At 42.0% G+C, this 144,179-nt stretch overlaps 4 protein-coding genes, 1 non-coding gene and 6 pseudogenes across 14 annotated transcripts; 6 read left to right on the forward strand and 5 right to left on the reverse strand.

The window, feature by feature from the left end:
- Positions 1-357: 357 nt before the first annotated feature.
- Positions 358-45,976, reverse strand: Dhx33 (DEAH-box helicase 33). 2 transcript variants are annotated; one of them, XM_004666892.2, is made up of 12 exons: positions 45,673-45,976; positions 41,987-42,147; positions 30,033-30,260; positions 29,706-29,876; positions 13,272-13,457; positions 12,471-12,582; positions 11,175-11,334; positions 10,915-11,003; positions 8,870-8,997; positions 7,904-8,107; positions 5,837-5,923; positions 358-1,727 (listed from the first exon to the last, which is right to left on the reverse strand). In XM_004666892.2, the coding sequence occupies exons 1-12, from the start codon at positions 45,950-45,952 to the stop codon at positions 1,419-1,421; spliced, it is 2,115 nt and encodes a 704-aa protein (XP_004666949.1). In that variant the 5' UTR covers positions 45,953-45,976; the 3' UTR covers positions 358-1,418. The 2 variants fall into 2 exon arrangements, with proteins under 2 accessions (XP_004666949.1, XP_004666950.1); XM_004666893.2 differs by lacking the exon at positions 41,987-42,147 and having other exon boundaries at positions 45,673-45,738.
- A 5,998-nt stretch (positions 45,977-51,974) lies between these two features.
- Positions 51,975-63,260, reverse strand: Derl2 (derlin 2). Of its 2 annotated transcripts, XM_004666891.2 has the most exons (7): positions 62,587-63,253; positions 61,911-61,976; positions 59,680-59,753; positions 58,360-58,453; positions 57,366-57,561; positions 57,036-57,126; positions 51,975-52,458 (listed from the first exon to the last, which is right to left on the reverse strand). In XM_004666891.2, exons 1-7 carry the CDS (start codon positions 62,677-62,679, stop codon positions 52,353-52,355), a joined length of 720 nt encoding a protein of 239 aa, XP_004666948.1. In that variant the 5' UTR covers positions 62,680-63,253; the 3' UTR covers positions 51,975-52,352. The 2 variants fall into 2 exon arrangements, with proteins under 2 accessions (XP_004666948.1, XP_045014603.1); XM_045158668.1 differs by lacking the exons at positions 57,366-57,561; positions 58,360-58,453; positions 59,680-59,753 and having other exon boundaries at positions 62,587-63,260.
- Positions 54,974-55,099, reverse strand: LOC123463881. Its single transcript, XR_006639251.1, has one exon. It is a non-coding gene; the product is annotated as a small nucleolar RNA SNORA26 (small nucleolar RNA).
- Mis12 (MIS12 kinetochore complex component) lies at positions 62,906-74,734 on the forward strand. Of its 8 annotated transcripts, none has more exons than XM_045158673.1 (4): positions 62,906-63,180; positions 63,765-63,908; positions 67,239-67,328; positions 73,897-74,734. In XM_045158673.1, exon 4 carries the CDS (start codon positions 73,932-73,934, stop codon positions 74,556-74,558), a length of 627 nt encoding a protein of 208 aa, XP_045014608.1. In that variant the 5' UTR covers positions 62,906-63,180; positions 63,765-63,908; positions 67,239-67,328; positions 73,897-73,931; the 3' UTR covers positions 74,559-74,734. The 8 variants fall into 8 exon arrangements, with proteins under 8 accessions (XP_045014608.1, XP_045014607.1, XP_045014604.1 ...); XM_045158670.1 differs by lacking the exon at positions 62,906-63,180 and adding an exon at positions 63,298-63,418 and having other exon boundaries at positions 63,659-63,908; XM_045158674.1 differs by lacking the exon at positions 62,906-63,180 and adding an exon at positions 63,302-63,418.
- On the reverse strand, positions 67,227-67,548 carry LOC101609031 (annotated as a pseudogene).
- Positions 74,735-92,136: 17,402 nt separating the features above from the next.
- Positions 92,137-93,697, reverse strand: LOC105944663. The gene is made up of 2 exons (XM_045158846.1): positions 92,678-93,697; positions 92,137-92,571 (listed from the first exon to the last, which is right to left on the reverse strand). Exon 1 carries the CDS (start codon positions 93,576-93,578, stop codon positions 93,210-93,212), a length of 369 nt encoding a protein of 122 aa, XP_045014781.1. The 5' UTR covers positions 93,579-93,697; the 3' UTR covers positions 92,137-92,571; positions 92,678-93,209.
- A 10,686-nt stretch (positions 93,698-104,383) lies between these two features.
- On the forward strand, positions 104,384-105,373 carry LOC101598720 (annotated as a pseudogene).
- A 59-nt stretch (positions 105,374-105,432) lies between these two features.
- Positions 105,433-106,483, forward strand: LOC101608446 (annotated as a pseudogene).
- An 8,331-nt stretch (positions 106,484-114,814) lies between these two features.
- Positions 114,815-121,122, forward strand: LOC123463521 (annotated as a pseudogene).
- A 6,298-nt stretch (positions 121,123-127,420) lies between these two features.
- Positions 127,421-127,891, forward strand: LOC123463522 (annotated as a pseudogene).
- On the forward strand, positions 127,892-141,594 carry LOC123463523 (annotated as a pseudogene).
- Positions 141,595-144,179: the final 2,585 nt, after the last annotated feature.

A 144,179-nucleotide genomic window follows, 5' to 3' on the forward strand; every position in this document is an offset into this window, starting at 1 on the left:
CTGAGGATTACAGGAACATACCTCCACACCCAGATTGTTTCAATAATCAGCTAGGAAGAACGGTCAGTATTCATTCCCAACAGGAAAACACTTTGAAGATACTCTTAATTCCCTCTGACAAATGTGGACAATGAAAGTTTGAGAGATGTGCCTCATTCAAGTAGGAAATTGCAAACGTTGGCCCCAAGTTCCTACAAAGAAGGGAAATGCCACAGGAAATAAGTAAAATCAGGGCTGGAGAGATGGCTTAGCGGTTGAGCGCTTGCCTGTGAAACCTAAGGACCCCGGTTCGAGGCTCGGTTCCCCAGGTCCCATGTTAGCCAGATGCACAAGGGGGCGCACGCGTCTGGAGTTCATTTGCAGAGGCTGGAAGCCCTGGCGCGCCCATTCTCTCTCTCTCTCTCTGTTTTTCTCTCTGTGTCTGTTGCTCTCAAATAAATTAATTAATTTAAAAAAGAAGAAAGAAGTAAAACCAAAGAATATCATGGTCAGATGTGATAGAGAGGACAAGCTAATGAACTTTGGATTCTCACTGATATCATGCAATCATCCCTCATGTGCACATGTTCACAGGTGTCCAGTGAATGAATGTCCACTGGGTTTCAGAAGGACATCACTATAAAATGTTGGCTTCCCATATTCTACATATATCATGAGTCAGAAGGTACAGATCGTGCATGCCTCCTGAAAGCACTGCTGGGGGCATGTGACAACAGAGGCACTGAGGACCAAGGGAGGCCTTTGCTGATCTCCGCTTCGAGACAAAAGCGGCCTACACCCTGAGACGTGAGGCTTAGCAGGAGGTCAGAAACAATCGTATCTCCCTCCTAGAACATCTAACAAAAGTCTGTTTGTTTTTCTATTTAAAATAGAATTAGACATTAAATAAAATTGAAGACTGGAGATATGGCTCAGAGCATTTGCCAAGCATGCATGAGGCCCTAGGTTTCATTGCTAGCACTGCAAAAAAGAAACAGAACTGAGGACAATGTCCTGGATCTGTAGCTTCCTATGGTCCCCTCCCAGAAAATCCCTCTTAGTCACAAGATCTCAAGGTACTGTTATCACACAGAACACAGTAACATTCAGCACAATGGCTCACAATTCATGAGATGACTATCTTGCAAATCTCTGGGTAACTTTTCATTCATTTTCTCCAAATACTATTCCTCTCTAGCAGATAAACTGAGTCTCTAAAGTTAATTTAGTCACGCAGCCAGAATCAGAAGTGAGATACTGAAGTCTCCATGGTTCAGTCTGCAGAGTGTCAGCACATTCACTGTCAAGCTCTTGGAACTCAAGGAAACACAGCTGCATTGAAACCCGAAGCTTCTCTAGCTGCTACCTAGGAGTCTGCTATGGGGATAGCTGCAGTACAAGCTGCAGGCTTAGCCATGCAGGTAGCATCCTGAGGCAGCTCAGTTTCTGGAGGTTCTCAGCTTCCTCCGGAAGTACTCAGGGGCAGCCTCATAGAGCCACTCAGCATCCACCACACAGAGGTCTCGCATGTAGCACTTGTTGGTGTAGAGCAGTGCAGTATACACAACGCAGGCCGGCTTGCAGTGGAAGAGGACAGATGAGGGGTGGATGGCCACCGGCTGGTGTGTGTCTGTAGTGGCATAGGTGCCATCTGGCTGGAGCTCAGCAGTGTTCATGAACAGGCTGTGAGCCAGGCAGCGGCGGACACTCTCCATGTCACCACGGGATGACATTATTGGCATTGACATCTGTTCCAGAAGAAAGAGAGATGAAAAAGACCTCAAGCATTATTCCTCTCAGCAACCAGACCTAAAACACGCTCATAACTCTCCTAACATTTTGCTATGAAATTAATCTTCCTAAATCACAATCTGAGTCATTCTTCATCCACTAAAATTTCAATGTCTCACTGCTCTGGGCAAAAAATGCACACTTCCTACGGGGAAGCTGTGAGTGAGCCACCTTGCTCATCTCCTAGACCTCTTCTGCGGGTATCCTACAGCCCTCCATAATCAAGCCCATCTCCTTTCCTAGGCCTGTGTTGTGATCTCTATCTCCAAAATCCCAGCACATGCTGCTCCTAGCAGGCATGACACCCTCATCGCTGCAGTGGGATGCCAGTTGTTACTGCATGGGTTCTATACCCTCACAGAGCAGTTCACAGACCTTTACACAGATGGCTGCAGCCCAACAGCCCAGCAGTAGACACTTGCTTGACACTGGTAAGGGTCTCTCCTACAGGCCATTTAAAAAAAATTTATTTATTTATTTTTTATTATAGAGAGGGAATTGGCACCTCAGCCACTGCAATCTAACTCTAGATGCTTGCGCCACCTAGTGGGTATATATCACCTTGCACTTGTCTGGCTTATGTGGGATCTGGGGAGTCAAACATGGGTCCTTAGGCTTTGAAGGCAAGCACCTTGACAGCTCTCTAGTCTCCCCCACTTTTTTGTTATTCCAGGTAGGGCTTCTAGCCAAGGCTGACCTGGAATTCACTATGTAGTCTCAGGGTGGCCTTGAACTCATGGCAATCCTCCTACCTCTGCCTTCTGAGTGCTGGGATTAAAGGTGTGTGCCACCACACCTGGATATTAATTGGGGGAGGGGGTTCCAACCCTTTTTTTTTTGGTTTTTCGAGGTAGGGTCTCACATTAGTCCAGGCTGACCTGGAACTCACTATATAGTCTCAGGGTGGTCTTGAACTCACAGTGATCCACCTACCTCTGCTTCCCAGTGCTGGGATTAAAGGCGTGCGCCACCACGCCCGGCTTTCAACTCATTTTTAAAAATTATTTTTATTTATTTATTTGAGAGTGGGGGAGAGAGGGCGAGAATGGGGACACCACAGCCTTCAGTCATTGCAAATGAACTCAAGGTGCATGTGCCACCTTGTGCATCTGGCTTACGTGGGTCCTGGAGAATTGAACCTGGTCCTTTGGCTTTGCAGACAAGTGCCTTAACCGCTAAGCCATCTCTCCAGCCCCACACCTGCCTTGATATGGGGAATTTAAACAGTTGTTGCCAGGCTACTCAGTGGACAGACATGTCCAGCAATCTCTTGATATGAAGGTGGGAAGTGAGAAGAGGGCAACAACCACACAGTGAATAGACAGGACGAGCGGACCAGTGAACTTCCAGCTGGCTTTTTTTCTAGTTCTTCAGTTTAGGTACCTTGTGGGATATGACTCTGTCTCCTGTCCACAAGTTCCAAGAAATACCTCTTTACCTTTAGAACTCCCATTTTTACCTATATAATGGTGCAAGGGCTGCTGTTTTGGACAATTAGATGTTTCTTGCCTTTAACTCCTTATCTATCAAGTTATAGCTCATCCAAAGGCTGGGTGTATGTAGTTCAGTGGTGAACTTGCCTAGCATATAAAAGGTCCTGGGTTCAATATCTAACACCAAGAAAGAAAGTAGCATATGATGAAGAATGGAATTTCAAAAGGGAAAGTACAGGGGGAGAGGTATTACCATCGGATATTTTTTATAATTATGGAAAATGTTAATAAAAATTGTGAAAATAAAAAAAAAGAAAAAAAGAAAGTAGCCCACTTGTTACCACCTCTAGAAAGCTCCAGGGCTTTATCCTTCATAGGCTATGTAATTTAGAACAAATTATTTAGGCAGGGAAATGGAATCTGCCTAGATATTCTTCAACTAATGGGTGGATAATGAAGACATGGCACATTTATACAATGGAGAGCTCTACTCAGCAATAAAGAAAACTGAAGTTATGAAATTTGCAGGAAAATGGATATATCTGGAAAGGATTATTCTAAGTGAGGTAACCCAGGCCCAGAAAGCCAAGTGTCACATGTTCTCTCTCATATGTGGATCCTAGCTACAGATGATTGGGCTTCTGTGTGAGTAGGAAGAAAACTCAGTAGCAAAGGCCAGAAAGCTTGAAAGGAGATATAAAGGGAAGAGAAAGGAAGGGGTGTATTTAATAGGACGGTATTGTATATAAGTTAAGTAGAAGAATAGATTAATGGGAGTGAAAAGGCCCAAGTGAGGTCAAGGGAAGAGATTGAGTAAAAGAAAGGTGGAGGGAGGGCTAATCAAAACCTAAGAGGATATAAATAAATCATATGAAAACCTACTTTTCTGGACAATGGAACACTCAGGAGCCACAGATTGTTACTATAAAATTTTTAGTGCCAGGGATGGGATACCTTCCAGTGAGTTGTTGGCCAGGGAGGTCCCTGATACTCCCAAAACATTATAGTCCCTTGCCAAGGTCCTTGGTTTCCCACCAGGAATAGATGGTAGGACCCTACTGCTGAAGACTCCACATACATGGGCTGCAAGGCAAGTGAGAAATCCTGTTGGAACTGAGCTGATAACCTCCTCCATATAGACCAGCTGAAAGAAAACTGGAAGAAGCCATTCCGCATACAGTTCAATGGGAGAGAGAGAAGTCACTAGTGAAGATACTCAACAATGGCCACTGCAAGCCTTGTATTTTGCCAGCCAGCCCAAATGAGCCAACGGGTATGGTAGTGGCACGTCTGCCATGGTGGAATACAATTGCTCTCTAATTTGACTAGAAGCCTACTCCATGGAGGGAATACATCCCTGATACTGAAAACCTAAAACAGAGGTAGTCATGAGCCCTAGGGGTATAATGTCTGCTGCTGTCTGGCTAAATGCATATACTATGCTCATCAAACTGCCCAGTAAGCACTTCTCTTAATGTTCAAATCTATATAATTAATGCTACTCTCACTTTTGGTAGAGAACCTTCTCTTTTCAGATGGCAGTGACCTTGCGATGACTCAGAAGGCATCATTGTGCTGGGAAGAAGTGACAGGAGTGCTCAGCACTGCAATTATCTCTATCATACCTTCCAAGGCTCAGGGTCCACTGCAGAAGAGGTGCTGGAAAGAATATAAGAGCCAAAGGAAGGGTAGGACTCCTTACAACGTGCTCCTCCAGATACAAAATGGCCTGGATATCCCCGACCTCATAGTACATGACACTACCTACACAAGACCATCATAATAGCAGGAAAGATGATGACAGCAAAATAAAAGAGAGACTGATTAAGAGGGGGCGGGGATGTTTTAGAGAATGGAGTTTCAAAGGGGAAAGTGGGGGGAGGGAGGGCATTACCATGGGATACTGTTTATAATCATGGAAGTTGTCAATAAAAATAATAGTAAATTTTTAAAAATTCATAAAACTGGCCGAAATGGTGGCTCATGCCTTTAAACTCACACTTGGAACGCAGAGGTAGGAGGATCAGCATGAGTTCAAGGCCACCCTAAGACTACATAGTTCCAGGTAGGCCTGGGCTAGAGAGTGAGATTCTACCTTGAAAACAAATAAACAAACAAAAAAACCCCACAAAATTTCATAAAACTTATGCATGAGCGCTAAGGTTCAAAGTCTAGCAAAGCCAAAGCAAACAAAAAAGTTTACAAATCCAGTACAATGTAACTATGCAAAAGATGAAGCAAAGGGCTGGGATTCAATACAGTACTTGTCACTACCTGCAAAACAATGGCTACTGGCAACAGATTACAAAAAAGCATTAGGAGCTGGATGTGGTGGTGCATGCCTTTAATCCCACACTGAGGAGGCACAGGTAGAAGGATACATGAATTCCAGGCCACCCTGAGATTACAAAGTGAATTTCAGGTCAGCCTGGGATAGAATGAGACCGTACCTGGAAAAAAAAAAAAGAAGAGTAAGATCAAATTATGCATTTTACTTCCTTCCTCACCCAAAATTTTTTCTATAATGATGATTCCTTTAAGAATCGCCAGTAATAAGCAACTCCCATAATAAAATTTTAAAAGCCCCCTAGAAAAATATGACAGCTTAGTTTTGCTCCTCTAGAGACACTTACCTTTAAGCAGAGTTCCCTCAGCTGTGCTCTGACTTCAGCTACTAGCATCATATTCTTGCTGTTGACAAAATTCTCTTTGCACCAGTCCTGAAGAGGAGAAAAAGATATCTTAGTACCCTGATTTCTACACAGAAAACAGGTACATAGTAAAATTTAGAACACACAGGTCAATTCAGAGGGAACTTTTCAGGCATCAAAAGAAACATGGAAAAATACCTTTATGTCAAAAAGTATGAACCATAAGGGAAAATATGAATAAATTGAGATAAAGTAGTACTAACAATTCCAAAACTCAAGATCACCAAGTAAAAAGCTACAGTCTGGGATATTTGCAACTCCATAGCCAATAAAGGATTAGTATCTTCAGAACAGATTTAAAAATCTTCAAATTGATAAGAAAACGCCCAACAACCCAGGAGAAAAATGAGTAAAGGAACAATATAGGTGCCCAATAAAGTTATATAAGGATGCTGGTCTCAGAGATCATAACAATGAGATTTAGAATAATGGAGATATTTTACAACCAACCTTTGCTAAAACCAAAGTTATTTCAAGTAAGAGTTAAAGGGGATGGTGGGAAATAGAAGCTTTTACATTCTGAGGGGACAAGTTGGCAAGCCACCTGCTAGCCAATTAAAACTGAGCTACAATTATCCAAGCTTCAAAAAACCCATTCTGAGATGTTGACCCCAGATAATTCTCCTTGAGGAGCACAAAGGGATGTGGACAGGATGTCACTACAATGCTGGAAGTAGAAAAAAGCTGCCAAAGGACAGTGTAGTATGGTAGATAATGGGATGGTTATGGAGAAAAAGCATACCTTTTTTTTTTTTTTTTTTAAGCCTATCACCATGATAACCCAGGTGCATGCCACCACTCCCCATTTTAAAAGTATGCCCTTATTACCAGGCATGTTGGCACACACCTGGAGTCAGAGTACAACTTTTAGGTGAGTCCTTGCCTGTCAAACTCAAGTGAGGCAAGCTTTCTCTCTTTGCATCTTGCTCTACTGTTTTTTGTTATGTCTGCCTACAAGCTTCTGGGAAATTCTGTTGTGGCCTCCCATCTTGCCATGCTGGGATTATAGAAGCCTGCCACAGCTTACAGCTTTTGATGTCAGGTCTGGGGACTGAACTAAGATATTCCTGCGTGAGCTAGGAACACTTTATACATTTAAGTCGTCTCCCTAGCCACATGCGTTTTTGTTTAATTGAAAGAAAGCACAATATGACACAGGACTTTTTATTAACATATGAGAGAATATAATTCCATGTTCCATCTTTAGTTTCTTCTCAGAATTAAAACATCACTGTTAAGCCGGGCGTGGTGGCGCATGCCTTTAATCCCTTTAATCTGCACTCGGGAGGCAGAGGTAGGAGGATCGCCTGTGAGTTCAAGGCCACCCTGAGACTACATAGCAAATTCCAGGTCAGCCTGGGCTAGAGTGACACACTACCTCAACCCCCCCCCCCAAAAAAAATCACTGTCAACAATAAGCACAAAGAAAGGTACGACAGGTGGGAGAAAAAGCCATTTTGAGGTTGGTATGGTTTGGATATTATCTAAGGCTTGCTGAAATTTAATCATATTATGAGGTACTAAGAAGCATTTTATTGATGATGTTTATCACGTGGGAGAATACACTAGAAAAATGACTAGGTTCAGATAAGGCCATTAAGGGAGAGCCTCCCCTACTGCCACCCTCCCCAGTTTCTTAAAAGAAAAAGACAGAACAGACATACACCATGTTTCTCTTGCTATGTGATACTCTATACCAGCTTGGAGCTGTTAGAATAGGGGCAGCACCAATTAAGTCCCACTAAGCCTTGAACTTCCAAATCTGTAAGCCTGCCTCAAGTAATGAATAGCAGGCTAATAATAGTTACTAAGAAACTATGTCATCAAATAATTAACTTATCCATATTGAGACTGAGTGAAATGCAAGCAGAACAAAGGCCAGAATTAGATGTCTTTCAGACTCAGCCATTTAAGAAATGGCATTTGGCACTTTTTTGTGGCTGTTTAGATGACTTGCCAAAGAGGATAGTGTACTTATACTAAGCTCACCTTATTTCCACCTATGTTTTTGAAGGTCCGATAGATATTAAGCAGCGTGATGTGATCTCCTTCACTAGATATGAATTTCCTCCGGACACCCTGCACTTCGTCTCGCCGAGCAGGAGGGTTGTAGAGAATGCTGTCCACAGACAGCAGGGAGACGATGGTCAGAATCTCTTCTGTACAGTGGAATTTTGAAGACAGGAGGATGGTCTGAAAAAAAACAATCAAAATTTTAAAATGTCAAGTTTTGTTTGTTTCATTTTGTTTTGCAAAGTAGCGTCTTGCTCTAGCCCAGGCTGACCGAGATTTCACAGTGATCCTCCTACCTCTGTCTACCAGGTGCTGGCATAAAAGGCATGTGCCATCATGCCCTGCTTCAAGTTTTTTTCCCCTAGGTTTTGTTGTGGCTTCCCTTCTAAGGAGTTAATGAATACCTCTAAAACCTCACTTTATGTCAATATCATTTTAGTTCTTTTTCTTTCTTTCTTTCTTTCTTTTTTTTTTTTTCATTTTAGTTCTTTGTCAAAAACACAACTGCCAAGATTCTAAATCCCTGGGGGCAGAGCTCTGACCTCCACACACAATATATATCAGTGTTGTAAAGAGTAGGGAGTGGTCATTTAATAGTTACTAGAACAAGTTAATTAGTCCAGAAGCAACAGGCATTTCTTTGGTATAGCTAACCTACACTGTATAGAAAGGGGACTGAGTAGCTGGAGAGATGGCTTCGTGGTTAAGGTGTTTGCCTATGAAGCCTAAGGACCCATGTTTGATTCGCCAGTATCCACGTAAGCCAGATGCACATGGTGGTACATGCATCTGGAGTTTGTTGGCAGTGGCTAGAGGCCCTGGTATGCCTATTCTATCTGCCTCTCTCTTTTTTTCCTCTTTCTCTCTCTCTCTCTCTCAAATAGATAAATAAATTAAATATTTTTTTTTAAAAAAGAAAGAGGACTGAGAGGGATTATTTACTTTGGCAAATCTGGGCTCTAAAGGAAATGCTGCCATCTTTTTCCCAATTGGAGTCAGGGTAAGCTGGTCATCCTTGTGTTCAAGAGCACCTAACAGGTCCAGTTGGGTAATGGCCGCCTGAATGTGATCTATGGAAAGAGATAAAAAATAAAAAGAAGCCAAATGTCCAAAACAGGAAGCCAGTTTTAGTACTTCTGGGTGCTACATCAGTAGGTTCCATGGTACAGTGGTTAGCACTCTGGACTCTGATAACTCTACATCAAATCCTCATAATGATCACCACCCTCCACCACCACCACTGTCCTGGAAACATGTTTCAAAGCATTAATGATGACAATGAAGAAACAAGAGAAGTCAAAGAAAATATGGGGGAGCAGATTCTCTGAGGGAGTGGGAAGGAGTTAGGGGAAGCCAGGCAGTGGTCCAGGAACTTTGCTTCAATAGCACTGGTAAAAAGTACATGGACATTGCCAATATTACCCTTTATACCTTACATTTATTATTTCTTTTTTGTTTTGCCTCAAATTTTTTGAGGTACGGTATTGCTCCAGCCGAGGCTGACCTGGAACTCAATATGTAGTTTTAGGTTGGCTTCAAACTCACAGTGATTTTCCTACGTTGGCCTCCCCAGTGCTAGGATTAAAGGCACGAGCCACCACACCCAGCTACATTTATTATTTCTTTCTAGGAATTTAGTAATGAGAAAGAAAAATAAATCAAGAGTACAACAGTGTATCATATGTGCTGCTATTTGTGTTTTAAGACTTCATAAACTCCCATATTCAGATTTCTATGTAGGAGACAACTGAAAAATGGCCACAGTGACTGGTCTGTGGGAGGAAAACTAAAGAGCCAAGCTTCAGGGTGGGACCCCATATACCAACCAATGGTTCACTTTCTCTTCTCTTCTCTTTTCTATTTATTTATTCATTTTATTTTTTAATCAGAGAGAAAGAGAATGAGCAAGTGTGACAGTGCCTCCAGCCACTGTAAATCAAGTCCAGACACATGCACCATATTGTGTACATGTGCAACCTTGTACAATTGCATCACATTGTGCATCTGGCTTACGTGGGACCTGAACAGTCAAATAGAAGTCCTTAGGCTTTGCAGGCAAGAGCTTTAACAACTGAACCATCTCTCCAGCCCTCTTCTTTCTTCTGATGGTTGTTTCTTTTCTTAAAGAAAAGGTGGAACTGGAGAGATGGCTTAGTTGTTAAGGCGCGTGCTTACAAACCTAATGGGGTTTTGAGTCCCTACTATCCACATAAAGCCAGATGCACAAAGTGGTACATAATTCTGTAGTTCATCTGAAGTGTGGTGGGAAGTCCTGGTATGCCCATACTCACTCTCTCTCTTTCTGTCTACCTCTTTCTGTCTCCCCCTCAAATAAATAAATAAATAATTTTTTTTTAAAAAGGGAAGGTATGCTGATGGGGTGCCAAAGCTACTTTATCAAGAATATCAGTTTCTTTTGCTTTTTTTTTCCTCCTTCTTCCATAGAAACATTACCAATGAAGGTCCAAGACTGGCAAAATTCCAGCAAAATGCAAATGAATTTGATCTCCGCCATCCTTTAGCTGATGAAAGTACAACTTCATCAGGTTTAAGCAGTATCCCATGGACCTCTCCCCTGAATGACCTTAAATTAGTTGAGGTCAAGGTCCAAATGAGGGTCTATATATGACTTGCAAAGAAACTATCATGTACCATTTCATGATTTTGGTAGACTGTATTTTTAATTAATTAACTAATTTTTTTGAGGTAGGGTCTCATTCTAGCTCAGATTGATCTGGAACTCACTCTGTAGTTGCAGGCTGTCCTCAAACTCACAGTGATCCTCCTATCTGTTTCCTGAGTGCTGGGATTAAAGGCATGTGTCAACATGCTCAGCTTAGACTTGTATTGTTATTTGCTGTATTAATTAAACAACAGATGACCAGAAAATTTATATCCTTCCACAATGAGAGGTTTCTTTTGAGGGAAGAGTATTTTCTATTACTGTTCATTTGTCCATTTTTCATCACTCTGAGGAGTGCATTTACCTGCAGATGGTTTGGACATGAAGTCAAAGGTGAGCACATTTGGGACTTTCATTGCTAGGAGCTGAAGTATCACACTCGCCAGGTTACACCTGTGAGGGCCAAAATGAAGGTCATTCATGTGTCCCTGACTCCCAGACCATTGAGTCAGAAGTGTTCACGGAGGAGCAATAGTGGAAGCTGCAGCTCTGGGAAAACAGAAGCAAACAGGAAGGAGAGACACAATGACAGGCAGCGGGAGGGCAGGTGCAACACAAGCCTACCTCTGGATCTCCGGCACAGTCATCTTTTCAAACTTCTCAAACTCTTCCTCGGTGTAGAGCCGGTAGCAGACACCACTGTCTTCTCTGCCAGCCCTCCCTGTGCGCTGCCAGGCCTGGGTCTTTGACACCCGCTGCACAGCCAGCACCTCAAGACCACTGTCTATAGAGAGAATGGGCCCATGAGTGCTTTGCTTACCACATAAGCATACTTGTTTCTACAGTGCTGGCCAAATGAAATCAAGCTAGGAGAATCAGTGAGTCTAGTCTTTCTGTGACATGATGATTTAGAAAACCTCAAGACTAAATGAGAAAACGCAAAACCAGGTTGCTCAGCAATGGTGAATCCACCCACAGAGAAAAGGGGTCTTGCATACAGCCACAAGTGAGATTTGTCATGAGACTATCTGATCAGTGTCATGCATACAGCAAGGGACCATGGAGCAATTTTAAGTCTTGGCTTAGCTCATAGGATGTCCAACCACTCCAGTTTGAATGACACTGACTTTCTTAGGATTTTGGTAACATGAAGCAGTTTCTAGCGAACTAGGAAGGTTGGTCATACTATCAACCCCTATGTAATAAATGCCTTAAGTCATTTGTGCCTTGTTCTCCCCCTGCCAGTTCTATGAGAAAACAGAGATCATGTGATGTTTGTTTCCTAGTAGTAAAGGATATGTATGAATTTTCTCACCGGAGACCCCTGTGTTGTTACACTGTTGCTAGGAGATACACATGTAAAAGTTAGCCTCTTTGGTATTTAGCAGAGCACATTAAATATTGGGGAGCAGTAGTCATAGAAGCCTCAAACCCTCCATGTAGAGAAAAGCAAGGTATGAACCAGAAATGAATAAAAATGACTTTAAGCAAGCTTCCTATTGCCCATTTGTAGAAAACAGACAGTGATATGCTTTCTGTGCCTCACCCTAGCTTCAAGTACCTGCCTCCTGCCTGGGAAACCTGAAAGCCCACAAGAGCCATATTCAAATAACATTTCTCATGAGAGCCTGTGCTTGCTATAGGTTGTTTCTGGCCTTCATACAGTCATCCTCAACCAGTTTCTGATGGACAGACCCTCTGCTTAGATGCCTAATGCATTTCCAAGGTTATGAGCTCCTCTTCCTATCTTGACTTGTTTCACGTATCTGCCTTTTTAAGAACTTAACGTCAGCACTACCTCACTTCTGATTCCTAATGCTGAAATCTCAACTTCTTACAAGCAGGAGGAAACTTATGGGACTAGAGTTTCAAGTTTCTCATTATACAAAGGAGAGACATTCATGAGCTACAAATTCTCACCAGGGTTATACTTCTTTGCTTTAACCATGCCCGTGTCAACTACATATTTTATTCCTGTAATGGTTATGGAGGTTTCAGCGATGTTGGTTGAAATGATCACTTTGCGATAGCCCTAAAAGGAGGAAGAAAACCAAAAAGCTATATGACAAACATATGATTCAGAAGTTTTAAAACATTCTCACCATTAATTTCCACAATCCACTCAAGACCAAGAAAAGATGACTTCATTATTAACAACAGTCATTAAGTGGTGATCATAAACTGGGCAGGGGACAAAGGGAAAGGGTATGACACTGTAGTCCTAAAGACTAATTTGAGATGGTGAGATGTAGTGGAACAAGCAAAAGCACATCTATCAGAAGAAGCAGGTAGATGTGAGTTGGAATACTGACCCTGACAATTTCTTACTGTGTACCCCTGAAGTAATTCCTACTTCCCTTCTTGAGGCCTCAGTATCTCCATAGGATTCCATGAGGATGAGAGACAGATATGTGAGTGTTAGCACTGTGTCTGGCCCACCAAGGCACAGGATAAACAGAACTATGAACCAATGGTTCATACTGGCCCTCAGAAGAGTCACTCACTTACCTTTCACTTTCTGCCTTAACACTCTCCCTCATCCCCTGACAACTGTTTCCCAGACCTTCTCATAGGAAACCTATTCTCTCTCAACTATCGTAGAGCTGGTACCTGAGTATTCCTCCTTACTTATCTGGAGCCTGGTGAGATACAGAGACCCCACTGGTGGGTTTGACTTAAGGCTCAGTGATGGGGCTGGAAAGAAAAGATGGCACCCCTCACCTTTGGGGCCCCTTGGAAGACTCGGAGCTGCTGTGCATAGGGCAGGGAGGCATACAGAGGAAGGACAAGCATTGCAGGACAGCCATCAGGGAGGTGCTTTGCAATGTCTCGGCAGGTCTTGCTCATTGCCTCGATTTCCTCCTGTCCAGTAAGGAACACCAGGATATCTTGAGAAGAAGGGGCTTCCTTTAAAAAAGAAATTAAAAGGCAGAAAAAAAGTGACATTGATATTTCTCATACCTTTTTAAATTTTGTTTTTTCCCAAGAAGAAAATTCTTATCAACAATGCATAGAACTTTAACATATGCGAATCAGCCAGCTAGGTTTAGAAACCAGTTTTTGAAGTTTTTTTTTTAAATGGTTTTATTGACAGCTTCCATACATATAGACAATAGACCACGATAATTCCCTCCCCTCCCCCACTTTCTCCTTCACAAATCCATATTCCATCATATACCCTCCCTCTCTCCATTAGATTGATTTTGATGTCATCATCTTTCTTTCCTATTATGAAGGTCTTGTGAAGGTAGTGCTAGGCACTGCAAGGTCATGTATATCGAGGCCAATTTCTGTCTGGATGATGACTGCATTGTAAGCAGTCCTACCCTTCCTTTGGCTCATACATTCTTTTTGCTACTTCCAGTTTTAGAAGTTCTAAAGGAAAATTAACGATCCCCCCCCCAGCCCCCGAAGGTTGGGTCTTGCTCTAGCCCAGGCTGACCTGGAATTCACTATGTAGTCTCAGGGTGGGCTTGAACTCATGGCAATCCTCCTACCTCTGCCTCTTGAGTGCTGGGACTAAAGGTGTGTGCCACCATGCCTAGCAGCAGATTGTTTTTAAAAGAACATAATAAAAGCATCAGATGGCAAACCAAATCTGTACAAAGCTTTCTTTTCATAAGCATCTTGCGTGTGTGTGTGTGTGTGTGTGTGTTTGAGGTAGGGTCTTACTCTAGCCCAGGCAGACCTGAAATTCACTATGCAGTCACAAACTCACAGGAATCCTCAAACCTCAGCCTCTTGAGTGCTGGGATTAAAGGCGTGTGGCACCATACCTAGTGTCTCATAAGCATTCTGAATGATGGATTTGGGAAAATCACAATCTATGGAAGATCAGAAGCAGTGGGCTGGAGTGATGGCTCAGCAGTTAAGTGTTCTTCCTATAAAAGCATGAGGGTCTGAGGATTCTGAGGCTGTTAAAGTTTGAATCTCCAGAACCCATGTAAGTAGCTGAATATGACCACATACAGCTGTAACCCCAGACCTGTGGGAGAACAGAGCCAAGAAAATCACTGGGGCTCATGAATGGCAACCTCTGGGATCAATAAAAAACTTTTGCAAGGAAATCACAGGCAGGTGATTAATGGAATGGGACACCCAACACTTTCCTTCGGACATTGCAGATGAGCCCATGGGAAACTGTAAGTGAGCACTTGGAGCACCAGCGACCATATTAGCACATACACAGGCATATACCACACATCTATCTACACACTACACTGTAACACCCCTGCCCTGGATCAAAAGCTGTCATGCTAGAAATCAAGCCCTTGGTAAATGATGCTATCAAATGAATTTTCTTTTCTTTTTTCTTTTTTTCTTCGAGGTAGGGTCTCACTCTAGCCCAGACTGACCTGAAATTCACTATGGAGTCTCAGGGTGGCCTTGAACTCACAGGGATCCTCCTACCTCTGCCTCCTGAGGGCTGGGATTAAATGTGTGCGCCACCACGCCTGGCTTCAAATGCATTTTCAAAACACCCAGAAAGACCCAGCATTGAGATTAGCTGAGTTTTAGGGAACAACATCCAAGTGTTGATGGTCTACCCATTTCTCTAATTTTCCTTTGGTGTTTATTCAAATAAATTAATTTATAACTGCTTGGTGGCAAAATAACTGAAAATGTTTACTAAGTTGTGTATGGATACTCTTTGCCTCTTAGTATCCTCAGATTCCACATCCACACATTCAACCAGATATAGATCTAAAAAAAAAAAATTTAAAACAAAAGTACACCTGAGCAGGATGTAGTGGCTCACACCTTTTATCCCACAGTTTGGAGGAAGAAATAGGAGAATTGCTGTGAGTTCAAGACCAGCCTAGGCTACAGAGTAAGTTCCACGTCACCCTGGGCTACAGTGAAATCCTGCATTTAAAAAAAACCAACCAAAAAAAAAAAAAAAAAAAAAAAACCAAGCAAGGCAAAAATCCCAGCACCTGGGAGGCAGAGAGGTAAGAGGTTCACTGTTGTTAGGTCAGGACAAAATGGAGCCACCAAGACAGCAGGAGGGCAGACAGCAGGATGGAGACAGAGAAATCATCCACATTCCCCAAGAAATTGTCCAGCCATTATCCCTCCCTGCCTAACAAGGGGGCAGGTCTAGATTTACTGCCCCCTGATCTCTCATTGGGTCACTTCTGGTCTTACCCTATGGCTAATGTAAAGAACAGAGATTTACTGCCCCAACAAAGAAATTCCTTCCCTTTTTCACCTTCCCCCAATTGAAAAGCCTATAAAGCCCACTATCTGTAACCCCAAATTGACTGCTTCCACTTCTGAGAGTCAGTCCTGTTTTTCCTGAATAAAACTTCTATCTTTGCTTCAGAGTGCTCTCCGTGGTCCTTGGTCACTACTGAACCTTATATCTGGTGCCTGAAAGGAAGGACTCTGGCTACCCTCTGGGGTGGCCAGACCTCCTTTCCCCTGACCGGACCACCGAGCTGCCATCTGACCCTCTGAAGGCTTCGGATCATCTGCCTGATACAGGTTCTCGCACCCACCATGATTCGGCCTCAGTAAGTTCCCACTCTGCCTCACTGTTCTTTTCTCATTCTCCTCCCTTTTCAATAAGGGTCCCACCTTAAGTCTGTTGCAGTAGTGACCAAACACCACAGACCTCACCCCAACAGCTCCTCCAGCTCCCTTAGCCTCTTTTGATACCCTGCCTGGTAACAAGGTTTGCTTTTAGTCTCTGGAGTTGTAAATATAATAGAAATTTAACATGGGAACGTATAACTTCTGAATAAATGAATGAATATGTGAAGGGGAAATGATTGTCTGGAGTCTATATGAAAAGTACACTTAAAATGAATGTGTATATGTGAATATGTACATGACTTACAGCCCTAAGGCTGCAGAATAATTTCTATTCTGAACAGTGCCATTTCATTATGGGGATGTTTTCCACCAAGCCCACTGTATGAGATGGCATAAGCAATTTTTACTGTTGAGTGGCCCCCAGAAGGAACACTAAAAGTAATTAAGATCATAGAAAAAAAGTCAAGATTCTCTTAGAGAGTTATAAAATGACAGAATTGGAAAGCAGCCTATAGCCCTGAGGGAACTCTCCCTGGAATTTAGGGAAAAAATAGCTCTTAGCTTCCCTGCTTTGCAGAGCCAGGGAACTATAAGCAGAGGATCCAGGCCCCAGAATGATGATAAATGAATGCCAAGTCACTATGGAGACTTAAAAGAAATCTGTAACGGTTTTATGCTTACTTTATCTTTCTATGCTTATATGGAACTACTAACAGTCATAACCTCAAGATTTATATTTAAATTTAAAAACACTCCATACTAAATTTGTAAAGAAATTTCTAAAACTTCTAATAATGCTTAAATCTGCTTTCATATTTTTTTTTTAATTTTATTTATTTATTTGAGAGTGACAGACACAGAGAGAAAGACAGATAGAGGGAGAGAGAGAGAATGGGCGCGCCAGGGCTTCCAGCCTCTGCAAACGAACTCCAGACGCGTGCGCCCCCTTGTGCATCTGGCTAACATGGGACCTGGGGAATCGAGCCTCGAACCGGGGTCCTTAGGCTTCACAGGCAAGCGCTTAACCGCTAAGCCATCTCTCCAGCCCTGCTTTCATATTTTTTAAAAATGTGTTTCAGGAAAGCTTTAAGAAACAAAGTTCTAAAATCTATATGTTTATTCTGGGTAAATAGCATAAGTCAAATAAGATCTTTAAAAAAAGTTATTTCAAAATGCCTTTTGAGAAAAAAAATGGTCATACTAAAAGTGTTATGGTAAGAACAATAAAAGTTTTTGTTGGTAGTTATGAGATGAACTGGCTGAAAAAGATAAACTAGAGAGAAAACTTTATATGTTGGATGCTAAATGTTTGATGACAAAGATTATTACAGAGTGAACTACATGGATTGTAAGGTAAAATTATGTAGATGAAGATACAAGTAAGCTTAAACAGGTTAAAGACAAAGTACTATTAGCCTATGGCTTACAAAAGACTAACAGTATGGCTCTGGCTGGTAGCAGCTTGCTACGGTATTTAGGTTGTAAACTTAACTTTAACTTATTGATGTCAATCTGGTCATAATAATGGTCATAAAAGACTGAATTCAGAGTAAGCCAACCAAGTTAACTAGGTTCCTCTATCTGCCAACCTTTTAACTAAGTCAGAAGGTTAAAATTCACTCATTAATATTCTCTCCTAAGGTTATTATATCTAAAACCCTGCCTCATATAACTATTTCATAGTGAACAGTAAAAACATTCAAAGCAAAGTTATGTGTGATTTAAGATGTAACTCCTCCAACAATTGGTCTTAATACTTTAGATTTTGGCAGATCTAATACAGTCCAACAAAGAGAAAGACAAACTTATAGAAAAGTATGAGTGGGAATTTCAAGATATTCGGGACACTATGAAAAGGTCCAATATAAGAATTCAGGGCATAACCTGATATTCGATAAAAATGCCAAAAATACTCATTGGAGAAGAGACAGCCTCTTCAGCAAATGGTGTTTTGAAAACTGGATATATATCTACAGAAGGATGAAAATAGATTATTCTCTCTCGCCATGCACAAGAATTAAGTCCAAATGGATTAAAGACCTTAACATCAGACCGGAAACTCTGAAACTGCTAGAGGAAAAAGTAGGGGAAACCCTTCAACATATTGGTCTTGGCAAAGACTTTCTGAATACAACCCCAATTGTTCAGGCAATAAAACCACAGATTAATCACTGGGACCTCATGAAATTACAAAGATTTTGCACTGCAAAGGACACAGTGAAAAAAGCAAAGAGGCAACCTACAGAATGGGAAAAAATCTTCGCCAGCTATATATCTGATAGAGGATTAATACCTAGGATATACAAAGAACTCAAAAAGTTAACTAATAAGGAATCAAACAAGCCAATCAAAAAATGGGCTATGGGGCTGGAGAGATGGCTTAGCGGTTAAGCGCTTGCCTGTGAAGCCTAAGGATCCCGGTTCGAGGCTCGGTTCCCCAGGTGCCACGTTAGCCAGATGCACAAGGGGGCGCACACGTCTGGAGTTCATTTGCAGAGGCTGGAGGCCCTGGCGCACCCATTCTCTCTCCTTCTATCGGTCTTTCTCTCTGTGTCTGTCACTCTCAAATAAATAAATAAATAAAAATTAAAAAAAAATGGGCTATGGAGCTAAATAGAGCATTCTCAAAGGAATAAATATGAATGGCATATAAGCATCTAAAAACATGTTCTTCGTCACTAGTCATCAGGGAAATGCAGATTAAAACTACATTGAGATTCCATCTCATTCCTGTCAGATTGGCTACCATCATGAAAACAAATGATCATAAATGTTGGCGGGGATGTGGAAAAACAGGAACCCTTCTACACTGCTGGTGGGAATGCAATCTGGTCCAGCCATTGTGGAAAACAGTGTGGAGGTTCCTAAAACAGCTAACGATTGATCTACCATATGACCCAGCTATAGCACTCCTACGCATATATCCAAAGGACTCATCTCATTTCCTTAGAAGTACATGTTCAACCATGTTTATTGCTGCTCAATTTATAATAGCTGGGAAATGGAACCAGCCTAGATGTCCCTCAACAGATGAGTGGATAATGAAGATGTGGCACATTTATACAATGGAGTTCTACTCAGCAGTAAAGAAAAATGAAGTTATGAAATTTGCAGAAAAATGGATGGACCTGGAAAGGAAACTTAATAGGTTGATATTGTATATATGTATTACAATGATTGTAATGGGGAGGTAATATGATGGAGAATGGAATTTCAAATGGGAAAGTGTGGGGGTGGGGAGGGAGGGAATTACCATGGGGTATATTTTATAATTATGGAAAATGTTAATAAAAATTAAAAAAATAGAATAAAATAAAATCTTAAAAGAAAAAAAAAGAATTCAGGGCATAGTAGAAGGAGAAGAATTCCACTCCAAAGGCATAGTAGGCATCTTCAACAAAATCATAGAAGAAAATTTTCCCCAAATTGGGAAAGAGGTGCCAATACAGATACAGGAAGCCTTTAGAACCCCAGCCAGACAAAACCTGGAAAGAACCTCTCCTCGCCATATTATAATCAAACTTCCAAACACACACACCAAAGAAAAAATATTGAAAGCAGTTAGAGAGAAAAATCAAGTTACCTACAATACTTTAGATTTAACTTACATCATTACTAAACAAGTTTACCAAAGTACCACAGACAGAATTATAATGAGTTGATTAAGGCTCAAATAGTTAAAGATTGTGTCATAAAACTTTCGTGTATATTAAGAGACTAAAAATATTTCTTTTTGGCTCAGCAGTTAAAGGTCCTTATTTGCAAAGCCAGATGCACATAGTGAGCATACATTTGGAAATTGTTTGCAGTGGCAAGTGGCTCTGGCATGCCCATGCCCTCTTTTTCCACAACACTTGTCTCCTTTTTTATTAGATCATGGTAGTTTTAAATCAGTTCCTCTATTCTTTTGGTATGTTAAATATAACTAAGGTAATTTCAAAAACTGACATAGATTAATGGACATCTTATTTAGCTTTTAAGAGTACTAAATCTTCTCAAAAATGTATGTGTATAAAGATATCCCAATTCTGATAAGCTTAAAAAATTATCTAATTTTTCATGTTTAATTTAACTTTTCATATTTAAGCCAAAAATGTTACTATATAATATATAGATTTCTTGTTTATTGTAAATTCTATCATCAGATCTTTTGTTCATAGTTTACTCTCTGTAACTTCATGTGCCTTAAATATGTAAATTCTACTTTTTACTAATATCAGACTTTTCCAGATGTCACAATATTAGAATATTATAATTTGATTTATACAAAGTCCATGATGTTTAGCTATCAGTAAGCATGCATCATTATGCCTGGCTAAAACTCTATAATTTTTTTAATTAAAACTCTGTAATTTTAAGATGGTTCTTGTCTTGTTCATGCTGATTTTGCTAGATGATTATTGAAGGGTCAATGGCCTCCAAAAACCAAAAGGAAACTAGAGAGCCAGGCATGGTGGCGTATGCCTTTAATCCCACTACCCAGGTGACAGAGGTAGGAGGATCGCCATGAGTTCAAGGCCACCCTGAGACTACAGAGTGAATTCCAGGTCAGCCTGAGCTAGAGTGAAACCCTACCTGGGGTGTTGGGGGGGGGAAACTAAAGAGTTAATGGCTATCCCCAGGACTCAGGGCAATAAAAGGAACAACAGAGATTCAGCCCCATTAAGTATGACACCATTCCTGATTGATATACACTCACCATCGGCCTAGATGGCCTTGAAGACCAGGGGCCATCCGAGTATCATCCCTTAGACATTCCTGACTGAACAAACCTATTCTAAACAAGGACACAAACAGCTGTAATTTTTTCTTATTAACTGCACCTGGTATAGCATGGCTTTTCCTTAGGATTCTCCTTATAATCTTGCACCCTAGCCTAGCTCAGTGCTTCAGTCTTCGTCCCGTGGGAAAGCTGAGGTCCCTTGCTGTTTTTTCTCAATAAAACAGTCTTGTCTGTAGAGATCAAGACTGATGTCCTCTATTGCTTTTCTCTTACACTTTCTTTACAATTATCACTGAGGTTATAAATATAAGTCTTACAAAAAGTAACATACTATAATATTTGTTTAGTTAAGCCTTAAAATTGTTCAATGGTAAAAAAAATTGCTTTGTATCTATCATATTGTCTCTAATGCATGTTCAAATCAAGTCTTGCTTAACTCAACAATGACCAAATTTTATTTTATTCTTGAGCTGTGTATAATCAGTCTCAGTCAAAGTTTCATTTAATTGTCTCATTTCTGATATCTTGAGTTCATTACTTATAGAGATATTGATACATGTTTCCTGCCCTAAAAAATAATCTTAAATTGCCATTCTACTTCCAGTTTAGGGAGCAATTGGTACTTGCATTAATATGCACATAAACCAAAGTTGTTTTCAAACACAGATACTAAGTTTTTATACTGTCTTATCTTTTCCTAAATTATAATTTCTAAATTAAATCAATTGCCTGAAAGTTATTGATAAAATATTGTTTTCAGGACTATTAAAATATTCTGCCTAAGCCGGATGTGGTGGCGCACGCCTTTAATCCCAGTACTCGGGAGGCAGAGGTAGGAGGATTGCCATGAGTTCAAGGCCACCCTGAGATGACAGAGTTAATTCCAGGTCAGCCTGGACCAGAGTGAGACCCTACCTCGAAAAACCAAAAAAAAAAAAAAAAAACCCTGCCTATACTTATAACTGACAAACTTAAAAGATAAAATGTGTATGCTTTCTATGTCCCATATATAGCTTACACTGTCACCTGACAACTAGATTTAAATATTAATAAAAAGAATTTTAAACTATTATGTCATTCTCTAACCAGATCTACTTTGCTAACCAGATATGTTCTACCCCCTTTTTAACTAATCTGTTTTGCTAATCAGATATGTACAGTCTCGCTAAGTGAATAATAACCATATGTAGAAGATAAAATCAATTGGAAACATTGGAGTCAAAAGAATAGCCAATATTTTGATTCTTGCTCCCAGGTCAAAGGCCACAGGAGATGATGGAACACGTGAACTTCTAGCCTCTGGTAAGTTACCTATCTTCTTCTTTTTTTTTTTTTTTTTTTTTTGGTTTTCCGAGGTAGGGTTTCACTGTAGCTCAGGCTGAACTGGAATTCAGTCTGTAGTCTCAGGGTGGCCTTGAACTCACAGCGATCCTCCTACCTCTGCCTCCCGAGTGCTGGGATTAAAGGCGTGTGCCACCACGCCCGGCTAGTAAGTTACCTATCTTCTTGATCAGAGAGAATGTGGAAACCCAGAAATGAATTCCAAGTCGGCGTATCTGCAACAGGAGAGTCACATTGGAGGAAAATCAGTCCTCTAGGCTTCCCAAAAGAGGGAGGGCCAATTGGTCAGCATGGCCTTGACTTATCCTAGCAGATGACAACACGGAGAGCATAGAACTCCTCACAGGTCCCTAAAAGTATCTCCTACAAAGCCATTATTGACCTCCAAAGTATACAGTTAATTCTGACAGCCTACATGGTCTTAATCACCCAATGAGAAAAATATAACTATAACATAAATAATGAGCCAGACTAATAGGCTCCCCTGTCTGATGCTGACTTACAATACTAAACCCTAACATTAACTCATGCTTCTGCCTGTCCCTGATTAACTTCACTTACCCTGACACCAGCTCCTCCCACCAAAATCAAAGCTATTTTTCAGACCCCCCTCCTTCCTTAGATCTTACCCTATCTCATCCTGGGATAAATACACTGCCACCCCAATGGGCACTCTCAAACTTAAACTCTCTTAAACTTAAACTCTTAAACTCTTCCCCTGATCCCAAAATGCCCCTCTGTCTCCTCTCTCTTGCCTCAAGCCCTTTATCACTTGCTTCTGAATACTCATCCTCCCTTTACACCTGGTTATTTTGATATCATAGCTCCTTTATTCTCCCTTCTGTCTTCTCACAGGGTGCAGAAAGTCCATCTCCCTCACCTTCTCTATAACAGGTGACTGCCCTGATTATGAGAGAAGTCTCTGCTTCACTCAAGACCAAGTCATAACAACATACTACACTGAAACTGTGATCTCCACTCTGCCACTTCTAGCCACCATGGCCTCCTCATCACCTGCCCTGAAGAGAGACCCACTGACTGGCTCTCCCATAACAACTCATTGGCCCTATGGTCAACATAAACCTTTATCTCTTATCATTAAAAAAAGGCTGGAAATTTCAAAGGGGAATGTGTGTGTGGGGGGGGGTATTACCATGGGATTTTTTTTTATAATCATGGAAAATGTTAATAAAAATTAAAAAAAAAAAAGGGCTGGAATGTTAGGTCAGGACAAAATGGAGTCACCCAGGACAGCAGGAGGGCAGACAGAAGGATGGTGACAGAGAAGTCATCCACATTCCTCAAGAAATTTTCCAGCCATTATCCCTCCCCTGCCTAACAAGGCTGCAGGTCTAGATTTACTGCCCCATGATCTCTCATTGGGTCACTTCTGGTCTCATCCTATGGCTAATGTAAAGAACAGAGATTTACTGCCCCAACAAAGAAATTCCTTCCCAGAGCCGGGCGTGGTGGTGCACGCCTTAAATCCCAGCACTCGGGAGGCAGAGGTAGGAGGATAGCCGTGAGTTCAAGGCCACCCTGAGACTACAGAGTTAATTCCAGGTCAGCCTGGACCAGAGTGAGACCCTACCTCGAAAAACAAAACAAAACAAAAAAAAAGAAATTCCTTCCCTTCCTCACTTTCCCACAATTGAAAAGCCTATAAAGTCCACTATCTGTAACCCCAAACTGATTGCACTGTTCTTGAGGGTCAGTCCTGGCAGCTCGTATTTTTTCCTAATAAAAACTTCCATCTTTACTGGGCATGGTGGCATACCAGCATTCGATAGGCAGAGGTAGAAGAACTGTGAGATCGAGGCCACCTTGAGACTACATAGTGAATTCCAGGTCAGCCTGAGCTAGAATGAGACCGTACCTCAAAAAAACAAAAAACAAACAAACAAAAAGACTTCCATCTTTGCCTCAGAGTGGTCTCCATGACCCTTGGTCACACCTGAACCTTACAACTGTAAGTTCAAGGATATCCTAAGACTACATAGTGAATTCCAAGTCAGCCTGGGCTACAGCAAAACCCTACTTCGGGGGGAGGGTGGGAAGCTGGGTGTGGTGTGGTGGCATATGCCTTTAATCCTCAGGAGGCTAAGGTAGGAGGATCACTGTGAATTTGAGGCCAGCTGGAGGCTACACAGTGAATTCCAGGTTAGCCTGGACTACAGCAAGACCCTATCCCCAAAAAGCAAAAGTCCTGGTGGGCGGTGGGGGAGGGGGGATCCACTGCAACTCACAGTTCATCCTTATGGCCTTATTAGGTCTCTATGCAAAGACTTTCAACAACCCTGCTTCACATTGCTCATGACCATTTCCAAAAAGCAAAACAATGTTGCAAATCCAATGACCCTTTCCTTCCAGCATTTGTAATAGTAATAGGTGGGCTATCAACCTGTTAATCCCGGGGGGAATAATACCAACTTTGAATAGCAGGACACTTTTCAATACTCAGGTCCCTTACTTTCAAAAGTCAGCATATTTTTTCTGCTGCCCCAATGCAAAACAGCTGGCCCAATCTTAATGGTGGTAACCTCTCAAAAAACTGCAGCTGAATGGGTGCTGTATCCAACCTGAAATTTTCATTTCTTTCTGTGCCATAACCTTCTACTCACACCAGTACATTTTTACACAACACAACCCTGCACAGGTTCTCGGGACATAGGCAGCAAGCCTCTCTCATAAACTACTTCTAGCCCAGTCCCAACAAAGTTCTTTCTTCCCCTCATAAGCCAAATGTCGCCGTCCATAGTTTTTACTGCCTTCAGTTCTTTCAATTCTGACCAGAATAGTCCATGAAACAGTACCTTGGGCACTGCAAGGTATTTCTTAGATAAGGATTAAATACTTCCGCATTCAAAAGATGATGACATCAAAATAAAAGAGAGACTGATTGAGAGGGGGAGGGGATATGATTGAGAATAAGAGTTTTATTGTTCACACATGGAAGTTGTCAATAAAAACATAATAATAATAATAAAATAAATAAATACTTCCACATTCCTCCCATAAATCATTTCCAAAAGGTCAAAAGCCACAATCATGTTTCTAGCAGTAGCAACCCTACTCCTCTGGCACCAATTTTACTGCTGTAGTTACCTTCTCGTTGCTGGCACAAAGCACCCAAACAAAAGCAGCTTGTGGGAGGAAAAGGTTTGTTTTGCCTTACAGACTTGAGGAGAAACTCCATGATGGAAGGGGAAAATGAGCTGAGGCTGGACATCACCTCCTGGCCAACATCAGGTAGACAACAGCATCAGGTTAGTATGCCAAACCAGCAGTGGAAAACTAGGACTAGCAAACCTCAAGGTCCACCTCCAGCAACATATTTACTCCAGCAAAGCTCCTCCTCCCAAAATGCCACCAGCTGGGGACCAAGCATTCAGAACACATTAGCTTATGGGGGACACCTAATTCAAAACAATACAAATGGCTAATAATATAAATTGAGAAACATCAATAAGTAGGGTATTTTATAAACTAAAGCAATTTCAACAGGAATAAGAAAAGTGACTGAAATGCATTTCCCAAAAGAGCAGGAATCTGGAATAAAAAATAAAAACAAATGCTATTTTTGTGAAGAGACTTTTGGGCATGTGAGATGGCTGGCTCAGTGGCATTAAAGACATTGGCTTGCAAAGACTGAAAGCCCAGGTTTGATTTGGCAGTACTCATGTGAAGTCACACACACAGTGGTGCATAGGCATGAAGTTCCTGCTTACAGGGATAGAGATCCTGGTGTGCACATACTCTTTTTTTAATTTCTTGCAAATAAGTAAATAAATATTATATTATTTATCTATTTATTATTAATATTATATTATATTATTTATTTATTATTATTATATTATTTATTTATTTTAAAAAGATTTTTAGGGCTGGAGAGATGGCTTAGTGGTTAAGTGCTTGCCTGTGAAGCCTAAGGACTCCAGTTTGATTCTCAATTCCCCAGGACCCACGTTAGCCAGATGCATAAGGGGATGCACACACCTGGAGTTAGTTTGCAGTGGCTGGAGGCCCTAACACACTCATTCTCTCTCTCTCTCTCTCTGCCTCTTTCTCTATCTGTCGCTCTCAAATAAATAAATAAAAGTAAACAAAAAAATGGTGATAATGGACCCCTCCCATCTGAGACACCTTCCAAAGGCATCTCCTATGGACTCTGCTCCCACCAAAAAGTTTTAATATTAATTTGACCATTATTATTATAGTTTTAAAATATTTTATTTATTTAAGACAGAAAGAGAGGGGAAGAGAGAGAAATTAGATGCACTGGGGCCTCCAGCCACTGCAAATGAACTCCAGACACATGTGCCACTTTGTACATCTGGCTTATGTGGGTACTGGGGAATCAAACCCAGGTCCTTAGGCTTTGCAGGCAAGCATCTTAACCATTAAGCCATCTCTCCAGCTCTCAATCTTTATTACTTTATTATTACTATCTTGGTTTTTTGAGGTAGGGTCTCGCTCTAGTCTAGGCTGACCTGGAATTCACTACATAATCTCATGTTGGCCTCAAACTCATGGTGCTCCTCCTACCTCTGCCTTCTGAATGCTAGGATTAAAGGCATGTACCAGCATGCTCAGCTCTTGACCTTTTTTTTTTTCTTTTTGAGTCAGGGTCTCATGAACCCAGGCCAGCCTCAAATTCAGTATGTAGAGGAAGGTGGCCTTGAGCTCCTGAAATGTTCAGGGACCATCCTAACCTTCTTTGTATCATTCCAATTTTAGTATATGAGTTGCAAAAGTGAGCACAGAACTCCTGCTTGTTCTGCCTCTACTTCCCAAGTACTATGATTACAGGTTTGCACCACGTCTGGTTATATACCAGGTTGAGGGTTGAACCTAGGGCTTCAAGAAAGTGAGGCAAACACTAAAACTGGGCTACATTCCCAGCTAATTACCTGGCTTTTTAAAACTTTAAACTACACAAGCAACATTTAGTTTAAAATCTTACTCACTCTGAATTTTCTCAAAAAAATTAATGTGAAGATAAAAACACCTCTTTTTATACAAATTAAACAAAAATGCTGTGACTTAATCACTCAAAATTTTACAGTAAATTTTTAATAAATGAGATGAGATTGTGCAAACATACAATATCTCAGGGCAAGTGTAGTGGTTAATGCCATTAATTTCAACACTCAGGATGCCAGAGATGGTGGCAAACTCCAAGCCACTTTGTGCTACTCAGTGAGACACTTCCGGGGGAGTGGGGAAGAAAAGCCAGGTGTAGTGGCTCATGTCTTTAATCTTAGCACTTGGGAGGCAGAGATAGGAGGACTGCTGTTACAGTCTGAGACTACAAAGTGAGATCCAGGTCAGTCTGAGCGAGAGTGAGACCCTACCTTGAAAAAAATCTAAAAAGAGGAAGGGGGGAGCCTCAAATCGAAACCCATTAATAGATCAAATCAACTTTTTCTGTTTGTTTTTTTTTTTAAAAGCAGGTCTCATTCTAGCCCAAGCTGAGCTGACCCAGAACTCACTTTGTAGTCCCAGACTGGCTTCAAACTCATATTGATCGATCCTCCAGATACTCATATTGAGAGTGCTGGGATTAAAAGGGCCAGGCCAAATCAACTGTTTTTTTTTTTTTTAATATTTTTTACTTTAGAAAGTTTTTTATTTATTTGAGAGAGTGAGAGAGAGAGAGGCAGGTAGAGATAATGGGTGCACCAGAGCCTCCAGCCACTGCAAATGAACTCCAGATGAATATGCCACCTTGTGCATCTGGCTTACATGGGTCTTGGGGAATCAAACCTGGGTCCTTTGGCTTTGCAGGCAAGTGCCTTAATTGCTAAGCCATTTCTCCAGCCCTCACCCTTAAATCAACTTTTTGTTTGTTTGTCTGCTTGCTAATTTTTGGTTTTTTGAAGCAGGTTGTCAATGTAGCCCAGGCTGACCTTGGGGAACTCACTCTATATATCAGGCTGGCCTCACTAACCCAGACTGACCTGGAACTCACTACTATATCTTGGGGTGGTCTTGAACTCATGACAACCCTCCTACCTCTGCCTCCCAAGTGCTGGGATAAAGGCATGCACCACCATGCTGGGCTTTTTTTTGTTTTGTTTTGTTTTTTTTTGTTTTTCAAGGTAGGGTCTCACTGTAGCCCAGGCTGACCTGGGATTCACTATGGAGTCTCAGGGTGGCCTTGAACTCATGGCAATCCTCCTACCTCTGCCTCCCAAATGCTGGGATTAAAGGCGTGCGCCACCACACCCGGCTTCTTTTATTTATTTAATTTTTCAAACGTAGACATAATCAGTGCACATCACATGTTATAAAGGTTTGAGAGTCTATGTGCTTCTTCTGGGGCTATGATTTAAAGAGAAATCATACATAAGCTGCTGTTCTATATAGGAGTTTTCTGGCTTAGCAGAGGAAAGCTGCTGATTGGGGCTGAATTATCTTCTTCCAGAGATGGTAAGAAATACCATAAAAATGGTAGACATGGGGGACAGGAGAGATGGCTAAGTAGTTAAAGGCACTGGATTGCAAACTGCCATCCTGGGGTTCAATTCCACAGTCATGAAAAGTCAGATGTAAACTGGTACACGCGTCTGTGATCCAAACATGCCTATGCCAATGGCAGGTAAAGCCAGGAAAATCAGAAGCTTTTGGGCCAGGTAGCCTGAATTTCATTTGTAGTCTGGCTATTATTTGTAGCAGCAAGAGACCCTGTCTCAAAGGAGGTGGGGGACTGGAGAGATGGCTTAGCAGTTAAGACATTTGCGTGTGAAGCCAAACGGCCCAGGTTAGATTCCCCAGGACCAATGTAAGCCAGTTGCACATGGTGGCACATGTGTCTGAAGTTCGTTTACAATGGCTGAAGGCCCTGGTATGCCCATACTCTCTATCTGCCGCTTTCTGTCTCTCTCTAAAATAAAATAAAAATCAAAGGAGGAGGAGCCCAGACATTTCAAAGTTGTCCTCTGACCTCTACGTGTGAGCTGCAGTACAGGTACCCATACCCATACACACACAGACAGATTAAAAAAAAAAATCAAGACGTGGAAAATGAACTTATTCCTAATCCCACAGCCTAGATAATTGTTTGATTCTGTGACTTTTAAAAACAATTATTTTTATTTTATTGTTTATTTATTTGAGAGAGAGGCATAGAGAGAGAATGGGCGCACCAGGGCCTCCAGCCACTGCAAACGAACTCCAGATACATGTGCCACCTTGTGCATCTGGCTTACATGGGTCTTGGGGAAGTGAACCGAGGTCCTTTGACTTTGCAGGCAAGCACCTTATCAGCTAAGCCATGTCTCCAGCCCTGATTCTGTGACTTTTATTTCCAAGGCTAAATACTATTGTTAAGCCAGGCGTGGTGGCACACGCCTTTAAGCCCAGCACCTGGGAGGCAGAGGTAGGAGGATCACCATGAGTTTGAGGCCACCCGAAGACTATATAGTGAATTCCAGGTTGGCCTGGGCTAGAGTAAGAACCTACCTCAAAAAACCAAAAAATAAAAATAAAAACAAACTATTGTTAATTGCAAAATGAAGTAAGCTTTGCAGGAACTTAAAGCCCTTCCATACCTGGTGGATCTGAAAGACTGAGATAAGAGCTGAGTGCAGGTAATCATGCTGAGGTTGCTTCGTGTAGAAAATCTGGATGGGATGTTGCCGCCCCTCCAGGTAGAGGACAGGGGCACCATTGAAATACTGAGAAAACAGATCCACATCCATTGTAGCTGACATCACGATCACCTACATAAAAGAATGAGGAAAAAAAGACACTGGGTTGCCTTTTTGTAAAATAGATGACTGAGGCTTGTGGCACTCCTGGCTCAGTTAATGTTCTCCTGTGCTCCTGAAGGAACAGGTTCAAAACCCAGGCTCACCCATTAAATGAACTACACATACTTTGAGAGGTAGTTTTCCCAGCTCCTTTCGCCTCTTCTGTGCAGCTTTCACTACTCCAAAGAGCACATCCGTGTGGATAGTTCGTTCATGGGCTTCGTCCAAGATGACACAGCTGTACTTCCTAAGCAGGGAATCTGATATTGCTTCACGAAGAAGCATGCCATCTGTTAAGAACTTGATTCTGGTATCTTCTGAGGTGACATCCTCAAAGCGTACGGTATAGCCAACCTGAAAGAAAATATGACTCTTTTATACTTAAAATATTTGGTGAGCACCCACTGTGTATCTAGTACTGCCCTGAGACTGTAACACCCTGATCTCTTCTTTCAGGGAGCATGTGGGTAGACATACACTGGACATTTTACCTGAAGTGATAGTGAGCATTACAAAGAACTTAAAATTAACCTCTGACTTCAAGCTACTTAATAGTTTCATATGAAGCTATACATAGAGATGAAAAGGCATCTAAGAATTTTTAAAAATATTTTAATTTATTTATTTGAGAGAGAAAGAGAGGCAGATAGAGAGAAAGTGGGTGTACCAGGGCCTCTAGCCAGTGCAAACCAACTCCAGATGCATGTACCACCTTGTGTGTCTGGCTTACATGGGTCATGAGGAATTGAACCTGGGTCCTTAGGCTTCCCAGGCAAGTGTGTAAACTGCTAAGCCATCACTGCAGCCTCTAAAATGTTTTTAACTATAGTGCACACACACACATAAAACACAAATATGCAAAGGACTTCCAGGTAAGATGGCAGCATACTAACCACATCAAAGCTGCCTAGGGGGAGAAATAAATAGAATCACAGCAAAATACACTCTTCTACTGAAAAGTGAAGGTATATAAGTTATTATCAACCACAGCAAAGAAGCAGAAGAGTCCAAGATCTTCCAGAAAGAAGGAAACTAACCAAAATATTGCTGAGGCACCAGTAGCCCTGGTCCGTGAGCCACTGTCTGGCAGTGCAGAGCAGCAGGACCAAAAACAAAGTGAGGGCATTTTCCACTCACATCAGCCTCCTTGAAAAGTCAAGAAATCTGAAGAACTCAGCAGACACCAGCTGAGCAACTGGTGAAGGAGAACAGAAACAGGACCACACAAGTAGCCTGGTACAGCTCCAGGCAGCCTGCAAAGTCTACTACGCCCCAATTGTCAGGGCCATGAATGTCTGGAGAACTCATTCACACCGGCCAGCTGGCACCACTCATCACTGAGCATGATCAAGGTGAGCACTCAACAATGATGAGATGGGAAGCCATCCCAAAAGGTAACAGTGCCTACTTATACAAAGCCAGATATACAGGCCTGCACTGGAAGTGCTAATCTCTGTTTCCATGTCAGGAAAGGCTTCACATTATATTTGAATTATATATTCTTGGTTGGCTTTACCCTTTTCAAATAAGCTGTATTTTAATGTTGACTATTGTTGCCTTTTATGTTTCCTGATTTTTAGGGCCTTTGTCTTTTTCTTCTGTCATTATTGAGGGCAGGGCCTGACTGTGTCCAGGCTGACTTGGAACCCATTTTACACTAGAAATATCAACCTCCGAGTTGGTAGGATTAAAGGTGTGGGGCAAAACACACCATTAGGGACTTTGGCTTTACTACGTTATCTGTTTAGTTTAAACCCCACACTTGTACAAATACTCTGTGCTGGTTTTGATTGAATGTCTATATTGCTCAGTTGAATTCTAGAATTTGCCAGTAATTTGCTTTACCCAGTCTTCTACAATTCATGAATAGCAGGCAAACTCAACACCTAGGGTCACTTCTGCTGTTTCTCTTGGAGTATAAGAGCTACATTTGGCATCTTAAACTCCTTCACTGAAGATGTATAAAGTTGGATTTATATGGCTAAGAACACTGCAGATAATTAAAAAACCCAAGCATTAAACTAACTCAGATGCAAAAAAATTTTTATTATACTAGAAACATAAAAAAATAAGACAATACAATCCCACCCCAAATTATCAATCCATCAGAAATGACCTGCAGTGAGAATGCTTTAGATGAAATGCCTGACAAAGATTTAAATATACATATATGTACACACACACACACACACACACACACACACACACACACACATATTTTTTTCAATGAAAACAAACTCCAGGAGGAATACCAAGAGAATACAGGAAACCAATTAAATGAAACAAGGAGGTCAATACAAGATATTAGTAAGGAAATAGAAATTAATAAAAAAAATAACAATCAGAAATACTAGAAATGAAAAACAGAGTAAGCCAAATAGAAAAGTCTATAGAAAGTCTCACCAGTAGAATGGATCAAGGAGAGGAAAGAATATGTAAACTAGAAGACCAGGTGGCAGACCTAATACAGTCCAACAAAGAGAAAGACAAACTAGTAGGAAGGCATGAATGGGAATTTCAAGACATTCAGGACACTATGAAGAGATCAAGCATAAGAATTCAGGGCATAGTAGAAGGAGAAAAAATTCACTCAAAAGGCACAACAGGTATTTTCAACAAAATCATAGAAGAGCCAGATATGGTGGCGCACACCTTTAATCCTAGCACTCAGGAGGCAGAGGTAGGAGGATTGCCATGAGTTCAAGGCTACCCTGAGACTACATAGTGAATTCCAGGTCAGCCTGGGCTAGAGTGAGACCCTACCTCAAAAACAAACAAAGAAGCAAACAAAAACCACAGAAGAGGCCTGGAGAGATGGCTTAGTGGTTAAGTGCTTGCCCGTGAAGTCTAAGGACCCCAGTTCGTGGCTTGATTCCCCAGGATCCACGTTAGCCAGATGCACAAGGGGGCACATGCATCTGGAGTTCGTTTGCAGTGGCTGGAAACCCTGGCGTGCCCATTCTCTCTGTCTATCTGCCTCTTTGTCTGTCGCTCTCAACTAAATAAATAAAAATGAACAAAAAAATTTAAAAAAATCACAGAAGAAAACTTCCAAGTAGGGAAAGTGAATTCAATACAGATATAGGAAGCCTATAGAATGCCAGACAAAATCAGGGAAAGACTTCTCACCATCATATTATAATTAAACTACAAAACACACAAAGCAAAGAAAATATATTGAAAGCAGATAAATCAGGTCATACACAAACACAAGCCCATCAGGATAACAGAAGATTACTCAACATAAACTGTAAAAGCCAGAAGGGTTTCCTCAGTTATATAATAAATATGAGGCCAGCCTGGGCTATTTTGAGACCCTGTGGCAAAAAATAGCAACAAAACATTAATCTAGTATTCTAGCATTTCCAGCAGTAAATTCTCACTAAAATTAGTTCTGATTCTTATTGATAACTACCAATTTCTTCTTCTTTAAAACATCATGAAATTAATGGATTTCAGAATATTTTTAAACATAGTTGGAGTATCTTATTTCTATAGAATGAGAATTTTCTAAAAAGGAACCACAGTTAAGAACTAGTCAGTTTTGACTGCAGAAACCAAAGGATGGCAGTATTATCGTGTCCATTTTTATAGAACAGAGGAAGTATTTTTGTTTATGCTTCCCATGAGCTGAAATGGATTTTTATAATAAATCACTGGAAAAAATACTTTTAGGGCTGGAGAGATGGCTTAGCGGTTTAGTGCTTGCCTGTGAAGCCTAAGGACCCCGGTTCGAGGCTCGGTTCCCCAGGTCCCACGTTAGCCAGATGCACAAGGGGGCGCACGCGTCTGGAGTTCGTTTGCAGAGGCTGGAAGCCCTGGCGTGCCCATTCTCTCTCTCTCCCTCTATCTGTCTTTCTCTCTGTCTGTCACTCTCAAATAAATAAATAAAAAATTAAAAAAAAATACTTTTAAATATTCTGTTTGTTTGATTTGGCTTTTTGAGGTAGGGCTTCGCTCTAGCTCAGGCTGACCTGGAATTCACTATATAGTCTCAAGGTGGCCTTGAACTCATGGTGATCCTCTTACCTCTCTGCCTTCCGAGGGCTGGGATTAAAGGTGTGTGCCACTATACCCAGTGAATTTTTGGTTTATTTGTTTGGTTTTAATTATTCTGAAGGAGATTGAAAAGATTCTTGAAATGACATCGTAAGTATCCAGAAATAGTCATAGTGGAACATCATGAACTCATGTGCTGCACTTAGTTGGTTTTCTGCTACATAGAAGGTAGTTCTTTCTGGTCTGACACATGATCAGTTCAGTTCTTACTGGGCAACTCCTTAATGTCTAAACCAGACAGAGACAGAACAAAAAAATGAAATTACAGACCAGCATCTCTCATGAACATAGATGCAAAATTTCTCAACAAAATATTGTCAAACAGCATACAAGAATACATCAGAAAGATTATTCACCCTGACCAAGCAGGCTTTATCTCATAGATGCAGGGATAGTTGAACATATGCAAATCAGTAAGTATAATACATTATATCAATGGACTGAAGGACAAAAATCACATGATCATCTCATGAGATGCTGAAAAAACATTTGACAAAATCCAACATCCCTTCATGCTAAAAGTCCTGCAGAAATTGGGAATAGAAGGACATATCTCAACATAATAAAGCCTATTTATGACACATCTACAGCCAACAATACTAAATGGAGAAAAACTTGAAGCTTTCCCACTAAAATTAGGAACAAGACAAGGGCATCCACTGTTCCCACTTTTATTTAATATAGTACTGAAAGTCTTAGCCATAGCAATAAGGCAAGAGACACACATAAAAGGGATATAAATTGGAAAGGAAGAGATCAAGTTATCATGATTTGCAGATGATATGATTCTATACATAAAGGACCCTAAAAACTCTACTAGCAACTGTGAGAGCTGATAAATACCTATAGCTATGTAGCAGGATAAGTGAACACAAAGAAATCAGTAGCCTTTTTATATGCTAACAATAAACACACAGAAGATGAAATCAAGAGAATCACTCCCATTCACAATTGCATTAAAAAAGCTAAAGTAGCTCCCAGCACTTGGGAGGCAGAGGTAGGAGGATCACTGTGAGTTTGAGGACAGCCTGAGAATATATAGTGAATTCTAGGTCAGCCTGAGCTAGAAAGAGACCCTACCTCAAAAAAGTAAATGATGATGATGATGATAATAATAATAATAAAGTACCTTGGAATAAACATAACCAAGGAAGTGAAGGATCTCTACAGTAAAAACTTTTAAACACTCAAGACAGAAATTGCAGAAGATACTAGGAAATGGAAAGACATCCCTTGTTCTTTGATTAGGAGAATCAGTATTTTGAAAATGGCAATCTTACCAAAAGCAATATATACATTTAATACAATCCCCATCAAAATTCCAATGGCATTCTTCATGGAAATAGAAAAAAAAATCCTAAAATTCATTTGGAAGCACAAAAAAACCTGGAATATCTAAAACAATTTTGAGCAACAAAAATGAGACTGGTGGTATTACCATACCTGATTTTAACATATATTATAGAGCAATAACAAAAACAGCATGGTACTGGCACAAACACAGACATGTAGATCAATGGAACAGAATAGATGTTAGTTTGGGTAGCTACAGCCACCTGATCTTCAGCAAAAATGCCAAAATACTCATTGGAGAAAAGACAGCCTCTTCAGCAAATGATGCTAGGACAACTGGGTATGTTATCTGTAGAAGGATGAAAATAGATCCTTATCTCTCTGTGCACAAAAATTAAGTCCATATGGATCAAAGACCTTAATATCCAACCTGAAACTCTGAAACTGCTGGAGGAAAAAGCAGGTGAAACCCTTCAACATACTTGTCTTGGCAAGGACTTTCTGAATATAACCCCAGTTGCTCAGGAAATAAAACCACTGATCAACTGTGGGGCCTCATGAAATTACAAAGCTTTTGAACACCAAAGGACACTGTGAATAAAATAAAGAGGCAACCAACAGAATGGGAGAAAATCTTTGCCAGCTATACATCTGATTCAGGATTAATATCCAGGATATACAAAGAACTCCAAAAACTAAGTAATATGAAATCAAACAACCCAAATAAAAATGGGCTATGGAACTAAATAAGAGAGTTCTCAGAAGAAATACAGATGGCATACAAACATCTAAAAAAAAGTTCTACATCCCTAGCCATCAGGGTAATGCAAATTAAAACTACTCTAAGATCCTATCTCACTCCTATCAGAACAACTACCATCATGAAAAAAAGTGACAATAAAGGCTGGCTAGGATGAGGAAAAAGAGGAACCCTTCTATACTACTGGTGGGAATGCAATCTGGTCCAGCCATTTTGGAAATCAGTGTTGAGGTTCCTGAAACAGCTAGAAATAGATTTACCATATAACCCAGCTATACCACTCCTAGGCATGTATCCTAAGGACTTGTCTTAGAGACACTTGCTTAATCATGTATATTGCTGCTCTATTAACAATAGCTGGGAAATAGAACCAGCTTAGATGTCCCTCAACTGATGAGTAGATAATTAAGATGTGGCACATTTATACATGGAGTTCTATTCTGCAGTCAAGAAAAATGAAATTATAAAATTTGCAGAAAAATGGATGAATCTGTAAAGGATTATTCTAAGTGAGGTAACCCAGGCCCAGCTAGTCAAATGTCACATGTCCTCTCTCATACGTGGATCCTAGCTACAAACTATTGGACTTCTGTGTCCGTAGGAAGAAAACTCAGTAGCAGAGGCCAGTAAGCTACAAAGGAGATACAAAGGGAATTGAAAGGGAGGGTGGGGAGAACTTAATAAGATGGTACTGTATATAAGTAAGTAGAATAACAGATTAATGGAGGTGCAAAGGCCTAAGTGAGGTCAGGGGAAGAGACTGAGTGTGGTGGTTTGATTCAGGTGTCCCCCATAAACTTGGGTGTTCTGAATGCTAGGTTCCCAGCTGATGGATATTTGGGAATTAATGCCTCCTGGAGGGAGTGTATTGTTGGGGGCGGGCTTATGGGCTTTATAGCCAGTTTCCCCATGCCAGTGTTTGGCACGCCCTCCTGTTGCTGTGGTCCACCTTATGTTGGCCAGAGGGTGATGTCCACCCTCTGCTCATGCCATCGTTTTCCCCTGCCATTGTGGAGCTTCCCCTCGAGCCTGTAAGCCAAAATAAATCTCTTTTTCCCAGAAGCTGCTCTTGGTTGGGTGATTTCTAACAGCAATGCGAACCGGACTGCAACAGTAAAGTGATACCGAGGAGTGGGATTGCTGCTAGACACCTGACTGTGGCTTTGGCCTTTTGGAGCTGGTTTTCAAGAGGAATGTGGAAGGAGTTGAAACCTTGCCCTAAGAGATGCCTTGCAGTGCTGTAAGTACAGCTTGATGGACTGTTCTGGAATGAGCTGCAAGACCTGAATGCAGTAAGAACTATGGACTGTGAGGTTTGGCTTATGAGGGTGAGAAAAAGCTTTGCCTGGACTGGGCTAGCAGTTTGTGTGAGAAGCTTGCTCTTGTGCCCATGTCCTGAGAAGTTGTGCAGGGTTGCTTTGCGTAGAAATGAACTGGTGTGTGCAGAGGGATATGGCACAGAAAGAAAAATCTTTGGGTGAACTGTTGCCCACTCAGCTGCAACTGAGAGATTACAACCTATGAGACTGGGCTAGCTGACCTGCACTGGGGCAACAAGAAGAATGTAGACTCTTCTGAAGGGGCCTGAGTGCTCAAGGAGTCCTGTTCTTCAAAGTCTGCTTTAATCCCCCCTGGATTAACAAATTGGCACCCTACCTGGTATTGTGGAGTATAAGAAATGCTGGAAAGTGGGTCATTGAGTTTGCAACACGGTCTTGTGTTTTGGAAATGGCCATGGGCAGTGTGAAGCAGGTTTGCTGGTTGCCTGCACAGAGACCCCATGGGGCCATGAGGATGAACCGTGGCTTGCAGTGGAGACCCAGTGAAGATGCCGGGACCATGAGATGGCTGCCGAGGAGCTGCTGGCCCCGATGAAGTTTCCCAAGACTGTGAGTAGCCTAGCTGGAGGGGCGGGATTGGAATGCCAGAGACTTGTTGCTGGTCAGAATTATTGGACTTGATGATTTGTCACTGGCTAGAGTTGCTAGACTTGAAACTAGAGTTTGATGTTTGCCCTGGTTGTTTAAATCTTGTATTGGTTGAATGTTTCTTTGCTATGCCCAATGCCACCTATTGCAGTGTGAATATTCTGTGCCATTATGGGTTTTTTGAGGTTATTTTTTGGTATTATGGCTCCGTTAAAAGATCTTGGACTATGGGGATGTATGAACATCATTGGTATTGATAAAAACTATGGGGACTTTTAAAGTCAGACTGAATGCATTGTATTTTACATGTATAGATATCAGTTTATGGGGGCCAGGGGCGGAATGTGGTGGTTTGATTCAGGTGTCCCCCATAAACTTAGGTGTTCTGAATGCTAGGTTCCCAGCTGATGGATATTTGGGAATTAATGCCTCCTGGAGGGAGTGTATTGTTGGGGGCGGGCTTATGGGCTTTATAGCCAGTTTGGCACGCCCTCCTGTTGCTGTGGTCCACCTTATGTTGGCCAGATGGTGATGTCCACCCTCTGCTCATGCCATCGTTTTCCCCGCCATTGTGGAGCTTCCCCTCGAGCCTGTAAGCCAAAATAAATCTCTTTTTCCCAGAAGCTGCTCTTGGTTGGGTGATTTCTAACAGTAATGCAAACCAGACTGCAACACTGAGTAAAGAAAAGTTAGAGGGAGGGCTAATCCAAAACCTAAGAGGGTATATATCAGTCATATGGAAACCTACTTTCTTGGACAATGGTGCATCTAGAAGCCATAGATTGTTGCTAGAAAATTTTCAGTGTCAGGGATGAAATACCTTCCATGGAGTATTGGCCAGGGAGGTCCCTGATGCCCCCAAAACATTACAGGCCATTGCTGAGGCTGCTGATTTCCCATCAGGAATAGATGATAAGACCCTATTGCTGAAGACTCCATACACTTGGGCTACAAGGTCACTGAGAAATCCTGCTGGAGCTGAGCTGAAAGCCTCCTCTCTGTAGACTAGCTGACAGAAAGCTGGGAAAAGTTATGCTACATGCAGTTCAATGGGGGAGAAAGAAATCACTAGTGGAGGTAAACAACAGTGGACACTGCAAGCTTTAAATTTGGCCAGCCAGGCCTAATGAGTCAACAGGTGCAAAAGTGGCATGTCTGTTATGGGGCAAACCAACTGTTCTCTAATTGGACTGAAGACCAGCTCCATGGGAGAGAATACATGACCGGTACTGAAAATCTTCAAAAGGGCTGTAGTCATGAGCACTAGGGGTATAACATCTGCTGCTGTCTGGCTTAATGTATACAGTATGCTCATCAACTGCCCAGTAAGCATTTCTTTTAATGTCCATACCCATATATTAATGCCACTCTCCCTTTTGATTACAAAAGCTTCTCTTTTCAGATGGCAGTGACCTAAGGATGACTCAGAATAACGTTGAGAAGTGACAGAAGAGTGCTCAGCACTGAAAGAAACATCTCTATCACACCTTTCAAGGCTCAGGGCCCATTGTGGAAGAGGTGGAGGAAAGAATGTAAGAGCCAAAGGAAGAGTAGAACTCCTTACAATGTGCTCCTCCAGAAACAAAATGGCCTGGATATCCATGACTTCACAGTGCCTGACACTATGTACATAAGACCATCATAATAGGAGGAAAAGATCATGACATCAAAATAAAAGAGAGACTGAGTGAGAGGGGAAACGGATGATGGAAACTAGTTTCAAAGGGGAAAGTAGGGGTGGGAGGGAATTACCATGGGATATTGTCTAGAATTATAGAAGTTGTCAATAAAAATAATTAATTAAAAAAAAAAAAAAAAGATCCTGTGCCGGAGGGTCTGCTGCACAGTGTGAATAGGTCAGATCCCTGTTCCCTGGAGCTTCTTCCAGTTTCTTGGTTCCTGTAGGTCCCCGGCTGGCTCAGGGCTGCTTGCACCCTGCGAGCTTGCTGCAGAAGCAGGACCCTTGGCCTGTCTTCCTGATCGAAGTGGCCCTGGGTTCCCAATTCCAGAATACTGTGTGCTGCTGCGTGCGTGCAGTGGGCACGGAAAGGTAGCGAGAATGAAGGAGATAGACTACCTCTTGCACTTCAGCCAAGCCACAGCTGAATCCACAGAGGCCTGGGGAGATGAGCAAGAAGAGTGCTGTTTCCATGCTGTTCCTGATCATCAGTGCCAGGGTGCAGGAACTAGAACCTGAGGATACGCAGCACTTACCAAAGCAGAGAGCCAGAGGCTCCTAAGAGCTCATCACTGAAGTAGACTTAAAACTCACCCACCAAGGTTCAGGGGATTTTGCAGAAGAAGGGGTGGAAAGATTGTAAGAGCCACAGCTTGAAACATCATGCCCAGAGGCAATCCCCCCGCGCCCCCCCCCCCCCGCAAAATAACGGACTACTGCTCCCACAATGCATAAACTAAAATCCATGGGCCATAATTGCAATCCCACTGAGGAGCATTCCCAATTGAATGGGGATGAGTACCAACATATGATGTATCCATAGGAAACATCTTGTTAATAATAATAGCAATGACAGACATTAAAAAAAAAAAAAAACAGAAGAAGAGGGCTGGAGAAATGGCTTAAGCAGTTAAGGACCTGGCCTATGAAGCCTAAGAACCCCGATTTGTTTCCCCAGTACCCACATAAGGCAGATGCACAAGGTGACAGATGCATCTGGAGCTCGTTTGCAGTGGATAGAGGCCCTGGCACACCCATTCTTTCTTTCTCTCAAATAAATAAATAAAATATTTTAAAAAACACAAATATGCATCTGTTCTCTACATAGTTCTGAGATTCATTTTGTATACCAACATACATGAAACGATATTAACAATTTACATATATACATATGTACGATTTAAAAGAATTTCTGCGCTGGGTATGGTGGTGCACGCCTTTAATCCCAGCACGTGGGAGGCAGAGGTGGGAGCATCACTATGGGTTCAAGGCCACCCTGAGATTATATAATGAATTCCAGGACAGCCTGGGCTAGAGTGAGACCCTACCTTGAAAAAACAAAAATAAATAAATAAAAGAATTTCTGGTTAAGCATGGTAATGCATACCTGTAATCTCAGCATTGGATGACCACAAGTTCTAACCTACATAGGAAGTTTCAGGCCAGCCAGGGTTATATAGGGAAGTCTTAAAGATGTCCAAGGAAAACATCTAATTTAGGAGTAGAAATATAGTGCAGTAGCAGCATGCTTGCCTAGCATGTGTGAAGCCCTGGATTCAGTCAGTAACATCACAAACACACACAGAAAAAAATTAAAACTAAAAGACAACTTGTATCTAATTTGCCAACAACCTTTCAAAACAAAGCTAACAGGACTGAAAGCTTATTAAAACTCCCAATCTTTGTGGAAATGGGAAAGAACTCTGAGATTAGTCTCTAAAGAGTAATGGCAAGAAAGCAGCTCACTATATGTCCATATATATTTTTTAAAATTTTGTTCAGGCGCTGGGATGATGACACAGTGATTAAAGGTGTGTGCTTGCTGTCCAGGTTTGATTCCCCAGTATCCACATAAAGGACATATGCACAAAGTGGTGCATTAGTCTGGAATTTGTTTGTAGAGGCAAGAGGCCCTGGCATGTTCAATTATATTCTCTCTTTCCCTTTGCAAATAAATGAATAAAAATACTAAAAAATCTTGTTCAGCTGGGTGTGGTTATACACCTCTACAATCCACAATCTAGAACACAGAAGGCTGAGGTGGGAAGATAGACAATATCACATTGGCTTGCACAACACAGTGAGACACTGGACAAAAAAGAGAGAGAGAGAGAGAGAGCCAGGTGTGGTGGCACACGCCTTTAATCCCAGCACTTGGGAGGCAGAGGTAGGAGGATTGCTGTGAGTTCAAGGCCACCCTAAGACAACATAGTGAATTCCAGGTCAGCCTGGACTAGAGTGAAACCCTACCTCAAAAAAAAAAAAAAAAAAAAAAGAGGGACAGAGTAAGAAGTCTTGTCCAGAAAAACAAAAGGCAAGCAGCATAGTGCCATGCTGCTTAGTAAAGAAGAAAATGAGGTACCAGCTTCCCGAGTTCAGTCCTCTTCTCATCTGAGACTCTAGTAGCAAGAGAGATAGCAGCCACTCGACGGGGCTGGGTCACTGCGATGATGCCCTGGCGGCCAATCCCCCCTTCATAGAGATACTGGGGTATCTGAGTTGTCTTCCCCGAGCCAGTTTCCCCTAGGAAAGCAAGCAAAGCCTCATTTAAGTGAAGATGAACACAAATCACTAAACAAACAGCTCAGTTTCAGAGGAACAAGCAAGGAAAATACTGTTGGTGAGGTCACTCATTTAACTGCTGAAGAATATCCACTGTGGCTAAATTATATTTTAATGACCTTCACAACGTTTACACCATCTGTCATACAATTCCACTCGCAGGAATTCATTCTATGGAAACAAGGATGCTTCTTCAACTTGCCATAGGGCAGAAAAAAATTAGAAGCAAAACACATGTTTAATAATAAGTAGCTAGGGCTGGAGAGATGGCTTAGCAGTTAAGACACTTGCCTGTGAAGCCTAAAAAACCCATGTTAGATCTGTCTCCAGATCCAACATAAGCCAGATGCACAAAGATCAGGCAAGTGCAAGGTCACACATGCCCACTAGATGGCGCAAGTGTCTAGAGTTTGATTTCAGTGGCTGAGGCCCTACAGGCCAATTCTCTCTCTCTCTCTCAAAACAAATATATAACTGGAAAGTCACTGGTATAGTTAAAAGATAAAGTGAAATAAGACAACCATACAGATTGACAAGAGATGTCCATTCATACACTTATCACCATTCCCTCTTACATTGCCACAATATTACATACATAACACCTGCCCTCAAACTCTAGCAAGTTACAGGGTTAATCAAGCCTCATGTTCACATCACGGAGGCTGCACAGGCCGCCTCATCTGGGATTTTTTGTTTGTTTGGTTTTGGTTTTTTGAGGTAGGGTTTCACTCTAGCCCAAGCTGACCTGGAATTCACATGTAATCTCAGGGTGGCCTCAAACTCTTGGTGATCCTCCTACCACTGCCTCCTGATGCTGAGATTAAAGGTGTGTGTCACCATGCCTAGCTTACTTTTTTTTAAATTTTTTTGTTTATTTTTATTAATTTATTTGAGAGCAACAGAGAGAAGGAGGGAGAGAGAAAGAGAGAGAGAGGGAATGGGCATGCCAGGGCTTCCAGCCACTGCAAACGAACTCCAGACACGTGCACCCCCTTGTGCATCTGGCTAACGTGGGTCCTGGGGAATCCAGCCTCCAACCGGGGTACTTAGGCTTCACAGGCAAGTGCTTAACCGCTAAGCCATCTCTCCAGCCCCCTAGCCTACATTTTTTTAAAAAATATCTTTATTTGAGAGAGAAAGAGACTCAGAGATAGAATGGGCACACCAGAGCCTCTAGCCACTAACAAACTCCTGACCCATGTGCCACCTTGTGTGTCTGGTTTTTTATGTGAGAACTGGGGAATTGAACCCAGATCCTTAGGCTTTGCAAGCAAGCACCTTAACCACTGAACTATCTCTACAGTCTTGTTCTTGTTCATCTCTCTTCTTCTAGCACTGATCACCACACAGTATGGAAGTATTTAAATCTTTCAATACCACGAGACCAAGATCTCTGTCTCTTCATGGACTTAGCACCCTGCATATGGTAAGCACCCAATAAATATTGTTTCTTACCTTCTGTGGGTCCCTCTAACTGGAAACCTGTGTATCCTTATTCTTTGCTATGGCTACCTCCCTTTAAATAACCTGTCTTACTGGGCATGGTGACACATGCCTTTGGTCTTAGCACTTGAGAGGCAGAGGTAAGATGATTCCTGTGAGTTTGAGTCTAGCCTGAGAGTAAAGAGTGAGGTGAGTTCCAGGTCAGTCTGGACTAGAGTGAAACCTCACCTTCAAAACAAAACAAAACAAAAAAACTGAGTCCTAGCCCCCATTAAGTGTTGCATTTTCTCTCAGCCCCATCTTGACCACTTACTTTTACTGATGCCACCAAGAATCACAAACTAAGAAACTGATTATTCTGCAATCTTCTTGCTGAATTCACCAGGAACAAGCTCAAACTTGGATCAATGGCTCTCTGCACCTTTCCTACTCCTATTCCAGGGCAACAGACTACCATTATTGAACAAGATGGACACAATATTGAGCCTATCTGTCATCAGTGGGGATGTGGAGGCAGAAAAGCAATAAATTCAGGGCCAAAATGGGTTACAAAATGAACTACAGGCCAACCTGTGCTACACTGTGAAACCTGGCCTGGAATGCATTTTCAGCACCATGATATTTTCTCTATTTTGCATTTATTATTGGAGCACTTTGGTGGCAGCAGTGGCTGCTGGTACTAATCTTTTTTTCTGGACTGCATACTTTACGGCATTTTCACATAATTCTTCAAGACTGCCCTGGAAGAATTCTTTGGTGAAAGTCCTGCCATGGGGGGGGGGGGGGTTGGAGTTGGAGAAATGGTTCAGTGGTTAAGATGCTTGCCTTGCAAAGCCTAAGAACAGGAGTTTAATTCCCCAGTACCTATTTCAAGCCAGATGCACATAATGCACCTGGAGCCTGTCTGTAGCAGCTGAAGGCCCTGCTGCGTCCTTCTTCTCGGACTGTCTCTCTTCTATTTCTGCTTGCAAATAAATAAATAAAAATATTAAATTAAGCCAGGCATGGTGGCACACGACTTTAATCCCAGCATTTGGGAGGCAGAGGTAGGAAGATTGCCATGAGTTCAATGCCATCCTGAGACTACATTGTGAATTCCAGGTCAGCCTGGGCTAGAGTGAGACCCTATCTCAGAAAACCAAAAAAAAAAAAAAAAAAAAATTCTGCCTTGGGGACTACTGACTAGCAGTCACCTGCTTGCGGTGAGATCCATCAGAGGCCTGCTCTCTCATTCCAGGAATGCTAGATGTCCCAGAAAGCTGGTGGAGGGCTCTGACCTAAAGTTGCCTTAACCTTCTGCTGGAACGCCTCTGCAACACACGCTTGACACTTGACGCCTGATCTTTTTCTTTTTTTTTTTCCTTCCTTTTTTTGTTTTATTTTATTTTATTTACTTATTACTATTATTGTTTTGAGGTAGGGTCTCATTCTGGCCCAGCCTAACCTTCAACTCACTCTGTAACCCCAGGCTGGCCTCGAACTCACAAAGATCTTCCTGAACCTCGGCCTCCCAAGGGCTGGGATTAAAGGCGTGCGGCACCACGAACAGCCCTCTTTAAACTCTATTTCTCTGTACCAGCATTCTTCCGTCTCTCTCCTCACTTCAAGAGTCCCTTCAAATCAGACCTTCCTCTAACCATGGTGGTGCTCAGCTCTTCTCGTGCAACAGAAACTAGATGCCGTTCACCGAATTACAGTTTGCTTGTCCAGTCTCTAAGATCCGCCCCCCTCTAGGGACCACCTCCCAGCTGCCTCCTCCTCAGAGGCTGGGTCGGATTCACTCTGCTAAGCTCCAAAAGTCCCCAAGCATGACCCTCTACCCTTTCATGGAAGGTGAGCTTTAACTCACACACGTCGGTCACTACTTCTGGGCTGGCAGTGCCTACAGGATAATTCTCTTTTCCGATGTCCTCTTCAGACTGTCACAAAAAGACTTTCAAGTTTGTTGAAGCAACCAATGAAAGACAGCGAGTGGCATATTAGGAAAAACTGTCCTCGCACGTCCAGAACCAAAAGCAAGGAGCCGCCGACGTAACCACTTACCGATGAGGACCGCGCTGTCCAGGTTTCGGAGCTGGGCCAACAGCTGCCCCCGCGCCTGGAAGATGGGTAGACTCCGGCGCTGCCGCTCCAGGGCCTCACGGTAAGGGCTGGCCGACGGCTGGGCCAGGGGCTGCTGCTGCCTCCGGCCTCCGCCGCCGCCGCCACCCGTAGTCAGAAGCATCACCACTCGCGTCCCGGGATGGGAGAATCCGGCGCGGCTCCAAGGCCCAGAGCACGGCCGGAATTTCTTGGCCGGCGGGAAGCTTGCCTCCTCCGGCATGTCGTGAAGGCGCCGCGGAGGGAGGCGGGACTCTTGGCGGTGGACCGCAAGCGCGCACCGCCCCTTTCTCGCCACGTGCAGTCGTGTCCCGGCGACCACCGATGACCTCACCGCCTCCCACAAGCCTTTAGGAGAGAACTACAACTCCCAGCATCCATTGGGGAATTGGGTGTATTTTCACTTCCTGTGACTAAAATCCCGAAGCAACAACAGTGAGAGGTATATGGTTCCGTGGGAACAACATTGTTCTAGAGGACTGTTTTGTTCTAGTAACGTTATTTCTTTCGCCAATAATAGTAATGCTTCAAGGAAATTATTTCTATAAAATCAAAAAGGAACACAAATAGTTGCATTCTTTTCTCAAGAATATAAATTAGCCGGATGTGGTGGCGCACGCCTTTAATCCCAGCACTCGGGAGGCAGAGGTAGGAGGATCACTATGAGTTCGAGGCACCCTGAGACTACAGAGTGAATTCCAGGTCAGCCTGGGCTAGAATAAGACCCTACATCGAAAAACAAAACAAACAAACAAACACAAAAAGAACATAAGTTATATGATACTTAACATAGTATTCCCAATTTACAGGTAGGAGAAACTGAAATTTCTAAGTTTAGCCATTCAGATACCACAAACATCTTGATTTCGAAAACACTACGTTGGGCGTATGCATGGAGGGTGTCAATAAAGTTTTTTGAAAAAAATATTTCAAATATTTCAATTATTTATTTGAGAAAGAGGAAAATGAATGACAGAGCGAAAATCGGTGCTCTAGGGCCCCTAACCACTGCAAACGAACTCCAGACACATGCACAGCCTTGCGCATCTGGGTTATGTGGGTCCTGGGGAATCGAAACAGGGTTTTTTTAAAAGGAGTATTTTTTTTTTATTATTTGTTTGAGAGTGACAGACACAGAGAGAAAGACAGATAGAGGGAGAGAAAGAGAATGGGCGCGCCAGGGCTTCCAGCCCCTGCAAACGAACTCCAGACGCGTGCGCCCACTTGTGCTTCTGGCTAACGTGGGACCTGGGGAACCGAGCCTCGAACCGGGGTCCTTAGGCTTCACAGGCAAGCGCTTAACCGCTAAGCCATCTCTCCAGCCCGAAACAGGGTTTTTTTTAAAAAAATAATTTTTGTTTTTAGTTTTATTTATTTGAGAGCGACAGAGAGAGAGAGAAAGGGGGAAAGAAAGAGTGAGAGAAAGGGAGAAAGAGAGAATGGGCGCTCCAGCCACTACAACGAATTCCAGACGCGTGCTCCCCCTTGTGCATCGAGTCTCGAACCGGGGTTCTTAGATTTCAAAGGCAAGCGCTTAACCGCTCCAGCCCCAACCAGGGGTTTTTGGCTTTGCAGGCAAAAGCCTTAGCCTTAGCCATCTCTCCAGCTCCACTAAAAAGTTTTTCAAAAGGGCTTGCGAAGCCTAAAGAACCACGTTTTTTTTGCCTTCCTCCCCCCAACCCCCCCCCCCCCCCCCCCAGATAGGGTCTCACTCCAGTCCAGGCTGACTGGCTTTAAACTCAGAGATTCTCCTACTTCTGCCTCCCAAGTGCTGGGATTAAAGGCATACACCACCATGCCCAGCCCATGTTTGACTCTCCAAGTCCCACAGACTCCAGACATAAGTGTGCAAGGTTGTACATGTGCATTAGGTGACACACGTGTCTGAGCTTCTGTTACAATGGCTGGAGGACCTGGTGCGACAGTTCTGTCACTCTTGCTCCCACTTTCGCCCTCTCACATTATACACACGTCTGAAGTTTAAAGAGTACAGATGAAGATCTTGTGTAAAGTGATTTCTATGATTCTGTGATACTTATGTCTTTTCCTCAAAACGACTATCATAATGGATGTGGTGTAGTCCTGTAATACAGGCAGGGAAAGGAGTGAAAAGACAATGTCCTTAACTCTTCCTTCCTCCCAGTCATTCCTGGCAGATTCTCAAATTCTCTAGTCAACTCCCAAACCCTATTGATACATCTTAACCATTAAATGATTTAGCATTCCAGCAAGGAAATAGTATATAGCAAGCTCTACCTTCTAAATTACAAGCTGTTCAATAATTTGCTGACTTAACACAAACAAAACAGGCCAAAAAAAAAAAAAAAAGGTTTCCTTTTCATGTTGGGAATGTGGTCTCTAGAGAAGTCTTGAGCTCATGAGAAGGGCATCTTATCTTTATTTCCATGAAATTCTGCATGTGGAGTTTTTATTTTTAAATCTCCCGACTCTTTTTCTCCATTTTACTGACACTATGATCAGGAGTTACTTAAAATGGCCATCAACATGTTTAAGATGGGTGTTGAATAAACTGAAGACAGGTGTAGTGATGCACACCTTTAATCCCAGAATTTAGGAGGCTGAGGTAGGAGGATCACCATGAGTACAGGGCCATCCTGAGAATACAGAGTGAATTCCAGATCAGCCTGGGCTAGAGAGAGAACCTACCTGTTAAAAAAAAAAAAAAAAGAATAAGATAAAATTTTGTTTTTACCCTTATATATTTTTAGAAAGGCAATCCTTTATAAGGGAAAGTAAGTATTGTTTATAGACATTAAGTAATAGGCATATCTCAGCCCCTTTTCTCAGGGTAACCTAATATAGGAATCCTGTGTTCAAGCAATTATAAGAATCCATGCAGCCAGGCGTGGTGGCATATACCTTTAACCCCAGCACTTGAGAGACAGAGTTAGGAGGATTGCTGTGAGATCAAGGGCACCCTGACACTACATATGAATTCCAGGTCAGCCTGAGCTACAATGAAACCCTACCTCGAAAAGCCAAAAAAAAAAAAAAAAAAAAAAAAAGAATCCATTTTAAATGAGTGAAATCACCTTTTGGTAGGTAGAGCACACACCCTTCTCTAGAGGCAGCCAGCCAGCAACGTGTGGTGGTAATGGCTATTTTTTCTTATTGTTTTTCAAGAAAAGCAAAAATAAATGAAGACATTTGTCTAACATCTGTAAATATTGGCTCATTTGTTTTGTAATGGTGAAGGTAAAGCATAACAACTGTAAGGAACTCATCCATAATCTCTGGCCAGGGACCCATTTACTCTGCAGCCTCAAAGATAAAAGGACCCAAAAGCTAAAAAATTTTAAATCACATGTAATCATCAAACTGTGTTTTCTACATTTTCCCAATTAGTGACCTGAAATCTAAGTCCCTTTGGTTCAGCAGCTTTCATGTAAAGATGTTATCATAATAAGTATTCAAGAATATCCTGGCTCTCTTTCCAAAAGTATTGTTAGACACATTCCATCCTTATCTAGGATGGGTAAGGACTTAACTACTTTGTCTGACCATGACCATACCAGCTGGGGTGACCTTGGGTTGCAACGACCACCAGACCACTGCCCTTGATCATGTTCAGTTTTGCTTCAACCTGCTTCCAAAGGCAATAACTCAACTAGGTCAAAGTTTGCAAACATACACATTAATCTTTCATAATTAATAATACCAGGTAATAATCTGCTGATCAATAAACACAAGTATTTATTCAGCACCCATGTGCCAAGCACTGTGCTGGGCACTGAGGTGGATACAAAAATTAAGACATGATCCCTGCCCTTAAGGAGCTTACATTCTCATGAAGGAGACAAGACTGATATACATGTAGCAGCTATAACAGTACAAACAATAGATCATTTGGCATAAGAATATGTAGTACATATTTGATGTTTTGCAGGGGTTCAAAGACAATGAAATAGGCCCTAGAATTAAGATTTCATTAAGTGTTGGAAACAAGGTCAGGCCTTGAAGGGCTGAAGAGGCTTAAATTAAGGTCCTTCTTAAGGTAGAAGTGGGAGCAAGGTTTGGAGGAAGACAGAAAAGCACACTTCTCTCACTAAGAAGGTTCAACAGCTCTAATGCAAACTCATAAAATATGTAAGCAGTTTAGGGTGTATCCTGAAGAGCACAAAAATAAGGATAGGATCTTGGCTAATACAGATGGAACTCACCTGTTAAAAAAAAAACAAAAAAAACCCATACACACAAAAGACACTGGCAAGAGACAATTCTAGGAAGCATATCATGCAACATGGCAATAGCTCCAATATTCCTTAAATTCTGTAGAGAGACCCCAAAACAGAATTAAAATTCCATTTCCAAGATCCAGAATGTGGGTGCTTTACCTGAAGACATTACACAATTATATAGTAGGACACAGAAAAATGACACACAAAATGAACAAGTGGAAGACAGAAACAAAAATCCAAAGTGAAAAAACACACCAAAAAATATATAATATAAAATTTTACCTCCTAGGGAGATGCAATTTTCATGTCCATTTATTTTTAAATGAACATATACTGTATTTCCACAACAACAAAACCCCACCAAAATCCTAACCCTTACTTAGGTGTGCTTTTCGGTATTTGTGGGAGATTGCGGGGATCTCTCAAGATACATGTATGTAAACTTAAGTAGTCACAAAATTTCATATATCAAATCTAATTTCTTACTTGACTCACATTATGAAAAGGAACTATGTTCTGGAAGAAACAAGGCTAAGAGGTAAACTAGGGAAGAAGTGAGGACTTTTCCTATGCCTGGGTAAGGACAAGGATTCTGTGGTACTACACAGGGATGTGGATATGGACTGGCCAAATTGCTAAGAGGTCACTGACTGAAATCACCACTGCCCAGGACACAGTGTAGTAACATGGCAGGGCATCCTGACAGTAGGAATTCACATCCTATAAAATCAGAGAAACCTGTAATTGAGTGCCTTTAGGCTATACATTCAAAATGTGTTTCCAGTCATTAATATGTACAGATATTGCCTACTTAAATGAACAGTCAGTAAATAGAGTTTAGATAATTTTATCACAAAAATCCTATAACTGGCTAACCTAAAATTAACTCAGGGAGAATAAAATATAGAAAAACCCACTTTTAGCTCACAAACAATTTTTTAAATTCCAAAAAAATTCACTGCTAAAGCTTTCTTAAGACCAATGATCAATTTTAGGAATCTCTTAAGGATCATGCATTCTAAGATTGCCGTTTAATCTTTAAAATGATTTTTGAACAGCTTAGGAAAAAAGCAGTCTTATTGACCCAATTTCCATAAAATGGCAATAGTCATATCCAAAGTTACTAATGTAAAACACCAACAATAAAACCCATCACTTATGCATATACCACTTAGAAAGACATTCACACACTTTTACCTTAAAACAATCTGAAAATTTCCACTTAGAATGACCATTATGTCATCATATTAAGCCTATGTCAATTTTTGAGGAAAATGTCATTCTAGAAAAGTATGCTTGACCAAGATAGGACAGAATGTAATTTGGGGAGACTTGTGCCTTTATGTTGCTAATGAAAAAAGAAATCACTTTTATTCCTGTGGGTTCTGGTTAAGAAGAATGAATGGATAACTGCTGAGATCCAAGGAAGACATAATTTTGACAAGTATTTATTGAATCCCTGGCTATAGATGCCTGCTTTCATGGACCCTAATTTCTACCCGACTGGGAAGGTGAACCATGAACCAGGCACGTGGCTCTAGGAGGATATCCAGCTTTTCATGGACAAATGACAAATATGAGCTGGCCAGAGTCCCAAGAGAACATTCGTTTATCTGCTACCCATTCTTCTTCCCATGGTTTTTCCAAAATGGTGGCCATTACCAGTCTGGATACTTCTAAATGGGAAATGCATGCTAACATATTAGCCTTTTGTTTACTTTCCCACAGCCAAATCCCTGCTGCTACGAGAATCACCCTCCCTTCAGTCTCTTCTGCGGTCTGAAGTGAAGCTTTGTGATGTCCAGATGAGAGAACAAACTACCTGAAGGGCCAAAATCAATCTTCTTCCTACTGAAGCTAGTACTAAAGTAGTCAGATGTACACAGCAGCCATGGATTTCCGATTTCCAATTTCCAATCTTGAATGACATCAAGTTGAAAGCTGTGAAGACAGAAGAGCAGGCATGGAAACTGCTCTTGAGCTCAGACCTATGCAGGAGAGCTGGAATACATTATCGTAATTTAAAAGATCACACGAAGGCTTTAATACAGTGAGAGAGAGATGGAACTTAGTTTTATTTTGTCCTCTCTGAAGCTTCCATTTACACCATGGCCTTGTTTATCAAAGAGGAGGAGGAAGAAAAAGCCCTGCATATTTATGCCAAGAACTCAAGTACTCATTACAGGCAGCAGGATGTCTGTTTCTCCAGTTTTTTGGCTCCAAGAGATTACACTGTCATACCAGTACAGTGAGGAACCACTGGCAAACTGCTGGAAATGACTTCTGGATTAGTCAGTGTACCATTCCATAAAGTGCTTCTGGAATCAGAAAGTGCCCAACACTTTCGCAACAAAAGATGAAAGAATCTCAATGGGCATTTCACTGAGTCCTTTTCAGCTGGATTTCATTATTAGCATGGCTACTTTAACCTCCAAGGCGCTGGCCCTCACCCCAGGCAAAGCCTCCTGGACGCTCTTCAGGTAGTGGATTGTAATTTGGATCTTCATCTGGTGTATCAAAAATGCTCCTCCTAAAAGACAGACAGAATTCACTCCCAGAGCCATCTTAGATCCAAAGTAGTATACAGTCAATTCATTATCACAGCATTTATCCAATGGACAAGCATTTCCTTTGCCTGTCAACTGGACAGATAGCATACTTAAAAGGTGTTCATAATTATTTAACATTTATATTAACTTGTATCTATTTTACTAATTTTGCTACAAAAGTAATAAATTAAGCAGGTGAAGTGGCACACACCTCTAATCCCAGCACTTGGGAGGCAGAGGTAGAAGATCACTTTGAGTTAAAGGCCAACCTGGGACTACAAAATGAGATCCAAGTCAGCCTGGGCAAGAGTGAGACCCTACCTTGAAAAAAAACAAAACCCAAAAATAAGTTAGTTGTAGAAAATATCACTGAGCACAATATACTGAATACTAATAAGTACAGTCAATGCTTTAGTATTTAGAATAATAATGTTACAAAAGTTAGGTTATATTTCTGTTTCCTACCAATTTTCATTTACCATTAACATTTCACCTTAACAAAGGTTACCACCCAAATATCCATCAACAGATGTGGAAAAATATTGTGCATGTATATATAATCAACTATTACTTTTAAAAGAGAAGGGTTACCATATCCAAAAATGAGCCCGCTCTCCATTAGCAAGCTTCCACCAATCTTGGGCTACAAGAAGGCCTACACCTATTAAATTCTCTCTAAAAAATAATGGTTATCCCATTTACCTGGTGCTAAGTTTTCTCTCTGTAAGAAAATCTGCTTCTCTTTTTTTCAGATACATGCAGATTCTAAGGACAGAATCACCCCGTCATACCTCAAAAGGGCCCCAGCTGAAACTAAGAATAATTGGGGAAACAAGCAAGAATGCTGCTTTCTTGGTGTACCTTGTACTAGCAGAATCTGGGTGAAGGAGATAGACACAGAGAACAACCAACTACTATCAAACCAGATATCCAGAGACACAGAGGCTACAAAGACCTCATCACTGAAGCAGACCTAAAATAAACCCAGCATGGCTCAGGGAAATTTGCAGAAGAGGGGGAGGAAAGAATGTCAGAGCCACACTTCGGGTCATGATATACAGAGACATTTCCTCCTACCCATAACTGATAGCTAACCCCACAACGCATGACCCATACACCCCAACAAGAAAGGTCCAAGAGGAGGGTGGAGGACAGGGAGGAGGCTAACAATGGTACCAACTTGATTGTATTCACTGAGTACAAAGCTAATTAAAAAAAAAAAGAGAAGTGTTAGCTGATGTTGCAATAGTGATAGAACATGTGCTTAACTTGTTTAAGGTTCCTGGTGTTCATGCACACAAAGAACATTCTGATTCATGTGACAAAAGATAAATTTTGAATATTATGTTAAGTGAAAAAGCCAGTCACCAATACTGTATGATCCAAGGCATAAAAATAGAACAGTGGTTGCTGGGTGGCAGGAGAATAGGGAGTTAAAGGATAGTTTCAGTTCTGCAAGATGAAAAGAGTTCTATGGACAATTGTGATGGGAGCACAATATGAATGCACTTAAGAGCACTGAAGTGTACAGTGGCTAAGAGTTTTGGTAAACTTCATGTTCAATCTAATTAAGTTTTTCACTTTGTATTATTTTTCAGAATGAGTATGAATGTATGTGTGTATGGTCACATGAATGCTACAACACATTTGTGGAGGTCAGAGGACAATTTTTGGGTGTTTGTCCTTGCCTCCCACCTCATTTGAAGCAAGATCTCTCATTGTTCCTGTTTACTGCTGTGTTCATCAGGTTGGCTGGTTCATGAGCTTCTGGGAAACTCTCGGCTTCTGCCTCCCATTTTACTATCAGCATGCTGGGATTACAGAAGCCTACCACAGCTTCTAGATGCGGAGAATCTGGGGATCTGAACTTAGGTACACAGGCTTGTAAGCAATTCACCCACTAAGCCATCTCCCCAGCCATTTTATTTTTATATAATTATGTTTAACATTTTTTTAAAAATTCTTATTTATTTGAGAGAGGGGAAAAGGCAGTGAGAAAGAGAGAATGGGTGCTCCAAGGCTTCTAGCCACTGCAAACAAACTCCAGATGCATGTGCCACCTTGTGCATCTAGCTTACGTGGGTCCTAGGGAATCAAACCTGGGTCCTTTGGCTTTGCAGGCAACCATCTTAACCACTAAGCCATCTCTCCAGCCCTAAATTTTATTTATTTTAGTTTTTCGTTTTTTTGAGGTAGGATCTCACTCTAGCTTAGGCTGACCTGAAATTTACTATGTAGTCTCAGGGTGGCCTCAAACTCATGGCAATCCTCCTACCTCTGCCTCCCAAGTGCTGGGATTAAAGGCACGCACCACCACACCCAGCTTAATTTTTTTTTTCAAGGTAGGGTCTTACTCTAGCTCAGGCTGTCCTGGAATTCACTACATAGTCTCAGGGTGGCCTCGAACTCACAGTGATTCTCCTACTTATACCTCTCAAGGGCTGGGATTAAAGGCATGTGCCACCATGCCCAGCTTTCTTTCTTTCCTTATTTGAAACATGTGACTCCAGACAGGATCCAGAGAGGAGGTTTGCCATCTCTTATCTGGGTTTTATGGAGGTTCATTTCCTTTATCCTTCTGTGTTAGCCTCTCAAAGTACTGTCCCAACCTTAAAAGGGCACAGGAAAGGACTTTGATTTAAAATTTTAATGGTCAAGAATGAGCCATGAAAGTAATTTCATCTATTAGCATTCACACATTTTACTTTTTACTCACAAAAGAGAATGTGTGTGTACTAGGGTGCCAAGGCATTTTGTCACTGCAATTGAACTCTAGACACATGTGCCATTTTGTGCATCTGGCTTTACACTGATACTGGGAAATCAAACCTAGGCAAGCAAGCATCTTTAACTGTTGAGCCATTCTTTAGCTTCAGGAATCATACTTCTAACTGAATTTGCCCACAGCTGATGAGTAGAAAATATCTGAAAACTTGTGCTTTCTGTATGAGTCAGAATAAGCATTTTTATTTCAAAAGAAGCTTTTATTCTTACAAATGAACAGTAAATACAAGTGCACCAGTAAAAGATGAGCACATTTCTGTCAGAGGTGTGTGTGTGGAAAAGGAATGATATAGTCCTAGGATGGAATAGATAGGGAAAAGGAATGGTATATTCCTAGAAATGAATACTACTCAGCCATAAAGTAGAATAATTACTTATATATAACACAGATGTTTTAAAATAAGAATTATACAAAAGAGGGCTGGAGAGATGGCTTAGTGGTTAAGGTATTTGCCTGCAAAGCCAAAGGATCCCAGTTTGACTCTCCAGGACCCATGTAAGCCAGATGTGTATGGAGTTCGTTTTCAGTGGGTAGAGGCCCGGGTGTGCCCATTCTCTTTCTCCTTCTCTCTCTCAAATAAATAAAAATAAAGTTTTAAAAAAGTATTATACAAAAAATTATGGGCTGGAGAGATGGCTTAGTGGTTAAGCGCTTGCCTGTGAAGCCTAAGGACCCTGGTTTGAGGCTCGGTTCCCCAGGACCCACGTTAGCCAGATGCACAAGGGGGCGCATGCATCTGGAGTTTGTTTGCAGTGGCTGGAAGCCCTGGCGCACTCATTCTCTCTCTCTCTCTCTGTTCCTCCTCCTCCTCTGTCTGTCACTCTCGAAAAAATAAACAAAAAACTACATGCATAGTGCACAATTCTTCTTATGAAGTTGCAGAATAGGAAAACTAATCTATGTAGGATCAAATTTAGAACAGCAATTGTTTCCTGTGGCATAGCACCAATTATTAACAAGGAAGGACATCAGGGAAACTTTGTGGTTATTGGCACTCATTACTTTGACAGTTTGGGTTACATGAGTATGTATATTTATAAAATTCATTGTTGACACTTAAATTATGTTTTTGGTTGTTTTTGTTTTGTTTTGTTTTTCGAGGTAAGGTCTCACTCTAGCCCAGGCTGACCTGGAATTCACCATGGAGTCTTGGGGTGGCTTGGAACTCACGGCAATCCTCCTACCTCTGCCTCCCAAATGCTGGGATTAAAGGCATGCACTACTATGCCCGGCTTTGGTTCTTTTTTCACTCTAGCCCAGGCCAACCTGAAATTCACAATGTAGTCACAGGGTAGCCTTGAATTCGCAGCAATCCTCCTACCTCTGCCTCCCAAGTCCTAAGGTTAAAGGTGTGTACCATCACACCCAGCAAATTTGTGTATTTTGTTATATATAAATAAATATTAAACTGTTAAGCATACTAAAGTACTCAAGAAAATAAATATTCTGGATTAGAGTGCTGGACAAAGGGACAGAAGTGAAAGTAAAAGCAGGCTCCTCTTTGAGACAGGAAATTCTTCTAGTGGTCATCCAGGATAATAGTTGCCAAGTCACCCCATGATATCCCCAGCTGTTAACAGCCACTCTTGTCACAACTCTGGCACTGCCTACTTCCACCCAATCCAAGCTCCCCAACTGCAGCCAGGTTGCCCAATCTACAAATATTTATTGGTCTATGTGTACTAGAAGATATGAGAGCCCCAAGAAAACTCAGATCACAGGTCCTGTCCTGCTGTGTCTATAAGGAACTTGAACATGGAGTTAAATACTCACAAAATAGATGGTGTTTTCAGAATTCTTATTCCGCCAGGCTCATTGGGAAATACATCTTCCAAGAAAAAATATATGTGTCCAACTGCAATACCTAGAGTCAAAAGTAAAGGATAAAGGAGAAGATTAAAATTTTAAGTGGACCTATCAACTTTTTTGTTATTCACAATAAATATCAGCATGATTATTAAAATTAATGAATAGTAGTCTTGAAGTTATCACCAGCAAATAATCTTAAAATAGCTATCTATGACGGCCAAATAGGATAAACATGATAGTGACAAAACAAATTAACAGGTAGCATAGTGGAAAAAATAGTGTCAAGACTCTTACCCAGGAGGTCCACAATGATTGAGTTTCCCAACAACAAGGAAAACCCCATGAGCACCCATGGCAGAAAGGGTGCCTGGAAGTTGAGAAGTCCAAAGAAGTTCATGCGGACATACGGGTTCCTCCGACTCCACACATAGACCAGCATTATTGTAAAGGCCTGGCCCAAGAAGACTAAGCTCACAAACAACCCAAAGAGCTTACAGATACTGTTAAGGAAAATATCAACACTGACAGCAAAAAAAGACTGAGCAAGAGAGCTCAGGGTTATATTTTAACCAAAGTTTGGGTTAGAAAGGTTGAAAAGCTACATTTCTACAACAGAAGAAAAGCCTGAAATTAACTATCTAGAGCAGCCAGGCAAAAATTGGTTTGGGAGGTTATATCATCTGGATTGTGGCTACTACAGGGCTGAAGAGATGGCAAAGCAGTCCAGTTTTGATTCCTCAGTACCCATGGAAAGCCAGATACACAAAGTGGACTGTAGCTACTACAAACAAAAATTCTGCTTTCATAAAGTTCTTGCTGTTTTGGAAAATGTTAATTCCTTGATCAACAATTATAGTATAGCTCACTCATTAATAGCGACTTTATGGTAAATAATGCTAACTGGAACAAGACCATCTTGTCACAGGGTACCATGTTCAGGTCTATTTTACTTAATACAATGCTTTTTCTTCTTAAGATGTTCTGTAAGTTATAATAGTGACTAAATATATATTGAACCAACTTAGTTTAAAAGTGAAGTATACCCATCAACAATGACATAGTTGAGATGCTTCTAGTAACCCACCTGGGTTAAAGGTTCCTCTGCCTTGCCCACAGAAGAGCATTCTGTCCAACCTCCAGGCTTGGAGAGCTGCCAAAGTATATTGTAAAATATATGGGAGTGCCCTGAAACCACAATCTGGAGATCTATTTTAATCACTTCAGATTATTTAGTGATTATCTAGTCTATTCTTAAACATTTTCCTGTATTCTACTTGTTAAAGGATACAGTCATTAAGAATCCACCAAAAAGGAACATAAATACAAAGTCTGCTGTCCGACCTCGGAAAGAGCCTTCTTCTAACATTCGACAGTAACGGTATCTTAAGTTCCAAGTTAAGAAAATATATTAAGCACACAAGCATGAAGAAAATGTAAAGCACTTAAAGTGTTCTTGAGCTCCACACTACATGTAAACAGTCAACAAGCTTTCATTTCTGTAAGAATGCTTGAATGGAAATGTCATTACATTTAGGCAAGGTCAAGACTAGCATCATATTTTTCAAAAACTGTCCCTGGCTGGAGAACTAATTCACATACTCATATACATGCTTTCAGTCATATTCAAATCCTTTTGGATTGTAATATTGCCTTTCTCATGCTCAGACACACCTTAATCTGCACATCTTTTCTTTTCCATGATCCAATTTAAAGGAAATGCTCCTCGTAAGGAAGCCTTATGTAAAAAACTTTTTCCATGGTAGGCAGGTTAAACATACCTCAGTCAACTGCAATGTGATGAAAAACTTTTATTAAAAACTTACCAAAGTGACATGCTATAGAGAAGACCTAAGAATCAATTTTAGGACAGGAGACCTGTCATTCTTCAAGACCCTCTGTCCACTGCAGATGAATTAAACTGCAATTCCCCTCTAATCCAGAGGGTAGGGGTAGAAGAATGCCCAGCTCAGTGGCACCAATTTCCATCTGACCAAAGCATAGCTCTTCCAGTCTTTCAACAAACCTGAACATGGCAAGCCCAGAAGATATTATAGCACTCAGTATCTTTTTTTCCCAGTAGAACCAGCAAGTAAAAATTTGAAGTTACCCATTCCTCATGAACTTGTTCTCAAATCTGTGGCAAAATGCCATTATTACTATATTCATTTAGGTTGTGTTTTACCATTCCGTGCCTACTGATGTTATTCCACAGTATGTACAATTAAATCACATCTACCCTCTGTTGATAATTTGTAAGCAACTTATGGGAACTAATATCTTTTTTATTTTTTGAAGTAGGGTCTCACTCAACTCTCTAGCCAAGGCTGTACTGGAATTTGGTAGCTCAGGCTGGCCCTGAACTCACACAGATCCTCCCAAATGCTGGGATTAAAGATGTGTATAACTACACCCAGATCTAATATTTTTTACAGTTGGAACTTTCCATATAATTCTGTCAAAACATCACTACCTTATTGATATACTCAGCATTTATTCAGAAGTAAGAGCTAAAATGTTATCACATATAAACAGGATTAACAGTTTCAACTTACTGTATATCCTAAGTGAATCTACAGTTTAGATGCTGATTCCACTTAATAAAGGATACAGAAAAATCATATTAAATAAAAAATTGAATCCAACTGGGCCAAAAAATAAGAAATTGGTGATTAACCTCCATATCTGTAAGGGAAAAAAAATTCAAGAGAAAGATGGATCAATCAAAATATGGTAACAGGAAACAATTCCAAATTAAGACAAAAAAAGACATCCTATGACCATGATGTTTTATCTACTTTAATTACAGTCTGTCTGATCATCCTAGAGCAGGAAAAAAATGCATCTCTTTTTTATTATTTGGAAAGAGACTTCCTCACACTCCAATCTAAAAACACCAATGTATTATTTTAGAATTAGAAAATGGGGGAGGAGAGATAGTTCAGTGGACCCCCAGAACCTACATTAAAGGCAAAGTGTGGTGGCACCCATATGTAATCCCAGCACTTGGAAGACAAAGACAGGCACATTCCTGGGTCTTGCTGGCCAGCTAGTCTAGCCTACTGGGCCAAAGAGAGACCTTGTCTCAAAAAGATGGATGGCAAGCCGGGCATGGTGGTGCACAGCTTTAATCCCAGCACTGGGGAGGCAGAGGTAGGAGGATCACCACGAGTTTGAGGGCACCCTGAGGCTATTTAGTGAATTCCAGGTCAGCTTGAGCTGAAGTGAGACCCTACCTGGGGGGTGCAGAGGAGGGGTGGATGGCACCTGAAGAATGACAACTGAGGCTGTGCTACAACCACACACACATACATACAAAGAATTAGATGACGGCCTTTCAGATTTGTGTTAGTATGATCTGATCTCTACACTATCAGAATTGTGCTTATGAGCTGGATCATGAAGATTACCAATGGTGGTGAGTGTACGTGGGTGGTGAATGGACAAAATAAGACTATTCTCTGAGACTCCCAGGGCAGCTAACTGGTCAGTCTACTGTCAAATCACAATAATAACTCTAGTTTTGTTATTGTTTTGTTGTCATTACTGTTTTTGTGTGTAGGTCTGTACTCGTTGGCTTGTAGTTATAGAGGTTAGAGGTTGACATTGGGTGTCTGCCTCAATTGGTCTCTATTTCATTTATTGCGGTAGGGTCTCTCACTTGAACTCAGAGCTTTCCACTTTGACTTAACAATCCAGTCGTACTGGAATTACAGATGGGCTGCCATGCACACCAGGTATTTATGTGGGTGCTGGGGATCTCAAGACCTGTCCTCATGCTTGTGTAGCAAACACTTTATCCAATGAACCATATCCCCATCTTGTTTTCTGATAGGGTCTTGCTATACAGCCCAGGCTAGCCTCAAACTTTCCTCTTATTTCAGCCTCCTGAATGCTGGAATTATAGCCATAAAACCTTTATTCCAAACCACTTATACTCAAATAGAGGAAAAATGCATCAAAACCATATTAAAAATAAAAGATAGGCTGGAGAGATAGTTCAGTGGGTAAAGTGCTCATTTTGCAAGCGTGAAAACCAGTCTGATCCCCTGAACCCATGTAAAAATGCTGGGGGTGATAGCATATGCTTGTAATTCTAGCATTGAGGAGGTAGAGACAAGCTGACTCCTGGGGCTCAATGGTCGGCCAGTCTAGCCTAATTGGTAACCCCCCCAAAAAAAGTGGATGGAGTCCCCGAAGAGTGACCTTTCTGCTTTCACACCCATGCACCCACACCCACATGCAAGCAAGCACACACACAGAGAGAGGGAGGGAGGGAGGGAGGATATGAAATAACAAAGATGAATTCTAAATTCCCACCCTTAAAAATATTTTTTTTGAGGTGCATGGTGGCGGCGCCTTTAATCCCAGCACTGGGAGGCAGAGGTAGGAGGATCCCCGTGAGTTAGAGGGCAGCCTGAGACTACATAGGGAAATCCAGGTCAGCCTGAGCTAGTGAGACCCTCCCTCAAAAACCAAAGTTAAAAAAAAAAAATTTTTTTTTTTTGAGATGGGATCTTTCAGCCCAATTTGGCCTAAAACTAGTGATCTTCCTACCCCAGTCTGCCTGTCACTGGGATTAGAGACATGCAGCATCACATTCAGCTTCACCCTTGACAACTGTCATTTGGGATATGATGAAAAACTTAAAATCTTAAGAATTCTCTGATTTTGAAGTCCAACCAGGCTGCAGAATCATTTCTCCACATGAGACACTCAAATACTCCCAATAATAATAATAAAAATCCCAAAGAATTATTTTCGATAGTTTTGGGCAGAATTTTTGCTACTAAACAATAAAGAAGACATGTAAACATTTATCATGGCTGCCAAAGTACTTACTTGAAAGTGTTTAAAAATTAATTCAGGATTGAAGTACAACTGAAAAGGTGTGATCAATTCCAACTGCTGAAATAGAAATGAAATTTCAGCATTTACAAAAGAGCAACAAGTTTAAAAATTTCTAAATCATTTAGCCTGAACTACTTTGTGCATTTTTTGTCAGCCAGAGTAAGAGGCTCCCAAGAGATTCGTTAGAATTCATACATTTCTTTGTAGTCTCAATACCTAACAAAAAGCAAGTTTTATGTTGCAATATTTGAGAATGACATAAAGACAGGTGGTGGTATTTAGGTACAGGACAAATAAAAGCAGCTATTTCCACAGACACTCTTACTTTAAGATGCTTCCAGACAATTCTAGATTTCTGTCGGTCTCCCACATTTGGTATCACTGTACCACTGCTACAGCTTTGGGACACATTTCTCGGGTGGGCGGCTCCCGTAGCTCTGACCCACTGTACATCGGGATTTTAGCCCTCACAGAGGAACACTCTCATCTCAGCTCACTAGGTTAGGACCCTTTGGGGTGATCCCGAACCCGAAATTTGGCCCTGGATGTCTTCATCCACCCCTGGGACCAGACCCTGTGGGCGTCTCTGAGGCCCAAACCCCAAGTTTTCTGAAGATTCAATGATATCCGGCCTGAAAAAGGAGAGCCTGGAGTTACGGCTGCTCACCACTGCGGCGGTGGTGAGGACGCAAGCGGTGGTGTAGGCGCGGCTGACGGGTGGGATCTGCAGGTACTCCAGCCGCAGGCTCTGGTACGCCATCTTCCCCACCACCGCCGGACCCCTTCCCCTTCCGCCAGGCTGTGGGGCGGGCTCTGAGTGCTTCTGTCTTCAGCCTTCCCCGCTACTGTCCAATCAGTGACGCGCGACTGGCCAACTACCAATCGCTGGAGCCCCCAGGACCGCTCACCCACCAATCACGAGTTGCATCTTCCCTCCCGTAAGTCCAAACCGTGTTTCTCTGCTCACCAACGAAGAAAGAAAGTACCGTTTCCTCCCGCCAATCCCCGCGGGCCACAGCTAGCTTTTTCCTCCTGGCCTCTTTTCCCTCGCCAATCGTGCTGTCCCCTGCGGCGACCCCCACGGCCTGCCAATCAGAAGCGCGATACCGTCCCGCCTCGGAGTTCGTTCGCTGAGGCGCGTATTGGTCGGAGCGTGGAGGAACCGGGCGTCGCCGCCCAAGTCGGGCAGCTAGCTGGGGTTTGGAAGGAGGTGGTGGGAAGCGCGGGTGCGGTCGCCTCTCTCATCCCCAGCGTCGCCACGGTAGGTGCTCGCCGGGCAGCGGTTTCTCTGAGGAGGAGCGGGACTGGACTGTTACCGCAGGGGCGCCAGAGCGGCCTGACCGAAAATAAGAACCGATAGGTCCCGGCATGCAGCGGGGCCGCAGGGCCCGACGGGAGCTCGGAGCTGGAGGGAAGCCGCTCCCTGTTCAGTGTGGTCCCCTGAAACTCGCCGAGATGGCCTGGAAATCTCATCCTGCCTGCAGAGAGATTCTGCCGAGGTGGTAGATGATATTGATGGGAATGACAGGAGGGACGTGCATTAGAACTGGCCCTTAGGGGATGCTCGTGCTGTGCTTGGCGAGGTGCGGTGGGGGGGGTAGAAGTTGCTTTGGTTAGAGCAAACACTAGACTCATCGTGGCTGGAGGAGTATAATTATTGGGTGAGTTAGAAGGTGTGGTGGTTTGAACCAGACATTCCCCCATAAACTCATGGGTTCTGAATGCTTGATCCTCAGCAGGTGGCAGTTTGGGATGTACAGCTTCCTGGAGGTGTGTTGCTGGAGAAGGGCATTGGGGTGTTACAGCCAGCTTCCGCTTGTCAGAGACCGGCTTACCTCTTTGCAGTTATTTTCCACCTCCTGTGGCAAGATTGTGGTAGACAGCCTCTGCTCCTGTCATCATGAAGATTCCCCTCCAGCCTAAGTCAAACTAAACTCTTTGCTCCCATCAGCTGCTTTTGGTCGGATGTTTTGTCCCAGCAAAGTGAAGGTAACATTAAAACATTATGGAACAATAGAGTGAGAGCATCAAGTCTGATAGTATGAAGGAGGAACTAAGTAAACGGCTGGAGAGAATGGAATTAAAAGTTAAATAAGGACCGGGGAGATGGCTTAGCGGTTAAGGTGCTTGCCTGCAAAGCCTGAGGACCCAGGTTCAATTCCCCAGAACCCACATAAGCCAGATACACAAAGTGGCGCCTGAATTTAGAGTTCATTTGCAGTGGCTGGAGGCCCTGGCACACCCATTCTGTCTATCTGCCTCTTTTTCTCTAAAATATTTAAAACGAAAGGTAAATAATACAAGGTTGGGTGCTGTGGCATGTGCCTGTAGTCCTAACCACTTGGGAGACTGAGACAGGAAGATTTCATGAGTCCTAGAGTTCTAGGCCAGCCTGGATAGCAAAGCAAGGTAGAGGTGGGGTGGTGGTGAATGAGTAATTCACAGAAGGCAAAATCTTAACAGTCTTGTTGCTAAAATACTACAGGTTTACTGCTTGCTACCTCAAGAAAGGTTTGGCAGTGTTTCATAGTGAAGAATGATAAGATTGAGACTTTTCTGAGAACTGGAAGTTTGTTTTCAATTTAGGGCTTGATTGGAATTGGCTACATATCATGACACAGCAATCTAGGATTGACGGAAACTGAGACAAAAGTTTTAGAGAATTAAAGGTGCAAATTGCTAATACTTTCCTAAGTTGATCTGTCTTTTCAGTAGTTTGTAATGGACAACCAACAAACTGGAATAATGAAAATTTTATTCCTGTCTCCTAAGAAAGATTATCATACTGTAAACAGATGTAATGTGGGTGCAGGTAATTTCCACTTTCAGTGTCCAAAGAGGATGAGTCTAGATGAGATGCAGTAGCAGGGTATTTGCCTAGCTTGTGAAGAATATAGTGGAGGGCCAGGGATGTAGTGGTAGGGTGTTTGTCTAGCTTGTGAAGGCCATTGGCTTGATCCTCATTGCAGGGAGGAAAAACATTAAAGGAAAAACATTCAATTTAAAACCTACCAACTTGGCAAAAGTTAAAATGTTGAATACCAAGTGTTAGCAAAAGTATGAGAAATTTTCATCTACTACAAGTGAGAGTATAATAAGCAAGCCTAAATGGTCTGAGAACATTTTGGCAGTATTTAGTGAAATAATTTATGAGTAAAACTCTGCGGCCCAGCAAATACCTTGCAAATCCCTTAAAAAAAAAGTTTCTCTTTTCTTGCTGTCTGTCTGTGGGGGGCTAACTTTATTCAATCAATTACTAGCAGAGCTATTAGTTGATGATCACTTATCCACTGACAATTTTATCGTTTATTCAGTCAATACAACTTTTATTAACATAAAGGTATCATTTGCTGTAAGATATACAAATTTGCCTAGTCTCTGTTGCAATTTTGATGTTCTAAACTTAAAAGTTAGTTCTGGGTCTAACACATTAGTAACCTACAAAACTGGTCAAAATTGAATTTGACTTCTAGTTACTGCCTTTTTAAAAATTTATTTATTTTTGGTTTTTCGAGGTAGAGTCTCACACTAGTCCAGGCTGACCTGGAATTCACTATGTAGTCTCAGGGTGGCCTTGAACTCACGGCGATCCTCCTACCTCTGCCTCCGGAGTACTGGGATTAATGGCGTGCGCCACCATGCCCAGCTAGTTACTGCCTTTTGAAATACATAATTTCAGTGGCAAGTGGCAGTAAGTAGTAGCTGGAGACTGACGGAAGGGAGATCTGTGCAGATGCTGAGCCAGCACAACCACTGTGCTGTGCCTCCAGTCCCAGAATATAATCCTGCAGTAATTACCGAATCTTCTAAAGCATGTGCCAGTATGTCTTAAGTTACTAAAAATAGACAATACTTACATTTAACCATGTTCAGTATGCTGCAAGTACATGAGGAAATTACTTTTGTTTATAATTTCTTCAGTTTCTGGAAAAACTTAACCCTTACTCTAAGATACAGTACTAAAACTCCAGGGCTTCTTTTCCCATACCAAGCCAGACATGCTGTAAAATGTTTTCAGCATTTTTGTCTGGTTAATGTAAAAACTGATGTCATCCTAATATGTTTTCAGGGACCCACTGATTACAGTATCGGATTATTGGAACATACAGTAATAGGAGATAACTCCTAGCTACATCTAAGTGCACTACACAGTGTTCAGTGCATCTCTCCATTGTTCATATTTTATAACATTCCAGTTTGATGGAGGAAGACTGGAATAGTTCAGAAAAGTAGCTTTTATGATGTAGATAAAGCTCATAAAGAGTGTTTTAAACGCATTTGAACAGGTGGAAGGTAATCCCCAGAGACTATGAAGGTGAGAATGAAAACTGCAAAGGATGCTTTATAGCCAATACAAGTAGGACTTTGGACTGCCCAAAACACACAAAGCACAGGAAATCTTATATCATTTGCTTACCGATCACATTGCTATAGTTTGAACAGTTACTATTCCAGAAGTTGTATCTGGGAATCTTCCAAAATTGCTTTTGAATGAAGTTCTTTAAACTTTAGCCATTAACAATACAAGATACAGTTAAACAATATTGCAAGTTTATCAAAATACATAAGTATTTTCAATTCTTATTCTTTGAGTTATAAAAATCAATGTTTTGGGTCTGGGGAAATGGCCTAGTGGTTAAGGTGTTTGCCTGTGAAGCCTAAGGACCCTGGTTAGAATCCCCAGGAACCACATAAGCCAGATGCACAAGGGGCTCGTGCATCTGGAGTTTGTTTGCAGTGGCTAGAGGCCCTGGCATGCCCATACTCTGTTTCTATCTGCCTCTTCCTCTCTCTGTCTCTCAAATAAATAAATAAATAAAATATTTTTTAAAAAATCATTGTTTGGGCTAAGTTAAAACATGATTTTCATGTAATTATATACATAACTCTAGTAATGCTATCAGTGGCTATAAGATCAGAACTGTTTTTTTTTAAAAAAAGAAACACTAAAAACATAAAAATACTTAGCCCAGTATTTAACCTTTAGAACATGTTCGTTTATGCTTATATTTCAGCATTTTCTATATCACTGTGATCATTTCAAAAGTCATATCCAAAGGACAAAGCAAAGCTACCTACGAATTGGCATATTTGTTTATTTCTTGGTTTGTGAAAACATCCTTAGTTTGTTAATATAGCAAACAAATTCCAGCTCTGATTGCTGTGCAAAAGAATAGAAGGTAATATGCTTTGCAACTAATGTAGTTCCAATTGCTCACAGATAACATGCTATATATGAAAAAATTCTAACTGAACTACAGGTATTAAATACTGAAAAAATTAACAGTTTATTATAATTTATTTTATTTAACAATATAGGAAATTGGCAGCCATCAGCAATTCCAGTGCAGTTTCAGGTGCAATTGGGAATTTGAGAATCGTGGTGGAGCTGTTAGTGTAATGAACCCTGTAAGTAAAATACATGCATACTTTTGATAGCATGTGTGAAGGGATCTCTCTAAAATTGACCTTATTGGATTCATTCTCAGCAAACTGACCTGGCCCACTCAACATTGCTTTTATTCCCGATGTTAGTGCATGTTATCTTTTTACAATAAATCCATCCATGCCCATCAGAAGATGCTAATTTGACATACATGGCATCAGGGCCTTCACTGCTACCATAGGTTTTTTTCCTCGGTCATTCTTTTATTAACAATAAAATCTCACATCTGTTCTGAAGCATAAATTCAATACCAATTCTTTATCCATATCAGTTATAAGTATAAAATATTTCCTATAACTTTAAATCTCTAACAGTGGAAGGATTAAATGAGAATAGATGCTGCTAAAATAATGCTTCTCCCACTCCCTCTCCCTCATAATTTCTTTTTGTTTTCATTGTTTGAGGCAAGGTCCCACTGTAACCCAGACTGGCCTTGAACTCACCAGCTATCCTCTTTAGTCTTCTAAGGCTGGAATTTGGTTTAGTTTTATAACCAAGTCAAATTGAAGGCATTAGCCATACTACACAGGTTCTAATATTTTTTTAATTTTGATCTGGGGCAACTACTGTAACTATTGTTTCTCAAAGCAGTTGTTGTCCAAAGCTGGAAGAACTTGGGCCTGGAGAGATGGCTTAGTGGTTAAGTGCTTGCTTGTGAAGCCTAAGGACCTTGGTCTGAGGCTCAATTCCCCAGTACTCACGTAAGCCAGATGCACAAGGTGGTGTATGCATCTGGAGTTCATTTGCAATGGCTGGAGCCCCTAGTGTACCCATTGTCTGTCTGTCTCTGTTTCTCTCTCTGCCTGTTGCTCTCAAATAAATAAATAAAACAAAGCTGGAAGAACTTAAGTCTCAGGAGAGCTTGAGAATGAATGGAGGGAGGTCCATGCTTGATCATAGCCAAAAGGTCAGAAAGCATGGAGGGAGGTTTAAAAAAGAAAGAAAGAAAGAAAGAAAGAAAGAAAGAAAGAAAATCACCTTAAAAAGTTAAAAGCCTTGATAGAAGTGGAGCCAGATGAGAAATTTTTTTAAGTATTTAATTTATCTATTTGAGAAGGGGAGAGGGAGAAAAAGGCAGAGATATAATAGGTGTGCCAGAGCCTCTAGCCACTGCAGATGAACTCCAGATGCATGTGCCACCCCGTGCATCTGGCTTATGTGGGTATTGGGGAATCAAACCTTGGTCCTTAGTCTTCACAGGCAAATGCCTTAACCCCTAAGCCATCTCTCCAGCCCTTCAAACAAACAAAAACTTTTTTCACAATATTCATTTATTTGAGAGAAAGAGAGAAAGAGAAGAAAACTTTTAAAAAGGAACAGTTTATTTTAATGCAATACTCTGACTATAGGTAGATTGGAATTCATTCTAAACATAGTCTGTTTTGTTTTATAGATCCATATAGTATATAGTCTCTGGCACTTAGGGAAGAACATACAAGTTTGGATCACTTAGCAGTGAACAAATGTACTTGAGAAATAGCTAAATCAGGAGAACACTGTTAGTATTGAGAAAAATGCTGTCATTTTTGTTGTTACTATTTGGATGATAAACTGTGTGTGTGTGTATATAGGGGTATATGTGTTTGTGTTTGGTATGGCATATGAGGAGGCCAGAGGTTGACATGGCTACTCAGTGTTCTCCACCTATTGGCTCACTGATTCAGCTAAATAAGCTGGTCAGCAAGCCTATGGATCCTCCTCTTCCTGGCTCCCAGAGCTTAGGCATGTCCTGCTGTGCCTTGCTTTTTGCGTAGGTGCTAGGGGTTGGAACTCAGGTCATCATACTTACATGTACCAGCTTAGCCATCTCTTCAGCCCCACATTATAAATTCTTGTACATGCAACCTTAGATGGTTTAAAGGGTTTGTCTATAAGAAAATGAGTTGTTGAGCTGGGCGTGGTGGCGCATGCCTTTAATCCCAGTACTCAGGAGGCAGAGGTAGGAGGGTCACCATGAGTTCGAGGCCTCCCTGAATATGTATGTATGTATGTATGTATGTATATGTGTATGTGTATATATATAGTGAATTCCAGGTCAGCCTGGGCTAGAGCAAGACCCTACGTCAGAAAACCTAAAAACAGGAAAGGAAAAGAAAATGAGCTGTCAGCCAGGTGTGGTGGCACCCACCTTTAACCTTAGCACTCAGGAGGCAGGGGTAGGAGAATCACAGTGAGTTCAAGGCCACCCTGAGACTGCATAGTGAATTCCAGGTTGGCCTGAATTAGATTGAGACCCTCTACCTTGAAAAACAAAAACAAAGAAAGAAAGGAAGGAAGGAAGGAAGGGAGAAAGAACATAAATAAGAAAATGAGTTGTCCAAAAGAGCATGCTAGGCCTAATGAACCACCTCAAGAGTTCCCAAGAGAATGTTCTTTCTAACATTTCTGGTTAGCAAGATGCTGCAAGCAGGGCACAGAGTGTGGCTCCGTGGTAGAAGAATGTTTACCTAGCCTACATGAGGCCTTGAGTTCAATTCCCAGCACTGCAAAACAAAACAAAACAAAAAAAGAAACAACAAAAATGGGAAGTAAATAGGTGTTTGTCACAAGAATGAACCCTTTAAGTAATGTGTGCATATGATGACTACTTCAATCAAAACCAATGAAGTAGGGCTGGAGAGATGGCTTAGTGGTTAAGGTGCTTGCTTATGAAGCCAAAGGACCCACGTTTGACTCCCTAGAACTTGTATAAGCCAGATGCAAGAAGTGGCACATGCACCCAAGATAGCACACGGGTTGAATTTGTTTGTAGTGGCTAAGGCCCTTGCATGCCAATTCTCTGTCTCTTTCTTGCGTGCACATGCCTGTACTCTTTCTCACAAATAAGAAAACTTAAAAAAACATTGAAATAAACTTGAGTATAATAAAATGAACCACATAAAAATGCAAGTACACTGTATACTTTAAGACTATATAGCAGTGGGGCTGAGATGATGGCTCAGAGGAAAAAAAACACTTGCTATATAAGCCTGAGTACCTGGGTTGGGATCCCTAGATCCCATGTAAAGCCATATATGGTAGCAAGAGCATCTTAAATCTCAGCCCTTCTATGGCAAGATGAGTGGAGATACAAAATTCCCCAGAATTTCACAGACCAGCTACTGTCTAAGCAGCCGTGAACTAGAGGCCCTGCCTCAAACAAGGTAGAAAGCAAAGACCAATTCTCAAGGATGTCCTTTGACCTCCACATGTGCACTTTGTGTAATACATAAAGATTTAAAAGAAAACACCTTAGGAACATAAAATATAGGAAGTGTTGAGGAAATAAAAATCATTTCAACCAAGAAAAAATCTTAAGACTACAAACACATTCTGCCCTACTTATATAGCCACACTTATAATCACTCTTATTTTGTATCATTACATTCATCAATTTCTAAGCTAGTGCCTTTAACTGCTGAGCCATCTCCCCAGTTCCATACATCCAGCAGTTTTCAAATGTAATGGCATCTTGTCTTCCCATAAGATTTGACCATACCATTCACTTCATACTTTCATAAAACCTATCCAAAATTTACCTGGTAATAGCAGCTTGTATTACCTAAATGTCTTTATTTGGAGGAGAGTAAAACTTATTTCTGTGATGAGCATATTGTTACAGGTAGGACAAAGATACTTAGGTTAAGCTCACACAGTGACAGGGAGATGGAATTATATTTTCCTTTAACAATTAAAAGGAATGCCTTTTGGACCCATGAAGTAAGTCATGGTAAAAGGCTTGCTCTTCTAATTAGGTTTTTTCTTTTCAGGTGGCTAGGTTGGAAGATAAGGGAATTGAGGACAATAGGGTATTTAAAGTGATATATCAGGCCGGGCGTGATCCCAGCACTTGGGAGGCAGAGGTAGGAGGATTGCCATGAGTTTGAGGCCACCCTGAGACTCCATAATGAATTCCAGGTCATCCTGGGCTAGAGTGAGACCCTACCTCAAAAAACCTAAAAAAAAATTAAAAAATAAAGTGATAGATCATGAGACCTAAAAAATAAAGAAATGAAGGAGAGGTTGCTAGCAAGAAAGTTGTTACAGTCAGCCTCATGTTGCTGTGATGAACTTCCAAACCAGGCACAGTTGTGGAGAAAGGGCTTTATTGAAGTTTACAGATTCAGGGGATGTTTCATAATGACAGAGGAAGTTGGCCCCCTTTCACAGGTCTACATACAGAAAAAAACAAACAACAACAAAAAAAAACCCACTATAACCCCCACAAGCAAGCACCCTTCAGGAACTCCAGGCAAATCTTCAGCACTTTGCTTATCTTGGGGTGGAAATTCCTGATCTGCCCTGCCTCCACACCTTAGAGCTGGACCCTGAGATCCACCTAACGTGACAGGTGGCTGGAGATCTAAAGCTTTTACTAAAATAATCTACTGGGGGGCATCCATTCAAACCATCACAAAAGTCATGGAAAGCTAAGGTGCAGTGTAAGTATATAAAGGGCAATTAGAAGAGCATAGGAGGTGGTGCACACCTTTGATCCCAGCACTCATGAGGCTGAGATGGGAGGATCACTGAGTTCTCTGAGCTTGAGGCCAGCCTGAGACCACACAGTGAATTCTAGGTCAGCCTGAACTAGAGGGAAACACTGTCATGAAAAACCAAAATAAATAAATTAAAAGAAGGAGCTGTTAGGGAGAGGGTTATAAGTGTCAAGAGCTAGGTGCTTAGAATAATGCAGATGAGCTAGGTGTGATGGTGCATGCCTGCAGTCCTAGCACTTGGTGGGCTGAGGCAGGGAGATCAAGAAATTGAGGCCAACCTGGGCTACCTAGTTCTCCAAAGGAAAAAAACAAGTAAATTATTGAGGTTCAGGAAACTGAGTGTACTAGACATGATGGTGCATGCATATAATCCCGGCACTCTGGAGGGATGCTGAGGTAGTAGGATTGTTATGAGTTTGGGCTAGAGTGAAACCTTGCCTTAAAAAAAAAAAGGTTAGCCAGGCGTGGTGGCGCATGCCTTTAATCCCAGCACTCAGGAGGCAGGGGTAGGAGGATTGCTGTGAGTTTGAGGCCACCCTGAGACTCCATAGTGAATTCCAGGTCAGCCTGGGCTAGAGTGAGACCCTACCTCGAAAACCAAAAAAAAAAAAAAAAAAAGGTTGGCTGTGTGTGGTCGTGCTTGCCTTTAATCCCAGCACTCAGGCTGGAGAATCTCTGTGAGTTCAAGGCAGCCGGGGACTACAGAATGAGTTTCAGATGAGCCTGGGCTGGAGTTAGACCCTACCTCGAAATACATCTTCCCCCCAATAAAGGTTGGCTGGCCATGGACTTTAGTCTCAACACACAGGAGGCAAAGGTAGGAGGGTCACCAGGAGTTTGTGGCTAGCCTGAGACAACAGATTGATTTCCAGGTCAGCTCTGGACTAGAGTGAGACCCTACCTCAAAAAACAAAACAAAAAGCCACCTCTGGAGAGATGGCTTTGTGGTTAAGGCACATGCTGGCAAAACCTAAGGACCCAGGTTCGATTCTCCAGGTCCCATATAAGCCAAATGCACATGATGGCACATGCATCTGGAGTTTACAGTGGCTGGAGGCCCTGTCATACCCATTCTCTCCCCTCCCCCTGTGTCTCAAATAAATAAAAATAAAATCTTTAAAAAATATATTTAAATAAAGACAAAAAAAATAGAGGAGGGCTGGAGAAATGGTTTAGTAGTTATGGCACTTACCTGTGAAGCTTTAGGACCCAGGTTGGATTCCCTAAAACCCACATAAAGCCAGATGTGCATGGTGATGCATCTGGAGTTTGTTCATTTGCAGTGGCTAGAGGCCCTGGCATGCCCATTCTCTCTCATAAATAAATAATCAAGAATTAAAACAAAAATAAAAATGTCATATGTTTTAAAGGTATCCAAGATAACTTCCAAGAGTGGGCTGTGTGCCTAAGTCTTTAATAAATGAGAAGTGAGAAAAATGAACAGTAAGAAGTAGTGATGTTGCAGGAAAATATTTCTCATAAATTAGGTACCATAGGCAGAGTGGAGAATCAGATTTACTCATGTTGACATGGAATAACTTCCAAAGTCTTGAGTACTGGGGCCATATGGCAAGCAGTTTGACATCACCTTGACTTCTTCACGTTATTGGTGGTTTAAACTTCTGGGCTGTGTAACTGGGTACTATGAGCAGAAAAATACAGAAGCTCAGGGCAGTTGCCTATGACTACACTAACTAGATAACATACTATAAGCAGGGTGTACTGCATAGATTGGCAAGGGTCATGCTGTCTCCATGGTAAAGGCAGATAAAGTAGAAACTGTAAAGCAGGATATGGCCTTAGGACAAATGGGCTTTAGAGCATCAACAGGGTCTTTTCTCTGTCAAATTTCTTCTACCACAGGGAAAGAGCCTCAGAGAGGACAGGGTTTATATTTTTTGTGGAAACATTAAGTCTAGAAGTAACATCCGGCATCAAAGGAACACAAAGTCCTTAGTTTTCATTTGCTTCCTTGTGTATTTGCTGTCTGTAATGTAGTTTGTTAGTTTCCTCTGGTGATTTTACCCAAATTAATTTGTTTTCTTTTTTGCAGTTTGTTCATAGTTGAGAACAGCAAAGTAAAGCAAGATGTCTGTGGATCCTATGGCCTATGAGGCTCAGTTCTTTGGCTTCACACCACAAACTTGCCTGCTTCGGATCTACATTGCCTTTCAAGACTACCTGTTTGAAGTGATGCAGGCTGTTGAACAGGTTATTCTGAAGAAAATGGAGGGCATCCCAGACTGTGAAATAAGCCCCATCCAGATTCGTAAATGTACAGAGAAGTTTCTTTGCTTCATGAAAGGACGTTTTGATAACCTTTTTGGCAAAATGGAACAGCTGTTTTTGCAATTGATTTTGCGTATTCCTGCAAACATCCTGCTTCCTGAAGATAAGTGTCAAGAGACACATCCTTGTACTGAAGAAGAATTCCATCTTCTCCGGAAAGAAATTGAGGAGTTACAGGAGCGATATAAGACTGAATTATGTACTAAGCAGGCCCTTCTTGCAGAGTTAGAAGAGCAAAGAATTGTTCAGGCTAAACTTAAAGAGACCTTGACTTTGTTTGATGAACTTGAAAATATAGGTAGAGCCCATGGGACTAGTGATTTTAGGGAGAGTTTGGTGTCCTTGGTTCAAAATTCCAGAAAACTCCAGAACATTAGAGACACTGTGGAACAGGAAAGCAAAAGATTGAATAATATTTCTCAATAGCAAAAAATAAGAGCATATTAAAAACAATAGTTTTTGTCACTCTTACACTTCACATCTCCTTTTTTTTGTCCTCTTTTCCTGAAGTATCTAAGTACTGCTTGACCCTCTAGTACGTGGGAGGGTTCTTGATTCAGCAGTGGCTTATGTATGATTAAAGAAGTGAAGTTGAAGCCAAAGAGATTTGTAAAGTTGTCAATGACTGATTTACTCTTGAGATGAAATCAAGTGCAAAAAGGACTAAACAGGTGACTAGTTGTCACAGGAGGGTCAGCCAAGCCAGTGCTTGCCCTTGCCAGGGACTTTACTTAACATGAATAAGTTGGTAACTGGTTGAAAGACACAAGTGGCAAAAAAGATAACTTTACTCTTTGGTAAAGAAGAAAGAAGGTTTTTGTTTCCAAAATTCTTTTATGTGGTTAAGGCTCTGATGGTGTTAAGCAACTTACTATTCTGGCAGAACACCTTGGACCTCAAAAAAGCAGATCCCATGAAGCATAGTACATACCCAGTAGTAAAATTTATTTATTGACCCTTAGGTTTTATAGCAATTTTGAATAGTAGTTTTAGAATCTGCCTTATACCTAATATTTTGTTAATTAATTTTTTATTAACAACTTCCATGATTGTACACAATATCCCATGGTAATGCCCTCCCACCCCCCCCCCTTTGAAACTCCATTCTCCTTCATATCCCCTTCCTTCCTCAATGAGTCTCTTTTATTTTGATATCATGACCTTTTACCTCCTATTATGATGGTCTTGTGTAGGTAGTGTCAGGCACTGTGAAGTCATGGATATCCAGGCCATTTTGTGTTTGGATGAGCACATTGTAAGGAGTCCTACCCTTCCTTTCGTAATTACATTCTTCCCACCACCTCTTCTGCAATGGACCCTGAGCCTTGGAAGTTGTGATAGAGATATTGCAGTGCTAGGCACTCCTCTGTCACTTCTTTCCAGCACCATGATACCTTCTGAATCATCCCAAGGTCACTGCCATCTGTAAAGAGAAGGTTTTCTCTACCAAAAGTGAAAGTAGCATTAATATTTGGGTATGAACATTCAGAGAAATGCTTACTGGGCAGTTTGATGAGCACAGTATATACATTTAGCCAGACAGCAGCAGACATTACACTCCTAAGGCTCATGACTATCCCTGTTATAGGTTTTCAGAATCAGGGATGTATTCCCTCCCATGGAGTGGGCCTCCAGTCCAATTAGAGGGCAGTTGGTTTCCACCATAACAGATGTGCCACTATTGCACCCGTTGGCTCATTTGGCCTGGCTGGCCAAATATAAGGCTTACAGTGTCCGCTATTAAGTATCTTCACTGGTGATTTCTCTCCCATTGAGCTACATGCAGAATGGCTTCCAGCTTTCTGTCAGCTGGTATACATGGAGGAGGTTGTCAGCTCAGTTCCAGCAGGATTTCTCATTGGCCTTTCAGCCCAAGCTTATGCCTAATATTTAATTCATTTATTAATTCACCTTTGTAAGCATCAAATATCTAATGCCCTCAAATCATACAGGGATCATGGAGAAATGATAGTTGCATTTATTATTATTTTACTAGTTATGTATATAGTGTGTATACAGCCATGATGGTACCATTGTTAACCTCCTTCCTGTCATTCCCCTTCTCCCCCACAGATTGTGGTTATTGCATTGTGGGGAGAGGCAATGTCTGTATGCAACTTACATCTCTAACACTTTGTCCACCCCCTCTTTGGCAAATTTCCCTGAGCCATGTTGGGTTCATTTTAGGTCTCTTAGTGATGAGAGGTCTTGGGAGTCTCTGTGTCTCTGGATATCTGATTTGGTAGGAGTTGTGTGTTCTCTGTGTCTGTCTCCTTCACCCTTGTGCTGATACTAGGTTCACCAAGAAAGCAGCTCTTATTGCCCCACTAAGTACATGGCTTCAGCTGGTGCCATGGTAGGGTGCGATGGGCTGATCCTTTCCTCAGGTTTTACATCCATCTGAAAAAGAAGCAAATTATCCAATGGAGAGAGAGTTCAGTTCAAGATACATACATACCCATTATTATTTTAGAGAGAATTTAATAGGTGTAGGCCCTCTTGTAGCCCATTATTGGTAGGAGCTTGATGTTGGAGAACATTTTTTGATATGATTCTGACTTGTTTCATTGTTCCAGGTATGGGTTCCATCTAACTGAGTGGATCCATTAGCCAAATCAGGAGCAGTTGGTAACCCACCATGGCTGTGTGCCACTGTTGTACTTGTGTGAGCATCACATCAGGTTGATTGCTGTTGAGTAGTTTAGACCCTGGTCACTCATGTAACACCTTCTGGCACTAGACAAGCTAACTGTCTGGGGATTGACTCTCTTTCAGCTTCCAGCCAGGTTGCTCCATGTTCTGTCCCAACAGCATATGGTATCTACAGCAGAAGGGTCTTAACCATTAACCTTTGGTGGGTCATCAAGTACTCTGACAGAATCCTTTCTTTTGGAAAACCTTGTAGGTCTCTGATCAATTGTGGATGTTACCCACATGTTGGCATGGGGAGTTACAGGTCAGTGCCAAGGGAGAAGAAGGAAGAAAAATATAGGTAATATAAAAGAGAAAAGAGAGAGAGAGAAACAGGAGGAGGTTGAGGATAGTCTTTATAATACCCTCTCCAGTCCCCTGTAAATCAGGTGTTATCTCTAAGCACCAGATGAAGGTTCAACTTTTTAGTATATCTTTCAGGATGTAGGATTTTATAGTACCATTTCCATTTGGGTCCAGTTTTTTGTCCTTCACCCCTCACCCTTACCCTCCCTTCCTACTCCACCATCCCTATATTCCAGTCCTCGAGATGTTTATTAGGTATGTCTGCATCAAGTTAGGAACCACGGATGAATGAGAACATGCAACGATTATCTTTTTGTGATTGGGTGAGTTCACTGAGAATGATCTGTCCCAATTTTGAGCATTTTTCTTCAGATTTCATTGTGTCATTTTTCTTTACTGCTGTGTAGAATTTGATCGTGTATATATAACACATCTTAGTTATTCATCTGTCTAATGATGGACATCTGGGTTGATTCTAGCTCTAGCTATTATGAATTGAGCAGTTATAAATATGGTTGAGCAAATATCTCTGAGATGAGGTTTTCAGCTGTTACGGTTAAATGACCAGTAAGGGAACAACTGGGTCTGTTGGTACCTCTGTAGTCATCCTTTTTAGGAGTCTTCATATTTCTTTTTGTTTGTTTGTTTGTTTGTTTTTGTTTTTCAAGGTAGGGTCTTACTCTACCTCAGGCTGACCTGGAATTCACTATGTAGTCTCAGGGTAGCCTCGAACTCATGGTGATCCTCTTACCTCTGCCTCCCAAGCGCTAGGATTAAAGGTGTGTGCTACCATGCCTGGCTGAGTCTCCATATTTCTTTCCATAGAGATTGTACCAGCTTGCATTCCCACCAACAGTGAATAAGGGTTCCTATTTCTCCACAACTTTACCAGCATTTGTTGTCGTTAGATATTTTAATGTTTGCTATCCTTACTGGGGTAAGGTGGAACCTCATAGTTGTTTTAATTTGCATTTCCCTGATGATTAGGGATGTTGAACATTTTCTTAAGTGTATGGTGGCCATTTGTATTTCTTCCTCTGAGAACTCCCTGTGCAGATCTCTGTCCCATTTTGTGAGTGGGTTGTTTGACTTTATTGTTTAGGTTTTTGAGTTCTTTGTAGATTCTAGAAATTAGACCTGTGTTTGATGTGTATCCAGCAAAGATTTTCTCCCATTCTGTGGGAAATCTATTGGCTCTACATATTGTATGTTTGTCTGTAAAAAAGCTTTTCAGCTTCCTGAGATTCCAGTGGTTGAGTGGTTGTTTAATTTTCTGAGCTACTGGGGTTTTGTTCAGGAAGTCTTTTCCCATTCCTATATCATGGAAAGTTCCTCCTATTTTTTTCTTCCAGTAGTAGCAGAGTTTCCAGTCTTATATTGAGGTCTTTGATCCATTTGGACTTGATTGTTGTGCATGGTAAAATGTATGGATCAAGTTTCATTTTTTTGCATATGGTTATCCAGTTTGTCCAGTGCCATTTATTGAAGATGCTATCTTTTTTTTTTTTTTTCTTCAGCATACATTGTTAGGGTCTTTGTCAGATATCAAGTAGCTGTAGTTACTTCACCCAAAGTCCAGGTCCTCAATTCTGTTCCATTGGTCTATGTTCCTTTTTTTTTTAAATTGTTTTTGTTCATTTTTATTTATTTATTTGAGAGCAACAGACAGAGAGAGAAAGAGGCAGATAGAGAGACAGAATGGGCATGCTAGGGCCCCCAGCCATTGCAAACGAACTCCATACGCGTGTGCCCCCTTGTGCATCAGGCTAACGTGGGTCCTGGGGAATCAAGCCTCGAACCGGGGTCCTTTGGCTTCACAGGCAAGCGCTTAACCGCAAAGCCATCTCTCCAGCCCATATGTTCCTGTTTTTATGCCAGTAACATATTGTTTTTATTACTATGGTGTTGTAGTATAACTTTAGATCAAGTGTGGTGATGTCTCCAGAGGTGTTTCTTTTGCTGAGGATGTGCTTGAATTTCTAAGGCCTTCTGTCATTCCATAAGAATTTTGAGATAATTTTTTCTATCTCTGTGAAGAAAGATGTTGGGATTTTTATTGCTATTGCATTGAATCTATATATTGCTGTTGGTAAGATTGCCATTTTCACAGTGTTGAGATATAAACTGTCCATGCCTATTTTCTCCAACGTTTTGATCATGAAGTGAAGTTGTATTTTGCCAAAGGCCTTTTCTACATCTATTGAGATGATCATGTGGTTTTTTTTTAAAATTATTTATTTATTTATTTGAGAGCGACAGACACAGAGAAAGACAGATAGAGGGAGAGAGAGAGAATGGGCGCGCCAGGGTTTCCAGCCTCTGCAAACGAACTCCAGACGCATGCGCCCCCTTGTGCATCTGGCTAACGTGGGACCTGGGGAACTGAGCCTCGAACCGGGGTCCTTAGGCTTCACAGGCAAGCGCTTAACCACTAAGCCATCTCTCCAGCCCGATCATGTGGTTTTTGTGTTTATTTATTTATTTATTTTATTATTTATGTGGCATATTACAGTGACAGATTTCTATATGTTGAACTACCCCTGTGTTCCTGGGATGAAGCCTACTTGGTCCAGGTGGATAATGCTTTTGATGTGCTGTTGAATATGGTTTTTGAAGATTTTGTTCAGGATCTTTGCATCTAAATTCATCAGGGAAATAGGCCTGTAGTTTTCTTTTCTTGTGACTCTCTGCTGGGTTTTGTATTAGGGTGATACTAGCTTCATAGAAGAAATTTGGGAACTCTCCATGTTCTCCAGTTGTGTGTCACAATTTGAGATACATTGATTTCAATTCTTCTGTGAAAGTTTGATAGAATTCACCTCAGAAGCCATCTGGTCCTAGACTCTTCTTTTTAGGGAGGTTTTTGATTACACTTTCAATCTCAGTGTTTGTGATAGGTTTGTTTAGGAGAAATCTACTCTGAGTTTAGTTTTGGTAGGTGGTATGTGTCCAGGAATTCATCTATTTTATCCTTATTCACTTCTGTGGTATAGAAGTTTTTGAAGTAAGCCCTGATGATTCTCCCAATTTCACTTATGTCTGTTGTGATCTCTCCTTTTCATTTCCAATTTTGTTAATTTGAAGTGTTTCTTTTCTTTTTTCTTTTTTTGCTTGATCAAATTGGCTAGGAGTTTATCAATCTTCTTTAAATTTTCAAAGAACCAGCTCTTTGTTTCATCAATTTTCTTAATTGTTTTCTTAGTTTCCAGTTCATTAATTTCTGCTCTGATCTTAATTATGTCTTTCCATCTGGAACTTTTGGGGTTGGATACTTCTTGCTTTTCCAGTGCCTTTAGGTGAATGGTTAGGTTATTGATTTGGGATCTCTTTGTCTTTCTTATGAAGGCATTTAGCACAACAAATTTTCCCTTGAGGACTACCTTCATTGTGTCCCATAAGATTTGGTATGTTGAGTCCTCATTGTCATTCATTTCTATACATTTTTCAATTTCATTTTTAAATTTCTTCCACTACCCACTTATTGTTTGAGTGTGTTGTTCAGTTTCTAGGAGTTAGTTGGATTCCTAGTGCATCTTTTCTTGTTAATTTCTAACAGTACAGCATTGTGATCTGATGTCAAGCAGCCTTTATGATCCAGTATATGATCTCTTTTAGAGAAGGTTCCATGGGCTGCTGAGAAGAATGTGCAATCTGTGGATTTAGGGTAGAATGTTCTATAGATGTTTGTTAGGTCTAATTTATCAATGGTGTTAAGCTCTCTTACTTTCCTGTTAATTTTCTGTTTGAATGAGCTATCTATTGCTGATAGTGGAGTATTGAAGTCCCCAACTATGATGTTGTAGGTGGTTATTTCTGTTGTATTGTCAAGTAGGTTTTGTTTTATGAATTGTGGTACACCTGTATTTGGTGCATAAAGATTAATGATTGTGATATTCTCTTGTCAGATCGTTCCCTTGATAAGAAGTGGCCTCTGTCTTTTTTGGTTACTTTTGGTTTGAAGTCTAGTACATCTGCTTGCTTATTTCCATTTGCTTGGAATATCATTTTCCAGCCTTTCACCCTGAGGAGGTGTCTGTCCTTAGTGGTGAGGTAGGTTTCTTGAAGACAGCAGATTGAGGGATCTAATTTTCTGATCCACCCTGTTATCTTGTGTTTCTTGATTGGTGAATTAAGGCCATTAATATTTAGGGTAATAACAGTGAGATTTGATTTAATACCTGCCATATTGGGGTGGTTTATGTGATTTGGTATCTTCTTGGTCTTTGTAGTTTTTGTGCCTTCTTGAAGTATGGTTTCTGTGATCTGCTTCTTGTAGGTACTTGAGGCTGGTTATTTGAATCTTCTGTGTGGAGCATTCCCTGAAGTACTCTCTGTAGGTTTGGCTTTGTGTTCATATAGTTGTAAAGCTGAGTTTTATTGTAGAAGGTATACCTCTATTATGAGGTATACTTTTGCTGAGTAGAGTAGTTAGGGTTGGAAGCCATAAGTTCTTAGAGTTTGCAATGTTCCATTCCAGATCCTTCTGGCTTTTAGGGTTTCCATTGAGAAGTCTGAAGTAATTCTGATGGGGTTTCCCTTATATGTAACGTGTTGTCTCTCCCTAGCTGCCTTTAGAACTTTCTCTTTGTGATTGATGTTTAGAGTCTTAATAATAATATGTCTGGGAGAATTTCTGCTTTGGTCCAGTCTGTTTGGAGTTCTGCTAGCTTTTTCTTTTTTTTCTTTTTTTCAAGGTAGGTTTCACTCTAGTCCAGGCTGACCTGGAATTCACTGTGTAGTCTCAGGGTGGCCTCAAACTCATGGTGATCCTCCTACCTCTGCCTCCCAAGTGCTGGGATTAAAGGCGTGCTCCACCTCGCCCGGCTCCTGCTAGCTTCTTGTACCTTGATGGGACTTTCTTTTGAGAGAGTGGGAAAGTTTTCTTTGATAATTTTGTTGAATAAGTTTTGCCTGCCTTTGTTCTGTATTTCTTCCCCTCCGGTATTCCCATGATCCGATTGTTGGGATGCTTAAGGATATTCCACAATTCCCTCATGTTCTCATCACAGAAATTTTTGAACTTGTTGAAACTTTTGGACTCTCAGACTGTTTCTTCTGTTTTGTCTTCCAGTTCTGATTTTCTATCCTCCACATGACTGAACCTATTCTTGAGAGCTTCTATAGAGTTTTGGGCTTGTGCAATTTGGTTTGTATTTTCTACTGCTTTTTAATGTATAGTTTCCAACCCTCTGTCAAGTTCCCTTTTCACGTCATTTTCTGTTTTTCTTAATGCTTCTTGGAGTTCATCCTTGTACTTTTTTATGGCTTCATTGAGCTTAGCCAGTTGGTTATTCAGGTCCTTTTCTTTTTGCTCTCCTTCAAATCATTTGACTGTCTTCGGAAACCTTCCTGGTTCTTTTCTAGTAGGTCTAATATAGTGAGCATACCAGTCATACAATTATTTGACCTTTGTGAGTTTCTACAATTTCTGCTATTTGTTTGGCCAGGGTTGCATAGTTTGTTTCTTCATTTTGGGGTTATAATCTTATTGTTTCTTCTATGTTTTTTTTTAATTTAATTTAATTTTTTAATCTTTTCACAATTTTTATTAATATTTTCCATGATTATTAAAAATATCCCATGGTAATACCCTCCCCCCTGCACTTTTCCCTTTGAAATTCCATTCTCCATCATATTACCTCCCCATCTCAATCATTCTACTTACGTATATACAGTACCAACCTATTAAGTACCCTCCTCCCTTCCTTTCTCTTCTCTTTATATCTCCTTTTTAACTTACTGGCCTCTGCTACTAAGTATTTTCCTTCTCACGCAGAAGCCCAATCATCTGTTCTTCTATGTTTTGATTAGAGGCATCCATTGTGGGACTGGGCAATCTACCTGGATTTACTTGCATCTGATTTTTCATGCTTTCCTTTTTCCCTGTGATCTGTGCATCACAATGTTTAAGAAAGCTTAGGGTGTGGGGCACTAGCCTGCTGGCGGGCGGGGGAGAGGGGTGGCAGTGAATGGAACTGTGATCACCCTCTGAGTTCAGTAAAGCTAGGGTGGAGACACTAGCCTATGTCCCTGTTTGGGTGTGGGAGGAGGCAGCTGAATGGGATGGCAATTGCGAGCAGGACTCAGAGGGGCTGGGCAGAATGGCAGCTGGGCCTGTGATTGCCTGCAGGGGTCAGCAAGACTGGGCATAAATGGTGACTGGGCCGCCTGATAGCGTGGGAGTCAGCAAGACTACCATCCACGCACAGCAGTCAGCAGGGCTGGGCAGGACCGGCAATCACGCATGGGCTCAGCAAGGCTGGTGGGAATGGTGATCGCATGGTCAGCAGGGCTGGGTGAGGCTAGCGATCGTGGGTGGGGGTTCCCAAGGCTGGGTGGGACCAGTGACCATACAGGGGTTTGCAAGGCTGGGCTGGAAAGGCAACTGGCATGGTCATTGTGCCAATGGAGCTCTGCTCGTTGGTGGGAAAGCCTAGGGTGGAGGACCTAGCCTAGCTTGGATCCACTTGGCCTGCAGTTAATGCAGGTGGGACCTCCCACTGGAACTGTGGGTAGGATGGCTGCTTGAGGGGATTGGGTGACTGGTGGGCTACCCTAGAGTATGGGAATCAGTGGATTCCCCATTTTGCTCCTCCACACCCTCCTACCTGGAAGCCTACTAGAATCAGCAAACCCCTAAAGAAAAAATACACCCCCCCCAAACCTTAAGGGTCTTGCCTTTTCTTCTCCATGAGGTGATGCATGGTTAGGCAGATGACAGTGGCTTTTTTTTCTTTTTTTTTTTTGGTTTTTCGAGGTAGGGTCTCACTCTGGTCCAGGCTGACCTGGAATTAACTCTGTAGTCTCAGGGTGGCCTTGAACTCATGGCAGTCCTCCTACCTCTGCCTCCCGAGTGCTGGGATTAAAGGTGTGCACCACCACGCCCAGCTGACAGTTTCTTTTAACACTTGATTTTCATGTCTGGGTTTTTTTTTTTTTTCTCTCTCTCTCTCTTAAAGACTTGGACATAGAGTTTGTTCCTTATGTATAGAGGAGTAACTTAAAAGTATTAATAGTTGTAACTAGACTTAGAAAATGTTTTTTTTAATATGAAGTTCTATTTTTAGTCCTGTACTTTAAATAAATGTTTCAAAAGCTTTAGGTTGATGGTCAGTTGTTTACATATAGTGTGTTTCTTTTCTCTGTATGGCTTGGGAAAGGAGTGTTGGTATTTTTGCTTGTTTGTTTGAGACAGTCTCATATAGCCCAGGGTGCTCTCAAATTCTCTATGTAGCTGAGACTGGCCTTGAATTCCTGATCTTCTGCCCCTACCTGGGATTACAGACCTGTGCTCAGTATGGCCTTTTAAAATATTTTATTTATTTATTCACTTATTTATGCAAGAGAAAAACAAGGGCAAGCAGAGAGTGCAAGTGTGTGATTGAATGTGCCAAGGCTTTCTGCCACTGCAAACAAACTCCAGACATATGTACCACTTAGTTCCTCTGCCTTTATGTGGGTACTGGGGAATTGAACCTGGGCCTATCAGGCCTTGCAAGCAAGTGCCTTTAACCACTGAGCTATCTCTCCAGCTCCATATGGCCTTTTACTCAAGTGAAAACCTTCACGTTTGTAGCACATTCATACTAATGTAGTGGGTTGAATGGTGATTTCTCAAAAGATAAGTTCATATCCTAATTCCCAGGACTTTTAATATTGCCTTATTTAGGTGTAGGTGTGATTATGTATCTGGAGAGAAGATCATCTTGAATTACCTTTATGGACTCAAATCCAGTAATAGATATCCCTATTAGAAAGTCAGAGGAAGCTTTGTGATGAAAGAATGGGAGGTATTGTGACCATCAAGGCAGGATGAGAGTGAGAGACAAAGAATAGATTTTTACAGCTTCCAGAACAAATGTGGCCCTTGCAGATACTTTATTTAGAGTTAACCAAGTTTGTTATAGCAGCTGTGGACCTAGTAAAATCAGAAGATAATCATGGAAACTGGGGGTGGTGGCACATGCCTTTCATCCCAGCACTCAGGAAGCAGAGGTAGGAAGATAGCTGTGAGTTTGAGGTCACTCTGAGGCTACATAGTGAATTCCAGGTCAGCCTGGGCTAACCTGGAAAAAAAAAAAACCTACCTACCTCCAAAAAAATATAATAAAAGGAAAAAGAAGGTAATCATGAAGCTGAAAGGTGCCTGTTTAAGAAATACCTGAGATCATTGACCTCATTATACATGCTGTCCCAAATAGCTGCATTTCAGTGGTCTTCCTCAAACATAACAACTGTCCCATTGTGTTCAGAAACCACTTCATGTTTCCTTGTATCTGCCTACTACTGACAGCCCCCAACAACTGGTGCTCTGTAGGAAACTCACCTAAGGGAACAACAGTTCGGGGACCCTAAGAGACACAGCTATATGGAAAAAGGACGCATGAATCCACCCTTGGCTGGACTTCCAGAGTGTGGTGTTCTCATAGTTTAGCTAACAAACACCAAGGACATTTTCTGGATGCTCCAGTAGTTCTAAAGAAAATAAGGGTAAACTTCACATTGAACTATGATAATTCCCCAGTGACTGGAGGCACTGATATTCATTCATTCTGGGTCACTCTTTTAAATAACTAAAATATTTTGTTTGAAAAGGTGGGGTACATCACTGGGGAAGACAGTCATCGAGTATTTCACAACAGTGCAATGAATTGTGAAATAGAGGATAAAATGAGTGTTATAGGGCTGGAGAGATGGCTTAGCGGTTAAGCGCTTGCCTGTGAAGCCCAAGGACTCCGGTTCGAGGCTTGGTTCCCCAGGTCCCACATTAGCCAGATGCACAAGGGGGCGCATGTGTCTGGAGTTCGTTTGCAAAGGCTGGAAGCCCTGGCGCGCCCATTCTCTCTCTCTCCCTCTATCTGTCTTTCTCTCTGTGTCTGTTGCTCTCAAATAAATAAATAAATTTAAAAAAAAAATGAGTGTTATACCTTCCTGCCTTACCTGGGAGGATGTAAAGTGATCACAAAAAACATAAGATGGAATTTAAAGAAGGGCTGGGGACTCCACTATAGGGAAGCCCCCAGCTGACTTTACTCGCAGCATTTTTAAAAATTTATTTTATTTATTTGTGAGAGAGAGGTGCAGAGAAAGAAAGAGAGATTACGTGCACCAGGGCCTCCATGCACTGTGAACAAACTGCAGACTCATGTACCACCTTGTGCATCTGGCTTTATGTGGGTCCTGGGGAATCCAACCTAGGTCCTTTGGCTTTGCAGGCAAAAACCTTAACTGCTAAGCCATTGCTCCAGCCCTACTTGCAGCTTTTAATGAGAGTTTAAGGCAGTAAAAGTTATGGGAAGTTTAGGCCATACTGAAGATGAACTGAAAAATATTTATTATTCTCAACCCAGGGTAAATGATCACCAGTTGTTGATGCAAGCATTCTGATTTATTTTGAAACATGCTCATCACATCAGGAAATCTTTGTAGAAGCTGTTGAGTTTCTTGTGTCCCTAGGAGCTCACACCCAAAAGATGCCTAGTTTTTCATGTCCCTAGGCTTAGCCTGTGCAGCAATGAACATGTTGTGAATGAGAATGATATCCACAAATGGGCTATTTATTTTTACTGTGCTGGATATTGAATCCAGGATTCACACATGCTAGGCAAGTGTTCTGTCACTGTATTACACCCTTAGAATGGGACTGAATATTTGGTAGAACATTGAAGCCAAAGTGAAGATCATAGAGACAATAGGCCCAATGATAGTGTAGCCAATAGAATTAGGTATTTGAATTTGGGGTAGAAATTGAGAGCCTAGATTAAATAGCAAATGTCATAATAATGTGGGATAATAACATGGTGAGGAACAGAGAACTTTGGTTTTGGGACTAGAAGGAGCTCTATTACCAGGGGATTAGTTGGTAGAAAGACATTGAAGGGTCATATCTAGAACTGTAAAATGAGAGATAATAGGGAATATATGAGTGAGATTGAATGTTTGGAGATCATGAGCCCATATATAGGGATTCAGTGGGAATCAATACTATGAGAACAACATAAGTTCCAATGTTTAAGAGTAAAAACTTTCAAGCCAGGCATGGTGGTGTACGACTTTACTCCCAGCACTCAGGAGGTAGATGTAGGAGGATCACTGTGAGTTCAAGGCCACCCCAGACTACATAGTGAATTCCAGATCAGCCTGAGCTGGAGTGAGACTGTACCTCAACCCTCCCCCACACACACACAAAAAAAAGAAATGAGTAAAAACTTTCCTGCAGGACACTGAGAAATCAAGCTGGTGTTGAGTGGGACACTTCCTCCCTGTTGACTGGCTGTCATAGAACTTGAAAGTGCTATGCAGCTACTGGGAGAGAAAAGTCATTGAGGAGCTTAACCAGTAGTGAACCCCACAAGCCACATAGTTGGCCAGCAAGGCAAAATGTGCCAACTGGTGCAATGGTGGCATGTCTCTTATGGAGGAAACCAAATGCTCGTGTTGGATTTGAGACCCACTCATTGGGGGGGGGGGGGTGGGAATCCTTGCTTGGTACTGAAAGCCTAGTCAAAAAGGATATTCAAAATGCTGGGAAGTGACTGTGATGTGTTCAGCACTGATACATTGCTATCACACCCTCCAAGTTTCAGGGAAGAGGTGGCAGAGAAGATGTAAGAGCCAAAGGAAAGGGAGAAGTGTTTTGGAATGCTGTCTTTCAGACACAAAGTGTCCACTGCATTTATGACCTCACTGTAACTGCCATTACCTACACAAAACCTGCATAATATGAGGGGAAAACAAGAAAGATGGCATCAAAATAGAAAAGGGACTAGTTGGAAAGAAGGAGTTAAGTGGGGTGGGGGGTATATAGAAAGAGGGACTTAGGAGAGTGGTAGGAGGGAATCCTCAGTTTACCTCGTGTATTTGAAATAGGTATTGAGGTTGTCAATAAAAAGTTTTTTTTTTTTTTTAAGTAAAAACTGGGCAACAGTAAGATATATCACAGTATCTTGGAGATAGGCTTCAGGGGAATAGTGCCAGTGATGGAGAGGGAATTACTATAAACTGTGGCTATAAAGTGCAGGCTGGTGGAATAAACCTAACCAAGGATGTGAAGGATCTCTACAATGAAAACTTTAAAGCACTCAAGCAAGAAATTGCAGAAGACATGAGGAAATGGAAAGACAACCCTTGCTTTTGCATCAGAAGAATCAATATTGTGAAAATGGCAATCTTACCAAAAGCAATCTACACATTTAATTCAATCCCCATCAAAATTCCAATGGTATTCTTCACGGAAATGGAAAAAGCAATCCAAAATTCATTTCGAATCACAAAAAAACTAAAATATCTAAAACAACTTTGAGCAACAAAAATAAGGCTGGTGGTATCCATACCTGATTTTAATCTATACTACAGAGCCATAGTAACAAAAACAGCATGGTACTGGCACAAAAGCAGATATGTAGATCAATGGAACAGAATAGAGGACCCAGATGTAAGTCTGTATAGCTACAGCCACCTTGATCTTTGACAAAAATGCCAAAAATACTCATTGGAGAGAAGGCCATGAAGGTGGACATCGAGGAGAAGCCTAAAGCACTGGTGCAGGAGCCCTATGTGCTAAATGAACTGGAGGCAAAAAGCCAGCCTCCCAGAAAAGAAAGGAAATACCCCGTCTCAAGACCTCCTTGATTATGTTCATTACACGGTGGAGAACCATGGAGAGGACTATAGGGCCTTGGTCCTGGATGAGAAGAATTACTATCAAGATACTCAAAAACAGAAAAGACAGCCTCTTCAGCAAATGGTGTTGGGAAAACTGGATATGTATCTGTAGAAGGATGAATATAGATCCTTATCTCTCTCCATGTGAAAGAATTAAGTCCAAATGGATCAAAGACCTTAATATCTGAAGCTGCTAGAGGATAAAGTAGGGGAAGCCCTTCAACATATTGGTCTTTGCAAAGACTTTCTGAATATAACTCCAATTGCTCAGGCAATAAAACCACTGATTAACTGCTAGGACCTAGTGAAATTACAAGCCTTTTGTACAGCAAAAGACACTGTGAATAGAGCAAAGAGGCAACCTACAGAATGGGAGAAGATCTTTGCCAGCTATACATCTGATAGAGGATTAATTTCTAGGACATACAAAGAACTCAAAAAATTAAATAATAAGAAATCAAGCAACCCAATTAAAAAATTGGCTATGGAACTCAGTAGAGAGTTCTCAACAGAAGATACACAGATGGCAGATAAATATGTTAAAAAATGTTTGATATTCCTAGTCAACAGGGAAATGCAGATTAAAACTACATTGAGGTTCCATCTCACTCCTGTCAGATTGGCTACCATCATGAAAACAAACGAACATAACTGCTGGCGAGGATGTGGAAAAAAAGGAACACTTCTACACTGTTGTGGGAATGCAATCTGGTCCAGCCATTGTGGAAATCACTGTGGAGGTTCCTGAGACAGCTAAAAGTGGATCTACCATATGACCCAGCTATACCACTCCTAGGCATATATCTTAAGGACTTGTCTCACTACCTTAGAGATACTTACTCAACCATGTTTATTGCCACTCTACTTAAAATAGCTAGGAAATGGAACCAGCCTAGATGTCCCTCAACTGATAAGTGGATAGGAAGATGTGACACATTTACACAATGGAGTCCTACTCAGCAGTAAATAAAACTGAAGTTATGAAATTTGCAGGAAAATGGATGCGTCTGGAATGGATTATACTAAGTGAGGTAACCCAGGCCCAGATAGCCAAATGTTGCATGTTCTCTCTCATATGTGGATCCTAGCTACAAACTATTGGACTTCTGTGTCAGTAGGAAGAAAACTCAGTAGCAGAGGCCAGTAAGCTAAAAAGGAGATATAAAGGGAATTGAAAGGGATGGAGGGGAGAACTTAATAGGATGGTCATTATATATATGAAAGTTGAAGAACAGATTAATGGGGATGCAAAGGCCTGAGGTCAGGGGAAGAGACTGAGTAAAGGAAAGGTGGAGGGAAGGCTAATCAAAATCTAAGAGGATATAAATAAGTCATATGGAAACCTACTTTTTTAAGACAATGGAGCCATAGATTGTTAGCAGAAAAATTTCAGTGCCAGGGATGGTATACCTTCCAGTGAGTTGTTGGCCAGGGAGGTCCCTGATGTTCCCAAAACATTATAGGCCATTGCTGAGGCCCTTGGTTTCTCGCCAGGAATAGATGGTAAGACCCTATTGCTGAGGACTCCACATACTGGGCTGCAAGGCAAGTGAGAAATCCTGCTGGAACTGAGCTGATAACCTCCTCCATGTAGACCAGCTGACAGAAAGCTGGAAGAAGCCATTATACATGTGTTTCAATGGGAGAAAGGCATACCACCAGTGAAGATACTCAACAGTGGACACTGCAAGCCTTAGATTTCACCAGCCAGGCTAAATGAGTGAACTGATGCAATAGTGGGAAGTCTGTTATGGGGGAAACCATCTGCCCTCTAATTTGACTGGAAGCCTGCTTCATGAGAGGGAAGATACTGAAAACCTACAACAGGGGTAGTCACAAGCCCTAGGGGTGTAACGTCTGCTGCTGTCTGGCTAAATGTATGCTGATGAAACTGCCCAGTAAGCACTTCTCTTATTGTTCATACCCATATATTAATGATTCTCTTACTTTTGGTTAGAGAACCTTCTCTTTTCAGATGGTGGTATTAGTCTAAGTCACCTTGGGATGACTTAGAAGGTACGATGGTGCTGAGAAGATAAGACAGAGAAGTGCTCAGCACTGCAATATTTGTATCACACCTTTTTAAAAAATATTTTAATTTTTTTTGTTCACTTTATTTATTTATTTATTTGAGAGTGACAGGAAAGAAAGAGGCAGAGAGAGAGAGAGAGAGAAGGGGTATGCCAGGGCCTCCAGCCACTGCAAACGAACTCCAGATGCATGCGCCCCCTTGTGCATCTGGCTAATGCGGGTCCTGGAGAATCGAGCCTCAAACTGGGGTCCTTAGGCTTCACAGGCAAGCGCTTAACCGCTAAGCCATCTCTCCAGCCCTGTATCACACCTTTTAAGGCTCAGGGTCCATTGTGGAAGAGGTGGTGGAAAGAATGTAAGAGCTGCCGGGTGTGGTGGTGCACACCTTTAATCCCAGCCCTCGGGAGGCAGAGGTAGGAGGATTACGGTGAGTTCAAGGCCACCCTGAGACTACATAGTGAATTCCAGGTCAGCCTGGGCTAGAGTGAGACCCTACCTCGAAAAACCAAAAAAAAAAAAAAAAAAAAAAAAAAAAAGAGCCAAGGAAGGGTAGGACTCCTTACAGTGTCCTTCTCCAGACACAGAATGGCCTGGATATTCATGTCCTCACAGTGCTTGACACTACCTACACTAGACCATCATAACAGGAGGAAAAGATCATGACATCAAAATGAAAGACTGATTGAGAGGGGAGGGGATATGATGGAGAATGGAGTTTCAAAAGGGAAAGTGGGGGAGGGAGGGAATTACCATGGAATATTGTTTATAATCAGGGAAGGTGTCAATTAAAAATAAATAAATACAGTGCAGGCTGACATTGGGGAACAGTGGATATTATACCATGACCCTGAAAAGGAGCACTATACCAAGTCACATAATGATGGAATTGGGGGGGGGGGGGTTGTGCTGTGGATTGTGAAACAGGTTTTTTCTTTAACACATAGTTTATAAATATCCAGGTTGGGTGAACCAGGGCGCAAATCCAGAGGTTAGCTGAGGGACTGTATTGTGCCAGAAGTGTATTGATAGGCAAGTGGGAACTAAATATTGAGGGGCACAAGGCTACAATACAGTACTAGTGTAGCAGCAGAATGGCATGTTGGGGAACTGGATGCTGTGAAAGATTCAGCTGAGGAGCCTGCATAGCTAGTTAGTGGCCCGAGATGCTGTACCTGGATTGCTAGATCCAGCGAAGTCTATTTTACAGGAACAGGAGGGATGTAAGGATTAGGGATATAACCTGAGGCTGACTAGGAAACCTGGCAAAGGAACTCTGGTATAGTGGGAAATTAACAGACAACTCAATATAGGGTAAACTGAAGAACGTAATTTATTCCATCAGGGATGCCACAATCACAGATATTTCCATACAGTAGATGCAGTATTGGCGCGCTGTATTTGCATATCTTACATTCACAAGGAAACAAAGCAAGCAGGTGGGCAAATAACCTGCAAAATGGGTTCTAGTATTTGCTCTTTTGATTGTGAGATGACAGATCAGTAGGAACTCTTAATGACACTCCCTCCACCAACCCCTTTATATAGGTCCCATAGCCTCAGAAGGCTCCAAGGCTAGATGAGATCATCCCATAGTTCTCAAATCCAGTCATCCAGCGGACCCCAGCCAAAGAAGGATCTCAAGAGTTGCGTCCCAGGAGTCTTTGCGATCTCAGGCTCCTAGCAGTCTAGCTTCTGGTAGGTCAGCTCCTCTGTCTACTTGTTTGGCTCCTCCCAGTAGCAACGAAACCTGAAGCAGGGAAAGAAAAAAAAAGAAAAAAACATAGTCCGGATGAGCCTGAACTCCCTCCCTAGGACTAAGGCCCAGAACCCAACCTTGACCAATGCCCACTCACCTTTGCCTGGCGCTCCAGCCATACCCGCTGCGCTCCCAGGTCCACCAGCTTCCGGCTCTCCGAGTTCTGGCTGCGCCAGCTCCGAGACCCAGCTGGCTCATCCCGAGGGCGAAGCGGCATCACAGCATGGGGAGGGGTACTGGGGGGGGGGGGGTTGGCGGGCTCAGGTCTGGCTAATCAATTCAGTAGCAGGAGCTGGCTTCTCTCTGCTCCCCAGACACAGGATGCAGGGCTCTTTGCAAGCGCCACCACGTCACAGTATGATAGGGCACAGTGACATTATTCTAATGACAGAGTTCAATCTCAATCCTGGACTCTAAACATTAGGGACTAACTGCACTCGATGTGCAAGTGCAAGTAATGCCACGATGTCATGGCCGGCAGCTACTTTGGATCTGCCTACTGATGGAAAAAGAAAAAGAAGCATCTAAAACTAGATAAAGGGCTGTTTTCAAACAAAAGGCTAAGAAGCTATTCTCTCCTCTACCCTCCCAACTCGGCTTTGCGCCCACCCGGTCAGGCCCCTGGCCATTCAGGAAAACTGTAAATGGATATAGGTGAAGATGCAGGAGGTGATGGAGAAGGCGATGGCCGCGTAGATAAAGATGGAGAGGTGCGGGAAATGGTCGAGATAGCAGCCCTCCTCCTCCTGGGGAGGCACATCCTCCTTAGGCTTGGGATGCGCGGTGGTCTTCGGGGTCTTCCCGGCTGGGCCACCCTGCGCCTTCCTGCCAGCGCGCCGTCCAGATTTTCTGCCCCCAGAAGACACCGACCTGGGCGCGCGGACAGTGGGGGCCTGGACAGGAGGAAGCTTGTCGAACAAGTCCTCCGAGTCGGAATCCAGGAATATCTGCTCAGAACCAAGATCTATGGGAGTACGTACAAAGAAGGTTTCCTCCATCGTCACGGAGCACGGGCAGGCGGGTTTAGCACGACTTGGTGGTCAGGTCAGGTCAGGATCCAGGCGCAGTGGGCACTGGTCCAGGCTGCAGCGGTATTTCTATAACCCTGGGTGGGCGGGAGGGCTGGGGCGGAGCCAGCGGGGGTGGGGGGGAGCTCTGCAGGGTCCGCTAGGCCTCTCAGAGGCGCTTCTTTCCCTGGCTCCTCCTTCCGCCCCCAGCCTGTTGCTGAGGATGGTCTTCCAGCTTCCAGCTCACGAGTTATTGCGCAGCTTGGTTTGTCTCCAAGGCAACGAGACTGGATTGCGGGGGAGATGGTGCGAGCCACTAGCTGGGATCTTCTGGCACCATCTCAGGGCTATTCTGACGACCTGTATCAGGAAGATGGCGACAGACACTTAGGACGCTCAAGACGCATTAAAGCAGAAATCTAGCAACTGAAGTAGACTTGTAACACACCCGCAAAGGCTCAGGGAACGTTGTAGAAGATGTAGTGGAAAGACTGTTAAGAGCCACAGGTTGGAAGGAGCACCCTGAGGCAATGTCCTCTCTTCTCACCCCCCCCCCACAGTGATTGACTGAATTCATAACCCATAACTCCATGGGGAATAGCAGTACTGAGGAAGGCTCTCTGGAATGGAGGCAGGGAAGGAACGGATAGATATAGGATAATAAGAGGGGAATGGGACAACACATGATTTGTCCACACAATAAAGTTCCTATGTAATTTATAAAAGGGGGACTTATCACTCCAGAAGCTGAAATGCAGAGGTCAAGGCTCTCATTTGCGTGGGAAGCTTCACCAGGGCTTCATTTCTTCTTTTCTAAAGAATGTTTATCTTGAGGTCTTATTTTTATTTTCCCCTGAGGTAGGTCTCCTGCTAGCCAGGCTGACCTGGAACTCACTCTGCAGTCCCAGGCTGGCCCCGAACTCAAAGCGATCCTCCTACCTCTGCCTCCCCAAATGCTGGGATTAAAGGTGTGCTCCACCACACCGGGCTAATTTTTTTTGAAATGCATAAAAAAAAAAACACAATCGAGTGTTATTTTATAAATCTAGTGGGAAGCTAGATTTATAAACACTCAGGAGGCTGGGTATATATTGAGACCTTGACAAAAACGAAACAAAACAACACTAACAATATAAACTAAAACAACACAATAAAGCTTCCACAAACCGAAGTTCCAGAAACAGTGTGGTTTACTTTGGTGCCCTTCTCTCCCTTCTTTCTTTTTCTCCATTTGTATATACACATCTTTTTTCTCTTTTTCTTCACTTACACATGCAAGACTCCAGCCTTCTGGGCATCTTACATGGGATTAAGAACAAATACTTTGAAAGACCTCATGATCTGAGCCCATTGCTCAATCTGCCTCTAGCTTGGACCCCAGTCTGGCTTCCATAGCTACTGACTGCCACAGGTATCGGGCTCCATTCTCCCCGGAAACTTCTGCTGTGCCTGACTTTCTAAAACTGGCTGGTGTTCCCTCATAGAATGAGGAAAGAACAATTACATGGATTTATTTGGGTCCAAGTGGGTTGAAAGAATCCTCTGGCAAGCCTGGTCAGTAGCAGCAGATCCACTTATATCAGACATCTCATAGCTCACTCTAGTTCCTCCAGCAGGAACCAGGAACAGTTACTGAAATAATGTGATCAAAGTGCTGTCTCCCTCAATCTTACAATGTTCTGGACTCCCTAAAGGGGCAGAGACTATGAGGTAGTGGTAGGGACTCACATAGTACATGTTGAATAAGTGATGGAACAAATGAATGACTGGTGGCTGTTGGCAGCAAGATGATGCATTCTCAGACTTAAGCAACTCTAGCTAATGGTGTCTACTTGGCTAGAACAAAGAACATGGGAGCCACATCCCTGCATTTGGAAATCCAGAATGGTGCACCTACTCTGGTAAACAGTGTGGCCATCTCATTAAAAGTTAAGTATATATTTAAAATATGACCCAGCTATCATCCAACTCCCAAGTTTCCACCTGGGAGAAATAAAAACTTGTCAATAGAGATACTAGTACACAAATATCCATACCAACATTATAGATAATAGCTCCAAATTGAGGGCCATGTGTGGTGGTGCACGTCTTTAATCCCAGCACTTGGAAGGCAGACGTAGGACAATCACCATGAGTTCAAGGCCACCCTGAGACTACATAGTGAATTTCCAGGTCTGCCTGAGCTAGAGAAAGACCCTACCTCAAAAAAAAAAAAAATTCATCCTGGGCTAGAGTGAGATCCTACCTCAAGAAATTGAAAAACAAAAACAAATTGAGAACAGCTCAACTGGCCGTAGAATGGCAAAGGGATGGACATGTATTCATCTATGCAACTGAATACTACTCAGCAAAAAAGAGGAATGAACTCCTGATACATGTTAACCTTGGATGAATCCCAAATGTGCTAATTGAAAAAACCCAGGTGCAGAAAGCCACAGAGAGTGATTTATATGAAATGCCTAGGAAAGAAACTTACAGAGATAGAAAGCAGGATGGTGGCCTGGGTGAAGGATAGGAGAAAATACTAATTATGAACAAGTATAAGGCAACAGTTTTAATATTGGATTGTGGTACAACTCTAAATTTTCTTTCCTTTTTCCCTTTCCTGTCTCTCTCTTTCTGTCTTTCTCCTTGAAATGTATGTATGTATGTATATATATACATATATACATTATATATGTGTGTTATTTCAAGGAATTATATAAAAATATATTATGCATGTATATGAAAATTGCCAAAATGTCAATAAAAATTATGCTATGGCTGGAGAGGTGGCTCAGCAGTTAAGTGGGCTTCCTGCATAAGCATAAGGACCTGAGGGTATCTGAGACTACCTAAGTTTACATCTCCAGATCCCACTTAAAACAGCTGGATATGGCCATGTGCACCTGAAACCCACAGAGGACCAGAGACTCAAGAATTACCAAGCCCCAGTGGAATGTTCAGCAGTGAGACATCTCTGTCACATCCTCCAAGTCTCAGGGTCCTTTGTAGAAGAGGTGGTAGAAAGAAGTAAGAATGCAGGGAAAGGTGGGATTGCTTACAGTACTGTTCTCCAGACACCAAATTGCCTTGATCTTCATGACCTTATGGTGCCTGACACTGTCTACACAGACCTTCATAATATGAAAAGATGATGACATCAAAATAGAAAAACTAATTGGAAAGAAGAAAGGATTCAACAGAGACTGGATTTGAGAGGGGGAAATAGAGGTGAGGGTGGGAATTATCATGGTTTATCATCTATTCTTATGGATGCCTTTAAGAAAAAGTTAAAAAAATTCAGAGCTGGAGAGAAGGTTCAGCACTTAAGGCATTTGCCTGCAAAGCCTAAGGACCCAAGTTTGATTCCCTAGCACCTATGTAAAGCCAGATGCACAAAGTGGCACATGCATCTGGAGTTCCTTTGCAATGGCAGGAGGCTCTGATGTACACATTTTTTCTCCCTCCCCCCCCTCTCTGTATCTCTCTGCTTGCAAATAAAATATTTTTTTAAATGAAAAAATTAAAGAATTGTCATAAGCCCTGGCTCAAAACAAATAAACAAAACAACAACAACAACAAAAAACAAGACCAGGTAGATGATCCAGACACCTGCCATCCCACTCCAGCCACCACGGCCCAGCTGAGCATATAGAGGGCACTGAAAGCATACATACATGTGCATACAAGACACACAAGCAAAAATTAAAAAAAAATAAAAATTAAGCTATAAAAACATGCTAAGTGAAAGAATACATTAATTAAAGAATATTTGTTCTGTGGCTAATGCTTTTATGAGGTTCTAAGCGTAGTCAAATTCACAGAGACAGAAAGTTGAATAGTGGTTACCAGGGGGTGAGGGAGGAATGAACAGTTACTATTTATTGGAGACACTTTCATTTGGGGAAGATGAAAAAGTCCTTGAGATGGATGGTGACAATGATTACACAAAAATGTGCATATAACTAATAGAGATAAATTTTATGTTAAAAATTATTAAAAAGGATGCTTGCTTGCCAACCCAAAGGACTGAGGTTTGATTACCCAGTACCCATGTGAAGCCAGATGCACAAAATGCACATGGAGTTCATTTGTAGTGGCTAGAGGACCTGGCATACTCGGCCCCCTCCCTTTCTACTTAGAAACACATAAATAATTATTTAAAAGGTAAATTTAATTATATATATCTGTTTTATATAAAATTATAAAATTTTAAATTTATTTCTATACAAGCAGGGACAGAGAGAGAGGGAGAGAGAGAATGAGTACACCAGGGCTTCTAGCTATTGCAAATGAACTACAGATGCAGGCACCACTTTGTGTAGCAGCTGGCTTTATGTGGGTACTGGACAAGTGAACTGGGTCATTAGGCTTTGCAGGCAAGCACTTAAATTACAGAGCAATCTTTCCAGTCCTAAATTTAAATTTTTTGAGACAAGGTCTCACTATATAGCATGGGCAAGCCTCAGACTTTTGATCTGTCTAAATCCTAGGAATATTGGTGTGTGCTACTACACTGACTGATAAATTTAATTTTATTACAATACTAAAAAAAAATAAAAGTATATTTTATTTTCCCTCGAAGTGATAACACCTACAAATCCAGACTTTTAAAATTGATTGGCTTTTTGAGGTAGGGTTTTACTCTATAGTCCCGGCTGGACTCACTGTATAGATCAGGTTGGCCTTCAACTCAAAATTCTCAAGCCTCCATACTTACTGAATGCTGAGATTAAAGGTATGTACCACCATCCTTGGCCAGACCTTTTAAAAGTAAATAAAAACTAGCCCCTAAAGAGTCAGGCCATTCCTTTGGATGGGCAAATATACCATGCAAAATACATCAGAAAAATCTAGGAAGATATGTGTGCCTTTCCATCTCAGACCCTCATGGTTACGGGGAGCCAAGTGGACTGCTTGAACTGTAATGACCACTATGCTTGCTGAAGTGTACTGAAGGGTGTTTAGTGACTAAGTTGTACATCCTGAGACACTCTTCTTTTCAACATGTAGATCTTGGTGCTTTTTTCTTGAGACTTCTTTCTCCCACGGTTCACCAGAGCTGTGATATGGAAGTTGTTCACGTTGTAGGGAGAGCAGGGTCTGAGGGTGAGTGGCAGCCCAGTGCCTCTGGGTAGTAGCAGTAAAAGTGGTGTGAGGAAAACTTGGGGGTGTCCTGGGAAGAGAGAATGGAGGGAGTGGCCTTCTTGACAAGATAACTTGCCTTGCTAGTAGGGTGTGGTAGCTCACACCTATATTCCCAGCACTGGGAGAGGGGGCAGAGGCAGGAGGACCACTGCAAGTTTGAGGCTAGCCCGGGCTACATAGTGGGATCCTATCTCAGAAAGGAGAGAAAAATAAGCATTTGTCTCAATCTGTGTCATTGATGCGTTCACTGCCGGCAGTTGATCCCAAGGTCTATGACCCTGGGAACCAAGCAGCCTCTCTTTGCACTGTGTTCACATCACCTGCTAGCTACACTGTGGCCTACTGTTAGCTCCATGTTAGGAAGAGATATGGGGCCTGGTACACAATTAGGCTGCAAAACCTTTCTTTCCCTCTTTTTTTGTTGAGGTATGATCTTGTTCTACTTCAAGATGACCTGGAATTCATTATGTAGTCTCAGGATGGCATTGAACTCATGGTGACCCTCTTACATTTGCCTTCCAAGTGCTGGGATTAAAATCATGTGTGCCACCATTTCTGCAAAATGCAAAACATTTCTATTGTACAATGGGTGGTGCTGAATATTAGCGAGATCCGCCATGTTAGCTCCAAGTAGAGGGCCTGGCTTTGTGCCAGTGTGAGTCATGTGGCTGCACCTAAGGATTGTCATCACAGATATTGGAAGTTCTTCTCTCCCTCTTTACTTCATTTCTTTCTCTCTGTTTCTTTTTTTGTCCCTCTCTTTCCCTCCATTCCTCTCCGTTTTTTCCTTCCCTCTTTCTTTCTTTTAAAGATTTTTAACTTTCATTCATTTATTTATTAGAGATAGGCGGCGGGGGTGGGGGAGAATGGGCATGCCAAGGACTCTGCAAATGAACTCTAGTTGCATATGCCAGCATGTGCATCTGGCTCACTATGTGCATCTGGCTTACATGGGACCTGGAGAATTGAACTTGAATCATTAGGCTTCACGGGCATGTGCTTTAACCACTAAGCCATCTGTCTAGCCTGCCTGCCTACCTTCCCTCCTTCTTTTCTTTCTTTCTTTTTTTCTTAGTTAGAGTCTCTATTGTCCAAGCTGACCTGGAATTCAGTCTGGCTTTCAATTCATGAGTGATACTCTTGTCTCAACCTCTTGAGTGTTGGGGTTACAAGCTTGAGCTACCATGCTTGGCTGGAAGTAACTTCTAGCTTTCAACATAAGTATACTCTTTAGATATTTGGGTGAATAAAGAGTTGTTTTTTTAAATTTTTTGTTTATTTTTATTTATTTGAAAGCGACGGACAGAGAGAGAGAAAGAGGCAGATAGAGAGAGAGACAGAATGGGCACGCCAGGGCCACTGGCCACTGCAAACTAACTCCAGATGTGTGCGTCCCCTTGTGCATCTGGCTAACATGGTCCTGGAGAATAGAGCCTCGAACCTGGGTCCTTAGGCTTCACAGGCAAGCGCTTAACCGCTAAGCCATCTCTCCAGCCCAAGAGTTGATTTGTTTTTAAAGTAGTGAGCCACCATACTCAGCTCCTACTTAATATATTTGTTTATTTATTTATTACAGAGAGAGAGAGAAAAAAAGAGAAAGAATAGGTGACCAGAGCCTCCAGCCATTGCAAATAAACTCCAGATGCATGCACCCAAATTGTGCATCTGGCTTACGTGGGTCCTGGGGAATCAAACCTGGGTCTTCTGGCTTTGTATGCAAGCGCCTTAACTTCTAAGTCATCCCTCCAGCCCTGGTGTGAGTAAAGAATTTTATTATAACCTGTGGACTGGTCAATAAGAGCAGTGTATTTTGAGTTTAATCAAATACAGCAACAGAAATATTTGTGTTGATGATCTAAACTAGAGTCAGGCCAGGGTCCTAGAACTAGGGTTGGTGACCCTTCCTTCTGTTCAGAAGGTCTCAATTCTTCATGTTAGCTCCTTAGCTGGTGGCATGAGATCAATATGTCTCTAGTTCTGATAAAACTGCCATCACCTATGTGGGAAGAATTTAGCAAGACACACTATTCATAAGAATGTTTCTGGTCTTTGATGCAAGCTTCCTGCCTATTAGTACTGATTACAAGGCAATGATCTTAAGCTCTCTGTGGAATGACTTGCTTTGGAGCACTATTTGTCTGGCAATAAAGTGGAAGCAGGGGTTGGGAGGGTGGTTCAGTGGGTAAAGTAAGTACCTAAGTTCAGATCCTGGCACTTATAACTAATGCTGGGTGTGCTGGTATGCACTTATAATCCAAGTCCTAAGGAGACAGAGATGGGGATCTCTAGGGTTTGTTGGCCAGCTTTCTAGCTAAATCCTTGAGCTCTAGGTTCAATGTGAAACCTTGTCTCAAAAAATAACGTAGAGATGGTTGTGGTGGTGCAGACCATTAATCCTAGCACTCAGGAAGCAGAGGTAGAAAGATAGCTGTGATTTCAAGGCCAGTATAAGACTACATAATGAATTCTAGTCAGTCTGGGCTATAGTGAGACTCTACCTCAAAAAACAAACAAAAGAGTTAGAGAGTGATTGAGGAAGATACATGATATTGGCTCTGGCATCCATATGCATTCATGTATACATACACCTGCCCATACATATGTGCCTACACACATGAATCTGTCCATTACAGACATACACATACAACATACACATATGCATATGCAAAACTGAAGGAAAGTGAAAGCAATTTCATTATCAAAACAAGAGGAGCTGGGAATGGTGGCACATGCCTTTAATCCCAGGATTTGGGAGGCAGAGGTAGCAGGATTGCCATGAGTCAAGGTCAGCCTAAGACTACATAGTGAATTCCAGGTCAGCCTGAGCTACAGCAAGAACTTATCTCGAAAAAAACAAAACAAACAAAGAAAAACAAGAGGAGAATATTTAATTAAATAATGCTGCCTCTGAGACGGGGGTGTGTAGCTCAGTGGTGGTGTCTGCCTGCTAATGCATGGGAGTCAGATTTCCATCACCATGGAAAATGCAGCGACTGCATGGGTTGATACAGTTACCAGGGAGGATTATCCTGAAATGTAGCAGTTAAGAACCTTGAAAGATTTTTGTGATGACCAAAAGTTAAAAAAAAAAAAAATCTAAATCTGGGTGTGGTGACGTACACTATTAATGGCAGCACTTGGGAGGCTGAGGAAGAAGGACCACCATGAGTTCAAGCCTGGCCTAAAGTGGGACCCTACCTCTGACAAAAACAAAAACAAAACCAGGCATGGTGGCGCATGCTTTTAATCCCAACACCACCCTGAGACTACATAGTGAATTCAGTTCAGCCTGGACTAGAGTGAAACCCAACCTCAAAAAACAAACAAACAAACAAACCAAAACCAAAATGAAAACAAACAAAAAAAACCATTTAATATCACATGTAGTGAGATGATGAAAATGTGTTCTTGTAGACAAAGACTGGAATGGAAAGAGTGAAGATAGCACACTGTTCATCTTGTGTGGATGGTGAGATGACCAACTAGACTCCTTTTCATGTTTCTGTTCTTCTGCACCAATATTATGTGGTTTTTTTTTGTGTGTGTTTTTTGTTTTTGATGCAACAAAAACAACTAGCAGGCGAGAAACAGGCTCAGCAGCTGCTTTCAGGAATAACAATAGCCTGTGATGTTCTGGCTCCTGCCCACACACTCTTAAGGTCCTCACCCCACTGTCTGGAGGACCACGTGTTGCTTAGCAACCACCTGCGCAACAGCAGTTGCTAGGAAACCAGGCACAGAGCCTGACTACAGAGCCCAACATACATAGTCCTGCCAGCTTCGGCCCCTCAATTTTTTCCTGCAGCGTCATGCTTCTGTGGAGCCATTTCACTACTCCTGTTCTCACCCTTCAGGATCCTATCTGCTTGAGGCTAGCCTACCATAACACCTAATGGGTCCCCACAACTGTAGAGCCCACCATGACACAGATTCCTTTGACCCTCTTCCTTTAATTGTCTATAAGGGGGGAGAATTATCCTTTTTTGAAATTTATATTTATTTATTTGAGAGGGCGGGGAGAGAGAGAGAATGAGTATGCCAGGGCCTCAAGGTATTGCAAACAAACTCCAGTGTATTCATCACCTTGTACATCTGGCTTATGTGGATCCCGGGGAGTCAAACCTTGGTCCTTTGGCTTTGCAGGCAAGCACCTTAACTGCTAAGCTATCCTTCTGGCCCAAAATTATTTCTAATACCCCTTCATTCTCATCACTACTTCCAAATTGCCCCACCATCATCCTCATCATGAGGAGTCTTGCTGTGTTGCTTAGGCTGGCCTTAAATTCCTGAACTCCAGTAATCCTCCTGCCCCAGCTTCCTAAGTAGTTGAAATTAGAGGCATATGCCACCATTAGATTTTTGCATGAATGTTATCACATAGTGGGGACTTTTTAAGCAATAGTTATTTTCAATTATTATCAATCCATTTCCAGATTCCTTTACTTAATCCCCAGTGACTGCTATATCAGAAAAAAACAGAAGCCACATGTGGTGGTTCATGCCTATAATCCCAGCATTTAGGAGGCTGTAGGAGCAAGAGTTCTAGGTCATCTTCAGTTATATATCAAGTTCAAGACTAACCTAAGCTACGTAAGATCCTGTCTCAAAAAAATCAGAGAGAGAGCCAGAAAGATGAACCAGGACAAAATGTATCACCACAGACCCCTAGCTAGACCCTTGTCCTGTCCTTCCTCTTCCTCCTGTTTTTTTTTTTTTTTTTCAAGGTAGGGTCTCACTTGAGCTCAAGCTGACTTGGAATTCACTATGTAGTCTCAGGGTGGCCTGGAACTCATGGTGATCCTTTCACCTCTGCCTCTCAAATTCTGGGATTAAAGGCATGTGCCAACACACCCTGCATCTCCCCCCCCCCTTTTTTTCCCCTCTTTTGGCAGGGTCTCACTCTAGTTCAAGTTGACCTGGAATTCACTCTGTAGTCTCAGATTAGCCTCAAACACAGGGTGATCCTCCTGCCTCTGCCTTCCAAGTGCTGGGATCAAAGACATGCACCAGGTCTCCCAGCTTAGATAGACCCTTCTACTTTGGATAACACTGAGTTGCTCTGTAAGTGGGAACCTTGATATGAGTGGATGGATCCACACTGTGAACACGTGGACTCTCTCCCTGTCTCACAGTGGTCTCTCTAAAATGTATGTCTACCCATCACTGGTCAAGATTATCTTTGTATCAATGTACTGGTAATGAGGCTGTGGGCTCTTTGTATAAGAGATAATCCGGTTCTGGGGACAACAGGTCCAGAAGCAATTAATGCCCATATCTTTGGAAAGAAGTAGATCTTGAAGGACTAAGTGTGTTACTTTTTGGAAAAAAAAATCCTCTTTAATCAAGGCTTATAATGTAATAGGGTGTTCGAGGTTCAGGAAAGTCATTGAACCCCAAACCTTGGTTCTTCTTTTGTCTGTTTTTTTTTAAGGCAAGTCCAACAGACTGTTTTTTATATAAGAGTGAGGGCCTTGGACTTTTAGCACACAGCCCACTGCCCAAGGGTGCTGCTGCCTAAGATCTGGGCACAAGCAGGTGAACTAGCATCTACAAAGGTCAGGAGGTGATCCCATGAGAGACACGGACCGGGGTTTCTGGGCTTCCCGGCCATTGCCCTCTTGCTGTTCTTTGTTGCCAACGCTGTCAGCCCTGGAGGCGGAGGGTCGATGGGGGCCAATGAGGACCAGGAGATGGAACTAGAAGCTTTGCATTCCATTTATGAAGGTGATGGAAGCTTGTGGGAATTAAGTCCAGTTTCATTCCAATATAGGGTGAAAATAGTGGTCCCAAACCCTTCTCTCTCTCTCTCTTTTATGAGGTAGGGTCTCACTCTAGCCCAGGCAGACCTGGAATTCACTATGGAGTCTTAAGGTGGCCTCGAACTCAATGCAATCCTCCTACCTCTGCCTCCCAAGTGCTGGGATTAAAGGTGTGTGCCACCACACCCGGCTCCCAAAGCCTTCTTTTTTTAAAAAAAAATCCCAGAAAACTTTATTTTATTTATTTGCCAGGAAAGAGAGAGAGAGAGAGAAAGAGAGAGAGAGAGAGAGAGAAGACAAAAAGAATGGGTGTGCCACGGTGTCCAGCCACTGGAAGTGAACTCCAGACGGCTGCGCCCCCTTGTGCATCGGGCTTACATGGGTACTGGGGAATTGAACCTGGGTCCTTCCGCTTCACAGACAAGCGCCTCAACTGCTAAGCTATCTCTCCAGCCCCCAAAGCCTTCTTAATAAAGGCTTCCTGGACAGAAACCTATCCCCAAACGCCTCCATTTATATCTATGAATGCTTTTTTAACAAAACTATTTCCGCAGCTGTAAAGCAGAGCGTATTAGCCAAGGTACCGGAAACAGTGGAAGTCAATCTGGAACTGCTATGACTTATGCATTGATTGAATACGCCAAGGACAGTAAAGAGCAGTTCATGGAGAATCACCCTCCCATTAACTCCACAACATTCATAACCAACATCATTTCAGTTGATTCTCCTAATATAGCACCATCAAGTAAGAAAAAAGACAAAAAAGAACAGCTTTCTAAAGCACAGAAACATAAGCTGGCAGATAAAACACATCATAAAGGTGAATTTCCTTGAAGCAGGAACTGGGTTGATCTCATAGAGCATTTAAACAACAGTGGCTCTAAAGAAGATGAATAGTACTCAGAAACTGAAGAAAAAAAGAAAAAGCAAGAACACCCTTAAAAAGTAAATTGGTCATGGAAAATGCTAATAAAAATTAAAAATAAATAAAAATAAAAAGGCAAAAAAAAAAAAAAAGTAAATTGGGCGGCTCGCGGTGCGCAGGCGCGGGCACTGTCTGCTCGTGGGCGGGCACCGCATGCGGGGTCGGTGTCTCTGCGGTCTGTGCGGCGCGGCGGTGGCTGGTGGTCGGGCACCTTGAGCGGCTTCAGCAGCGAGAAAGGCGCCACTTCCTTCACCCTCGAGTAACGAGTGTTTCTCGGAAGTGAAAAGGGGAATATATTTCTCCATTTCATGACATCCCAATTTATGCAGATAAGGACGTACTCCACATGGTGGTCGAAGTTCCACGCTGGTCAAACGCAAAGATGGAGATTACTACAAAGGACCCTCTGAATCCAATTAAGCAAGCTGTGAAAAAAAGGAAAGCTCCGATACATTGCAAATCTGTTCCCTTACAAAGGGTATATCTGGAACTACGGTGCCATCCCTCAGACATGGGAAGATCCAGGACATAGTGATAAACATACTGGCTGTTGTAGTGACAATGACCCAACTGATGTTTGTGAAATTGGACGTAAGGTATGTGCAAGAGGGGAAATAATCCGGGTGAAGGTTCTCAGCATCCTGGCCATGATTGATGAAGGTGAGACCGACAGGAAAGTCATTGCCATCAATGTGGACGACCCTGACGCCGCCAATTACAATGATATTAATGATGTCAAGTGCCTGAAGCTTGGTTACCTGGAAGCTACTGTTCACTGGTTTAGAAGGTACAAGGTTCCTGAAGGGAAACCTGGAAATGAGTTTGCTTTCAATGCAGAGTTTCAAGACAAGGCTTTTGCAATTGATATTATTAAAAGTACTCATGACTATTGGAAGGCTTTAGTGACTAAGAAAACGGATGGAAAAGGAATCAGTTTTATGAACACCACGGTGTCGGAGAGCCCCTTCAAGTGTGAGCCTGATGCCTCCAGAGCCATTGTTGATGCTTTACCACCACCATGTGAATCTGCCTGTGCACTGCCATCAGATGTGGATAAATGGTTCCATCCTCAGAAAAACTGATGGGAACTGTGTGGCGGGCAAGCTGGTGTTGCTGGCTCTGTTCTGGGAGTCTTAGATGCACAAGCAGTGGCTTTGCACAGCTTCACATTGATGGAGCTCATCTGGCCAGATCGTATTCCGCTGAGACCAATCCATATGCTCAGAAGGTTACCTCCAAATTTTCCTGTCTCAACAAAGAACTTTTAGGACATGCTTCAGTATCTAAGCAGTTGTGATTTGGAAGTTGTCTGTGAATAGATGTACAAAATGAGCACATACTGGATGTATATGTGTACCATGTGTTAGGAAATAAAATTATTTTGCTGAAACTTGAAAAAAAAATAAGTAAATTGGGTTCAGCACCCTTCATTATTTGGGGGAGTATAAAAGTGGCTTTTTATAAGATATGTTTCTTAAAAGTATAAGTGAAAATATCATGAAGACATCTGGTTGTATTAAATCCCCCCCCCACAAGCTTGCCTTAATAAAAGGAGAAAATGTAACTTTAGAATTCTTAATGAAGCCTGTTGAGCTTTGTTAAATGGATGACTGTGGGGAACCATAATCAGTGTTAATCTAGTGGATGTGGTATATCCTAAAGAAGAACAAGCCCTTTTCATACTGCCATCCCAGTAGAGCCAAATGCTTAGTCTACAGTTCTTACATGGCATGAGTCTATATCCACAGGCTTCTCATCTGGAAGTCTCCATCTCTTTTCTGCTTGATGACAAAGGTATAACTTGCTTTGGAAAAATATTAATATTGGTATTTGAAGTTTACATGATTCTCTTTGTAGTTAATCTTAATTTTTCAATATATTTTCTTTGGTTTGTATGTTTGGTAGTTTAATTATAATATGGTGAAGAGAGGTTCTTTCCAGGTTTTGACTGTTTGGTGTTCTAAGGGCTTCCTGTATCTCCTTTGGCATCTCTTTCCCAATTTAGGGGATGTTTTCTTCTATGATTTTGCTGAAAATGCCTACTATGCCTTTGGAGTGAAATTCTTCTCCATCTACTCTGCCCTGAATTCTTATGTTTGATATTCTCATAGTGTCCAGAATATCTTAAATTCCCATTCATACTTTCCTATTAGTTGTTTGTCTTTCTTTTTGTTGGACTGTATTAGATCTGCCACCTGCTCTTGTAGTTTAGATCATCTTTTCTCTCTTTTATCCATTCTACTGGTGAGATTTTCTGCAGAGTTTTTTATTTCACTGAATGTGTTCTTTATTGTTAGTATTTCTGATTGATTTTTTCATTATTATTTCTGTTTTCATATTTATATCTTATATTGACCGTTTTATTTCATTAAATTGGTTTGCAGTGTCTTTATATTCCTTTGATTTCCTCTTTCATTTTTCTGATTTCCTCTTTCTTTCCTTTGATTTTCTCTTTGATTTCTTTGAATATATTTATAATCATTCTTTTGAAATCTTAGGCACTTGCTATAAATAATTCTCATTGGAGGTCATTTCTGATGCATTAATATTTTTTGGTGGATTTATATTGCTTTGATTTTTTGTGTTTCTTGTGTGATAATGTACTTATTTTGCATCTTGGATTAATTTAATGCTTGGGTTTTCTAATTATCTGTGGTATTATTATATGTATCAATCAGTCTGATGTCATATATCTTCAGGGTAGGAGCTTAAGGTGCTAGGTGTGGATCTTAAGACTCTCAGAGTATCTACAAAAGCGGCCCTAGGTGTTGGGTTTGCCTGCTATGAGAGTATTCAAGAAGGCTGAGTGGAACAAAATACAGGCAGATTCTAAAACTTTTAACTAAACAATGTACACATTCAAAGTAAAACTGCACAGAGAGTTTGTGGAAGAGTAGGTATTATGGGGCTGGAGAAATGGCTTAGCAATACGTTTTTCTGGATTTAAGTCAAAATATTTGATTAGGAGAGCTTTCGGTATGTGTAATAAGAAATTTTGAAAACAAATTTGCCAACTACTTTTGGAAACATTTGAATAAGTGGTAGTTCTTATTTAAAACACTTGTCTTTGCTGCATATACCAAGATGGGAGTAAAAGATGCCTTAACATTAAATTTTGTATTGTTGGAGATAGTGGTTTTAAAACATTTCTATTTATCAGCTAGTGTGGTTTTGTCATTATTGGATGACTGATGTCTTTAAGTAGGCACATCATAAAACCACATTTCAAGTTGTGAAAGTTTTTCAAAGTTTTTTTTGTAGTGTCTTCAAGTATGCAAATGTACTTGTTGCTGTGTGTGTCTTTTCAGTATATTATGTAGAAGACTTTCTAATGCTGAATCCTTACACATGCTTGTTAAAAAAAAGTCACTCTTAGAGAAATTATTGCTACAGTTTACAAGGAAAGTTACTGATACTTATGTGATTTTCAGTGACTGTGTGTGTATTCTCCAAGTTGAAGAACACTTACAACCCCTGTTATATCCAGAAGGGTCAATTTTTAATGTGTCACATTATACTTGAGTATTTTAAGTCTCAGATTTTAAAGGATAATTAATGTTCTTAAAAATTTACAATTTTACAATTAATTAAAAATTTATTTACTTGAGAGGGAGAAAGAGGCAGAGTAAAAAGAAAGACAGACAGAGAGAGAGAGAGAGAGAGAGAGAGAGAGAGAGAGAGAGAAGGGGGGTAATGGGTACACCAGGTCCTCCAGCCACTGATAACAACCTCCCCTTGTGCATCTGGCTTATATCGGTCCTGGAGACTTAAGCCAGAATCAATTGGCTTTGTAGTCAAATGCCTTAACCACTAAGCCATCTCTCCAGACCAAGAATAATTAATTTTTATTAAAGACTTTAACTGGGCGTGGTGGAGCACAACATTAATTTCAGCACTTGGGAAGCAGAGGTAGGAAGATCATGGTGAGCTCAAGGCCACCCTGAGACTACATAGTGAATTCCAGGTCAGCTTGGGCTAGAATGACACTCTACCTCGAAAAACAAAAACAAACAAACAAAATTGTATGAACTGCAAAGTGAGAATATTAACAGTGAAAGAGTTTAATGTTCTTGTGAATAGTTGGGTAAAAAATGTTTAAAAATATTTTATTTTTAAAAATTTATTTGACAGAGGGAAAGAGGCAGAGTGAAAGTGAATGAGAGAGAGAATGGCTATGCCAGGGCTTCTAGCCACTGCAAAGGAACTCCAGATGCATGCGCCATCTTGTGCCTCTGGATTACGTGGGTACTGGGGAATTGAACTGAGGTCCTTTGACTTTGCAGGCATGTACCTTAACTGCTAAACCATCTCTCCAGCCCCCATGAGTCAGATTTTGCTTTTTGGTTAATATTAAAATAGAGGGCATTAGATGATGACATCTTTTGTTTTCAAGGTGTGTGTAGTTTTATTGTCATATTGCTTTTTTTTCTTTTAAGAAATATCTTGTAATGAAATATATGTGTTTGTTGTTTTCTTTCCCTCTTTTTTTGTTGAGGTATGGTCTTGTTCTATCCCAAGCTGACCTGGAATTCATTATGCAGTCTCAGGGTGGCACTGAACTCGTGGTGACCCTCCTACTTTTGCCTTTCAAGTGCTGAGATTAAAATCATGTGTGCCACCATTTCTGCAAAATGCAAAACATTTCTATTGTACAATGGGTGGTGCTGAATATTAGCGAGATCCGCCATGTTAGCTCCAAGTAGAGGGCCTGGCTTTGTGCCAGTGTGAGTCATGTGGCTGCACCTAAGGATTGTCATCACAGATATTGGAAGTTCTTCTCTAATTCATTCCATCATTTCTTTCTCTCTCTTTTTTACCACTCTCTCCCTCCCTCCCTTTCCCTTTTTTCCTTCCCTCTCTCTTTCTTTGTTTTAAAGACTTTATTTTCATTATTTATTAGAGATAGAGGGAGAGAGAGTGTGTGTGTGTAAGAGTGGGCATACCAAGAACTCTGCAAAATCCAGATGCGTGTGCCAGCATGTGCATCTGGCTCACTATGTGCATCTGGCTTACATGAGACCTGGAGAATTGAAGCTGGGTCATTAGGCTTCACAGGCATGTGCCTTAACTGTAAGCCATGTCTCCCTCTTTCCTTATTTCTTTCCTTCTCTCTCTTTCTCTCTTTCTTTGTTTCTTTCTTGTTAGAGTCTCTATACTCCAAGCTGACCTAGAACTTGCTGTGTAGCTAGCCCTAGGCTGGAATTTAATTCATGTGTGATACTCTTGTCTCAACCTTCTGAATGTTGGGATTAAAAGCTTGAGCTACCATGCTTCGCTGGAAATAACTTTCTATCTTTCAACACAAATATACCCTTTAGATTTTTGGCTGAGTAGAGTTGTTTTTTTTTTTTTTTCCTTTAAAGTAGTGAGCCACCATACTCAGCTTCTATTTAATATATTTATTTATTTATGAGAGAGAGAGAAAGAGAATATGTGACCAGAGCCTAAAACCACTGCCAACAAACTCCAGATACATGCACCAACTTGTGCATCTGGCTTACTTGGGTCTGGAAAATCAAACCTGAGTCCTTTGGCTTTGCATGCAAGCACCTCCTAAGTTATCCTTCCAGCCACAGATGAGTAAGGAATTTTGCTATAGCCTGGTAAATAAGTTCAGTGTATTTTGAGTTTAATCAAATTCAGCAACAGAAGTATTTGTGTTGATGATCTAAACTACAGTCAGGCCAGGGTCCTAGAACTAGGGTTGGTGACCTTGGGCTATGTCCTTCCTTCTGTTCAGAGGGTCTAATTCTTCATATTAGCTCCATAATTGGTGGCATGAGATCAATTTGTTTCTCAGTCCTGATAAAACTGCCACCACCTATGTGGGAAGAATTTAGCAAGACCTAGTAATCATGAGATTATAGAGATTGGTGTGGTGGTGCAGACCATTACCTAGCACTCAGGAAGCAGAGGTAGGAAGATAGCTGTGATTTCAAGGCCAGTACAAGAATACATAGTGAATTCTAGTCAGTCTGGGCTATAGCAAGACTACATCAAAAAACAATCAACAGAGTTAGAGAGTGATTGAAGAAGATACATGATGTTGGCTCTGGCATCCATATGCATTCATGTATATGATGCACCTACCCATACATATGTGCCTACACAGATATGAATCTGCCCCATTACACACATACAAACACAACACACACATATGCACATGCAAAAATGAAGGAAAGTGAAAGCAATTTAATTTTCAAAACAAGAGGGGCTGGGAATGGTGGCACACGCCTTTAATCCCAGGACTCGGGAGGCAGAGGTAGGAGGATTACCATGAATTGAGGCCAGCCTAAGACTACATAGTGAATTCCAGGTCAGCCTGAGCTAGAACTGAGCAAGAACTTATCTCGAAAAAAACAAAACAAACAAAGAAAAACAAGAGGAGAATATTTAATTAAATAATGCTGCCTCTGAGACGGGGGTGTGTAGCTAAGTGGTGGTGTCTGCCTGCTAATACATGGGGGTCAGATTTCCATCACCATGGAAAATGCAGCGACTGCATGGGTTGATACAGTTACCAGAGAGGATTATCCTGAAATATAGCAGTTAAGAACCTTGAAAGATTTTTGTGATGACCAAAAGTTAAAAAAAAAAAATCTAAATCTGGGTGTGGTGACGTACACTATTAATGGCAGCACTTGGGAGGCTGAGGAAGGAGGACCACCATGAGTTCAAGCCTGGCCTAAAGTGGGACCCTACCTCTGACAAAAACAAAAACAAAACCAGGCATGGTGGCGCATGCCTTTAATCCCAACACCACCCTGAGACTACATAGTGAATTCAGTTCAGCCTGGACTAGAGTGAAACCTAACCTCGAAAAACAAAAAAACAAACAAAAAAAACCCAAAACCAAAATGAAAACAAACAAACAAAAAAACCACTTAATATCACATGTAGTGAGATGATGAAAATGTGTTCTTGCAGACAAAGACTGGAATGGAAAGAATGAAGATAGCACACTGTTCATCTTGTGTGGATGGTGAGATGACCAACTAGACTCCTTTTCATGTTTCTGTTCTTCTGCACCAATATTATGTGGTTTTTTTTTGTGTGTGTTTTTTGTTTTTGATGCAACAAAAACAACTAGCAGGCGAGAAACAGGCTCAGCAGCTGCTTTCAGGAATAACAACAGCCTGTGATGTTCTGGCTCCTGCCCACACACTCTTAAGGTCCTCACCCCACTGTCTGGAGGACCACGTGTTGCTTAGCAACCACCTGCGCAACAGCAGTTGCTAGGAAACCAGGCACAGAGCGTGACTACAGAGCTCAACCTACATAGTCCTGCCAGCTTCGGCCCCTCAATTTTTTCCTGCAGCGTCATGCTTCTGTGGAGCCATTTCACTACTCCTGTTCTCACCCTTCAGGATCCTATCTGCTTGAGGATAGCCTACCATAACACCTAATGGGTCCCCACAACTGTAGAGCCCACCATGACACAGATTCCTTTGACCCTCTTCCTTTAATTGTCTATAATGGGGGAGAATTATTTTTTTTAATTTTTATTTGTTTATTTGAGAGGGAGAGAAGAGAGAGAGAGAGAGAGAGAGAGAGAGAGAGAGAGAGAGAGAGAATGGGGATGGGGGGGAGAATGGGTATGCCAGAGCCTCAAGGTATTATAAACAAACTCCAGCTGTATTTGTCACCTTGTACATGTGGCTTATGTGGATCCTGGGGAATCAAACCTCCTTGGTCCTTGGGCTTTGCAGGCAAGAACCTTAACTGCTAAGCCATCCTTCTGGCCCAGAATTATCCTTAATACCCCTTCATTCTCATCACCACTTCCAAATTGCCCCAACATCATCCTCATCATGAGGAGTCTTGCTGTGTTGCTTAGGCTGGCCTTAAATTCCTGAACTCCAGTTATCATCCTGCCTCAGCTTCCTAAGTAGTTGAAATTAGAGGCACATGCCACCATTCTTTGCTCAGATTTTTTGTATGAATGGTATCACATAGTAGGGACCTTTTTGGCAATAGTCATTTTCAGTTATTATCAATCCATTTCCAGATTCTTCTACTTAATACCTAGTGACTTCTAAATCAGAAAGAGCCAGGGGCTACATGTGGTGGTTCATGCCTATAATCCCAACACTTGGGAGACTGGAGGAGCAAGAGTTCAAGGTCATCCTCAGTTATATATCAAGTTCAAGGCTTCGGCAAGCTACCTAAGATTCTGTCTCAAAAAAATCTCAGAGAGAGCCAAAAAGATGAACTAGGGCAAAATCCATCACTACAGTCCTCTAGCTAGACCTTTCTTCTCCTCTCCTTCCTCTTCCTTCTGTTTTTTTTTTTTTTCTTTCTTTTTTTCCAGGTAGGTTCTCACTCTAGCTCAAGCTGACCTGCAATTCACTATGTAGTTTTAGGGAGGTCTTGAATGCATGATGATCCTCCTACCTCTGCCTCCCGAGTGCTGGGATTAAAGGCATATGCTAATACACCCTATATCTTTTTTTTTTGTTGTTGTTGTTTTTTTTGAGGTAGGGTCTCACTCTGTTCCAGGCTGACCTGGAATTAACTCTGTAGTCTCAGCGTGGACTTGAACTCATGGCGATCCTACCTCTGCCTCCTGAGTGCTGGGATTAAAGGCGTGTGCCACCACGCCCGGCTCATTTTTTGAGGCAGGGTTTCACTCTAGTACAAGTTGTCCTGGAATTCACTCTGTAGTCTCAGATTAGCCTCAAATTCAGGGGGATCCTCCTACCTCTATGTTCCAAATGCTGGGATCAAAGACATGCACTGCTTCTCCCAGCTTAGATAGACCCTTCTATTTTGGATAACAATGATTTCCTCTGTAAGTGGGAACCTTGATATGAGTGGATGGATTCACACTGTGAGCACATGGATTGGCTCCCTGTCTCACAAAAGTGTCTCTAGAATGTGTTTCTACCCTTAACTGGTCAAGATTATCTTTGTTCCAATATACTGGTAATGAGGTTGTAAGAGATAATCGGGTTCTGGGGACAACAGGTCCAGAAGCAATTAATGCCCATATCTTTGGAAAGGGTAGGTCTTGTAGGACTAATTTTATTACTTTTTGGAAAAAAAATCCTCTTTAATCAAGGCTTCTAATGTAACAAAGTGTTGGAGTTTCAGGAAAGTCATTGAACCCCTAACCTTGGTTCTTGTCTATTTTTTTTTTTAAGGCAAGTCCAACAGACTGTGTGTTGTTTATGAAAAAGTGAGAGAATGAGGGCATTGGGCTTCCAGGACACAGCCCACTGCCCTTGAGTGGTGCTGCCTAAGGTTGGGGCACAAGCATGTGAACTAGTATCTGCAAAGGCCAGGAGGGGATGCCATGGCAGAGGCACAGAAGGGCCTGGCTAAGGCACGGAAGGGGGCACGCAGGCTTATAAGCCACTACCCTCTTGCTGTTCTTTGTTGCCAACACTGTCAGCCCTGGAGGCCCAAGCGCGATGGGGGCCAATGAGGACCAGGAGATGGAACTAGAAGCTTTGCGTTCCATTTATGAACATGATGAAAGCTTCTGGGAATTAAGTCCAGTTTCATTCCAGTATAGGGTGAAAATAGTGATCTAAAAGCCTTCTTTAAAAAAAACAAAAAAAAAACAACCCAAGAAATCCCACAAAATCTTTATTTGCTAGGAGAGAAAGAGAGAGAGAGAGACAGGTAGAGAGAGGGAGAGAGAAGAGAGACAGAAAGAATGGGTGCACCTGGGCATCCACTGCAAGCAAACTCAAGATGCATGAGCCCCTTGTGCATCTGGCTTATCTGGGTACTAGGGATTTGAACCTGGGTCCTTTGGCTTCACAGGCAAGCACCTTAACTGCTAAGCTATCTTTTCAGCCCCCAAAGCCTTCTTTTTTTTTTTTTCTGGGAAAAAGAGATTTATTTTGGCTTACAGGCTTGAGGGGAAGCTCCACAATGGCAGGGGAAAACGATGGCATGAGCAGAGGGTGGACATCACCCCCTGGCCAACATAAGGTGGACAACAGCAACAGGAGGGTGTGCCAAACACTGGCACAGGGAAACTGGCTATAAAGCCCATAAGCCCGCCCCCCAACAATACACTTCCTCCAGGAGGCATTAATTCCCAAATATCCATCAGCTGGGAACCTAGCATTCAGAACACCTAAGTTTATGGGAGACACCTGAATCAAACCACCACATTCCGCCCCTGGCCACCATAAACTGATACCCATACATGATGTAAAATACAATGCATTCAGTCTGACTTTAAAAGTCCCCATAGTTTTTATCAATTCCAATGATGTTCATACATCCCCATAGTTCAAGATCTTTTAACTGAGCCATAATACCAAAATATAACCTCAAAAAACCCATAATGGCACAGAATAAATATTCACACTGCAAAAGATGGCATTGGGCATAACAAAGAAACATTCAACCAATACAAGATTTAAAACAACCAGGGAAAATATCAAACTCTGTAGCTTCAAGTCCAGCAACTCTAGCCAGTGACAAATCTTCAAGTCCGATAATTCTAACGAGGAACAAGTCTCTGGCATTCCAATTCCGCCCCTCCAGCTAGGCTACTCACAGTCCTGGGAAACTTCATCGGGGCCGGCAGCTCCTTGGCAGCCATCTCATGGTCCCGGCATCTTCACTGAGTCTCCACTGCAAGCCACGGTTCATCCTCATGGCCCCATGGGGTCTCTATGCAGGCAACCAGAAAACCTGCTTCACACTGCCCATGGCCATTTCCAAAACACAAGACCGTGTTGCAAACTCAATGACCCTCTTTCCAGCATTTCTTATACTCCACAATACCAGGTAGGGTGCCAATTTGTTAATCCAGGGGGAATTAAGCAGACTTTGAAGAACAGAACACTCCTTGAGCACTCAGGCCCCTTCAAAAGAGTCGACATTCTTTCTGTTGCCCCAGCGCAGGTCAGCTAGCCCAGTCTCAAAGGTTGTAATCTCTCAGTTGCAGCTGAACGGGCAGCAGTTCACCCAAAGATTTTTCTTTCTGTGCCATATCCCTCTGCACACACCAGTTCATTTCTACGCAAAGCAACCTCTGCACAACTTCTCAGGCCATGGGCATAAGAGCAAGCTTCTCACACAAACTGCTAGCCCAGTCCAAGCAAAGCTCTTTCTCGCCCTCATAAGCCAAACCTCACAGTCCATAGTGTTTACCGCATTCAGGTCTTGCAGCTCAGACCAGAATAGTCCACCATGCTGTACTTACAGCACTGCAAGGCATCTCTTAGGCCAAGGTTTCAAATCCTCCCACATTCCTCTTGAAAATCAGCTCCAAAAGGCCAAAGCCACACAGTCAGGTGTCTAGCAGCAACCCCACTTCTGGTACCACTTTACTGTTGCAGTCCAGTTCGCATTGCTGGTAGAAATCACCCAACAAGAGTAGCTTCTGGGAAAAAGAGATTTATTTTGGCTTACTCGTACCTTCAGGGCCTGCTCGAGCCCGATCATGTATATACCACTTCCACTTGATGATGGACTGCTGCTGTGCACGTCCAACTTTATGGCCTGGTGGGTCAGACAACACCCAGCTCATCATGGGCAGCTCGGGTCGCATAGTAACTTGATGGCCCATTGTCAAACGTTCAGTTTCCACTAAGGCCCAATAGCAGGCCAAGAGCTGTCTCTCAAAGGGAGAATAATTGTCTGCAGATGATGGCAGTGCCTTGCTCCAAAATCCCAAGGGCCTCCGCTGTGATTCACCTATGGGGGCCTGCCAAAGGCTCCAAACAGCGTCCCTGTGTGCCACTGAAACCTCAAGTACCATCGGATCTGCTGGATCATACGGCCCAAGGGGTAGAGCAGCCTGCACAGCAGTCTGCACCTGTTGAAGAGCCTTCTCTTGTTCTGGGCCCCAATGAAAACTAGCAGCTTTCCGAGTCACTTGGTATATGGGACAGAGTAAGACACCCAAGTGAGGAATGTGCTGTCTCCAAAATCCAAATAGGCCCACTAGACGTTGTGCTTCTTTCTTAGTGGTGGGAGGGGCCAAATGCAACAACTTGTCCTTCACCTTAGAAGGAATATCCCTGCATGCCCCACACCACTGAACTCCTAGAAATTTCACTGAGGTGGAAGGTCCTTGAATTTTGGATGGATTTATTTCCCATCCCCTGATGCGCATATGCTGTACCAGCGACTCCAGAGTGGTTGCCACCTCCTGCTCATTTGATCCAATTAGCATTATGTCATCAATATAATGGACCAACGTGACACCCTGTGTAAGGGACAGATGATCAAGGTCCCTGCAAACTAAGCTATGACATAGGGCTGGAGAGTTAATATAACCTTGAGGTAAAACAGTAAATGTGTACTGCTGACCTTGCCAGCTGAAGGCAAATTGCTTCTGGTGGTCCCTATGGACAGGTATGGAGAAGAAAGCATTTGCAAGATCAATAGCTGCATACCAGGCACCAGGAGACATGTTAATCTGCTCAAGTAAAGAAACCACATCTGGTACAGCAGCTGCAATTGGAGTCACCACCTGATTAAGTTTCCGATAATCCACTGTCATTCTCCAGGATCCATCTGTCTTCTGAACAGGCCAAATAGGAGAGTTAAAGGGAGATGTGGTGGGAACCACCACCCCTGCATCCTTCAAGTCCTTTATAGTGGCATTAATTTCTGAAATCCCTCCAGGGATGCGATATTGTTTTTGATTCACTAGTTTCCCTGGTGGTGGGAGCCTCAATGGCTTCCATTTGGCCTTTCCAACCATAATAGCCCTTACTCCACAAGTCAGGGAACCAATGTGGGGGTTCTGCCAACTGCTAAGTATATCTATCCCAAGTATGCATTCTGGGACTGGGGAAATAACCACAGGATGTGTTCGGGGACCCAGTGGACCCACTGTCAGTCTAACATTCGCCAAAACTCCATTGATCACCTGACCTCCGTAAGCACCTACTTTAACTGAAGGGCCATGGTGCTTTTTGGGGTCTCCTGGAATCAATGTCAATTCAGAGCCAGTGTCCAGTAGGCCCCGAAAGGTCTGATTATTTCCTTTCCCCCAGTGTACAGTTACCCTAGCAAAAGGCCGCTGGTCCCTCTGAGGAAGGATAGGTGTAAGTTTAATATTGAAACTTTTGGCAGTTGTAGGGGGTCCTTCCCCGAGGGAACCCGGCCAACCCTTCAATCAAGGGGCTCAGGATCTGTAAACTGGCTCAAGTCTGGAAACTGATTAAGAGGCCTTGATTCTCTGTTGCTATAATTCAAAGTGGCTATATGTCCCCTTGCTGTGGAACTTTTCTGCTTATACAGATCAAGAAGAAACTCAGTAGGCTTCTTATCTGTTAGACTTCTGGGAACACCATGATTAATCAGCCAACGCCAAAGGTCCATATGAGTCATACCTTTATGTGGATAACTTTGCCTATGCTGTCCATTATGAAAAACACGTTCACTCCGCCTTTGGCGATTCAGGGCTGCCACTTGGCCCTTGTTACCCCGAGATCCAGTTATGCCCATTGCATCTAGATCACCTAATGCAGCAACTGCAGCTCCCACTGTGAGGTCTTCTTTACATAAAAGAGCAATGATAGAGGACTTTAAGTATGCTGGCGCTCCCCTCACAAATCTGTTTCTTATGGTCTTAGTGAAGGGCACATCTTCTGGTCACTCCCATTGTGGGGGCAAAGATGAGTGTACATGGCAAATCCACTCCAGCATTCCAAGTTCTCTGAGCTTTTTAATCCCTTCATCGACATTAAGCCAAGGGATATCAGGCAGCTCAAGCTCATTCACAGTAGGCCATCTTTGGAGCCATACTTCAGTCAACCAATCAAATAAACTCTTGGCACCCCTTCCAACTGCACGAGCTGCATTGTTAAATCTAAAATCTCTGCTCAATGGGCCCATTTCAGTAAATTCAGCCTGATCTAATCTTATGTTCCTTCCTCCATCATCCCATACCCTTAAAATCCATTCCCACACATATTCCCCATGCTTCTGCCTGTATAAGTTGGAAAACTCCTGAAGTTCTTTAGGAGTGTACCTCACCTCCTCCTGTGTCACACTTTCTATCTCACCTTTAGGAGCCTGCCTAGCCTTTAGTCTGGTTATAGGCCTAGAGGCAAAGATGGGTGGGAACTGAGAATCATCAGCATTTTCTGCTGATTCCTCAGGCAAAGAGGGATGAATTCCCTCAGGCAAGGGTGGGGAGGATAATACTTCAGGGTGTGGGGGTGGGGATACAACTGGTGCTAAGGGAGGGCAGGTCATATTTTCATCCAAAACACCTTCTTCAGAATCTTAACACTTCAATGTCCCCAGGTTCTTCAGGGTCTTCCCACACATTACCATCCCAAATCACAGGATCCCACTCTTTTCCAATCAGTGCCCTCACTTTAACTTCTGATAGTTGGTGAAGCTGGGATTTAAGCTTACGTTGCAAGTTAGCTAATCTCACAATGAGAGCTTGGGTTTGGTTTTCTGCAATTTGAGCCCTGTTCTGGCTAGAGAGGAGTCTCTCCTCCAGGGCACCTTTAGAAGCCTTGAGATCATGTATGTGGGTTGTAAGCTTGGAACTTTCCTCTTTGAGCTTCTGCTGTTCCCTCAGTAGTTTGTCTAGAGATGCTAAAAGCAACCAGCCAGCCTCATCATTGGTCTTACTTTTCCACAAATATTCAAATGTTTTAAATACAGAGTCACTAAGTTCCTTGCTCCTCACAAGACATGAGTCAGGGTCACCAAATACATCTATTTCATGGAGTTCTTTAAATAGTGCACACCATGGATTATTAGTGCCCTCTTTATTTCCAGTAAAGGCGCTCTCCTTATCACCAGTAGGGCCTTTAGTGGCACTGAAATTGGAGAGCCAACCCCAGACAGCACTAAGCCCATTAGAGAAATCCATCCTTACAATTCTGTTTCTCTAGAACCACTCCTGGTACCAAAATCTGTATTAGTCAGGGTTCTCTAGAGGAACAGAATTACTAGAATGAATTATTTTATAAAGGGAATTTATTGGATTATCTTACAGTAGTCCAATAGCAGTTGCAGGCCCGAGAATCACCGAACCTGGTAGCTGCTCAGTCCACATGGCCAGATGTCTCAGCAGTCCTGACCCGGCACTGCAGATGGTGCCGGAAAGCCTGGAGGCTTCCTGAGGAGCCGCTGGGTTTCGATCCACGTGGGTCTTCAGTTGATGTTGGTCTTTAGTCCACGCTGGTCTTCAATCCACGCTAGAAGGTAGGGAGCAGCTCCGGCAGCCAAGTGGAAGGAAGGAAGGAAAAGGGCCCAAAGCCTTCTTAACAGAGGCTTCCTGGACAGAAACATAACCAGAAATGCTTCCATTTCTTTCTGTGAATGCTTGTTTAACAAAACTGTTTCCACAGCTGTAAAGCAGACTGCATTAGCCAAGGTACCGGAAACAGTGGAAGTCAATCTGGAACCGCTGTGACGTATTGTTTGAATACGCCAAGGACAGTAAAGAGCAGTTCATGGAGAATCACCCTCCCATTAACTCCACAACATCCATAACCAACATCATCTCAGTTGACACTCCTAATATAGCCTTGTCAAGTAAGAAAAAAAGACAAAAAAAGAACAGCTTTCTAAAGCACAGAAACATAAGCTGGCAGATAAAACACATCATAAAGGGGAACTTCCCCTAAGCAGAAACTGGGTTGATGTCATAAAGCACTTAAGCAAAAGTGGCCCCAAAGAAGATGAGCAGTACTTAGAAACTGAGAAAAAGCAAGAACACCCTTTAAAACGTAAATTGGGTTCAGCATCCTTCATTATTTGGAGGAGTATATAAGTGGCTTTTTGTAAGATACAGTACTTTGTATGTTTCTTAAAAGTGTAAGTGAAGGGTCTGGGGGACTGGCTTAGCAATTAAGACATTTGTCTTTGAAGCCTGGGGAACCTGGTTCGATTCCCCAGGACCCATGTAAGCCAGATCTACAAGGGGTGCATGCATCTGGAGTTCGTTTGCAGTGGCTGGAGGCCCTGGTGCATCCATTCTCTCTTTCTATCTTCTTTCCCCCACTTTCTCTGTCTCTCTCAAATAAATAAATAAATAAAATATTTTAAAAATGTGTTAGTGAAAAGATCGTGAAGAGATCTGGTTGTATTAAATTTTTCCCCACAAACTTGCCTTAGTAAAAGGTGAAAGTAGATGGGCATGGTGGCATACGCCTTTGATCCCAGCACTCGGGAGGCAGAGGTAGGAGAATTGCCATGAGTTTGCGGCCACCCTGACGCTCCCTAGTGAATTCCAGGTCAGCCTGGGCTAGAGTGAGACCCCACCTTGAAAAAACAAAAACAAACAAAAAAAAAAAGTTAAAGTGTAACTTTAGAATTCTTTTTTCTTACTTGTATATTATTTATTTATTTGACAATGACAGACAGAGAAGAGGCAGATAGATAGAGAATGGACATACCAAGGCCTCCAGCCACTGCAAATGAACTCCAGATGCATGCACCCCCTTGTGCATCTGGTTTACGTGGGACCTGGGGAATTGAGCCTCGAATTGGGGGCCTTAGGCTTCACAGGCAAGGGATTAACTGCTAAGCCATCTCTCCAGCATATAACTTCAAAATTCTTAATGAACCTGTTGAGGTTTGTTAAACGGATGACTGTGGGGAACCATAATCAGTGTTAATGTATATGATCTTATCTAGTGGATATGCTAAAGGAGAACAAGTCCTTTTCAAACTGCCATCCCAGTAGAGCCAAACACTTAGTCTACAGTTCTTACATGGCATGAGCCTATATTCACAGCCTTCTCATCTGAAAGTTTCCATCTCTTTTCTGCTTGATGACAAAGGCATAATTTGCTTTGGAAAAATATTAGCTGGTATGGTGGTTCATGCCTTTAATTCCAGCACTCAGGAGGCAGAGGTAAGAGGATCGCCGTAAGTTAGAGGCCACCCTGAGATTACATAGTTAATTCCATTTCAGCCTTGGCTAGAGTGAGACCCTACCTCAAAAAAAAAAAAAAAAAAAAACCCAAACATTAATATTAGTATTTGAATTTTACATATTTCTCTTTGTAGTTAATCTTAATTTTTCAATATATTTTGTTTGGTTTATATGTTTGGTATTTTAATATGATGAAGAGAGGTTCTTTCCAGGTTTTGTCTGTTTGGTATTCTAAGGGCTTCCTGTATCTCCTTTGGCATCTCTTTCCCAATTTGGGGTATGCTTTCTTCTATGATTTTGTTGAAAATGCCTGCTATGCCTTTGGAGTGAAATTCTTCTCCTTCTACTATACCCTGAATTCTTATGTTTGATCTTTTCATAGTGTCCCGAATATCTTGAAATTCCCATTCATACTTTCCTATTAGTTATCAGTTTATCTTTCTCTTTGTTGGACTGTATTAGATCTGCCACCTGCTCTTGTAGTTTAGATCATCTTTTCTCTCTTTCATCCATTCTACTGGTGAGAGTTTCTGCAGAGTTTTTATTTCACTGACAGTGTTGTTTATTGTTAGTATTTCTGATTCTTTTTATTATTATTTCTATGTTCTTATTTATATCTTGTATTGAAATTTTTATTTCATTAAATTGGTTTGCTGTATCTTCTTTTATTTCTTTGATTTCCTCTTTCATTCCTTTGATTTCCTCTTTGATTTCTTTGAATATATTTATTTATTTTTTTATTTTTTGGTTCCTCAAGGCAGGGTCTCACTCTGGCTCAGGCTGACCTGGAATTCACTACGTAGTCTCAGGGTGGCCTTGAACTCATGGCGATCCTCCTACCTCTGCCTCCCGAGTGCTGGGATGAAAGGCGTGCGCCACCACACCCGGCTTTGAATATATTTATAATCATTCTTTTGAAATATTTCTCAGGAACTTCCTCTAAATCAGTCTTACTGGAGGTCATTTCTGATGAATTAATACTTTTTGGTGGATTTATATTGTTTAATTTTTCATGTATCTTGTGTTACAGTGTCCATATTTTTGCATCTTGGATTAATTTAATGTTTGGGTTTTCTAATTATTTGCAGTATCATTAGATGTATCAGATGTTATATATCTTCAGGGTAGGAGCTTAAGGTGGTAGGTGTGGCTCTTAAGATTCTCAGAGTAACTACAAAAGTGACCCTAGGTGTTGGGTTTGCCTGCTATGAGAGTATTCACGAAGGCTGAATGGAACAAAATACAGGCAGATTCTAAAACTTAACTAAACAATGTACACATTCAATATAAAACTCCACAGAGTATTTATGGAAGTATAGGTATTATGGGGCTGGACAGATGGCTTAGCAGTTAAGGAGTTTGCCTGCAAAGCCACAGGACCTTGGTTCAATACGCCAAGATCCACTTAAGACAGATAGGGGGCACATACATCTTAAGTTTGTTTGCAGTGGCTAGAGGCCCTGATGTGCCCATTCTCTTTCTTTCTCATCAAATAAATAAATAAATAAACAAATAAATCAAATAAAGTTAAAATATTAAAAAATATAGTAGATATTATGACAACCAGATCCTCTAACAAATTCACAGTCCCTAAGGGTGTGTGTTGCCCACATCCTTAACCTGTCCACTAGGAGGCTAAGATTTATGGTCTGTAGAGGGTTCCATGTCAGCTTATGATCAAGTGAGACCCTTCCCTAATGACAGAAGAGAAGACAGAGGCACTACAAATCAGGAAGCAACAAATAACAAGGCCCAAATATAGCTTATTTAAGAATGGCAAATCTTCAGAAAGCTAGAAAAGAGATATAAAGGGAAGAGAAAGGAAGGGAGGGGTTACTTAATACGATGGCATTGTATATATGTAAGTAGAAGACTAGATTAAGGGGGGTAAAAAGGCCCAAGTGAGGTCAGGGGAAGAGATTGAGTAAAGGAAACATAGAGGGAGGGCTAATCAAAATCTAAGAGGATATAATAAATCATATGGAAACCTACTTTTTTGGACAATGTAACACTCCGGAGCTGTAGATTGCTGCTAAAGAATTTTCAGTGCCAGGGATGGGATACCTTACAGTGAGTTGTTGGTCCAAGAGGTCCCTGATGCCCTGAAAACATTATAGGCCATTGCCAAGGGCCTCGGTTTCCCACCAGGAATAGATGGTAAGACCCTATTGCTGAAGACTCCACATACTTGGGCTTCAAGGCCACTGAGAAATCCTGCTGGAACTGAGCTGATAACCTCCTCCATGTAGACCAGCTGACAGAAAGCTGGAAGAAGCCATTTTGCATGTAGTTCAATGGGAGAGAGAGAAAACACCAGTGAAGATACTCAACAGTGGATACTGCAAGCCTTTATTTTTGGCCAGCTAGACCAAATGAGCCAACAGGTATAATAGTGGCATGTTTGTCATGGTGGAAACTATCTGCCCTCTAACTGGAGGCTTGCTCCATGGGAGGGAATACATCCCTGATACTGAAAAGTTAAAACAGGGGTAGTCATGAGTCCTAAGGTTGTAACGTCTGCTGCTGTCTGGCTAAATGTATATACTATGCTTATCAAACTGTCCAGCACACACTTCTCTTAATGTTCATACCCATATATTTATGCTACTCTCTGGATCCCACAAGAAAAGAAAACTATCAGCCTATTTCCCTAATGAACATAGATGCAAAGATCCTAAACAAAATACTCGCAAACCAAATGCAGGAGCATGGGAGGTCTTTCCATCTTTTCAAGTCCTCCTCAATTTCTTTTTTGAGAGTTTTTCTATTTTCGTTGTATAGATCTTTTACTTCCTTGGTTAACATTATTCCAAGGTATTTTATTTTTTTTGTTGCTATTGAAAATGGGACTATGTCCTTTATTTCTTTTTCTGTGTCTTTGTCATTTGCATACAGAAATGCTGCCTATTTTTGTGCATTGATTTTGTATCCTGCTACTTTGCTATAGGAGTTAATCACCTTCAGGAGTTTTGGGATGGAGTCTCTCGGGTCTCTTACATATACAATCATGTCATAAGCGAATAGAGCTAACTTAACTTCTTCCTTTCCAAATTGTATCCCTTTTATTTCCTTCTCCTGCCTTATTGCTTGGGCTAGGACTTCCAGAACTATGTTGAAAAGCAGAGGTGAGAGAGGACATCCCTGTCTTATTCCTGATCTCAATGGGAATTCCTCTAATCTCTCTCCATTAAGTATTATTTGGGCCTTTGGAGCTTTGTATATTGCCTTTATTATGTTAAGATGTGAACCAGCCATGCCGATTCTCTCCAATGTTTTGATCATGAAGTGATGTTGTATCTTGTCAAAGGCCCAGTTATACCATTACTGGGCATCTACCCTAAAACCTTCAAACCAAAAGCCAGAGAGATTTGCTCAACCATGTTTGTAGCGGCTCAATTCGTAATAGCTAAAAGCTGGAATCAACCCAGATGTCCATCATTAGAAGAATGGATAACAAAGATGTGGTATATCTACACAATGGAATTCTATACAGCAGTAAGAAAAAATGACATAAAGAAATTTGAGGAAAAATGGTTGAACCTGGAACAGATCATTCTCAGCGAACTTACCCAATCACAGAAAAAAAATTGACACATAGTCTCACTCATCTGTAACACCTAACCTCAATCTGCCCAAGATGCCTTACATACCCAGCAAGCACCTCATGGACTAGACAATAAGATGGATGGGAGGGCGGGGAGGGAATCAAAGGGTGGAAAACAGTAATCCGGACCCAAACGGCAATGGTACCATAAAATTCTACTTCCTAAAAGACAGACCAAATGGCTGAAACCTCACTAGACCCTTAAAGGAAACACCTGAACCACAAGACACCGGAGAGGGTAGGATCAAGACTGACCTAAATCTCCTACATCTTCCCTCCCTCCCTCTCCCCCTCTCCCCTCTCTCTCCTCTCTAACTCTTGTATATTAGTTATGTTTTTCCTCAATTTCTTAGTGGATACTGACCTGTAACCCCCACTTCCAGCTTGGGCCTACCATCCACAATGAGCTTTTGATCAGAGAAACCTACAAGGTTTCCCAAAACAATGACAGACTTCTGTCAGAGTACTTGATGACCCACCAAAGGCCAGTGGTAAGACCCTATTGCTGAAGACTCCATATGCAGCTGACGCGTAAAATGGAATGACATGGCTGGAAGCCATGAGAGAGTCAGTCCCCAGACAGTCAGCATGTCTAGTGCCAGAAGGCGCTACATAGGCGACTGGGGGAAATGACCAAGATCTGTCCAAGCAACACATTGTTTAACCTAATTAGCAACAAATAACCGGATGTGATGCCCACACAAGTGCAATAGTGGTACATAGCCATGGTGAGGAATCAATTGCTCTTGATTTTGCTAACTGTTCCACTCAGCGGTACTAGACCCATAGCTGGAGCTGAAAAACAAGTCAGAACCATACCCAAACACAAGCCCACTCTACAATATCAAGCTACCATCAATCATGGGGTATAAGAGGGCCTAAACCTATCATACTGTCTATCAAAAAAGTAAGTGTTATCTCAATTTTCCGGGTGCTAACTTACTCTCCATTGGAGAATCTCCTTCTCTTTTCCAGATAGATGCAGATCCTAAGGAGAGAGCTGCCCCAACATACCTCAAAAGGGGCCCAACTGAAACTAAGGACAACTGGTGAAATAAGCAAGGGTGATGTTTTCCTGTTAACCAGATTCCAGCACAAAGGGGAAGGAGATCAAAGCAGAGAAAAATCAACTCCTACCAAATCAGAGAGCCAGAGCCTCAGAGGCCCCCAACACCTCAGCACTGAAGCAGACCAAAAATGAACCCAACATGGCTCAGGGAAATTTTGCAGAAGAGGGGGCGGAAAGAATGTCAGAGTCACATGTTGGGTCATGATTTGCAGAGACATTTATCATACCAATAACTGGGGGCTAACTCCACAATGCTGGACCCATTTTCATTAACAAGGAGGGTCTAATGGGAGGGGGTAGATCACAGATGAGCCTAAATAATGGTACCAAACTGCCTGTATTTACTGAAAAGAAAACTAATAAATTAAATTAAAAAAAAACACATCAAAAGCATTATCCACCTTGACCAAGTGGGATTTATCCCAGGAACACAGGGTGGTTCAACATACGAAAATCTGTCAATGTAATACACCACATAAACAAGTTTAAACATAAAAACCACATGATCATTTCGATAGATGCAGAATGAAGGATGGGAGAGTACTCCTGAAGGCCAGGCCCAACAACGCTGACCCTTCTGCAGGTGAAGGCTCCCACCTGACTACGTGAGGAGGCCTTAGGGCATTCATTGACCACAGAATCCCACCTCCTGTACAGGGAGAAGTGATGGAGGGTGCTGACAACCACGATTCAGGAGAGCAAGGCAGACCACTGAGACAGAATATGTATCAGGGTTACAGACCATGATTCCACAGGGGTCCTTCTCGCCAAAGACAGCCCAGAAAGGATGCAAAGAAGTGGACAAGGAAAATCAAGGAGATGACACCTAAGGTCAAAAACCACCTCAACGTTGGTTCTGCAGCAACTTCAAATACCAAGGCAGATGCCTAGAGAACCCTAAACCACAAGATGGCAAAGAGACAAAAGCAGCCGATCCACCAGCTGAAAATTCGTCTGCTCCCAAGGCTGAGCAGGGCAGGGCTGAGTAAATGCCGGCTTACAATCTTTACCATCATCCGTACTAGTCATCCAACAAGAAGAAATGAATATGAAATTCCAGCAATAAGAAATGAACAAGAGATTGGAGCTGAAGACCATAAGTGCTTGCTTTATGCCCGTTGACCAGATAAACTAGAACTATCTGCATTGACGCTGCAGCATGGGGTTTTTATTGTTTTTACCTAAAGATGTCTCTTTTTGGTAATAACAAATGTGTTTTTTAAAAAAGCCTGGTTTTTCTCATTATACCTTTAAAGGTTTGTAAATTGTTTCATATCTGGTCAAGTTGAGATTTTTAAGAACTTCATTGTTAATTTGTAATAAAAAGTATACAACTTGATTTTTTGAAAAAAAAAAAGTCCACAAACTGCAAGCACTTGTAAATAAAGGTCTTAAATAATGTCTTTGTGCTAAAAAAAAGATCAAAACAAACAAAGAAAAATAATAGGAGTGTGTGTGTGTGTGTGTGTGTATATATATATATATATATATATATATATATATATATATTTTTTTTTTTTTTTTTTTTTTTTTGAGGTAGAGTCTCACGCTATCCCAGGCTGACCTGGAATTATCTGTGTAGTATCAGGGTGGCCTCAAACTCACAGTGATCCACCTACCTCTGCCTCCCGAGTGCTGGGATTAAAGGCGTGCACCACCACGCCCAGCTCAACAGGAGAATATTTAATTAAATGATCCTGCATCTGAGACTGGGCGTGTGTGTAGCTCAGTGAAATGCATGAGGGTCAGATTTCCATCACCATGGAAAATGCAGCGACTACATGGGTTGATACAGTTACCAGAGAGGATTATCCTGAAATATAACACTTAAGAACCTTGAAAGATTTTTGTGATGATCAAAAGTTTAAAAAAAATCTAAATCTGGGTGTGGTGACGTACACTATTAATGGCAGCACTTGGGAGGCCGAGGAAGGAGGACACCCTGAGTTCAAGCCTGGCCTAAAGTGGGACCCTACCTCCGACAAAACCAAAAGGGCACAGTAGCGCCCACCTTTAGTCCCAGCACCACTCCGAGACTACATAATGAATCCAGGTCAGCCTGGACTAGAGTGAAGCCCAACCTCGGAAAACAAACAAACAATAAAAACAAACCAAAACAAAAACCAAACCAAAACTAACAAACAAACAAACAAAAACCATTTAATATCACATTTAGTGAGTTGATAAAAATGTGTTCCTGCAGAGAAAGTCTGGAATGGAAAGAGTGAAGAGGGCACTGTTCATCTTGAGTGCATGGTGAGATGACGAACTAGCCTCGTTCTCATTTTCTGATCTTCTGCACCAATATTACATTATTTTTTTCTGCAACAAAAGCAACTAGCAGGCGAGAAACAGGCTCAGCAGCTGCTTTCAGGAATAACAATAGCCTGTGATGTTCTGGCTCCTGCCCACACACTCTTAAGGTCCTCACCCCACTGTCTGGAGGGCCACGTGTTGCTTAGCAACCACCTGCGCAACAGCAGTTGCTAGGAAACCAGGCACAGAGCGTGACTACAGAGCTCAACCTAAATAGTCCTGCCAGCTTCGGCCCCTCAATTTTTTCCTGCAGCGTCATGCTTCTGTGGAGCCATTTCACTACTCCTGTTCTCACCCTTCAGGATCCTATCTGCTTGAGGCTAGCCTACCATAACACCTAATGGGTCCCCACAACTGTAGAGCCCACCATGACACAGATTCCTTTGACCCTCTTCCTTTAATTGTCTATAAGGGGGGAGAATTATCCTTTTTTGAAATTTATATTTATTTATTTGAGAGGGAGGGGAAAGAGAGAATGGGTATGCCAGGGCCTCAAGGTATTGCAAACAAACTCCAGCTGTATACGTCACCTGGTACATCTGGGTTATGTGGATCCTGGGGAATTAAACCTTGGTCCTTTGGCTTTGCAGGCAAGCACCTTAACTGCTAAGCCATCCCCCCAGCCCAGAATTATCCTTAATACCCCTTCATTCTCATCACCTCTTCCAAATTGCTCCACCATCATCTTCATCCTGAGGGGTCTTGATGTGTTGCTTAGGCTAGCCTAAGATTACTGAACTGCAGTAATCCTCCTGCCTCAGCTTCCTAAATAGTTGAAATTAGAGGCATATGCCACCATTCTTTGCTTAGATTTTTGTATGAATGTTATCACATAGTGGGGACTTTTTTGGCATTAGTTATTTTCAATCCATTTCCAGATTCTTCTACTTAATCCCTAGTGACTTCTAAATCAGAAAGAGCCAGAAGCCACATATCGTGATTCATGTCTATAATCCCAACACTTGGGAGGCTGAAGGAGCAAGAATTAAAGGTAATCTTCAGTTATATATCAAGTTCAAGACTAACCTATGCTACCTAAGATTCTGTCTCAAAAAAATCCACAGAAATAGCCAGAAAGATGAACCAGGGCAAAATGCATCACTAGAGCCCCCTAGATAGACCCGTATTCTCCTTCTCTTCTCCTCTCCTTCCTCCTACTCCTCTTTTTTTTTTTTGATTTTGCAAGGTTGTGTCTCACTCTAGTTCAAGCTGACCTAGTAGTTTCAGGGTGGCCTCGAGTGCATGGTGATTCTCCTACCTCTGCCTCCTGAGGGCTGGGATTAAAACCGTGTGCCAACACGCCCTGCATCTTTTTCTTTCTTTCTTTTTTTGAGGCAGGGTCTCACTCAAGTCCAAGTTAACCTGGAATTCACTCTGTAGTCTCAGATTAGCCTCAAACACAGGGGGATCCTCCTATCTCTACCTTCCAAATGCTGGGATCAAAGACATGCACCACTTCTCCCAGCTTAGATAGACCCTTCTATTTTGGATAACGGTGAGTTGCTCTGTAAGTAGAAACCTTGATATGAGTGGATGGATCCACACTGTGAACACGTGGACTGGCTCCCTGTCTCACAGTGGTCTCTCTGGAATGTGTTTCTACTCTTAACTGGTCAAGATTATCTTTGTTGTGGGTCCTTTCTGTAAGAGATAATTGGGTTCTGAGGACAATATGTCCAGACAGTTAAGGCCCATATCCTTGGAAAGGGTAGGTCTTGTAGGATTAATTTTGTTACTTTTTGAAAAAAAAAATTCCTCTTCAATCAAGGTTACAATGTAACAGGGTGTTTGAGGTTCAGGAAAGTCACTGAACGCCTAACCCTGGATCTTGTATATTTTTTTTTTTGAGGCAAGTCCAAAAGACTGTCTGTTTTTTATGAAAGAGAGTGAGGTCCTTGGGCTTCCAGCACACAGGCCACCTCCCATGACTGGTGCTGCATGATGTTGGTGCACAGGCATGTGAACCAGTATATGCAGTGGCCAGGAGGGCACTCCATGGCAGAGGCACTGAGGGAGGCGCCTGGGCTTCCAGGCACTGCCCTCTTGCTGTTTTTTTTCTTTTTTGTTTTTTTTTTGTCTCCAACACTGTCAGTCCTGGATGCCCAGACTCATTGGGGGCCAACGTGGATCAGGAGATGGAACTGGAAGCTTTACGTTCCATTTATGAAGGTGATGAAAGCTTCTGGGAATTAAGTCCAGTTTCATTCCAATATAGGGTGAAAATAGTGATCCAAAATCTTCCTTTTTAAAAAACAAAAAATCCCCTCAAAACGTTATTTTATTTTCTAGGAGACAGACACAGAGAGAGAGAGAGACAGAGGGAAAGAGAGAGAGAGAGAGAGAGAGAGAGAGAGAGAGAAGGAGAGAGAGAGAAAGAGAAAGGAGAGAGAAAGGGTGCACCAGGGCATCTAGCCACTGTAAGTGAACTCCAAATATTGTTCCCCTTGTGCATCTGGCTTATGTGGGTGCTGGGGAATTGAACCTGGGTCCTTTCACTTCGCAGGCTAAGCTATCTTTTCAGCCCCCAAAGCCTTCTTAATAGAGGCTTCCTGGACAGAAACATAACGACAAACGCTTCCATTTCTTTCTGGGAATGCTTTTTTTTTAACAAAACTGTTTCCACAGCTGTAAAGCAGAGCGTATTAGCCAAGGTACCGGAAACAGTGGAAGTCTATCTGGAACCGCTGTGACGTATTGTTTGAATACACCAAGGACAGTAAAGAGCAGTTCATGGAGAATCACCCTCCCATTAACTCCACAACATCCATAACCAACATCATCTCAGTTGACACTCCTAATATAGCCCCCTCAAGTAAGAAAAAAGACAAAAAAGAACAGCTTTCTAAAGCACAGAAACATAAGCTGGCAGATAAAACACATCATAAAGGGGAACTTCCCCTAAGCAGAAACTGGGTTGATGTCATAAAGCACTTAAGCAAAAGTGGCTCCAAAGAAGATGAGCAGTACTTAGAAACTGAGAAAAAGCAAGAACACCCTTTAAAACGTAAATTGGGTTCAGCATCCTTCATTATTTGGAGGAGTATATAAGTGGCTTTTTGTAAGATACAGTACTTTGTATGTTTCTTAAAAGTGTAAGTGAAGGGGCTGGGGAACTGGCTTAGCAATTAAGGTGTTTGCCTTTGAAGCCTGGAAACTGGTTCGATTCCCCAGGACCCATGTAAGCCAGATCTACAAGGGGTGCATGCATCTGGAGTTCGTTTGCAGTGGCTGGAGACCCTGGTGCATTCATTCTCTCTATCTTCTTTCCCCCACTTTCTCTGTCTCTCTCAAATAAATAAATAAATAAAATATTTTTTAAAAAGTGTAAGTGAAAAGATCATGAAGAGATCTGGTTGTATTAAATTTTTCCCCACAAACTTGCCTTAGTAAAAGGTGAAAGTGTAACTTTAGAATTCTTTTTTAAAATTTTTTATCATTTTAATTTTTATTTATTTATTTGATAATGACAACAGAGAGAGAAGAGGCAGATGCATAAAGAATGGGCATGCCAGGGCCTCCAGCCACTGAAAACGAACTTCAGATGCTTGTACCCCTTTGTGCATCTGGCATATGTGGACCTAGGGAACTGAGCATCAAATTGGGGTCCTTAGGCTTCATAGCCAAGGGCTCAACTACTAAGCCATCTCTCCAGTCCATAATTTTAGAATTCTTTTTTTTTTTTTTAATTTATTTATTTGAGAGCGACAGACAGAGAGAGAAAGACAGATAGACGGAGAGAGAGAATGGGCGCGCCAGGGCTTCCAGCCTCTGCAAACGAACTCCAGACGCATGCGCCCCCTTCTGCATCTGGCTAACGTGGGTCCTGGGGAACCGAGCCTCGACCGGGGTCCTTAGGCTTCACAGGCAAGCGCTTAACTGTTAAGCCACCTTCCAGCCCCATAATTTTAGAATTCTTAATGAAGCCCTTTGAGCTTTGTTAAACGGATGACTGTGGGGAACCATAATCAGTGTTAATGTATATGAACTTATCTAGTGGATATGCTAAAGAAGAACAAGCCCTTTTCATACTGCCATCCCAGTAGAGCCAAATGCTTGGTCTACAGTTGTTACATGGCATGAGCCTATATCCACAGGCTTCTTATCTGAAAGTCTCCATCTGTTTTCTGCTTGACGATGAAGGCATAACTTGCTTTAGAAAAATATTAATATTAGCCAGGCATGGTAGTGCACGCCTTTAATTCCCCTATGAAACCTCATTATGTGTCCAGGGGCAGTTACCTCAGGATGACTCAGAAGGCATCATGGTGCTGGGAAGAATTGACCAGAGTGCTCAGTACTGCAATATCTCTATCACAACTTCCCAGGCTCAGGGCCTATTGTAGAAGATGTGGAGGAAAGAATTTAAGAGCCAAAGGAAGGGTAGGACTCCTTTTAATGTGCTGCCCCTGGACACATAATGGCCTGGATATTCATGACCTCACAGTGCCTGACACTACCTACAAAAGACCATCATAATAGGAGGAAAAGATCATGACATCATAATAAAAGAGAGATTGATTGAGATGGGGACAGGATATGATGGAGAATGAGGTTTCATAGGGGAAAGTGAGGGGAGGGAAGGTAATACCATGGTATATTTTTTATAATCATGGAAGTTGTTAAAAACAAATTTGAAAAGAAAAAAAAGAATGGGAAATCTTTGCTGGGCGTTGTGGCCCATGCCTATATTACCAGCACTTGGGAGGCAGACATAGGAGCATCCCCGTGAGTTCGAGTCCACCATGAGACTCAGTAGTGAATTCCAGGTCAGCCTACCTCAAAAAAACAAGCAAAAAAAAAAAAAAAAGGCAATCCAACCCTCCATCAGATTTAACATTTATCCTGACATGCTAGGTGCAATTAGCACTTCTGATTCAAGCCCATATACCAGGTTTATTTGGTGGGTACTGATCTGGTGTAATCCCTATTACCTTTTGGGATGGTTTTGGTCTCAATTATGCTGTGCTCCTGTTTGGGTCCCTCTTTGTTGCACTGTGGGTTCAGGTAGGCTGGCTGGGTCACTGCTCTGATCTCCTGTGCCGGGTGCTATATAGGTGAGCTCCCTTCCCCAGGTCTCTGGTGCTTGCTGGTGCTTGCACTGACGGTGGGGGATGGGAGACTGTGGGTGGTGGGTGAAGTTCTCCCACTGGTACACGTGATCCTCTTCCTCATGAGCCTCTCCTCCATTCTTCCCTGCTGTTCCTCCCCTCCGTCCTCCCTTCACATTTCTTGAATTTGCAAGGAGCTCTGGTGTGAGTGGAGATTTCCCTCACCTGCCTCTTCCTGAGGCTCAGTCGGAGCCTGATGGTTGTGGTGATGGCGACCTGGTTCCACTGCTGCTGGAGCTGCTGCTGCCTGCTTCTGTGGGCTCTAGATGCTCTGGATCTCTCCTTCTTCTCTGCCGCAGTTTATAACTTCTTAAACATCTCACTTTTTAGTAGAAGAGTGTATTTTGCTGTTTTTTTTTTTTTTTTTTTTTTTTTGGCTTTTTCCCCCCACGATGCTTTAGGGGTGATTCATACATCACCATCTTAACCAGAAGTTCCTAATCTTAATTTTTCAATAGTGAACTGCTGCCCTTTATAAGTTCATGTATTTATACTTTTTTCTTTTTCTGTCTTTTTTTTTTTTTTTTTTTTTTTGGTTTTTCGAGGTAGGGTCTCACTCTATCCCAGGCCAACCTGGAATTCACTATGGAGTCTCAGGGTGGCATCGAACTCATGGCAGTCCTCCTACCTCTGCCTCCCAAGTGCTGGGATTAAAGGCTTGCGCCACTATGCCCGGGTCCTTTTTTCTTGATTTAAGTCAAAATCTTTGGTCAGGAGAGCTTTCAGTGATATGTATACTAAGAGAACCCGAAAACAAATTTGCTAAATACTTTTGGAAACATTTGAAAAAGTGGTAGTTCTTATTCAGAACACTTGTCTATACTGCATATACCAAGATGGGACTAAAAGATGCCTGGATATTAAATTTTGTATTGTTGGAGATAGTGGTTTAATACATTTTTATTTATTTGCTATTGTGGTGTTTTTCATTATTGGATGACTGAGGTCTTTAAGTAGGCGCATCATATAACCACATTTCTAGTTGCGAAGGTCTTTCGAGTTTTTTTTTTTTTTTTTGTTTTGTTTTTTGGTTTTTGAGTTAGGAATTCACTCTGGCTTAGGCTGACCTATGTAGTCTCACGTTGGCCTCAAACTCTTGGTGATCTTCCTATCTCTGCCTCCGGGTGCTGGGATTAAAGGTATGTAGCACCATGCCCTGCTCAATTGTATTTTTTAGTGTCTTTTCAAGTATGCAAATTTATTTTTTGCCATGTGTGTCTTTCCATTACATTATGTAGAAGTCTTTCCAATACTGAACTGTTACACATGCTTGCTTTTTAAAAAAATCACTATTAGAGAAACTATTGCTACAGTTTACTAGGAAAGTTACTGATGTTTATGTGATTTTCAGTGACTGTGTGTGTATTCCCCAGGTTGAAGAACACTTACAACCCCTGTTACTCCCAGAAGGGTTGATTGTTTATGTGTCATGTTATACTTGAGTATTTTAAGTCTCAAGTTTTGAAGAATAATTAACTTTTAAAAAATTACAATTTTAAAGCCGGGTTTGGTGGGTCACGTGTTTAATCCTAGCATTGGGAGGCAGAGGTAGGAGGATCACCATGAGGTCAAGGCCACCCTGAGACTACATAGTGAAATCCAGGTCAGCCTGTGCTAGAGTGAGACCCTACCTCGAAAAACAAAACAAAACAAAAAAATTACAATTTTAAAATTAATTTAAAATTAAAAAAAAATAAATTTATTTACTTGAGAGAGAGAAAGAGGCAGAGTAAAAGAGGAAGAGACAAAGAGAGAGAGAGAGAGAGAGAGAGAGAGAGAGAGAGAGAGGGAAGGAAGGGGCACACCAGGGCCTCTAGCCACTGCAAACAAACTCCAGATGTAAGTGCCCCCTTGTGCGTCTGGCTACGTGGGTTCTTGAGACTTGAACCAGGATCCTTTAGCTTTGAAGGCAAATGCCTTAATCACTAAGCCATCACTCCAGCCCCCCCCCCCCCACAAGGCAAATTTTGCTTCTTGGGTTAATATTAAAATAGAGGAGCATTAGATGATGTCATCTTTTTGTTTTCAAGGTGTGTGTAGTTTTATTGTCATAGTGATTTTTTTCTTCTAAGAAATACCTTGTAATGAAAAATATGTGTTTGCTCTACTCTGATTTTATAAAACTGGTCAAGCTTCTTCAATTACAAAGAACAAGTCTAGTTAAATGCCAATGAAGTATTCTTACTCTTTTTTATGAAATATATAAATTTCTGGGAGTGAAGGTGGCACTGGTCTCTCTTGTTATCACATATAAAACATTTGAACACTTCCATCAATATTGCCATCATCTGTTTAACACTCCCAGTGTATTTTCTCAGTCTGTTTAATGAAAGTTGTATGGAATGATGTAACTAATAAGCAATAAAGTCTGAGTTATGATTAAAAACGAAAGAGTGAGAGTGGGGTTGGGGAGATGGCTTAGTGCTTAAGCGCTTGCTTGTGAGGCCTAAGGACCCTGGTTCAAGGCTCGATTCCCCAGTATCCATGTAAGCCAGATGCACAGGGTGGTGCATGCATCTCGAGTTCATTTGCAATGACTGGAGACCCTGGTGCACCAATTCTCTCTGTCTTTCTGCCTCTTTCTCTCTCTGTCTGTGGCTCTCAAATAAATAAACATAAAAATAAAGAGTGAGAGTGAGAGCCAAAGCAAGAATGAGAGCAAGAGTGAGACAGAGAGAGAAAGAATTGGCACACCAGGCAGTCCAGCCACTACACTCGAATTCCAAATGCGTGTGCCCTCTTGTGAGCATGTGTGACCCTGCATACTTGCATCACTGTGTATCTGACTTACGGGGGACATAGAGAACATGAATCCTTAGGCTTCTCAGGTAAGTGTCTTAAACAAATTGCCATTTATCCAGCCCTCTCATCTTTTTATTTTATTTTATATATCTATTTATTTAAGAGTGACAAAGAGATGAAGAGAGAAAGAGAGAGAGAGAATGGCTCACCAGGGACTCCAGCCTTTGGAAGTTAACTCTAGACACATGGGCCCCCGTGTGCCCATGGCTTACGTGCGTCTGAGGGAATTGAACCTTGAATCAGGGTTGTTAGGCTTCACAGGCAAGTGCTTAATCACTAAGCCATTTCCCCAGCCCCTCTTATGTATTTTTTTTAAAATTTTTTTATTTATTTATTTGAGAGCGACAGACATAGAGAGAAAGACAGATAGAGGGAGAGAGAGAATGGGCGCGCCAGGGCTTCCAGCCTCTGCAAACAAACTCCAGACGCGTGTGCCCCCTTGTGCATCTGACTAACGTGGGACCTGGGGAACCGAGCCTCGAACTGGGGTCCTTAGGCTTCAAGGCAAGCGCTTAACCGCTAAGCCATCTCTCCAGCTCACCTCTTATGTATTTTTAACCAAAGAATTGAATCAGACAAGACTGAGAAAAAGAAACATTATTAAAGTATTATATTTATTTAGGGAAGTACAGAGCCAAGGGAAGGACAAACACATGGCTTGAAAGCCCATGTAGAGGGCCTGGACAAACCATGCGGAAGACAGAAAAGAAAGTAGAAAGAGCTCCTGCCCTGTGGAGAGCAGGAGGGTAAAGAGCCCATGGGGAAAGTAGGGGCTAGGAGGGCTCTCTCCTCAGCTGAGCCCAGCTGGGCCAAGCTGCGGAAAACTCACCAGAGGCTATAGGTTTACAAGTGCTAAGACAGCCCCAGAGACCTTACTCTTTTCCTCACAAATGTATTTTATAACTGTAAGCATGGTGGGCCCTACCTTCTGGCTCAAGTGAATCAGAGGGACAACAATTGGTCTGGGCTAAGGGTTATCTCAGGGAGAGACTAGACATGACATCAAGTTCTGGGGGCTGAACTTGACCAACCACAAAGTTATGACTAGATTTAAATCCTGGGAGAGACCTTCCTCCCAGGAGGGGCTCAGGTTATTTGTGGAAAAACAGATATAGGGAGATATAGGAAGTCAGATTATACTTTGATCTAGTGAAGTGGAGATTGCAAAGATAGACCCCAAACCATTCCTGCTTCTTACTTTCAGGAGACCCAGTCACCCTTACTAGCAAAGCTACCTGACTCCCTCTAGGTAACATGTAACATATTTGTCAAATGAAATGGAAAGTTTGGGCTGGAGATATGGCTCAGCACTGCAGGCACTTGCCTGCAAAGCCTAACAACCCAGGTTCAGTTCCTCAGTACTCATGTAAACCCAGATGCACAAAGTGGCACATGCATCTGGAGTCCCTTTGTAGTAGCTGAAGGTCATGATACCCCATACTCTTTGTCTCTCTACTATCTGTTTCTAACGCAAAAAAAATTGTTTGCAAATGGAAATTTTCCCATTAATTAGTTCTTGAGAGTTTGTATAAATATTCAGCTCTCCATTCCTCTTTGTCGCCTCTCTCTTCCTCACCCTGCTGACCTTGAGCAAGTACTCCATCCCTGATTGAATTTGTCTTATTATTTAGCTAAAGCTCTCTTCAGATGCCCCAAAGGTATAGGCCAAGTTTCCTTTTTTTGTTTATTTTTTGGCTTTTCATGGTAGGGTCACACTGCAGCCCAGCCTTTCCTGGACTCACTGTGTACATCAGGTTGGCTTTCACCTCAAATTCTCAGCCTCCATACTTACTAATTGCTGTGATTAAAGGTATGTGCCACCATACTTGGCGAGAAGTTTTAAAAGTAAATAAAAACTAACCACCAATGAATCAGGTCATTCCTTTGGATGGGCAAATATACCATGCAAAATACATCAGAAAAATCTAGGAAGATATGTGTGCCTTCTATCTCAGACCCTTGACTGGAAGTAACTTTCTATCTTTCAACACAAATATACTCATTAGAATTTTTGGCTGAGTAAAGAGGTTTTTTTTTTTGTTTTTGTTTTTGTTTTTTTTAAATTAGTGAGCCACCATACTCAGATCTCATTTAATATGTTTATTTATTTATGAGAGAGAGAGAAAAAATGGGTGACCATTGCCTCCAGCCACTTCAAACAGACTCCAGATGCATGCACCAACTTGTGCATCTGGCTTATGTGGGTCCTTAGAAAGCAAACCTAGGACCTTTGGTTTGCATGCAAGCACCTTCTAAGTCATCTCTCCAGCCCTGCATGAATAAAGAATTTTGTTATAGCCTGTGGACTTGTTAATAAGAGCAGTGTATTTTGAGTTTAATCAAATTCAGCAACAGAAGTATTTGTGTTGATAATCTAAACTAGAGTCAGGCCAGGGTCCTAGAACTAGGGTTGGTGACATTGGGCTATGCCCTTCCTTCTCTTCAGAGGGTTTCTGTTCTTCATGTTAGCTCCTTAGCTGGTGGCATGAGATCAATCTGTTTCTCAGTCCTGATAAAACTGCCACAACCAAGGTGGGAAGAATTTAGTAAGACCTAGTAATCATGAGAATGTTCCTGGTCTTTGGTGCAAGCTTCCTGCCCATTAGTACTGATTACAAGGCAATGATCTTAACTCTCTGTGGAATGACTTGCTTTGGAGCACTATTTGTCATGGCAGTAAAGTGGAAGCACGGGCTGGGAGGGTGGTTCAGTGGGTAAAGCAAGTACCTGAGTTCAGATCCTGGCACTCATACTAATGCTGGGTATGATGGTATGCATTTATAATCCAAATGCTAAGGAGACAGAGATAGGAGGATCTCTAGGGTTTGTTGGCCAGCTATCTAGCCAAAACCATGAGCTTTAGGTTCAATGTGAGAACTTGTCTCAAAAAATAACGTAGAGCTGCGTGTGGTGGTGCACACCATTAATCCCAGCCCTTGGCACACAGAGGAAAGAAGAGCTCTGTGATTTCAAGGCCATCATAAGAGTAATAGTGAATTCTAAAGGGGAAAGTGTGTGGGGGGGGGGGAGGGAGGGAATTACCATAGGATATATTTTTATGCTAATAAAATTTAAGCTAATAAAAATGCTAATAAAAATTTAAAAAAAAGAGTAATAGTGAATTCTAGTCAGCCTGGGCTACATCAAAAAACAACAAAATAGTTAGAGAATAATTGAGGAAGATACATGATGTTGGCTCTGGCATCCGTATGTATTCATGTATACATGTACCTGCCCATACATATGTACCTACACACATATGAATCTGTCCATTACAGACATGCACATACAACATACAAAACTGCACATGTAAAAATGAAGGAAAGTGAATACAATTTCATTATCACAACCAGAGGAGCTGAGAATGGTGGTGCCCGCCTTTAATCCCAGGACTTGGGAGGCAGAGATAGGAGGATTGCCATGAGTTGAGGCCAGCCTGAGACTACATGCTGAATTCCAGGTCAGCCTGAGCTATAGCAAGACCTTATCTAAAGAAACCAAAGCAGAGTTTGGTGGGTAGTGGGAGCGGAGAGCAGACCCCAGAGAGCCCTGAGCAGCCCCAAGGCCACTGCTGCCCTAGATACCATCACACAGGAGGCGGTGGCCTGGGCGGCCTCACTTTGGGGGCGCCTGCTGGCGGGGACAAGAAGGTCATCGCAAGGAAGGTTTTGGAAACAGTAAAATGGTTCAATGTAAGGAATGGATATGGTTTCATCAACAGGAATGACACCAAGGAAGATGTATTTGTACACCAAACTGCCATAAAGAAGAATAAGCCCAGGAAGCACCTTTGCAGTGTAGGAGAGGAGAGACTGTGGAGTTTGATGTTGAGAGAGAAAAGGGTGCGGAGTCAGCAAATGCTGCAGGCCCTGGTGGAGGTCCAGTTCACGGCAGTAAAAATGCAGCAGACTGTAACCATCATAGATGCTCTGCATGTCTTAAGGGTCCTCCACATAACTACCAGCAGAATTATGAGAATAGTGAGTGTGAGGGAAAGAATGAAGGATGGGAGAGTGCTTCTGAGGCCAGGCCCAACAACGCCAACCCTTCTTTCTGCAGGCGAAGGCTCCTACCTGACTACATGAGGAGGCCCTACGGGCGTCGACCACAGTATTCCAACTCTCCTGTACAGGGAGAAGTGATGGAGGGTGCTGACAACCACGGTTCAGGAGAGCAAGGCAGACCACTGACACAGAATATGTATCGGGGTTACAGACCATGATTCCACAGGCGTCCTCCTCACCAAAAGACAGCCCAGAAAGGATGCAAAGGAGTGGACAAGGAAAATCAAGGAGATGACACCTAAGGTCAGCAGCCACCTCAACGTTGGTTCTGCAGCAACTTCAAATACCAAGGCAAGTGCCCGGAGAACCCCCAAACCACAAGATGGCAAAGAGACAAAAGCAGCCGATCCACCAGCTGAAAATTCGTCTGCTCCCAAGGCTGAGCAGGGCAGGGCTGAGTAAATGCCGGCTTACAATCTTTACTGTCATCCGGTTTAGTCATCCAACAAGAAATAATGAATATGAAATTCCAGCAATAAGAAATGAACAAAAGATTGGAGCTGAAGACCTTAAGTGCTTGCTTTATGCCCATTGACCAGATAAACTAGAACTATCTGCCTTGATGCTGCAGCATGGGGTTTTTATTATTTGTACCTAAAGATGTCTCTTTTTGGTAATGACAATTGTGTTTTTTTAAAAAGCCTGGTTTTTCTCATTATACCTTTAAAGGTTTTTAAGTTGTTTCATATCTGGTCAAGTTGAGATTTTTAAGAACTTCATTTTTAATTTGTAATAAAAAGTATACAACATGATTTTTTGAAAAAAATAAAAAAGTCCACAAACTAACAAAGAAAAATAAGAGGAGAATTTTTTTTTTTGTTGTTGTTGTTTTTTTGAAGTAGAGTCTCACTCTATCCCGGGCTGACCTATAATTAACTGTGTAGTATCATGATGGCCTCGAACTCACAGTGATCCACCTACCTCTGCCTCCCGAGTGCTGGGATTAAAGGCGTGCACCACCACGCCCAGCTCAACAGGAGAATATTTAATTAAATGATGCTGCATCTGAGACTGGGCGTGTGTGTAGCTCAGTGAAATGCATGAGGGTCAGATTTCCATCACCATGGAAAATGCAGCGACTACATGGGTTGATACAGTTACCAGAGAGGATTATCCTGAAATATAACACTTAAGAACCTTGAAAGATTTTTGTGATGATCAAAAGTTATAAAAAAAATCTAAATCTGGGTGTGGTGATGTACACTATTAATGGCAGTATTTGGGAGGCTGAGGAAGGAGGACACCCTGAGTTCAAGCCTCGCCTAAAGTGGGACCCTACCTCCCACAGAACCAAAAGGGCATAGTAGAACCCACCTTTAGTCCCAGCACCACTCCGAGACTACATAATGAATTCCAGGTCAGCCTGGACTAGAGTAATGCCCAACCTTGGGAAACAAACAGACAATAAAAACAAACCAAAACCAAACCCAAACAAACAAACAAACAAACAAACAAACAAACAAACAAACAAAACCATTTAATATCACATTTAGTGAGATGATAAAAATGTGTTCCTGCAGTGAAAGGCTGGAATGGAAAGAGTGAAGAGGGCACTGTTCATCTTGAGTGCATGGTGAGATGACGAACTAGCCTCGTTCTCATTTTCTGATCTTCTGCACCAATATTACATTATTTTTTATGCAACAAAAGCAACTAGCAGGCGAGAAACAGGCTCAGCAGCTGCTTTCAGGAATAACAATAGCCTGTGATGTTCTGGCTCCTGCCCACACACTCTTAAGGTCCTCACCCCACTGTCTGGAGGGCCACGTGTTGCTTAGCAACCACCTGCGCAACAGCAGTTGCTAGGAAACCAGGCACAGAGCGTGACTACAGAGCTCAACCTAAATAGTCCTGCCAGCTTCGGCCCCTCAATTTTTTCCTGCAGCGTCATGCTTCTGTGGAGCCATTTCACTACTCCTGTTCTCACCCTTCAGGATCCTATCTGCTTGAGGCTAGCCTACCATAACACCTAATGGGTCCCCACAACTGTAGAGCCCACCATGACACAGATTCCTTTGACCCTCTTCCTTTAATTGTCTATAATGGGGGAGAATTATCCTTTTTTGAAATTTATATTTATGTATTTGAGAGGGAGGGGAAAGAGAGAATGGGTATGCCAGGGCCTCAAGGTATTGCAAACAAACTCCAGCTGTATACGTCACCTGGTACATCTGGGTTATGTGGATCCTGGGGAATTAAACCTTGGTCCTTTGGCTTTGCAGGCAAGCACCTTAACTGCTAAGCCATCCCCCCAGCCCAGAATTATCCTTAATACCCCTTCATTCTCATCACCTCTTCCAAATTGCTCCACCATCATCTTCATCCTGAGGGGGTCTTGCTGTGTTGCCTAGGCTAGCCTAAGATTCCTGAACTGCAGTAATCCTCCTGCCTCAGCTTCCTAAGTAGTTGAAATTAGAGGCATATGCCACCATTCTTTGCTTAGATTTTTGTATGAATGATATCACATAGTGGGACTTTTTTGGCAATAGTTATTTTCAATCCATTTCCAGATCCTCTCTACTTAATCCCCAGTGACTGCTAAATCAGAAAGAGCCAGAAGCCACATGTGGTGGTTCATGTCTATAATCACAACACTTGGGAGGCTGAAGGAGCAAGAATTAAAGGTCATCTTCAGTTATATATCAAGTTCAAGACTAACCAATGCTACTTAAGATTCTGTCTCAAAAAAATCACAGAGATAGCCACAAAGATGAACCAGGGCAAAATGCATCACTAGAGCCCCCTAGATAGACCCGTATTCTCCTTCTCCTCTCTTCTCCTTCCTCCTCCTCCTCTTTTTTTTGCTTTTGCAAGGTTGTGTCTCACTCTAGCTCAAGCTGACCTAGTAGTTTTAGGGTGGCCTCGAGTGCATGGTGATTCTCCTACCTCTGCCTCCCGAGTTCTGGGATTAAAGGTGTGCACCAATATGCCCTGCACCTTTTTTTATTCTTCCTTTTTTTGAGGCAGGGTCTCACTCTAGTCCAAGT

Source organism: Jaculus jaculus, chromosome 9, assembly GCF_020740685.1.
Source record: "Jaculus jaculus isolate mJacJac1 chromosome 9, mJacJac1.mat.Y.cur, whole genome shotgun sequence".
In the NCBI taxonomy this organism is placed as follows: Eukaryota; Metazoa; Chordata; class Mammalia; order Rodentia; family Dipodidae; genus Jaculus; species Jaculus jaculus.

Excerpts from the sequence above, each read along its gene's own strand:
- LOC105944663 (XM_045158846.1), bottom strand. The coding sequence starts at position 93,578 with ATGGAGGAAACCTTCTTTGTACGTACTCCCATAGATCTTGGTTCTGAG.
- Derl2 (XM_004666891.2), bottom strand. The coding sequence starts at position 62,679 with ATGGCGTACCAGAGCCTGCGGCTGGAGTACCTGCAGATCCCACCCGTC. Across the intron at positions 59,754-61,910 it reads TAATTTTTAAACACTTTCAA|ATATGGAGGTTAATCACCAA; the intron begins GTAAGTACTTTG and ends TTTCCCTTACAG. Across the intron at positions 58,454-59,679 it reads TTATTTAATATGATTTTTCT|ATACCGTTACTGTCGAATGT; the intron begins GTATCCTTTATT and ends TTGGAACTTAAG.
- Dhx33 (XM_004666892.2), bottom strand. The coding sequence starts at position 45,952 with ATGCCGGAGGAGGCAAGCTTCCCGCCGGCCAAGAAATTCCGGCCGTGC. Across the intron at positions 42,148-45,672 it reads GGACAGCGCGGTCCTCATCG|GGGAAACTGGCTCGGGGAAG; the intron begins GTAAGTGGTTAC and ends TTGCTTTCCTAG. Across the intron at positions 13,458-29,705 it reads CAGTCTTTCAGATCCACCAG|GAAGCCCCTTCTTCTCAAGA; the intron begins GTATGGAAGGGC and ends TCTTTTTTAAAG.
- Mis12 (XM_045158673.1), top strand. The coding sequence starts at position 73,932 with ATGTCTGTGGATCCTATGGCCTATGAGGCTCAGTTCTTTGGCTTCACA.